The sequence below is a fragment of the Canis lupus genome, chromosome 9 (genome assembly GCF_011100685.1).
Source record: "Canis lupus familiaris isolate Mischka breed German Shepherd chromosome 9, alternate assembly UU_Cfam_GSD_1.0, whole genome shotgun sequence".
Lineage (NCBI taxonomy): Eukaryota > Metazoa > Chordata > Mammalia > Carnivora > Canidae > Canis > Canis lupus.
In genome coordinates, this window is record NC_049230.1 from 57,825,015 (window position 1) to 57,969,193 (window position 144,179).

General features: G+C 41.4%; 3 protein-coding genes, 1 long non-coding RNA gene and 2 pseudogenes across 13 annotated transcripts; 1 reads left to right on the forward strand and 5 right to left on the reverse strand.

The window, feature by feature from the left end:
* Window positions 1-14,036: 14,036 nt before the first annotated feature.
* On the reverse strand, window positions 14,037-97,584 carry GAPVD1 (GTPase activating protein and VPS9 domains 1). Of its 5 annotated transcripts, none has more exons than XM_038549362.1 (26): window positions 97,437-97,584; window positions 62,950-63,167; window positions 60,535-61,378; window positions 57,457-57,543; window positions 55,949-56,083; window positions 55,614-55,803; window positions 51,274-51,434; window positions 47,135-47,201; window positions 44,720-44,845; window positions 43,611-43,784; window positions 41,725-41,865; window positions 40,265-40,399; window positions 39,682-39,801; window positions 34,975-35,052; window positions 34,478-34,848; window positions 33,430-33,517; window positions 32,373-32,453; window positions 28,869-28,991; window positions 26,919-27,048; window positions 25,837-25,946; window positions 25,380-25,539; window positions 24,306-24,493; window positions 23,431-23,644; window positions 21,277-21,349; window positions 19,259-19,456; window positions 17,822-17,962 (listed from the first exon to the last, which is right to left on the reverse strand). In XM_038549362.1, exons 2-26 carry the CDS (start codon window positions 63,132-63,134, stop codon window positions 17,822-17,824), a joined length of 4,320 nt encoding a protein of 1,439 aa, XP_038405290.1. In that variant the 5' UTR covers window positions 63,135-63,167; window positions 97,437-97,584. The 5 variants fall into 5 exon arrangements, with proteins under 5 accessions (XP_038405289.1, XP_038405290.1, XP_038405288.1 ...); XM_038549360.1 differs by having other exon boundaries at window positions 47,072-47,201; XM_038549361.1 differs by lacking the exon at window positions 97,437-97,584 and having other exon boundaries at window positions 14,037-17,962; window positions 47,072-47,201; window positions 62,950-63,134.
* A 542-nt stretch (window positions 97,585-98,126) lies between these two features.
* LOC119873373 lies at window positions 98,127-112,750 on the reverse strand. Of its 2 annotated transcripts, none has more exons than XR_005364998.1 (2): window positions 111,264-112,750; window positions 98,127-98,445 (listed from the first exon to the last, which is right to left on the reverse strand). It is a non-coding gene; the product is annotated as an uncharacterized LOC119873373 (long non-coding RNA). The 2 variants fall into 2 exon arrangements; XR_005364999.1 differs by lacking the exon at window positions 98,127-98,445 and adding an exon at window positions 109,245-110,459 and having other exon boundaries at window positions 111,309-112,429.
* Window positions 104,819-105,807, reverse strand: LOC102156635 (hypoxanthine phosphoribosyltransferase 1 pseudogene; annotated as a pseudogene).
* HSPA5 (heat shock protein family A (Hsp70) member 5) lies at window positions 111,899-116,828 on the forward strand. The gene is made up of 9 exons (XM_038549365.1): window positions 111,899-112,053; window positions 112,135-112,354; window positions 112,457-112,688; window positions 113,140-113,277; window positions 113,609-113,721; window positions 113,816-114,206; window positions 114,343-114,580; window positions 114,890-115,057; window positions 115,911-116,828. Exons 2-9 carry the CDS (start codon window positions 112,233-112,235, stop codon window positions 116,471-116,473), a joined length of 1,965 nt encoding a protein of 654 aa, XP_038405293.1. The 5' UTR covers window positions 111,899-112,053; window positions 112,135-112,232; the 3' UTR covers window positions 116,474-116,828.
* Window positions 116,829-118,484: 1,656 nt separating this feature from the next.
* RABEPK (Rab9 effector protein with kelch motifs) lies at window positions 118,485-138,798 on the reverse strand. Of its 5 annotated transcripts, XM_038549368.1 has the most exons (9): window positions 138,726-138,768; window positions 138,347-138,370; window positions 136,357-136,415; window positions 133,294-133,451; window positions 129,636-129,788; window positions 124,378-124,629; window positions 121,757-121,906; window positions 119,701-119,850; window positions 118,485-118,823 (listed from the first exon to the last, which is right to left on the reverse strand). In XM_038549368.1, exons 3-9 carry the CDS (start codon window positions 136,407-136,409, stop codon window positions 118,531-118,533), a joined length of 1,209 nt encoding a protein of 402 aa, XP_038405296.1. In that variant the 5' UTR covers window positions 136,410-136,415; window positions 138,347-138,370; window positions 138,726-138,768; the 3' UTR covers window positions 118,485-118,530. The 5 variants fall into 5 exon arrangements, with proteins under 5 accessions (XP_038405296.1, XP_038405297.1, XP_038405295.1 ...); XM_038549369.1 differs by lacking the exon at window positions 138,347-138,370 and having other exon boundaries at window positions 124,378-124,539; window positions 138,726-138,798; XM_038549367.1 differs by lacking the exon at window positions 138,347-138,370 and having other exon boundaries at window positions 138,726-138,798.
* A 4,271-nt stretch (window positions 138,799-143,069) lies between these two features.
* On the reverse strand, window positions 143,070-143,573 carry LOC100685802 (annotated as a pseudogene).
* Between the last annotated feature and the right edge of the window lie 606 nt (window positions 143,574-144,179).

Here is a 144,179-nt window from a genome sequence, read left to right on the forward strand (position 1 = left end):
TGGCTCAGAGTCCAGATCTGCTATGTGGATAATAAATAATTTATTATAATAAATAATTATTAAAATAAATTATTAAAATAAATAATAAATAATTTGCACTGCCCCAAACCTCCCCTGGATGGGAGGGCTGCTCTCAGTTCAGTCAGGAGCCGGACAGCCAGGCTGTCCCTGTGGGGCCGTGTCTGCGTGGAGCGCGGTGGGCAGACGCCGCCCTGGGGGGTCGGATACAGCAGCGGCTGCGCAGCCTCCTCCCCGCCCAGCTCTGCACTTGCCAGGGGCCTGGTGCTGTAGGGGCCTCACACAGCCCCTCATGTGATCCTTACACCCACCTGCAAGGTAGCGATAAACTACTCCCATTTTACAGAGGAGGAAACAGACTCACAGGAGGGAATTCCCCAGCCCACGATGTCACAGCTGACAAGCGACAGAACCAGATTCAGAGCCTGACCTCCCAGCCCTCATACCAAGTTGCAGAAATGGATGACGGGGCCCAGTCTACCTCCTGTGGGGCTGAGGGCACAGATTGGGAAGCAAGCGGGAAGGGGAGAGGAGGCACAGGCCCAGTGACAGAAGCCTTGGACACCAGCCACAGGTAGGACTCAGCTGCCCGCAGGACCTGGGGAGGGGCTGGACCAGGACCAGAACTACCTCCCTAGCTCTGAGGGGCTGGCCTCCCCTCCAAAGCTCAGTTTTGCCATCATGCAGTAGAGACAGTAATTCCCAAAGGTTCAGGCCACTGAGAGGTTCTGACAAGATCCACCAGGATGGCTGTGTGTTCCATGAGGGCAGGGCCTGCACCTGTGTTGTCCCCTTTGGGGCCCAGGGGAGCCTGGCACACTGAAGGTCTGCTTCGTAAAAGCAGAACAGTAGACTTGCGGCTTCTATAAAGGTGGAAAATTAAACAAAATCACAATTTTTCTAAGCTGAGTTCATAGGGCCATTAACTAACTCCAAGGAAAGTCAGGACCCAATGACACAGACTTCAGACACCATACAGGCTGTTAATAATTCAGCTAAAAAAAAAAGAATTCAGCTAAAAGGGGATACCTGGGTGGCTACAAGTCCGTTAAGTGTCTGACTCTTGATTTCAGCTTAGGTCATGATCTCAGGGTCGTGAGACCCTGCTCAGGTTCCCGAGACCCTGCTCAGGTTCCCTGTTCAGTGGGGAGTCTGCTTCTCTCACTACCCCTCCTCCCCTCCACTCATGCTCTTTTTCACAAATAAAGTCTTTAAAAAAAACAAAAGAAAGAAAGATTAGGAGCAGGGCAAGAGACTTCCTACGTCACCAATCGCTGTGGGAAAACCATAAAGACTTTTTCACCCTCTCGCCTATGGAACAAGAGCCTTAAGTAGCTGAGAACAGAGCAGGAAAAGCCCCCAAACCCATTGCAGTGGGGAGAATCAAACAGAAAAAGCCTCCAACTCTGGGGGAGGAGTAGAAATACATCCTGGGAGGGGTACCTGGCTGGCTCAGTCAGTGGAGCATGTGACTTCTGATATCATGAATTCCAGTGCCATGCTGGGTATGGAGATTACTTTTTAAAAGTAATAAAAATTAAAATAATAAATAAATAAAAGAAATACATCCTTGGCACAGAGCATTAGAATGCAATGACAGCCTGCAGAATGGGAGAAGACATTTGCACATCACATATCTGATACGGGATTAATATCAAGAATGTGTGTGTGTGTGTGTGTGTGTGTGTGTGTCCATCCACAGCTCAAAGATTAAAAACAAACAAACAAACACCAAGCATCTGATTCAAAAATGGGCAAAGGACCCGAATAGACCATTTTCCCAAGAAGATATACACACGGCCAATAAGCACGTGAAAAGATGTTCAACATCATTAATCATTAGGGAGATGCAAATCAAAGCTACAACGAGATACCACTTCACACCCATTAGAACAGGTATTATTTAAAACAAACAAACAAACAAAACCAGAAACTGACAAATGTTGTTCAAGGACGTGGAGAAACTGGAACACCTGTGGAAAGATAAAATGGCACAGCTTCTGTAAAGATGCTGTAGTGGTTCCTCAAAAAATTACAGAATTGCCATATGATCCAACAATTCCACTTTGGGATATGCTCAACAGAACTTAAAGCAGGGACTTGAAGAGATGTTTGTACACCCACAGTCACGGCAGCCCTATTCACAACTAAAAGGCGGAAGCAAATCAAGTGTCCTCTGATGGATGAATAGATAAGAGATGTGATGCACACATACAAGTAGGTATGGGTGGGTCAAGGGACAGTTAGCTTTTGTTGGGTTTGGTACCATTTGGATTTTTAAAACTTTGTGTTTGTTTACTGTGTGGGGAGAATTGAGTAAAATACAGTAAGGAGATGATAGGGTGGAACTGGTCTCAGGAAGGCTTTCCAGTTCTACCAATCTGTAGTTCTACAACTGCCTTAGAAAATGGGACTTTGATGACCATCTGATCTGGTGCAGCCTTGGACACATCATTACTGGGTGGACCAAACTTCAACATCTGAGAATCCATTCACAAATCCTGCCGATTGTACTAGTATTTATATTGACAATATATTAATTACGTGGACATATTTCATAAGGTGTTATGGGTTGAATTGTGTCCCCCCCAAAAGGTAAGGTGAAGTCCTAACCCCCAGGACCTGGGAATGTGGACTCATATGGGGAGAGTCCTTGCAGATATAATCGAATTAAGGGAGGTCATCAGTGTGGTCCCTAGTTCAATATGATTGGTGTCCTTGTAAGAAGAGGAAGGAGACACATGGCAGGAAGATGATCATGTGACAACAAAGGCAGAGATTGGAGCGGTGCAGCCGCAAGCCAAGGAATCCAGGATGGCCGCTGCCCGCAGAGGCTAAGGCAGGAAGGGGTCTACCTGGAGTCTCAGAGGGAGCTTGGCCCTGCTGATACCTTGATTTCAGACTTCCAGCCTCCAGAACTGTGAAAAAATCCATTTCTGGTGTTTGTGGTATTTTCTTACGAGACAGAGGAGCTGACCTGAAGCAGATGAACCCACTCGAGACATGGGAACCCTCATCGACAGTCCTGCACAGGATCCGCCTTGAAAAGGCCTCTTCTCCCGCTGTCTCTATCCTTCCCTCCCTGCCCCCCAACATCTTCTGGCTCAGTGACTTTGACTCTTTGTCAAATGAGTTCATCAATCTGGAAGGCAGGTTCACGGAGAGCTCCACAGCTAGGAAAGGTGTAGAAGAGGGTCCAGGCTAGTGGGGAAACAGCATGAGGTCAAGAGGCTCTCTGGAACTTGGAGTTCAGACACGTGTCTTCAGTGCAATGTGTGAATGATTACATGTGAAAACATGTGCCCATGCATCCATATACATGCCCATGTGTGCACGTGGACACATGTGCACAGGTGTGTGTGTGTGACTGTGTTTCAGACAGGAGCAGAGGAGCTCCATTAGCCAACTAGGCCCACCTCAGATGGCTCTCCACCCCCAAACTTTTTGCCCAGGAAATGTAATTAATTCAAACACTATTCCACCTCCTTTCTCTCCCCCAGTCATTATTGATCGCAACAACCCTAGCCTCTGGTCCTCTGCTTGGAAAAGTCTTTTTCAGCCTGGTGCTCACCAGTTCGTGACCAACTTCCAGGTAGAGTAAAGGATTAAATGGAAGGCACAATAAGAAGTGAAACAATTAGAATTTCTGCCTCATTATCATGGTAATCTTATCAGTCGGATAATGAGGTATTAATGGAGATTTAATGTGCATCTCATAACAGAATCCCTTGGAGAAAACACACAGGGAAATTGCTGTAAATCCACTTAATGATGGAGAAGTCCCAAAACACCATATTCCAAAGGATGAAAAATGCAGGATGCAAATGAGAAAGAATCAAGGTCAATAACACCACGGGGATGGGCCTAATGGCAGATTTGGAGATATATGTAATAAAAATTGCATGTTGCTTTTAAACCTCACCCTCTGTTTTCAAATGTGCATCGCTAGTAATGAAACACAGAAGTGCAGCCAGAATGATTTGTATGTTTTGGAAACCATAGGGGGGATGGAAACATGTCTCACAACCCATCAGGCCCCCCTGGGGGAGCCATGGGAAATGGGGTGTTTTACCAAGAGGCCTCCAAGGGAAGAAGGGCAGAGGAAGAGCCCTTTGGTTGGCAGAGGGAGAAGCAGCCTATCTGAGTTCAAGGTCATTTGGGAAACACGCGTGCATTTACTTCCATTCTTTCATGCTACCATTTGTCGGTTGCCAGCTGCACGGCTGACCACAGGCAGCTTAGCAAGATGAAGGGCACACACGCAGATACAAGCCAACAGTAAGAACCCTAGTTCAGAGAGCACCTACTATGTGCCACGTACAGCACTACTGAAATGCCACACGTGGATCGTCTCATTTCATCCCAACAGCAACACTGGGACATAGAAACTATTAATATCCCCATTCCTCAGAGGAGAAACTGAGGGTCAGAGAACTGAGGTCGGTTTCTCAAGTTGCATTGTGGCCTGACCTTCACCACTACAGTATGAGGTTGAAACATATGAAACTGCCCATATTTGACTGGGGTCCCAAGAAAGGGTGATTTCATATGGTTTGCACTAATCTTTCACCTTGTGGCTAGGGACCCTTCCTAAGATGTGGGAGCCCCTGAGAAGGCAGACAGAGGGACAGAAACAGCACACTGAGCCAAGGGTTGCAGAACCCAAGGGGATGCCCGATCTGTGGCCCCACAGAAGACCAGGGAAAAGAACCCTGCCACAGCCCCTGGAATCCTGTTTCCCACAACAGCTCTGGGGGGTCCAGTGAGTGGGTGTTGAGTAAATGGAAAGGAGGCCCCGAAACACTCATGCGGTAAATTAAAAGCACTTTGTGAATTGGAAAATGCTAAGCAAATGTTGGCCGTTTGGTTCTTATAATTTATTGGCGATAATAAATAACCTTTAGGCCTCCCAGACGTTTGTAAGGACTGGAGATAAAGCTAGCTCTATTTTTCAGTGACTTGAGGGCACTTAGATAAAGAGAGTTTTGTGAGGCTCTGAGCACAGAGTGACTAACTGTCCGGTTTGCCTGGGATGGTCTTGGTTACGGTCCCGAAAAATCCCACATCCCAGGAAACCCCTCAGTCCTGGGCAAATGGAGACGGTTGGTGACCATGGCCCCCGAGGGCCACCTGGACTCCCAGGGTCGTGGGTAGGAGACAGTTCCATCCAGCACTGGGCAAGCAGCCCGTGCAGCCAGTACAGAGGCTACTCTCTGAGCTCCTGAACATTACCTCCTTATTCCTCATAAACCCATTTCACAGATGAGGAAACTGAGATGTGAACTGGGGAGAAAAGTCATGGAGCCAGTCGGAAGGGCTGAAGAAAGGCCACAAGCGCCGGCTTGAGGGTGGAAATGGTCCCCAGGGAAGAGGTGAGCCTCGACCAGGGGAAAGGCGGGTTTCGGGCAGCGGTTCTGGAGTCTCGCAGCTGTATCCTGTTTAATCACAGGCTGCAAATTGAATGAAGTTAAGACAGTGCTGCCTCCCTGAATTTCCCCCAGGCCCTTTTTAATGAATAAATAGGCATGATTTGTAATTAGCTTATCCATTGTGTGAATCTTCTAGAGCACCTGAAGTGAGTTAAACATGCCCCCTGCAATCTCGTCAACAATTATTAATTCGCGCCGCAAACCTTTCTTCCACGTCCACTGTGCGTGCGACCGAATGATCACAGATTGCTCTGCGGTGGACATATTGAGAAAAATTGGGATTTTTTTTTTTTTTTTTTTTTTTTTGGCCTGGAAAGATGAAGACACAGTGTCCCCATCAGTCCTGCCTCCCAGGGTGGGATTTGGAAGTGACGAGTTCGGTTTGTTTCCATCAGCAAACACTAGAAAACCCGCAAACAACCTCCCCCCTCAACTGGCCTTTACACCCCCACGTGCGCGCCCCAGGCCGGGCCGGGCCAGCACTCGTCGCCTACGGGGCTGCTCCGTGTCGCGCCAGCTGCCATCTGTGCGCGGGGCTGCCCGGGCGCCCGCAGCAGGCGGCCTGCGTCCTTCATCCTGGAGTTGGGGCTCTCAGAGCTCCCGGCTTCCTGCTAGGCGCGGCCTGGCTCAGCTCGGATCCGACCCTTCCGTGCTGGAGCGGCCGCCACAGCCCAGCAAGCGGGTCTCCATCCATCTTCATCCTGGGCTCAACCTGCGCCGGAGAGGAGGCGGCTGCCGGGGGCCTCTCCACCCAGTCCCCTGGAGCTCGCTCTCACCTGTTCCTCTGTGTTGGCGGCGCTGATATCCCGCCTGCCCTGCTGCTTCCTCAGGGCTCCGCGACAGCGCCCCAGCGACCGGGCCCTCTCCCCTGGGCCCTGCGTGGGAGTCCAGGTGCCAGCCTGTTACAACAAAGGAGGCGAAGGTCACCCCTTCCTCTGAACAAGGCAAATCCGGAGGTGGCGACGCTCCCTCTGCCCTTGCCGTGGCCTTGACACAGGGAAGTGGACGTGGCCGTGTGCGGGAGCGTGGGGAAGTAGGCTTTCCTTGCTCTAGAGAATCGGATTCAGCCCAATCTGTTGGCGCTCGCTGGGTGCCAGGCTTCATGCTGGGCACTGGGGAGGCCACAAGTGTCTAGCCCTGCCCTCGAGAGGATCACACGCACAGGGGAAGGGCACACCAGGATCAGGATAATAAACTACCGTGGGTACCTTCCTCTACAGTTTGCAAAAACTCCTGCTTCCACCCCCCATGGGAGAGCCCCCTGCCCCCAACCCTGTTGGGCTGATATTTTGTAGAAGGGCAGACAGGACCTAAAAACAAGGACTTGGGAATCTTCTAGACCTGGATCAGATCCAAGCTGTGCCATTTACTTTCTACATGACTGGATAAACCACCTCACCATTCTGAGCCTCAGCTTCCTCATTTGTAAAATGGGGCTAATTAGGAGTGCCAGGGTGGCTCAGTGGTTGAGCGTCTGCCTTTCAGCTCAGGGTGTGATCCCAGGGTCTTAGGATCGAGTCCTATACCAGGTTTCTTACAGGGAGCCTGCTTCTCCCTCTGCCTATGTCTCTGCCTCTCTCTCTGTGTCTCTCATGAATAAATAAAATCTTTTTAAAAAACTGGGGCTCAAAAAAAAAAAAAACTGGGGCTCATTATCCTATCTAGCTTCTGTGAAATAACATGTAAAAGCACTCAATACTGTGCCCAGCACATGAAAATGGTCCCAGAACTCGAGGCATTATTGTGACTCATGGTATGTGCCCCCTTGGTATCACCTTCCTGAAAGATGGGATGCAAGGATGCAAGGGTCCCCACAGTTTGAGAACTACGTGGTACAGCAAGGTCATCTAGCCCATCCAGAGCTGGGCTCAAGTCCTGAGTCGGTTCCTCATCAGCTATGTGACCCCTCACATTGGCTATGTGAGGCTGCTGCCTCATCTGTGGAACGGGATGCCATTTTTGCCATTGGGTTGCTACAGAAACACCTTCTAGGGCGGCCCAGGTGGCTCAGCAGTTTAGTGCCACCTTCAGCCCAGGGCATGATCCTGGAGACCTGGGATCGAGTCCCATGACGGGCTCCCTGCATGGAGCCTGCTTTTCCCTCTGCCTGTGTCTCTGCCTCTCTCTCTCTCTCTCTCTCTCTCACGAATAAATAAATAAATAATCTTAAAAAAATAAAAACACTTTCTAGGGGCACACCTGGCTGGCTCACTTGGTGGAGTGTGTGACTCTTGATCTCGGGGTTGTGAGTTGGAGTCCCACATTAGGTGTACAGATTACTTAGAAAAGAAGCCTCTTTGTATGTCGGGAATAATGGTTATTGTTTGCTATAACGCAGGGCGGGCAAGGAGGAATGTGGTGTTTGTGCACGTCTAGTGTGGGGGGCATGGATGAATCCTGGGGTCTGTCTAGAGCTGACTCAGTAGAGTTGGGTGAAAAGCCCAATGAAGGGGGACTGCTTGGTGTTTCCTGTGTCCAGGAGCCTTCATGCAGGCCTGGGCATCCTGACCCCTCCTCCAGAGGGTCTGACCAGGCCTTCACCAGAAAGCCTTTTCAGCCAATGGTTTGTACCTGTCCTTGGCCACAAGATGTCACCCAAGGAACGGCAAAGCAGGGGCCTGGGAGGAAACTGGTCAGCCCAACACCAACCCAGCAAACAGCAAATCCCAGCTTCTCTCATGTGGCACCTGCCCCCTGGGAAGCCTCAGAGGAAGAGCCTGCGAAGGTAGGCATGCTGCAGTGGGTTCAAATCCCAGGTTTCCTGCAGGACACAACACTGTTGCTCCCAGAGAACACTGGTTTGTAGACCCCCCTCCCTCCGGAATTAATAAATAGATATGATAATCCCCACTTCACAGAGTAGATTAAACAGGGTCCGGCACACAAGGGCCAGGAGGAGGGTGGTGCAAACAGATGACCGAACTTGGGTGTGAGTGGACTGCAGTTGGGACAGGCGCTCAGCAGGGTACCTGATGGCCTCCACCCCACTCTGTGCTGGGAAAGGTGTGGGGGGTACATGCCTGAGAGGTGACACTGTGGTGTATCCTCTGCTCCTCAAGGCATCCCCAGGCTCCCTCTTCCTGGTTGTTCAGCTCCACATGGCCCAGGAGGGCCCACACCAATTCTTTGCACGGCAGCTACCTGGCGCCTGGATCAGGAACAGGGAAGAAGCAGCAAGAAGGGCATGACCCCAGCCCAGGTGCCCCTGGGGCAGCCCCCAAGAGAACCAGCCCAGTGGTGGGCAGACTGTAGTCTGGAGCATGGGGACCCCGTGCCCTGCCAGGGACATGCCACAGGAGACATCAAGGCCCACCAGTGCCCTGGTGTCTCCAGACCTGAGGACCAGCTGCAGCTGGAGAACCCAGGTTCCCCAGCCTGAGCCTCCAGGGCCTGTAGACCTTGACCCTGGCCTGGAGGCTGAGCGTACAGTCTAAGTTCCGTGCCAACAGGACTTGGTATGGCTGTGCCCTTAATGCGGTGGGTGCAAGGCTCCTTATCAGTTCCCCCACCAGCTGGGGCTGCAGAGCAGTCCACCCACCTACAGTCTACCTGGTGGAGGCCAAGGGCTTTGGGGTGAGGCGCCTTCCCAGAGGATGTGAAGACGGGGAAGGGAGAGCCTCCATCCCTGCAAGGGCTGAATTTGGGAAGATAGTGAAATCCCCCTGCCGAGGATCTATGACTGTCCTCTCCTCCACCCCCATCTGCAGACATTTGGGGACCCCTTCCATTTGGGATGCAACAGTCCCCTAGGAGAGCATGGGTTCCAGGGAGGTCACTGGAGGTCTACTTCCCTATAGAGAAGTGTACAGGGAATGGAGGCCTCACTGGGGACAGAGGAAAGGAGGGGGGCATCTGGGGAGTCTTCCTTCTTCCCTTTGAAGCTGGAGTGGTAGGGAGAGGCCTTGAAACCAGAGGGCTCGAGAGGGCAAAGGATGGCCAGCAAAGCATGACAGTCTGGGGCAGACATGAGTGTTTTGAAGCCCCAGATGGAGCTGGAGAAGAGAGAGAGGCATACAGCTGAAAAAGTAGGTTGGAACCAAAATAGAAGAGAGATTTTAGCAGAAGAGGAATCTGATCAGACTTGATTGATTCTAAAGGTGCCTGGGAGAAAGGGCAAGAGGGAGGCGGTTGTGAGAACAGTGGGGGAAAGAGACTGCGGTGGTGGAGGCACGTGCAGGAGAAGTTGCTCAGGAGGTCTCAGGAGGTTCGGGTGATACAGAGATGGGGGCAGTGGAAACACCAGAAGCAGGACAGGGCCAGGCACTTACCAACGGAAGGATGCAAATCAGGAAGGGTAGAAAGGAAAGCTCCAGAAATTGTCCCACGGTAGTTAGTATTCATGACCATGGCACAATATCTGTAGGTTCACAATGGAGCCTTTCAGTTAAAAATGGGTTCCTTTCCAGTGGTTTCTGTGCTTGTAGGTTGACTGCATGTGCCTGGAATGTCTAGAGGAGTAGCCAGTGCTGCCTCCTGTCGGTGACCTCCGCAAGTGTCCACGCATGTTGGTTACATCCCTCAGTGAAATAAATGACAGCACAGGAGAAATGCTTCAAGATTTTATATATATATATATATTATATGATTTATATAATATATTTATATATTTATTATATTATTTATATATTTATTATATTATTATTTATATTATTAAATATTATATATATGTATATATATATATATATATAAAATCATAGTATACATATGACAAGACCAGGGACTGGAAGAGTCACTGAGGTAATAGAGCCCAACTCAGGAACAACCCGCTGAAGTTGTCACTTGCCTTAGGTCTGGTTAGTGGCAAAGCTAAGACTGGAACCATCTTCAGGCTCCAGGACCAGGTACTAACTACAACCACACACCACTCAAAACCATGGCTTTTCAGTAGGTGGCAGGAGTCTTCCAGGGAGGGGAAGAAACCCTCTTCAGGCTGGTGGCTGTGATCCAGCACTGCAGTGGTGCTGATAGGTGGCCCTTACCACCTTCCTTGTCCCTGTCCTGTTCCTGCGTACTTCTCTCCTTTCCCTTCCTCTCTCCGAGCTGAGTCTGCTCCCCACTTGCCACTCGCTACCCCACGGCCTCCCCTGTCACTACTAGAAAGAAGGTGATCAAGAGGTGAGGTGGGACAAAACTAAATCCAGGAGTTGGAATCCACAAAATGGCCAAGGGCACCAGAAATTGGGGATGAAGGAGGCAAAGGTTCTCTCGCTTCCAGCAGAGCCAGGCCAGGCTGCTCCTTGGGAGGAAAAGCGAAGTCAGAAGCCAGGGAATGATGGAACTAATGCTGTTATTTTACAAGGAAGACCAGTTACAAAGGGAAACAAAATGCAACAGAAGGAACAGAGAGGGTTTGAAAGCAAGAATAGGGAGGAAGATGATCAAATATTTTTTTCATACTGAAATTTGAACACTGAAATCTTCTGGGGATGTTTAGCTATTTCAGGTTTGGGGAAGAGTTTTTACATAACCACACGGGTTATGAGTAAAGAAAATGAATTTTAGTAAAAATAGCTATCCTTAGAGGTTAATTGGACTGTCTGGCAAAATAATCTGCCTTTAAAAGAATCTGCCTTGGGACACCTGGGTGGCTTAGTGGTTGAGCAACTGCCTTCGGCTCAGGGCATGATCCTGGAGTCCTGGGTTTGAGTCCCACCCACATCAGGCTCCCTGCATGGAGCCTGCTTCTCCCTCTGCCTATGTCTTTGCCTCTCTCTCTGTGCTTCATGAGTAAATTAAAAAAATCTTTAAAAAATTAAAAATAAAAAAAAAGAATCTGTCTTCCTCACATCTATTACCCTTGCAGGACCTGGAGCCAAGCCTGTAAGAATTGAACACTCCGCAGTGGATCCCAAATTTCAGTGGGCATCAGAGCTGGATGGGAGCTTGCTGGGAATGCAGATTCCTCCCCCCCCACCCCGGAATTCTGATTCAGTGGCTCTGGGGTGAGGTCACAAGCTTATGGACATTCCCAGGTGGGTGGTACAGATGTCCACTGGTTCATTATGAAATGCTGGCTCTCCCGACACTTCTCAAACTTCCCTGAGAATATCACCTGGCTTTACTTTTGTTTTTATAGAAGATACCTTAATCCTTGCCCTTAAAAAGTATAAAGACTATGTATGATTTGGAAATAAGACTACCAAACAGAGGCCAAGTAAGAATCATCCACTCCATGCCTTCGTTTGGTCACTCAGAAATAAAACGTTATCGGGATCCCTGGGTGGCGCAGCGGTTTGGCGCCTGCCTTTGGCCCAGGGCGTGATCCTGGAGACCCAGGATCGAATCCCACGTCGGGCTCCTGGTGCATGGGGCCTGCTTCTCCCTCTGCCTGTGTCTCTGCCTCTCTCTCTCTCTCTTGGTGACTATCATAAATAAATAAAAATTAAAAAAAAAAAAAAAAAAAAAAAGAAATAAAACGTTATCACCTAGGATTGTGGTTGCTTGTCACCTTCCATGTTTATATCCATGAGTTCACCATAGTCTACTTTTCCTTCCACCTCAATTCAAGACCCTTCTTCACACCAATAGGCCACATCTCTGAGCCCTCCTGGAATAATGATCTATTGTGCCATGTTGTCTTTTGATTGACATCACCCCCTTGGTATGCTTCACTATCCCATTGCCACATCTCATTTGTTGCTGGAGAAAATACAGTGACTGGGTGTTTTTCTTCCATCTGTCTCATGACGAGGTCCTAACCCACTCGCCCTGGTAAACGCACAAGATTCAGAGATCTGAGAATCAGGCTGCCAGCTACTTTGGACTCCTGTCTTAACTGATCACGTACCAGTAATGCAGGTCTTTGAAACATAGCTATTTTTTTTTTTCACACAATTTAATCTTTAGTCTTTTCCTGACTCTCTAGCTCGACTCTCTAGCTCAGTTAATCTAGAGCCAGATCACTCAAGGATGTAAAGATTTCTGGTTCCATCCTCAATAAATTCAGATTTACAAACAAGAGTACCAGGTGATTCTCACAAGGGAAGTTTGGAAAACAATAGTTTATAGAACTCCCTAGGGCACAGTTTTGGGTCTCACTCCCAGAGATTAGAATTTGGTCAGAATGAGTCAGGGCAGATCCCCTGAGGTTAATTCACCAGGAATGAGTAAGAAACATTAGCAGCTATATATATGAATCCAACAGCCCTGGTTACAAAACTATCGTCAAACCTACAAATTAGGGCAGCCCCGGTGGTGCAGCGGTTTAGTGCCGCCTGTAGCCCAGGGTGTGATCCTGGAGACCCCGGATCAAGTCCCGCATCGGGCTTCCTGCATGGAGCCCGCTTTTCCCTCTGCCTGTGTCTCTGCCTCTCTCTCTCTCTCTCTGAATGAATAAATAAATCTTAAAAAAAAAAAAAAAAAAAACCCTACAAATTAAGAGGGGTAAAGAAAGCTGACGTGAAAACATCCTATTTTAAAAAATCACATCAGAAGAGGCACCAGGGTGACTCAGTAGGTGGAGCATGCAACTCTTGATTCCAGGGTCATGAGTTCAAGCCCCACTTTGGGCAGAGATTACTTTTTAAAAAATCACATCAGATACTCTTTTCACAGGAACATAAAATTTAATGTTTTTGGCCAGCAATATGCTGAATTCCTAGTTAACAGAAATAAGTCTACTGTGGTTTTCATGTTCAACATCTACAACAGGTTCAATGACTTGGAATGAGAGCTATTCTCAAATGTGGAAGATGTTTTCAGAATCCCTACAACCAGAGATTTTCCAGCCTCTTTGGTCAATTTTTTTTTAGAAGTCTATGTTCTGCATTTTGGTATCCCAAGAAGATGGAAAAGGATTCTTCTAGAATGAAATGACTGAAGCAAAAGCTCTTCAATGAATACTTAAATCTCTAGGCAGAGGACACATTTATAGCCAAGAGGCACTTCTGAGAAATGATTTTGCTTCTCAGGATTGTGACACACTTTATAGGCAGCATTACAGAGAGGCCTAGCTAAACAGTGTCACAGCTCAGGATCATTCAGGAAGAGCTACAGAGCCATTTATTTGGAAAGAGGGGTTCAGTGGGTACAAACATAACAAGAGTCCAAGCACATAGGTAGTGCCAAATTGACAAGAAAAGTTGAATTCTGTTTTCAGTTTTAGGCAAATGATAGCATTAATTTTAGTATTGAACAGACTGAATGAAAACTGAGCTCTAATCAAATTTTTTAATGTTTCCTTCTAAATGAAGTGCAATCAATATAAAGAAAGCACCTTTCTACCAGCGAGGGAAGCCTGTGGAGTGAGCTTGTGACAAGGGCTCCAACAGCACCTTCCTTTAGCTGAAAAGATTAATAAAGGCTTCAGTGAATACTGTTATTAGGACTTCTGCTTTCAGAACACAGGCTGACGAATAGTTACCAAATACAACGGTCAGATGTGAACTGTGTTAAAACAGCAGATGTTCACAATCTCGTTAGTAACTGCTTGTTCATTCCCATTCCTTCCTGGACCATACTTAACAGATTATCCTTAGAGATTCAGATGAAGATAAGTGTAAATTCATGGAGAAATTAGTAATATTTGAAGTCAAAGAAACTCAGAAATGCTTCTGCATACAAAATAGATGATGGAAACATAAAATCCAGTGAATTCAACTGCTCTCCCTTTTTAATCAGGTTTACAGGATACCACACATTAGTAATCACATTAGAGGACAGGATGAGTTTCCTGTACATATACAAGATTGTGCAAGCTCATTAACTGAGGCTTATTTATAAGGTTTTTATCAGTTTCAAGAGGAGAGGCAGTACAAAGCTTTTTAATACAGGTGAAGCACAAGAATACGTAAAACAAGACAGAGTATCAACTCAGCAGGGGTGAATTCTTAAGGCCTGTGTGGCCCCTGCCCACACTGTCTGCCATTAACTAAGTGGAGAGGATTTCCTTTCTCTTGAGCTTAAGTAGGATGACCAGGAATAGCTTTATTACTCTTGAGAACATCCTACTTCTTGGGTAACCTACACTCTAAAATATATTAAGTATTAATCTGGCAAAGTTCTCAAGCATTTTGGCATTTAAAATATCTCAAATATCTCATCACTGTTAATCTACTTATGAAAAATTCTTTGAGCTTCAAGAAGATTGTTTCTGATAAATCCCTACCCCAAATTATGGCAATTACATAGAGAATAAATCCACTAGACTTAAAAGAACTAAAAAGAGGGCAAATGTAGACTCTTTCCTTAAAGAAATAAAGCAGGAATTGAAAGGCAGGAAGAGAAAGTCTAATACATGGAGGAAGCTAACCCCACTACACTTCTATCACTTCTATGTAATCCACTAATAATTTTGAGCAAGTGTGGTCCTACTTCCCCTTTCCACACCCAATCACATCAGAGAAAGGAATCTTTAACAGCTCACCCACTTAAAATATGTAGTTGACCTTTACTTGGCCCAAATCGGAATCCCCATGGCATGCACAGTCAGCTACGGGGTCTCAGGGCCAAAGTACAGCCTTGCTGGGCCAGGTTTCTCTTCTCTTGCTCATGCACCTCAGCAACAGCAACGTGTATATTGAAAGTCTGGATTAAATAAAGGCTTCCAGGACAAAACAGGAAAAGAAAAAGCATGCATCACATCTATTTTCAATCCCTCACAAAGCCTAATTCTCTTACTACAGGGATTTAATATCTGTATAAAAAAGGGTTTCATCAGCAGGTCTTTAAAAGAAAAATCAGAAGAAAGCAATTACTATGGCTGAAATGTGAACTAAAGGGGAGAAAGAAAACAAAACATTGGTTTAAAAAAAAAAAAATTTTACAAGGAAAGACAATCTTCAATCTGTATTTCTATTACTTAACTTCTCCAGAAGCAGAATACTAACACAAGATACAAACTCCTTTTTCTTTCTTTCTTTTTTTTTTTAAACAAACTCCTTTTTCATTAGAGAAGTGAACTGCACAAGAATTCAGGGAACTGAGCCACTCTCTCTCCACTTAACATCCATTATCATTGCAAATTCCATGTAATAACCAGTGGCTACTGAATGTTTCCTATGGGTGATTTTATACTTTTGCACTAATCCTTCACGCAAAATAAGTAGTGGGAGGAAGCACAGTAAGAACCAAAGAACTGTTCCTCCTTCCTGAAGGAGCAAAATCGAATTATTCCCTGTCTCACAGCCTACCACTGCCATGCAGACAGCTACTGATTCCTACACCCAGAAATTAACACTATCGTAAATCAGGCCATGAAATCAAACCACCAACAGTTAATGCTGGCTTGTTAATGCTCCTAACAGAGTTTCCAGAGGGAAATTTAGCTGCACCTTAAACAGCTGGGCTGTGCTCCTCCACTAGCACCCAAGATGAGCCCCAAGTCCCTGCCTGAGAGGTATCATCTGACACCAGACATGTGGGCTTCTACACTCACCACTGGCTCAGGCACTGCACAGCTCCTCCTGCCCCCAGTGCAGCCCTACACCCCAACTCACCACCTTCTCCTCCACAGAAAAGAGCCCTGTGCCATGTCCACAGCTTCACATTTATTTCCATAATAATAACACAGCATAGGTTTAGCAACCATTTGGAGAAAGAAAAATCTCTATGAAATCTCATAATAATGACTATTCCATGTCTTCTATTGACTTAACATTTATTGAATCAAATGCTGAAGTAAATGGACCCTTCCCCACCAGGTCTCAGAAATCGTGTCAGACTGTTTGTCTTGTAAAGTATTTATGATAGGATGTGACTTATAATACCTAGGCAAGTTTGACAGTTACAGCCCATGAAGCACTGACTCTACACAGATTTCTTGACCTAACATTCAAAAGGACATTTTGTAGTACTAGTTTAATTTTTCTCTCTCCCTAAAAGGCAGAAACCACATCCCATACTCCTATGCAACTTTGTTATTTTGGTATTTTAAAATAAATGAATGAGAAGAGGGGGAGACATACAGAAAATCCAGCTTCTTTAGGCACAATTAAACACAGAGGTCTTGGAGAGAAGACGACAGCCTCTGAATTCATCTGCTCAAGCTTGTTTATCACAGTTCCCTTAAAAATGCCTAGAAATGCTGCCAGCAACAAGGGGCTCAAAGTATGGGACTGAGTTTTTTATAAAAGAAGCTAACCATGTTTAGGAAACATACAAAGTGAAAGTCATGACTTATGTACAAGACTTGTGCTTGAAGCTCTGGTGTGCCTCCTCAGCCAATTTCTCAGACACCAAAACCCATTCCTGATTATCACTACACAATCAAACCAAAATACTAAAACATATACTTTTGTTCGGAAGAGAGAAATAAAGGCACAGAAACCTGTCAAAATAGATTTTTTTCCATAAGAATAATATGGTTGATTAAAATAGTTTATCACTAGTAAAACTTGTATCACTAGAGCAGACAATACAAATTAGTTTTTAAAAAAATGACATTCACTGAATTCCTGGTCTGTCATTCAATGTGAAAAATCATCAAAAATATATTACAATTAAAAGTCTGAAAGGAGTTCTGTTTGGGGTTTCTACACTGTATTTAGTATTTCAGATAAGAAGTACCACAGTAATGTATTAGGTGTCTCCTGTTCCTTTGTACACAATGCATGGCAATTAAAGAGTCTACCTCCTTCCTTCTGCAGGCTCAAGGATGTCCATGGTGAGGAATGTCTAAGTGATTGTTATACTTCTCAGCAAAGTCAGCCTTGTGCATCAAACTCCACACCTAGAAAGTTCTAGAAACTGTTTTCCACTTTAATAAATATTTCTATATATTTGTTGCTTTTAAGCTCAGCTTAAACTTTGTCCAGGAAACCATTTCACAAGAGGGTACATCACAACCTACTATCAGCAGTATTCCTTGTTTATTAGAATCTGAAGATGTCCATATTACATCAAATATAAATATATATTATATTTACATTTCCTTCTTAGCTTTTCAACCTAGGTGAGTGTATTTATAGATAATGCCACTAATATCACCACCATTACAAGTCTCAGTGCAACTGGTATTTTCCTTCCATTAGATGCATATAAGATTAGACAGCATCTATAAAGAGGTGTATTGTTCTTTTTCTTTTTTTAAATAAAAGGGAAAATGGGTATCCATGAGTGGAGATCTAGGAATTTTCTAGATTTTGTTCTGTTTTTTAATATTTCAAAATACCTGAAAAATGTGGTCCCTTTTTGCAGTACTATTCTCTACTTGGGACAAGAAAATAATCAAATATGCAACAGAAAGAAAAAGAGCCCAAAGAAAAGAGAACCTGCTTGTTAACTCATTAATCTGTTTAGTAAAGATCTGTTTTAAAATGTCTGAATACTGTACAATATTATACAAAAACAATCTTCAGCCTTCAAAGCAGCTGGTACATTTTCTAAGAGATCTGTTTGCCCGCCTAACAGTCTGCCTTGGTGGGCCTTCGTCTTGGTCACTTTCGGTCGTCGATAGTTTTAATAAATTCCACTGCTGCTGTGAACTGCATCCACCAATAGGACTCCTCTCCAGACAGACAGCTGGCATAGAAGCTACTGATATACTGGACAGTGGACAGCAAGCAGGGTGGATTTGCCTAGAGAAGTGAAAAATAAGAGAGTCATATACTCACATGTATAGCTCTGCAAATATCATCTAAGTTAACATCTTCAAATGTTTATCTGTGAAAGAGTTAACCACTCATTTTTGAAAATCATCCCCAAATTCTTCTTTGGAAGTAATTTATAAACCGTAACCACTATGAGAAACAACAGTATACTGGAAAGGTAACTTGGGTTCTAATGCCAGCTGAACTATCTGGAGCTTTCTATCCTTGTAAGTCACTGAAACTTGCTGGTCCCTAAGGAGGCTGAACCAATCCCAGCACACTCACTCAACATCCCAGGATTACAAAATGTTACATGAGGAAATAAATGCTGTTTGCCAACTGAATTATAAGTCCAGGTAGAATCAGCTAAGAAAGAAAAAAACTAAAAAGATAATATGCCCTCTGTTGTCAGAGGTAACATCTAACATCTTGTGCTTTTTCACTTTCTTCATTGGAGAGAAAACACAAGTGTTTTAAGTGGTTGGGAAGAGCTACGGCCTGTGCCTCAGAACAAGCTCAAACAGACTCTGCACAGGAAGTAGACACACCATATGTGAAGAGAGAAGAGTGATGGCCAACAGCAGGGGTTACAAAGGCTGACTGCACACTGATCCTACAGGTTGCAGACTGAGCTAAGATTGCAGAAATAGCACAAATACGGGGTGCCAGGGTGGTTCAATCGGTTAAGCATCCAACTCTTGATGCCAGCTCCGGTCGTGACCTCACAGTTGTACGACCAAGCCCTGCTGTCAGGCTCTGTGTTCATTGGGGAGTCTGCTTGAGACTCTTTCCCTCTGCCCCTTCCCCTGCCCTGTGCTCTCTCTCTCAAATAAATAAATCTTAAAAAAAAGAGAGAAAGAGATCAGTACATTTTTAAATAATACGGCACAATTACAAAATAAGAGGCTAAAAGAAGGGAGAGGTGTTTGGGAGATTTGATAGTTCATGTGACAAGGACTACAAAGAATCCAATGTGGGAGAAGAGCACAATAAAAACAACTTGTCCTCGTTTGTTCATTCACTTAATAATTACAACCAAGTCCCAACCAAGAACTTCAGGCACATAACAGCGGAAAATGTTCATCTAGCAATCTGGTCCTCCTATTCTTTCTTTTGAAAACCTAACTTCCAGACAGAACGAAACCTCACATTAGACACTTAATTTCTGGGTAACACAAAGCTTGAGACCGGGAAGAGCCATGGTGTCTGCAGCATGTGAAGCCCTGCACCCCCCTGCTCAAAAATGCCAAATAAAGTCATTTCATTAATAAACAAGGGGCCCACCTTTATCAACACAAATACCAAAACAGGGACAAAGTCATCTGCTCCAGGGACGGAGTCCTCATTGGCCAGACTCAGGAGGTTCATGATGGTGGAGCACATTCGCAGGATGCACTGCACTTTGTCCCGGGGTGTCTTGTAAGCACTTATTGTCCTGATTTCTGACTGTGCAGATGGCCAGGGTGCCTCCCGAAGATAAACCTAAGTGATACCACAGACAGACAAACAGATGTTGAATCTAAGAGCAACTACGTACGGGAAGCCACAACAGCAATCTCCATGTCAGGAAGCAGAAGAGCAAGCTTGGTGCCTTTTCCTTTCTTCAAACCAGACTGCTGTTCTTTCCCCTTCCACTAAGATTAAAGCTTAACTTTTAAACTTTTAAATAATTTGCTTCATATTTTTAAAAAAAAAAATTTTTTTTTTAATTTTTATTTATTTATGATAGTCACACACACAGAGAGAGAGAGGCAGAGACACAGGCAGAGGGAGAAGCAGGCTCCATGCACCGGGAGCCTGACGTGGGATTCGATCCCGGGTCTCCAGGATCGCGCCCTGGGCCAAAGGCAGGCGCTAAACCTCTGCGCCACCCAGGGATCCCTGCTTCATATTTTTGAACAAAGCAATCTGGGTATCAATTAACGGGGAAAAGGGCATATGATTACACTCAACCTAGAATTCATAAAATTTTTAAAAAGCTTAACTTTTAAACTTTTAAATAATTTGCTTCATATTTTTGAACAAAGCAACCCAGATATCAATTAATGGGGAAAAGGGCATATGATTACACTCAACCTAGAATTCATAAAGGTTTTAAAAATTATCTTTCTTAAGTAGCTAGAATGGAACTTCTCTATATGTAGTAGCTGATTCTAAAAGCAGAAACAAGCTACTTCTGAAAGAAAAAAACTTAAAAACATGTACAGGGTAGCCCCAGTGGCCCAGCAGTTTAGCGCCGCCTTCAGCCTGGGGCGTGATCCTGGAGACCCGGGATCGAGTCCCACATTGGGCTCCCTGCATGGAGCCTGCTTCTCCCTCTGCCTGTGTCTCTGCCTCTCTCTCTCTCTCTGTCTGTCATGAATAAATAAATAAAATCTTAAAAAAAATAAATAAATAAAAACATGTACATTTGTTGAAGTAGTACTAGAAATAAGAGATTCAAAAAATAAAAAGATAATTATCAATGTTTCATTAAGGGGACTTTAATAAAACCACCAGAACACTTACATATTTGAAATTTTCCTATTATTTTATAAAAATCGTATGACACTATTTCTCATGTGCATCTGTCATAGTCTGAGTACCAGACTGTATTTAGGGAATGGCTCTTGCCACTGTTATGCACACAGAGATAGTGTGTGTAAACAAGCAAATTAAGTAAACTGGAGATAATGAAATCCCACACACACACAAAAAAATTGTATGACACTAAAAGGTAATTTTGATGTCACATTCAGATTTAATTTCCACCCCTGGAATAGTAGTTGTCACACTCTGTGGAGTGTGACCAAATGGGACTTTTCTGCAGCAACATCAATATAAGTCATCCATAGAGGGGTGCCTGGGTGGCTCAGTCAGCTAAGCGTCTGACTCTTGGTTTCCACTCAGGTCATGATCTCAGGGTTGTGGTTTTGAGCCCTGCATTGGTAGCTTGCTTAAGATTCTCTTTCTCCTTCTGACCCCCCTCCCTACCCCACAATCACGAGCTCTCCCTGAAACAAACAAAACACATCCATGGAGAGCACTGCTATGGGAGGTGGGGCAGGCTATGGACGAGAAGCCCTGCCTGCATGTGGAGGGGCTCTAGGAGCCCTCAGTGCAGCCTCCTCCTCCTCAGCTCCCTAATGAGGTCCTGTTCCATGCCACGGAATTTTAATCCTAGGACCTTTGAGAACTTAGAATTACATCTAATGCAAATTGTGTCTTATAATTTATTATATTGTTTCCCTGAAAAATTGCTAACATCATACAGTATATTGAGCAACTATTATTACCACTTGTGCCACATAATCCTAGATTACCTCTGGTATCTGAAGAGCTCTGTGATTTGCAGTCACTACTTTAGACAATCTCTGAATATGTTCATGAAGAACCCTGAAAACACCCAAAAACACATATGTAAATACATATTTCAGAAAATAAGGCACAGAGTCATAATTGATTTTTTTCAAAACATTTTAAACAATTAGACTTATTTCAAGATACAGATTACAATTATGTTGAGAGTATCTCTTAGCTCTAAGTATTCCATCTTGTCAAAAAAAGTCTCACACTTAGGATCTGCTTAGAAATGCTAAGTGTGCTGAGGGGAGACAAGGAGAGTGGGGAATTCCTTCTATCCTAGCTGAGGACAGCATTCCAAGAGAGAAAGGAGAGGAGCTCTAGTCCAGAAGCCATCTGGACACACTAATTAGTAAAAGAGAGGGATCAAAAGCCAGAAACCAAAGATCACAGAAGCTTAGATAAGAGAAGGGACTCTGAGAATACTCAACATCTCTCTCATTTCATAGATGAAAATAATCAGGCTTAAAACAGAGAAGGATTTGCCTAAGGTCACATAGAGGTTAGGAGCAGGAGCTAAGCCCAGCTTTCCTAGCTTCTACTGTTCCTTCCAGAACACTGTGTTAACTGCCCACTCTATAAAGCCTACAGAAATGCCATAGAGGAGATGGTAGGAATAATCTGCTTCAAAGTTCTTCTTTGCAGTAAATACAGTTTGAATGTCTCTACTCCTTATCCCATTTTTTTCTGAAAAGAAAACAGGTCCCATTTGGTGAAGTAAGTACAGAAGCCTGGGTGTACCTCTGAGATTATGAACCAGTGGGAGAGTCAGGCTCGAATAATCTTAACCCATTCACAGAACACACACGTAATATCTTAGCATTTACATGAAAGAAACCTTCTATAGGGGGCACCTGGGTGGCTAGCGGTTTAGTGCCGCCTTCAGCCCAGAGTGTGATCCTAGAGACCCAGGATCAAGTCCCACATCGGGCTCCCTGCATGGAGCCTGCTTCTCCCTCTGCCTGTGTCTTTGCCTCTCTCTCTCTATCTCTCACAAATAAATAAAATCTTTAAAAAAAAAAAAAGAAGAAGAAAAAAGAAACCTTCTATAAACCACTCATGACTCACCCTGAGGTCCTATCATACGGACCCCGAGAGCCGCTGGCACAGTAAGCCAGTGGTGTTACTGCTGGGGACCACAGCAGCCACCTCAACATGCTTAGGGCAGAAACAAGGTTGTAAAGCAGTGCTCAAGAAAATGCAAAAAAGGAAAAATGAAAATACAAAATTATCCCTAGCCTTGTTACTCAAAATATAACCCTTGTTACCACTCTAGGTATTTTTTTCAGGATTAATTTTTTTTAGGATTACTTTTTAAAATCAGCTTTATTGAGACATAATTCATGCACCATACATTTCCAGATATTTTCTGATATTCAAATGTAGAGCTTTTCATTCCTAATAAATAGATAATGAACATACAGAAGTCAAGCACTGTGCCTGATACTGGGGGAGTGGTGAATAAAAGTATTATGTTCCTGCTCTCATGGAGACAATGATCCAGTGGAGAAGAGAAGCATCACCAGATGACCACATATAGCAGTGATCAAGAAGGGGGTGATTCTGCCCCTCGACATTCTGGTTCTCACAGCTGGTGGGGTACTACTGACATCTCGTGGGTCCAGACCAGGGATGCTGCTACACATCTCACAAGGCAAACAGCAGCCTCCCACACCAAAGAATTATCTGGTCCAAAATGTCAATAGCAGTAGGCTGAGGAATGACTCTACCAAATGTAAAACCACAACTGTGGCAAGTGCTAAAGAAAGGTACACAGGCCCAGGAGAATCCTGCCAGGGATGTGACCTAGTAGGAAAGGTCAAGGAGGCAGTGCTGCAGTCAAGATCTGAAAGGAGAGGAGAAAAGAGAACAGATGACGCAGAAGAGCAGCAGTGCCTTCCAAAAAGGCCATACCAATGGACACACCCTCTGGCCTAATTCCCCACTTCCCTGAAAACAGGGTGCTAGCCTGCTTTCTGATCCTGCAAAAAACCTAACACATGCTGCCGTTACTGGCACATACTAAGTCTCACACACAGCCTGTGTAAACCATGGGACTGGCTGATGGAGTCCTACGTGGTCAACAAGGACGCAGTAAACATGGGAGTGCTCACTGGTCACGAAGTATGTCCCCATCCTGGTTAGGGTAGAAAGCAAGCTTGAAAATCCGATTCATCACACTCCGTTCAATGGCCAGCTGAGCATCCTGAAGCTGCTCCTCACTCGCATTCTGCCATATGACATCTTGGGCCATCGCACCATAAAGGAACTGCAGAAAATCTTCTACCTGAGCAGTTTTATCATCAGCTGCTGTGAGTTGCTGAAAGTCTCCAATGCAAAATAATAATTTTTTAAATACACTAGCTGAACAATTTTAAAAAGGAAATCATAGAAATCATTTTATTAACTAGTTATGTAGATATTACACTCTTAAAGCCAAAAGTATCTGGGTATGGTTTATTTCAGGGGAATATGTGGCCAAATCGTTAAAATCAGGAGAAAGGTAAGAAATATGCAAAAGTTTAAGAGCAAAAGGTTTGTTATAAAAATGACATGCTTTAAAAAAAATAAAAAATAAAAATAAAAATGACATGCTTTGACTAATGTACAGACTTGCTGAATGACTATACTATACACCAAAACTAATATAACACTGTACATTCAATTATAATGGAATTTTAAAAATAAATATAAAAAATGAAAGTAAAATTTTTTAATGATATACTTTATTTTTAAATATGAGAAAAAATTTGTGGATCCAAAACTTTAACCAATTTTCCCAATTTTGTATAAACTGTAGGTATTTGATCCACGATAAAAATGCAATTCACTGGTTTAACATCAAAGTTTAATTATTAAGACTCCATAAAACACCTGGGCACTTAAGGGACTTAGACATACAAGTCATCATACCAGCAAAACAAAAATTTCCAAATCTCCCCACTAATACTTGGCTGAAGAGGTGTTTAATCTAAGGGTCTATAGTTACCATGAATGAATTCTCTAATTTTCTTTTCTTTGCTCTCAAGCAGCAATCTCACACAGACAGTGGTGAAGTATCGATTGGCCACCTCTTTGTCCCGTAAGACCCTCTGCAGTAGCCTTTCCAGGTGAGCCTGTGTGGTCTGCAGTCCTTGCCGACAGCGAGTGAGATAAGCAATATAGGGGGCCCTTTTCCTAGAAGGAAATAGCTTTGTAACGATATCACATACATACAGTGCACACTTTATTGGCAACTAAGAGTCCTAATTTTTCTTTTAAAAAAATATGACCTCACAGACTTTGATTTTATAAATTAGCCATGTCAGGCTGAGACAACTGTCTTGAGGACTGATTACACATGCTGCCAGCTCCAGAAACAGAACCATTCTGCACGTTAGTACAGAGTAACACCTACTGGGCTGAACACTTAGCTACCTAAACTCACAAAATGTTACTAAGACCCTTGGCATTGTTGATCTATTTTATATCGGCCTACAGTCTCCATGCTGGTAGGACCTCATACTTTACAGGAAATTGATTGCTACAGAAGACTAAAATAACAACAAAATACAGATTAATATACCAGTAGATCATTAAATATATCATTGGTTATTCGCTTATAGTCTAATTGTAACAATCGTCAGAACGCCCATTCCCTAAGCCTTGGGGGCCTCTTTATCTCCCAAGAATCTCAATTCGTTCTTCTTCTGAACTGTTAGCATAGGGCTGGCAGCAAAGAAAGGGCAGCAATTTTTAGGCCTACTCCTGCTTCCCTACTCCAGGGAAGTAATTTTTCCAGTCACTCGCAAGAAAAGGGGAAGGATATTCTAGTTATCCTGGCCTCACCTCTGCTAACACTGCTTCTGTGCAAAGCTGAAGGAAACGACATTTCTCCGTTAGTGAGAGTTGCTCATTTACAACTACATTTCCAGATAAACAAAAATGTGTTCCTCAGAAATCTACATCCAGGTAACATGGCCCAGCATGGGCCAGCATATAGTAAACCTAGATTCACTTGTGAAATAAAGACAGAGAAGATTCTTGTAGCCAGGTGAAAAGTGAAGAAAGCTGAGGCAATTACCTGTAGTCCTCCGCAATAGAGGCCAGCAGTTTCCTACAAGTTCTGTTATCAAAGCGGCACACACAGCGCATTGTTTCTTGAAGTTGAGCCATTAAATTCTTATCTTGTAAATTAATTGCTTCAGCTATTTGAACTTTTAAGAAGCACACAATTTCATTGTCTAAACCAAAGGGAGAGAGGGGAGGGAGGAGGATTTGTTATTGTCAGGGATTTCCACTGTATGCCATCCCTCAGCCTCTGGGATGTTAGTTCTGTTCTACCACAGATCGGCAGAACTAAGCCGCATTGTCACTCTCAATTAGAGAACACTTTAATGAAGTATCAGGAATTGAAGTGCCCTTACCTGAGGCTCATACAAATATATTAATGGAACCAAGTGGAACTGCTATAAAGCTTACATAAGGTTGAATACAGGCAGTTTCACATGGCTCATCCCAAACATACAGGAAAAACTTACCCTCCGGGTCTGTATGGTCCGGTAAACCATTCCTTGTTGAATGGGTTAGCACTGGGAAAGCAACAGAATCCGCAGAGCAAAGAGCAAGCCTCAGTTTCTTTTTTGCATCTCTGAAGGAGAAGGAGTCAAAAGTACATTAATCTCTCTATGCAGATGCAGCCTGTTTATGAACACTCACTATATAAATCAAGATGCTACCTCAGGACCCAAATGTTTCAAGCGGTCATAAATAAAAGATAGTATTTTTTTTTAAGATTTTATTTTTTATTCATGAGAGACACAGAGACATAGGCAGAGGCTCCACAGGGAGCCTGATGCGGGACTCGATCCTAGGACCCCAGGATCATTTGCCCTAAGCCAAAGGCAGATGTTCAACTACTGAGCCACCCGGGCATCCCAATAAGAGATAATTTTTAATTTACTGACATCTCAAAAGAACAGGCTTTCTAATTACCCAAGGAACAAGGCCACAGAAATGCTCTGGGCAGGGATCAATCTGCAAAGTCACCAGAATCAGTCCAACAACAAACTCTTTTGGACCCTGTAACATGTACTGAGTCCCACAATGGGCACTATGAGGAGAATGAGGAAACGGTATTTTTAGCAGGGTGAGCAGGGGCCACAGAGGTCACCAGAACCATCCCACCACCCAAACCAAGAATGCCTTCCACCACATCTCTTGAGAAAGGTTGATCCCACCACAGGACAAGCTCACCACTTGATAAGATCTTTCTATTGCTCTACTGCTTGAAACGGCAGCTTACTCTGCCACCCATTCAGTTTTCCCTGGCAGTTCTCACATGGCTGGGGAGCTTGGTGTGGGCAAAGGCACTGTCACCTGTGTCCTTTAAATACCTTACATGCCCCCTGTGAGCACAGGTGGTGGTTGTTTTTTCACCCCTGAATTAAAGCCTTTGATGTATGGCATCCAGAGTGAAGCAGTCTTCTCAGGAAATAGTTTTGTTCTTATCTTTCTACTTTATACATTTACTCAGTGGCCCAAAAAATCATTTGACATGAAGTGAACGCAGTGGTGATGAGAAGCCCAAACCCACAAATTCGAAATCTTATCAAAAAAATACCTGTATGAGAAAGCAGAATCCTGAGGGTGGGCCGCCTGGCTCGCAGAATCCGGGAGATCATCAGCCGAGATGTTCTGTAGTGTTTCCTCACGGGGAGAGTCATGTGCACTTTCACCGTCACCCATGACCTCTGCACAAACCCACCCCCCAAGAGAGGACAGAAGCAGATTAACTTGGAGGAGTCTAGCACTAGAAGGTGTTCAGAGCTACTCAACCATAAATTAGCACTGTGCTTTACCGTCAGAGTTCTTCAAAAATGAAAGAAAAAAAGTTCACTTAAACAAAATTGAGAGAGCAGTTGGTGAGAAGAGGACTTATATTTTGTATGCCAATCATAATCCAAGAAATGAAAGTCTGTGGCTTAACAGATAATGCTTTAATCAGAATCCCTGAACCACAGAACTAAGAGGGGCCTCAAAAATCATTTCACATAACACCTTCATTTTACAGGCATGGAATCCTACCCAATGAGAAAACAGCTTGCTATACGGTGCTCAGCTACCTGGTGGCGAAGGTGAAATGCGCACTCAGGACTCATCTCTTTCCTAGAGCTTTGCCCACTGCCCAATGATGAGCTGGGACCAACTCACAAAAGCAGCCACAACAGATCTGGGGCTCCTGCAGTTGTTTTTATGTTTTTAATTAACCAATTTAGAGAATATACTCATGTATAAAATCAAAAGGAGGGCAGCCCCGGTGGTGCAGCGGTTTAGCGCTGCCTGCAGCCCGGGGTGTGATCCTGGAGACCCGGGATCGAGTCCCACATCGGGCTTCCTGCATGGAGCCTGCTTCTCCCTCTGCCTGTGTCTCTGCCTCTCTCTCTCGCTCTCTCTGAATGAATAAATAAATAAATCTTAAAAAAAAACAAAAAACAAAAAACAAACTCTGCCTCTTTAAAAAAAAAATCAAAAGGAATAAAAATTCATTAGTATAATAAAGATACTGTGCTTATGAGGGCAACTATCTTTATTAGGAGAGAACTTCAAATGCTTCAGAAAAAAAAGAAAAAATATGCAGATAAAATGTAGCAAAATGTTAACAACTAATGAATTCCAGGTAGAAGGAAAATGGACCTTAACTGTACTATTCTTTCAACTCTTTTGTTATTTTAAACTTTTTAAAATAGTAAATGTGGGAAACTCTCCTCTACTCCTACTCACTCTTAGGCTCCCTACTAAGTTCTCCTTGAGCTGATGTCCATTACCAGTTTGTCAGAGACTCTTCTAGGGACACTCTGGGCACATACAAGCATAAACACATGCATTTTACAATTTATGTCTCTATGTACTTTTCTTTCCTGTTACTTTACCTTGGGGATTGTACCATATTTCTCTAACAGCTATTCAAAGTAACTATTAAAAAACTACTTTTTACTCAGATCACCTTTTTCAAAAAAAAAAAAAAAAAAATCACCTTTATCACTGGGACCAAAGTGAGTACACTTGACCTGTGAACAACACAGGTCTGAAATGTAAGGGTCCACTTATATGTGGATTTTTTCTTTTTCTTTCTTTCTTTTTTAAAAGATTTTATTTTTAAGTAATTTCTACACTCCACATGGGGCTCAAATTCACAACCCCAAGATCAAGAATCACAAGCTCTCCTGACTGGGCTGACCAGGCACTCCTACGTGGATTGTTTTCAATAAATATATACAGTACTGTGAGTGCATTTTCTCTTATGATTTTCTTAACAACATTGTCTTTTCTCTAGCTTACTTTATTGTAGAACACAGTACGTAATACATAAAACATACAAATTATGTCTTAACTGTTTGTTGTTAAGGTTTCTAGTCAACGGTAGGCTATCAGTCATTAAGTTTTGGGGGAGTCAAAAGTCACATATTAATTTTTAGCTATGCAGGAGGTTGGTGCCTCTAACCCCCTTACCCCCCACATCCCTCACAGTGTTCAGAGTCAACTGTATTCAAATCTTTATCATGATTGTCACCTGCACTTTCATAGTTTGCCATTGCTCCTTCACTGGGGCTGGTTCGCTTAATGGCATTCCTGTATTTGTCCAGAATATCCTCAGCGACCTGAGCTTGTGCACTGAGTCTAGGGCTGGGATCATCTGTAGGGAAAAGGAGAGTGAGAGAATTAGCTCCCCTTGGTTGGTAGCAATTCTGATGTTAGTACGACACCAGTAGCATAATCCAAAAGGCGGATTAGGAGGTAAGACTTAAAAAGAGCACATATCTCAATGTTAAGAGGCACCATGCAGCTGCCTGCTTATCCCATTTCTGAGAGCCTTACTGAAGCACAAATTGGGTGGATTAGCTCCACTTTCTCATCATTGTCAAAATTCTGCATGACAGTGTTGAGAAGTTCAGTGCAGACTACATGAATGATGGGTTTCTAAAGTGCTTCCACTCAAGTTACTGCTGTTATTAGCAAACATACTAACAGAACTTCCAACAATGCATCTTCATATACAGATTTTATATTCAGACATCTCCATGCTGAAGCAGGGGGAAAGTATCAAATTTAGAATTATGCCCTTTTAAAAAATAAAAAACTTCCTTCCTCCATCCTTCCTGTATGACTCTCTCTCTACACATTTGAAAACTTCAGATATCAACACTGTCTTACTGAATGAATCTCACCACGACAGTGCAGCTGCCAGAAGAGTGTACTTTTGTGCCTGCAATAGTGTCTGAGGCACTTCTAGAGAATCTAGCCACTGTTGGAAAGTGCTAGAATTGTACCCAGGGTACATGGAGAAAAAGCTTATCACCATGACAGATGCAGCATTGTTTACTGTCAGGACCATTATCCTGTCAGCAAAATCAGCACGTCAAAATGTGTTCCTGGCATCTAAGATGGCAGAGTCATCAATTAACAGTCATCAAGACAGAGAACTGCTACATATCTATGGAACAAAATAAAGTTCTATAGTGAAATGCAAACTCCTGAGATAGATCTAAATCAAGTAGGTAACCATAAATATCCACGTTATAGTAGAATCCCATTTTTCAGAAAGTCTAAAAACACATTAAAAAAATCACTAAGTTTTATATGTGTGTGTGTGTGTGTGTTAAGAGAAGCTAATAATAATAACAGCTATTATTTATTGAGCACTTACCACGTGCCAGGAACTGTGCTAAGCACTTTATATGAATGATCTCAATTAATCATTACAACAACCCTATAGGGAGGTACTTTTATTACCTCCATTTTAGGGAAGAGGAAATCAGGTATAGGGAGCTCATGGCTCATGGGCTCTTCTGTTTCCATGGGAAAAAAAATTTAGTATCCACGTCTCTGTAAAATTGCAGTAAACTGTAGAGAAACAGGATTGCCAAACTAATCTTTCTGCTATAATGGTATTTGAATGCACGAAAAGAGTCCTAATAAAATCTGATCTTCTTCAAAATGTAAACTGATAAAACTCTTATCATTACAAAATCTTTCTTTGGAGGGGAAATACTTTTTTGCTATTGGTTTTGAGTGCTGGCTTGAGCGTTCTGAAAAATGGACAATAAAATTTGGCAAACCATAGGGAAAGCCATAATGTTGCTTATAACATTTATTTCTATGCCATTCTTAAGAATTTCATCCCAGGAAAGTAATGAAAACAAATAAAATATGCTACATATAAGAAGCTGTGAGCAATATTTTCACAGTAAAAAACTGGATACAATTTAAGTATCCAAAAGCAAGAGAACATCCACAATACTGTAAAATCGTATGACAGATTATCTGTAAGTCAATACAAATTATTAAAACCAACTGTGTCTGGGAGAAACTGGAGAGAGTTTACAAAATAACATTTACTAAAAGAAAAATACAAAACTACACAATACTCTGATCTAATCATTAAAAAGGCATGTACAAATATGGAAAGACTGGGAAAGAATATGAAAAAAAAAGATAGTTTGGGTGACTCATTATGGACAGACCATTAAGAAATTTACTTTCATAACCTTTAAAAGTTGATTTAATGATTAATCTTCAACAGGCCATTAATTAGGACTGGGCAGAAATTTCTACACTAGTTGGCAAGCTAAACTGCATGAATCAAACACAAAGAAAACGAAATACTTTATGAAAAAAACTTATACTTAGCTTCTAGATTAGGCACCAAGAACCAAGAAAAATGTTTGCCTAAAGACACAAGCAAAACAATCTGTAACTTCTCCAGTTATTAATTCAACATTTTCAAGACATGAGATTTCATTAAGAGTATTTCACTCCATAAACACTGGGGGTGGTCTAACATTAGGAACATGGAAAGAAAACATAAATATGTTTCTAACTCTTCTCAGACTGTAGACTCCTCAAGAATAGGGGCCATGTGATTTGGCTCAATACCCACAACACTTAGCACAGTGCCTGGCATGGGTCAGATGTTCAACAAGGATCTGCGGGTTGAGTAAGATAGGCTTGACCGCTCTCCACAGGGAACCCTGGCCTGGACACACAGCTTCTGCTTTTCAAAGCCCTTCATTCCAGGAGAGTCACTGCACCAGATAAAGCAGGGATGTATGCTAGAGACCGTGGAAATACATCCAGATACATGGAACCAGAGACCAGAATAACATGCATTAAAATGGGATTCTACCTGTACTACACTGAGCTCTTGAGGAGGATGTCCTTTGGAAACCTGTATCATCTTTTAATAAAAATCTTCATTTTAACTTAGTAGGATAACATACTTGAAAATCAAGATAAGAAAAAAAGAGGTGAGAAATTAATTTCCATTTAGATGCTCTACAGCCATCAGAAACAATACAAAGCTATCAAACTCAAGGCTGGGTCAATTAACACTACTTCTCGAACTCATTCCTTTTAGGGTGCTCACTCATAATGTGCCAAACAGAAGCTGCAAAAACACAAATACTGTGTAAGGTAAGAACCCAATCCCTAGTTGTATTTTCCTTGGGTCAGATAGCAATGTTAAAATGATTCAAGCTGCAAAAAACCGGTAAAGCTTATAAATTTATGATATTGTTTGAACACTTTATCACAAAAAAAGAAAATGATTAGGTAGAACAGAATTTCATTGTGATCCTGAATAATCAAGAACTATAGATGGGAATAAATTTAGAATTCTATGATCAACATTAGAGAAAGCTATTTGATCAATGATCCAAAGATGGGGCATGCATCACACTAAAACCATCATCACCTTTTCCTAAAAGGCCCTGTGTGGCATCGTCCCACTGGGATGTTGCACTGTAGGGTATGCCTGGAGGCTCAGCACCAGGGGCCTCATCATAAACAGAAGTTATGATAATGAGGATGAGGATGATGGTGGCGGTCTGCAGAAGAGCACACTGAAGTTCACTGCGGCAAACCAACTGGAAGCCACAGAGCCATGAAGAACACACTCCCCACCGCACACACACAGACACACTCTGCTAAAAAGGCAGCGCTTATGGCGCCCAAGAAACAGTGCTATGAAATATGTGCTCTGGGAATGAAGGAGCCAGGAAGTCCACGGTCTACAAACCTGTGAGTGTTGAGAATCTGTCAGGCCCCACATCATCTTTGTCTTTTTCTTGTTTTTCTTTCTTTCTAAATGGTATAGGAGCTGGAAATTAAATAAAGTCAGTAGTGTGACACATAACATACTGCACTACTTGGAAGACAGCAGTCATTTTGGAGTATTAACTGGTGTGCCAACATTTCTAAGTGAAAGGAAGGTGAAAAGTTTAAAAGCTAAAAAATCCCGAGTGTCAACTGATAATCATTCTTAAAACAGCATTGAAGATTCTTAAAGAAGCTTTCAGAATCTGCTTTGGGGTCATCTGTTACAGGAAGAAATCCAAACCACTGCTTCTTAACCTCTGCTCGAAAACAACATTCAAAGCTCTGAGCCTCAATCTCTCCTCATCAAGGGGGCTTGAGTGCGGCTGAAAGCAGTGCTCCTCAGCTCCTGAGCGCCACGGTGCTGAGAAGAGGACTTCGGAAGAACTCCCTAGCCTTAATCCTGGATGATCTCTCCTTGCAGGAAGAGCCACTTTTGCCAACTCAAATCTCAATATCTACTGCTACAATGCCAGCCTATTCACCAAAAAAATAAAAAATAAAAAAAGAGCAAACAATTTTATACAACTGCCTTCCAAAATAAACAATTATTAATATTCAAGATATAGATATTCTCAACAAACATAAACGTAAAAAGTTTATTAAGTTTACTCCAGGAATGTAAAGGATGAATTCTCAATGTTTAATTACCAATAGCATCCCTTTTTCCTGCAGTAATTATCAGCAATACAAATATCAAAAGTCCTATGTTTAACCTGAATTGTACATGATTTTTAAACATGACCTGCCTGACTTCCATTTATGAAACCACTACTACTCCCTGCAAAGAACAAGAACTTTCATTTCTAAAGGTCTGCCTTTAGCATTCACCTGAGTGATTCCATTTTCTACACCCTCAAAACAGCTAGAAACTCAGGCCCGGCAAGCCTCACAGAGGAGCTGAGATACTGGCTCTCTGAAAGAGATTTGGGGGCTTTGCTTCTTGTTGCTAATATAATTCTACGATTTTATAAAATTACCTTTGGGCATGGCAGAAACAAAACGTTTTCTCCACCAAGGTCTGTTCCTGTCTGATTTTTCATCATCGCTATCTTTGCGTTCTTCAGTCTGTAGAAAAAGTTTGATGCTTTATTTGGAGTTGGACAGCAGGATAAATTACTATGAAAAGGATTTCAGTTTGTCTGTGAAATACAAAAACCACTCTTGTTTGTCTTAAAAGCAAAACTATTCTTATTGCTGTATAGGCAATTTCTGAAACATGGAAGTGTACCTTTTAAGCACCAGACTTGATTGGCTTGAGAGCAAGTGCTATCTTACTACTGTTAGTAAATCAAAACCTTAATACAGAGCCTAGCATAGAGTAGGCACTCAATAAATACTTATGGAAGGAGTAAGTGCAATGCACATGAAGTCTAGGGGGTTAGCAGAGACGACAACAGTAGTAGTAATAATAAAATTAAGAATGGGGTGTGTGCCAAATACTGAGCATAAGGATATTTATTTCATTTAAACTTCACAATAGCCTTAGGAGATAAACACTACTATTAATTCCTTTTTATAGATGAGAAATAAAGGGCTAAAAAAAGTTATCACCCTATCCTCCCCAAAGTTATATAGCCTGCATGTGGCATAGCTGAGACTCAAACCCAGATCCAAGCAACTTCAAAGTTCATGTTTCGATCACCAATTATAATGAGTTGAGATCACATGTCAAACAGCCCATAGTTCCTTTACTAGCTTATCAAGTGACATTAGACAAATCACTTAATTTCTCATCTCAGAAGGGAACTGTGAAGTTTAAATGAAATTAGATATAAAACTGCTTGGAGAAAAGTTCAAAGTGTCATAAAAATGCAAAATATATTACTACAAAACCAAAACCGTACAAGTTTCCCAAGTTGTGGACAAACTACACTGACAGATCATCTTTAATCATGACTACTGTCCATCCTTACTCTTAGATTTATATATACTGTGTTAACTTCAGATATTAAGAGAACCAGGCAGATAGAACACTAAAGCTGACCACAATTAGCAAAATTCTTCTAGATGGCCTGTGTCCCATACCTCTCCTCTTGAGGAGTCCTTACTCGGGGATGAAGATGATGAATGAGGTGCAGCCACCAAAGAAGTAGCACCAATGGCTGCAGCTGGAGGGAGTTCTCGCTCTTCGTTCCCTGGGCGACGGTTCCAGCTGGGATCACTCATAGGTCGCCGGACAGATGATACTATATCAGAGCTCCTGCTGCGAACTAATCTCTCAGGGTATGAATGCCTTTGCTTGAATGCCTCCATTTCAGCTGGAGTTAAAACATGGGAACCAAAGTTTGGCAACCTGGCCTCATTTCCTCCCACTGCTCCTTCCAGAATTGGGGGATCTGGTGGTGGATGTGATGGCCTGGCATAGTGAACCTTTGGCCTTACCACAGCAGAAGCCCCTAGAACACAGGAAAAAAAATGTTAGCAACTGAGATACAACTGATCCAACAATGGCATAAACAAAGGGTTTTGGTTCTGTTCTTCTGCCCAGGGTAAGAGTCAAAAAGCTGATTTGACTAGTTTACCTTCATGTGAAGACAGTGGATCAAACATGGCAAGTAGAGACTCTGATTGAGAAGGAGGAGAGGTCAGCTGGTGGGCGCCTAAAACAAACAGGCAAACTGTAAGACTAAATCAGAACTGTCATCAATAAGAGTTTCTACACAATGAAAAAGGTTCTAGCATTCTTCCACAGTTTTCCTTTCCTTTTTTTTTCTTAAAGGTTTATGGGATCCCTGGATGGCTCAGCGGTTTGGCGCCTGCCTTTGGCCCACGGCGTGATCCTGGAGACCTGGGATCAAGTCCCACATCAGGCTCCCTGTGTGGAGCCTGCTTCTCCCTCTGTCTGTGTCTGCCTCTCTCTCTGTGTGTCTCTCATGAATAAATAAATAAAACCTTTAAAAAAAATAAAGGTTTATTATTTGAGAAAGAGAGAGAGAGAGAGCACACAGTGGGGAACAGGGAGGGGGAGACAGAATCTCAAGCAGATTCCCTGCTGAGCCCAGAGTCTGATGACATGGAGCTGAATCTCAGGACCCTGAGAACATGACCTGAGCAGAAATCAAGAGTCAGAAGAAGCTCAACCAACCCAGGCATTTCCACAGCTTTCCTTTTCTGATCAACAGAACTTGAGGGGTATAGCAGAAAAAAAGAGAACCTAATAAATACCATATTCTGATTACTTCAAATTCATGGTATGTTTTTATCTACATACAGGGATTTTAATGACATTTAAGTGGTCTAGCATCCACATGTTAATTACATTTAAGACCAAACTGTAGGGATCCCTGGGTGGCGCAGGGGTTTGGCGCCTGCCTTTGGCCCAGGGCGCGATCCTAGAGACCCGGGATCGAATCCCACGTCGGGCTCCCGGTGCATGGAGCCTGCTTCTCCCTCTGCCTGTGTCTCTGCCTCTCTCTCTTTCTCTCTCTGTGACTATCATAAATAAATAAACATTAAAAAAAATTAAAAAAAAAAAAGACCAAACTGTATTATAGTTAATGCAAAGAGTAGAGTCAATAGATGTAAATTATCAAAATTTTCAGAATGTCACAACTGCCCTTCCTTCCACCTATAAAAATAAGGGTAAAAACTAATATTAATAAGGGCAATATTACCTAGAAGGAGTATAAATAGAAAGTTGTGAAATCTGAAATTCTTATACAGCTCTCAGAAAATGACAATAAATTGACAATAGATAAAAATGACAATAAATAAAAGTACTCTTTAAAAGCCCGGTGGCTCAGCGGTTTAGTGCCGCCTTCAGCCCAGGGCGTGATCCTGGAGTCCTGGGATCGAGTCCCACGTCGGGCTCCCTGCATGGAGCCTGCTTCTCCCTCTGCCTGTGTCTCTGCCTCTCTCTCTCTCTCTCTCTCTCTCTGTGTCTCTCATGAATAAATAGATAAAATCTTAAAAAAAAAAGTTTCTTTAAAAAAAAAAAAGTACTCCTTAAAAAAATGAATAATATTACATTATACCACAAAACAGACTTGAACTATTCTCAGCTACGGAGTTCATATGACTCCTCTAAGCATGTCCACACAACCAAAATCAGAAATATCAAAACAGATAAGTATGCAGAGGCTAAAACTTTCAAATATATAAAAGAAATTGTTCCCCTAGGGGTGCTTGGGTGGTTTAGCCCACCAAGTTGGTGAAGCATCCAACTCTTGATTTTGGCTCAGGCTGAGATCGAGCCCTACTTAAGATTCTCTCTCTCTCCTTCTCCCTTTGCCTCTCCCCAGCCTCTCCACACACAACCCCACTAGGACTATCTCTCTAAAAACAATTTAAAAAATAAAAAATTAAAGTAACTCTAAACTTTTTGAGTCTGAGCTCTTTAATGCTAATGATGACTACTCTGATTTTATGGTTTTTGATTTTTCTTTTGTTCTAGGTTTTATATTTACCTTCCTCTATTAAAATTATAAAAATAGTATATTATTATGAAAGACAGCTTAGAATATCTGTTCTAAAATTTTGGTCTTGGGCAGCCCTGGTGGCTCAGCGGTTTAATGTGGCCTTCAGCCCAGGGCCTGATCCTGGAGACCTGGGATTGAGTCCCACGTCGGGCTCACTGCATGGAGCCTGCTTCTCCCTATGCCTGTGTCTCTGCCTCTTTCTCTCTCTCAGGAATAAATAAATACAATATTTTTAAAAAAATAAAATAAAATTTTGGTCTTGGGCAGCCCGGGTGGCTCAGTGGTTTAGCGCCGCCTTCAGCCCAGGGCCTGATCCTGGAGACCCAGGATCAAGTCCCACGTCGAGCTCCCTGCATGGAGTCTGCTTTTCCTTCTACCTGTGTCTCTGCCTCTCTCTCTCTCATGAATAAATAAATAAAAATTAAAAAAAAAAAAAAAAAAGAAAAACAGAAAGTGAGGTTGCATCTCCTTTAAAAAAATAAATAAAATAAAAGTTTGATCTTAGGACACTTTTACATTCTTAAAAATTATTGCCCCAAAGGACCATTATGTTGGTTTTATCTATTGATATTTACCATATCATAAATTGAGCTGAAAACAAATATATATTTATATATTAACTCATTTAAACATATCTGTTAAATGGTAATACAAATAACCCATTTAAATGAAAAAATAAGTATTTTCCAAAAAAGAATAGTAACATCTAGTAGATGACACTGTTTTACATTTTTTCAAATTCTCTTTAAGGTATGGCCTAATAGAATCCAGCTGGATTCTCATATGAACTTCTGCTTTCTATCTGTTGCAATACATATTTTGATTGAAGTATATAAAGCTGGCCTCACACAGATATGCAGTTGGACAAGGGAAGATATTTTAATAGCCTTCTCAAATAATTGTGGACATTCTTCTATGATATGACACCAAATCTTGACTAGTAGTTATGTATAGGTTAGCTACAATCTGGAATCTGAAACCAGATCAATGAACTTTTTATACTGTTACAATACAATTAATTGGTCTGTTTTCCAATATCATGCATTGATCACCAGGAAAATGCTGTCCAATTAGATATGCAGATCCTCCACATGTTGACACATTTCAATATATAATACCAAAAAATCACATTCTTAATACCGCCAATCTCAACAGAAAAGTCTTTAAATATCAGAAAGCTGTCAAGCTCATGAAGGTGGATACGAGTTTTCCAAAATTCTCATTTTTTATCTGAAAGCCTGAGTTTTATCACTGACAACAAACTCCTCTGCCAGTTGTTTTCCTTGAAGTGATAGGCTCACTTTGTTAATTTTTAAGCAATGCCTGCCAAATACCCAAATATGAAGAACTACAGTTTGTCGTTCTTTCAAGTAAAAGTGTGTCATGAAAAAAAAACAAGAGAAGAAACACCTAGTTAAGCTCACAACTCCAAAAAACATTTAAATGCTTTTCCTGACTACAGGAGAAATGTATTAGGGGTATTTCCTATTTCTTCAGAATTTTAAACAGATGTGTGTATACTCAGGGTTGAGACATAATTAAATAATTTTTACTGCAACATGAAAGATATTCATAAGTAAAACTTTCTTTTTTACTGCATGAGAATATAGTGACTGCTAACAGTTCAGTACCACTACTTTGCTTCATGCTAAAGTCTACCCCAGGAAATTTAGTCACCTTTGCTTGTGCACCATCAGTGCAAATGTCAATACAGTGAAAAGGACAATAACCTTTTACTATTACGAAAATATCTAGACCTCACTACCCCCCCATCCCTCAAAAGAGTCTTAAGGTCCCTTAGTAGTCCATGGAAACTATACCTTGGAAAATTGCTTTTTTAGAGCAGTGGTTCTCAAATAGGGCTATTTTGTCCCCCAAGTATCATTTGGCAATATGCAGAGACATTTTTGGTTGTCACAACTGCAGGGAAAGAAGGGGGGTGCCGTGTTCCTGGTAGAGGCCAGAGATGCCACTAAATATCCTCTAATGCACAGAACACGTCTTCATAACAAAGAACTACTTGGCCCAAAATGTCAATAGTGTTAAGGATGAGAAACCCTGGTTTAGAAACAAACTTTTTTTATAAAGAAAAAGTATCTAAAACCCTAGTTCTCGGTACATAAAACCATGGCTAGTATTTTGATATTTCTTTCTTGTGCTTTCTCTATGGTACGTTTTTTAATGCTTTATTATCTTATACATGAAATTCTTTAGGATAAGTTTTCCAAGAGATACTATGTTCTAGTATTTCTAGAGTTTCAATTTATTTCATATGTTTTAAAGGATTTTAAAAAACAGACACAAAAAACCAAACCAAACCAACAAAGATCAGCCACATAAATTATGAATGGGTGCATCAAAATTCACTTAGCAATTCTATTTGTTCAATTCTTAGATTGCTTCTCATTTTCTGCAATATAAATGTTATGAAGAACATCAATATAAATGCTACAAAGAACATAAGATTTTCTGTATACATCGAACTATTTCCTGATGAATGATTCCTAAACTGGACTAACTGAACCAAATTTAGCTTGTGAATTTTTTTTTTTTAAGTAGACTCCACACCCAGTGTGGAGCCCAGTGAGTGGCTTAAACTCATGACCCTGAGATCAAGACCTGGGCTGAGACCAAGAGTCAGACGCTTAACTGACTGAGCCAGTCAACCCCAACCCGCTTTATGAATCTTCAAGGCTTTATATACGTACTGTCAAATCATGCTCCAAAGTGCTATATCAACTGATATCACCAGCAAACATGTGAATGTGATCATTTTTAAGTCATTTTAAGTCATTCTATTTCCCTTCTTACCATGAGTTACTTCATCCATGTCTGGACTAGTGACAGAATCTTTACCCCCAAAATCAGAACTGCACTCAGATCTCAAGTCTTCAATCTTATTGGGAATATCCTCGGAGGTTGCACTTATGCCTTTAAAATGAATAAGTAAATACAGTAAAAAATCAATAGCAAGAAGAATGGAATAACCACATAAAAAGTATATGAAGTTTGGAGAAATGTAAATATTCTCAAAATTTTTATGTCCCAGTGTTATACATGTGAGATGTCTGGTATCACAACCTTTACTGCCTAATAAATATGCTTACCTTGATTTTACAACATAAGCACAAGTATCATATGGTATCTAAATACAGTAGTAGAGGCCACCAAGAACAGATAGAATTAGAGAGGGAACACACACAGTTTGCCAATGACCTCAACAAGCTCTATAAAGCCACACGTTCTCATAGATTTAAGGTCCCACAGAAATAATTTTGTTTCTTAGAAATTTCTCAACTCTTAAATAAAACATATCTCTCTGTTATCAACTTTATAAATGGAGAGGTAGGAATACACCTTGCAATCCTTATTCCTTAAAACAAGACAGACATACCCGACACAACACTGAGGCCTGGTGTGCTGGGACGGGAACTGACCTCCCTGACATCCGTATCATCAGATGTGCTACCTAGTCCAGAACAGCTCTCCAGCTCTTGTAGACGCTCCTCCTGCTTTAGATCCGGGGCCTCTAAACAGAAGACACAGGTGCCACATTAGTGATTCAGTTAGCGTGCTGCAGTTTCAGCTTGTGACACCCACATGAGGAAAGCTACCAGAGCATGAATGAAATCATTGTAAACAGATTTCTAAGTCTGGGCCAGTTAGCAAAGCTGGTTAGACTGAACGCTAAAGAAGCTGAGGTTGTGATTTTTATCCCAAAATAGGTCAGTCTGTTGTGCAAAGGTGAAAACTCTGCCCATAGAATACTAATCTCATAAAACACATTGTTGGTTAACAAGTAAACTCAATAAGAGAATACAAAAATAGCTTAACATTAAGCCGAACATTTCCTAAAAAATAACTCCAATGGGCACTCAATAGATAGTAAGTTAATCCTACTGTCTCCTTATGTAACGGTCAGCACATCTGAGTGCATTAACGTTACAAAACATATATCAGAATCACTTAATTATTCTTGAGCCAAGTAGATCAGATTAGAATATAATTCAGACATACAGTTACTTAAATTTGCATTCTGATAGTTGACATTTAATTGAAAGCAAATTTATCTTTATAGTCAGAAAAAAAAGTAGAAATGCAATATATAAGAAAAGAAAAAGTACAAAACACTTGGTTATAGATTTATAATAATCCTGCACAAAATAATTCTCAGAACTCCAGAATCTCAATTTCATTACATTTCAAAAATACATTAGCTATCTTTTAGAGGGTCAAGTTCTTCCTGGGATGAATATAGGCATGCTTACCACACATCCAACCGTTTAGGGCTCAAGTTATATTGCTATTCCTATGTTATGATGAGTTAGTGGGAGATACCAAACACAGTGTCCCACCAGAGCTCTGCTGAGTTGCTAACAAATGCTTACAAATAACTGAACACAGAGTCAAGAAAGCACCTGCCATCTTAGCCCATGCCATCCCAAACTGTTTTTTCTTGATGGACAGAAAACGCCCTAACCTACCTGTCCGTCTGAAATTCTTAGTAATATGGTTGCATCACACTTGACAAAACGTACATAACATATAAATTAAGATACATTTAAAACTTCCGTGAGGGATCCCTGGGTGGCGCAGCGGTTTGGCGCCTGCCTTTGGCCCAGCGCGCGATCCTGGAGACCCGGGATCGAATGCCACGTCAGGCTCCCAGTGCATGGAGCCTGCTTCTCCCTCTGCCTATGTCTCTGCCTCTCTCTCTCTCTCTCTGTGTGACTATCATAAAAAAATAAAAAAATAAAATCTTTAAAAAAAATAAAAATAAAAAAAATAAAAAAATAAAAAATAAAAATAAAACTTCCGTGAAAATCAAAAAGCAAACAATGGCGGCATACTAACCTGAGTCACTTGGCAATACCTCTACACTCCAAGCTTCGCTTGTTGTCTCTGATATGGTAGAACCAGTGCAGGGGTCAAGAAGCACTGACCCCGAACCTGGCAGGCATAGTAAACTGCCTAACATGTTTTCTGCTGCTGCACCTGTATAACCAGTGGGGAGCAAAAGGTTAATGAAGATCCTGATGGAAAGAGCAGTGATAATGGAGAAGAGCCAAATACTAAAGTAATCTCTACCCACAAGAAGGAAGCCAAGGTAAGTAATTTCAATCAATAGCACCATTAAAAACACAAATTTCCCACTTTGGTCATAATCACACAAGCTCCTTTTTCTTAGTTTCCTCCTAGTCACCTAGGACTCTCCATAGAGAAAACACATCATTAGGTCAAGTCATTTCAATTAGCTTTCATCTTGGTTTTATAGCACACTTTCATATGTGTTCCTAAATATCTAAAATACATAGTATTTACAGGGATTAAAAACACTCAGAGACACTTAACCACATAAAGTTATACTGGCCAAATATGTTTTCTTTTGGCACATTAGCCACATATTTAGAGCAATAAAATATGCTTGCAGGAGAGACACCTGGGTGGCTCAGTAGTTGAGTATCTGCCATCAGCTCGGGCCATGATCCCAGAGTTTCCTGAGAGGAGCCTGCCTCTCCCTCTGCTTCTCTCTCTGTGTGTCTCTCATGAATAAATAAATAAAATCTTAAAGAAAAAAATATTTGCAGGAAAAAAACACCTCTCTGTAGCATGCATTCAACTGCAAATACAGCTCAATGCTCAAACAGAACATTCTGCTAACTACTTTGGCACCTGAAACAAAGTAATGCAAAATCTATTAAGAAATCTATTTACACTACTTAAAAATACAAATAGAAAGGATTAAACATTATTATACATCTGTGTTAAAGACACTCAAGCTCAGAATGCTTCGCAACATCGGATTACCCCTAGCAAAAGAACAATTCTACTGTGGTGCATAAAAAAACTTTTGGCAAAAAGTTACTGCTGACAGTTACCTTTTAAAGATATATCATAAAATAATTACAAATAAAATAATGTCTGGAACTTGCCTAACACATAACAAGGGAACAGGTAAAAAGGCTAGTTGGTGGGAGAAGAGATGGGACAAAACCAGCCACATATGTACATGCAAGAGTTGAAGCTGAATGACAGGTACACAGAGTTCACTTTTCTCCTTGTATTTGCATGAAATATTCCATGATTTAAAGAGAAAATGAAGATGCTGCTTATAAGACTTTATGAAATCTTCCAGAACTTATAGCACAGTATCCTAAAGGGGGTGAATTTTAAAGTATGTAAACTATAGTTCAATAAACTTGATATATATATAAAAAAAGAAAAAAACTAGTCACTCTTTGGAACTGAATTAATCCCTCCAGAAGTAAATTCATTTTTTTAAAAGTAGGCTCTACACCCCACATGGGGCTTCAACTCACAATCCCCAGATCAAGAGTCACACGGTCTACTGACTAAGCCAGCCAAGTGCCCCACTAATTTCAATTTTTAGAGAATCTCAGTATTTACGATTCTGAAAGATTTTGTGGTTATAATCTATAAGAATTTTTATCTTCAGGTAAGGTGCTTAATCTCAAAATAATATCCTAAGAATATATACTATGCCCTGAAAACAAGAAGCTAATTCAGAAGACTGGTGTTTCTTTCTTAGCAGGGAAAGGAGAGTTAAATGCAGACAAGGAAAATGCTACCTATATTTAGATAAAGAATAAAAAAAGACAAGTGCTTTGTTACATACAGTTATCTCAGTTTCCCAGTCTGTCTGAAGTCTCTGCCCATGAAGGGTAAGTGGATATGAATAACTAAACAGCAATTTTCCAGAGAATTTAAATAGCAGTTACCTGCAATTTCCTGTAAGCGATCTTCATCAATGTTAGGGTCAAAATCACTTCCCAAGACATCTGTACTCCAGGTCTCACTCACTGTTTCTGATATATCTCTGTCATCTGTTAGTCCCATCATGTCACGTATTTCAAATTTCCTTAGCTTATCATCAAGATTATCTTGTGTTGTAGCTACCAAAAACAGAATTAAGCACTTAAAAATGGTACCAGCACAGCTATGATTTTTTTAATCAACTTTAAAGATACATATTTTATCATTAATACTGAGCAAGCAGTCCCAAAACACTGAATTATTCCCCTACGGATGTACTCTTTACCTCTCTGAACTGAGCTCAGGATATGTACCCCCACATCTGGTAGATTAACTGGGACAACCTCAACAGTGTGACTTTGATAAAAAATTGGGATATATTCCCGTATCTGTGTATTTGCACAGGCCCTGTTACTTGCTTTGGCCAAAAGAGTAAAAAGGAAACGAGGAAGTTTCAAGGCCAGGCCTCAAGAGACCTTATAAAATTTCTGCTCTCTTTTTCACCTTCTGTCATGAGAACAAAGCTTAAGCTAGCCTGCTGGTGAATGAGGGACCACATGGGATGGCGTGAAGATCATCCTAGAGCAGCCAACTCCTCACTGAACCACCTGTCCCCCCGCTTTAAGGCTAGCATTTTCTTCCACTAAGTTTTTCCCTATACTTCCAACCACATGTATCTCTTATTCAGAACTGCCAAGGCACTTCTGTAACACTTCTAGTCATTTGTCTACCTTCCTCTCCCTATTCGAAGTACCTTTAACCTCAAGTATTTATCTTTGTATCCCTGAAAAGTTCAGTATTACAGAACTGAAATGCCAAATATTACAGGATTCAAGCAATTTATTTTAATTATTCTATGTAACTTCAGCCTAAAAAATTCATTTACCAACTAAACATTTTTTAAGAATGGAAAGAACTATGAATAAATGCAAGTTTGAAAAAAAAAAAGTGCAAGTTTGATGGTCATTATATAATCAACTTAAAGTTATTCTTTTACTAAACACAGTCAACCTACATGGAACACAGCCAGGTAAATTCTTTGCTACTTAAGCATCTGTGTTCAACTTCACTTTACCTTGCTCATGCTCTAATAGCTGTAGAGCTTCAACTCCATTACTCCCAGAAGGTCCAGCTCCAAGTTCTGATACAGATTCTCCTTCCAGGTCTAGAGAGGATACTGAATTGGAGCGATTTGAGGGACCTAGAGAAATGTTTATACTGTGAGTGAACTTTTTAAATCATGAGCCACCATGTAACTTTTCATGTCCTGATAATAGACTAAGACTGATTAAGGTAAAAAAAAAAAAAAAAAAAAAGACTGATTAAGGTACATTTATTTATTTGTTTATTTAAATGTATTTATTGGGACTCCTGGGTTGCTCAGTGGTTGAGCATCTGCCTTCCGCCCAGGGCATGATCCTGGAGTGCCGGGATCGAGTGCCACATCGGGCTCCCTGCATGGAGCCCGCTTCTCTTTCTGCCTGTGTCTCTCTCTTTGTGTCTTTCATGAATAAGTATATAAAAATCTTTAAAGACAAAAAAATGTATTTATTTATTTTAGAGAGTATGTGTAAGCAGAGGACACAGAGAAAGGCAGAGGGAGAGAGAATCTCAAGCAGATTCCTTGTTGAGCACAAAGCCAGATACAGGGCTTGATCCTACAACCCTGAGGATCATGACTCGAGTGGAAATCAAGAGTGGAATGCTTAACCTACTGAGCCACCCAGGTGTCCCAAGGTGCTTTTATTTATGTATTTATTTTTATTAAGGTGCTTTTAAAAATTTTTTTAAATTGCTTTTAGGCAGGGGGAAGGAAAGAAGGAGAGGGAGAGAATCTTAAGAAGGCTCCATGCTCAGTGCAGAGTCCAATGCAGGGCTCGATCTAACGACCCCTGAGATCAAGACCTGAGCTGAGAGCAAGAGTCAGATGCTTAACCCACTGAGCCACCCAGGCGACCCTACCATTCTACTGATAACAGTATTCTGGTTTATTTTTATTAAAATTGGGTTTAGGGGATCCCTGGGTGGCTCGGCGGTTTAGCGCCTGCCTTTGGCCCAGGGCGCAATCCTGGAGTCCCGGGATCGGGTCCCACATCAGGCTCCCGGCATGGAGCCTGCTTCTCCCTCTGCCTGTGTCTCTGCCTCTCTCTCTCTATCATAAATAAATAAATAAATCTTTAAAAAAAATTAGGTTTATGTTGTTTTGTAACCCTTTTTTGTTTACCCATATAGCAGTGACATTTCCCTCTATAATTTAACATTCTTAAATAACCTGAGTTATTAATGGTTTTTTACTTTAACTTCAAATGGGCATAATTTATTTAAATATTCTTGTTTGATTAAACATAGATTGCTTCTACTTTTCAAGCATTATAAAAAGCCCTTCAGGGCGCCTGGGTGGCTCAGTGGTTGAGCATCTGCCTTTGGCTCAGGTGTTGATCCCTAGGTCCTGGGATCGAGTCCTGCATCGGGCTCCCTACAGGGAGCCTGTTTCTCCCTCTGCCTATGTCTCTGCCTCTCTCTCTGTATCTCTCATGAATAAATAAATAAAATCTTAAAAAAAAAAAAAAGCCCTTCAACAAGCGACCTTGAATTGTTTCCTAGGATAAATTCCTAGAAGCACAATTGCTAGTTTAAAGGGCATGTCTATTTTTAAGGTACAGATGTAGTATTAAAAGCACTGGAACACTTGGGTGATTCAGTAGGTTAAGCATCCCATGTTGGAACCCAGTGTGGAGCCTACTTAAAAAAAAAAAAAGAATGGTAAAATTACAAATGATTCCGTTTCTTTTCTGCATTTTCTAGAATAAATATACATTACTCATGTTCTAAAAAGTTCAAAAAAAAGTTATTACATTTTATGTTTAAAATGATAGTAAACTCAACTTTCTTCATTAAAATGTTTGTCCTCATACATGAAATGACAAATTCTCATTTCATAATCTATGCTTTTAATTTTCTAATTTTATTTCTATTTCCATTGTATCTTCCTGCTTCATAAAGGTGTGTGTGAATAAAGAAATACAGAACATTAGATGTATACACAATATCATGAAATACTAGTGAGTCCATTTTTTTCCCATTTAGACATGCACCATGTCCCTCTAAAGGAGCTCCATAAGCTTTGGTATACATTAATACTAGAGAAATTTTGGCATTATTCAAGGCTCAATGAAGACTGTTATCTTTTCCATTTTCTATGATCAAAGGTCTCTTGCAATCTTTTTCTTTTAAATTTTCTTCTTGCAATCTTATTTATTCCAGAAACAATCTTTATAGCCAACTGTTCAAGACCATTAGAGGAAAACTTCATTACTCTCCTTAGGGAGAAAAACAGATAGTATAATTATAATTTATAAGGCTCCTTTAAAGATCACAAAACAAGTATTACTTGAATCACACAACTCTGAATGAAGTAACCCTTCACCTTCGGATATTCCTTCCAGATTATCACTGCAGAGGGAAAAGCGCAAGGTTTTATCAGGTTTACCATGGAGTTTGTTTTCATCAACAGGGACATCTCCTTGTCCTCCATCCGAAAGTTGCATGTTTAGGACCTGAAAAATAAAATGCCAAAAAAATATATAGATAAGTAATAAAAAACAAAATGCCATTGGTTTATCAGAACTGAAAGGTTACTGATATGAAAACAGACCACAGCAAATGGATATTTAAGTTCTTCTTCTTTTTTTTTTTAATTTATTTTAAAGATTTTATTTATTTATTCGTGAGAGACACACAGAGAGAGAGGCAGAGACACAAGCAGAGGGAGAAGCAGGCTCCATGCAGGGAGTCTGACATGGGACTTGATCCCGGGTCTCCAGGATCACACCCTGGGCTGCAGGCAGCACTAAACTGCTGAGCCACCCGGGCTGCCCCTATTTAAGTTCTTCTTAAATTCTCATTTTTAACTAAAAACCCATTTATGAGATTCTGATAAAGCTTTTAAGTATCCCCAGAATAAAAGTAGATGAGTTAAAAAAAAGTGAACCTATGCCTTCCCATCATCCATCACCCAGATGATCTTCCCATCATCTTATCTCAGGATGAGAAACTGAACAATCGGGTATTAGTGAGTGGTGGGTAGGATCATAAGAATCAAAAGGTTTTGGAATCAGCAGGCTGGTCCTTCTGATTCTGCCATGTGCCAACTATGTAATCTTGGGTAAATGATTTAAGCTCTCTAAACTCCAGTTTCTTTATCTATAAAAGAATCATGGTGGGATCCCTGGGTGGCGCAGCCGTTTGGCACCTGCCTTTGGCCCAGGGCGCGATCCTGGAGACCCGGGATCCAATCCCACATCTGGCTCCCGGTGCATGGAGCCTGCCTCTCCCTCTGCCTGTGTCTCTGCCTCTCTCTCTCTCTCTCACTGCGTGCCTATCATAAATAAATTTAAAAAAAAATTAAAAAAAAAAAAAGAATCATGGTAATAGTAGGCATGCCATGGAGTTGTTGAGGATTAAATAAAAAGATGCACAAAAAGCATCTGCATGGTAAAAGGACATTAAATTTGCAGTACATTTTTTTCCAAAAGTTAATAAACTGGTATCCCTGGGTGGGTCAGCGATTGAGAGTCTGCCTTGGGCCCAGGGCATGATTCTGTAGTCACAGGATCCAGTCCCACATCGGGCTCCCTGCGTGGAGCCTGCTTCTCCCTCCGCCTGTGTCTCTGCCTCTCTCTGTGTCTCTCTGTGTTTCTCATGAATAAATAAATAAAATCTTTTTAAAAAGAAAGTTAATAAACTAATTCAATAGGAAGAAAACATAGAACAAATTATTTTGTAGGCATCAGAATTCAAACAGTCCAGTTTGAACCCTGCCTTGACAACAGCCACAAAAGTCCATACCAGAAGCTGAATTGTGACTTCACAGCCATCTCTAGCCTAGAGCTGATGGCCTTTTTACAAAGTTTCTATTTGTTAGATGACTTCCAAAAAAGAGAATTCTTATCCCTCCACATGAGGTTCATAATTCAGCTGTAAACGTGTATCTCCAACCTAATGAAGAACTGAGTGCTTTGCTGAAAGTCAAACAGCATGTTTTAAGCACACGTGGAACTCAAAATCACAGCCACTAGGATCCTAGGTTATTGGCAAAATATGAAGGAAGAATAGTATCCTCACTTAAAAAGAATTAAAAAACCCAAAACCTTCTATGTGCTGTTTTGGCCCTACATTTAAATAAGTAAATTTAAAAAATAAAATAAAATAAAAAAATAAATGAGTAAATTAAAGTTTTTTAAAGGCTCTATACCTTTATTCATGCGATACTTTTAAAAAGCCATTTAAAGATAGAATTATTTTGGGGTGCCTGAGTGGCTCAATCAGTTAAGCATCTGCTTTTGGCACAGGTCATGATCTCAGGGTCCTGGGATCGAGCCCAGCATCAGGTTCTTTGCTCAGTGGGGAGTCTGCTTCTCCCTCTCTCTGTGCTCCTCTCCCCACTCCCACCCCCTACTGCTCATGCTTTCTCCCTCTCAATAAAATCTTTTTAAAAAGAATTTCTCTCTCTCCCCTTATATTTTTTATTTTTTTATTTTTTTTTATTTTTATTTTTTTATGATAGTCACACAGAGAGAGAGAGAGAGAGAGAGAGGCAGAGACATAGGCAGAGGGAGAAGCAGGCTCCATGTACCAGGAGCCCGATGTGGGATTTGATCCCGGGTCTCCAGGATCGCGCCCTGGGCCAAAGGCAGGCGCCAAACCGCTGCGCCACCCAGGGATCTCTCTCTCTCCCCTTATAAATTAAAGAATTATTTTCCTAAATTTGCTTGAAATTAAATGCAGACATAAAAATTTTATATTTTGGGTTTTTTTTTTTTTAAGATTTTGTTTACTTACTGGAAAGAGAGAGATAGAAAACGCAAGCACACAAGCAGGGGGAGTGGCAGGCAGAGGGAGAGAGAGAAGCAGGCTCCCTGCTAATAAGCAAGGGAGCCCAATGTGGGGCTCACATGTTCCCTGGGATTGTGACCTGAGCCAAAGGCAGACACTTGACTAAGCCACCCAGGCACCCCTACATTTTGTATTTTTAAGATAACTTGGATCTTTAAACTCATAATGAGCAATGTACAAAAAATCTTTAGGAAAAATATATGTAAAGGCCTAGAGAATAAGATTAACAGCAAACAAGAGGCTTATACCACACTGAAGATACTTCCCTGCACAGGAACCCCGGGGCTGTCTTCAAGGCTGCCAGAGCTGGGAACTGGGGGAAGGTTACCAGGGGAAGGTAAAATGCCACAGAGCTCCCTGACTGAAACTCAGCAACTGTTTTCCTCATTCAGCATTCCCCTAGATGTTATACGTTTTTTTATTATATCTCAGGAGTTCCTAAAAAGTTGATTCTGACAGTTTTTGCCAGCTCATCTGTGTGTGTGTATGAAGATAATTCTAGAGTGTGATAGAGCTCTTTCCTAAGGGTCATGCCACAGATCCAAACACAGTCTTATGGGCAAGCCCAGGTGGCTCAGCAGTTTAGCACTGAGCAGTTTATCAATAAATAAATTTTTAAAATCTTAAAAAAACAAAAAACAAAAAACACAGTCTTACTAATCACTATAATCACTTCATCGACCACTATAACTGGCCCCTTCATCCCACCTCAGGAATAGGTGTGTTTTTTTTTTTTTTTTAGATTTTATTTAGGGCAGCCCCGGTGGCCCAGCAGTTTAGTGTGCCTTCAGCCCAGGGCGTGATCCTGGAGATCCAGGATCGAGCCCCACATCAGACTCCCTGTGTGGAGCCTGCTTCTCCCTCTGCCTGTGTCTCTGCCTTTCTCTCTCTGTGTCTCTCATAAATAAATAAATAAAATCTTAAAAAATTTTAAATTAAATTAAATTTAAAAAATAAAGATTTTATTTATTTATTAGAGACACACACACAGAGAGAGAGAGAGATTGAGAGAGAGGCAGAGACATGGAGGGAGCCTGATGTGGGACTCGATCCCAGGTCTCCAGGATCACACCCTGGGCTGATGGCAGTGCTAAACCGCTGAGCCACCGGGGCTGCCCAGGAATAGGTGTTCTTGAGTAATAAGCAGTCACTGTTGAATATATAAGATGCTTCTTTTTTATTTCTTCATTCCCTTTGCCTCTCTCCCAAGCTCTTCTGTTTACAAAGATCTTAAAAGAGATTTCCACACCCCAACCACATTTCTTCAAAATATTTTACTTTCTTAGTTATCTTTTCAGTATCCTCTTCCATTTCTTCCTAACCAACTACAGAACAGAAAATATTTCTAAAGAATATCTGGCTCTTTAAAGCAGGAGTACCACTAGTATACCATTAGAAAGAAAAGAAACAAAAAACATTTCCTACAAGTCACTGGAAAAGTCTTTTCAATTTTCATACTATAATTTCCTGGCTTCCCATCTCTTCTATACTATTAGGAAAATTATTTTTGGTGTAGACTTAATCACCAACTATTATACTATTTTTTTCTATTGTAGTATTAATATCAATATATTAATGTGAAAGGTCCCCAGAACTATTCACAGGAAGTTTGGCATTTAATGTACTCATTAAATACATACTGACTTACAGAAGTAAGAGACCATAAATTAGGAAAAAAGAACCTAATTATTTAATATTAATGGCTGTAAGTTAAATGTAACAATACATTCATACCTCATTTTCTGACATCATTCCTGGAGTGAGCTGGGGACCTGTCCCTAAAGAAATGACCAACACCTCTTCTGGCTGTACTTCCTGGATGGTTTCTTGAGATGATCCTTCATGCTCCATATGTAAGTCCATTAGCACATTGGTGCGGCTTCTACTCCGAGTTGCTAATAAAAAAATTTTCAAATATGATAATTTAGAGAACAAGATAAAATGAAGAAAACAGTAAATACAAAAATGTATTTTATATTAATGTAGGACATTTGCGCATGCACAAAAAAACAAGTGGTGAGAATATGAATTTTAAAAAACTCCTACATCTTCCCAGTTACTCTACTGATGACTAACACAGATTGTCCTTCAAAACAGATAGTCAGAAACAACAGGCTTATGTGCACCTGACAGGGAGTGACACACACAGATAAGCACACCTGCATAACAGCAAACATATCTGTTCATTTAAGACTTAGGGTGACAAAAATAACATTACCTTATTCCTTATCAAGATACCTTTAACAATTTCTCCCATAAAATGATTTAACTGCCACAGGTCTCCCATACTAATAACTGAACTTACAAGCATTAGAAATTTTCATACAGGGACGCCTGGGGTGGCTCAGCGGTTTGGCGCCTGCCTTCGGCCCCGGGTGTGATCCTGGGGTCCTGGGATCGAGTCCCGCATCAGGCTCCCTACATGGAGCCTGCTTCTCCCTCTGCCTGTGTCTCTGCCTCTCTCTCTCTCTGGGTCTCTCATGAATAAATAAATAAAATCTTAAAAAAAAAAAGAAAAGAAAAAGAAATTTTCATAGAGAAATCCAATAGCCATATAAAGTAATATATGCTAATTGGACAACTGTTGACAAAATCAGAATCAGTTTTTGAAAACATGTTGACTTTCCTGAAATGTACTAATCTCCCTTTAAAGGTGCAGGAAAAAAGACTTCCCTATGTTTGAATATAAGTGTCCCTTCTGCTTTATAGAAACATTCTAAATGAATGAAAATCTAATTATTTGGGGTTTTTCCCCCTATGTATAAATAATACTTTTTTCTAAAATTATCATTCTACACATAAGAACTTTTAGATACTGAAAGATTTAGATAGTTTGACAATTTCTCTATGATTTTAAGTCTTCTGCGACAAGTTTCAATTTTCTTTCAGAGGGAAATAAAATTCAACACAACCTGAATACTAAATATAAATTCTACTTTAGTGCAAAATAATCAAAAGTACAAACATAAAGCAAAAACACTCTACAGAAAAGTCAACTTCACTTTGAGTGAAAGCTAACCTACTTGAAGACAGAAATGTAAAGAATCCTCTAGAGGCACCTGGGGGCTCAGTCAGGTGAGCTTCTAACTCTTGGTTTCTTGGTTTCAGCTCAGGTCATAATCTCAGGGTTGTAGGATCAAGCCCCACAAGCTCCACACTCAACAGGAATCTGCCCAAGATTCTCTTCCTCTCCTTCTCCCTCTGCCCCACCCCTCGCATGCTCACTCTCTCTCAAATAAGCAAATAAATAAATCTTAAAAATATATATAAAGAGTCTTCTTTAGACAATGCTGTAGATCTGTTCATTAATCACTCTGGCTTTCAAAATTCAGAGCATACATCAATTCCCAAAAGTCGAACACAGGTTCACTCTCACATCTTTATTTGCTGACCTTCATCACTGTCTTCTACTGAACTGTGAATTTCAACTTTATGAACTACATGAATCTTAGGCAACAAATTTTATAATTTATAAAAATGCAAGTAATCAAAATCTATGTAGCAATTTACATAAAGCAAAAGCAACATGCACATGGAGCACACTTTCATATACTGTTTCTTAAATGAAAGTTATGTAAGAGGAGGAAGAACAGCCTATTACCCACCAAATGGGGTTACTAGAGTAATATGAGCAGTAAGATTTGTGGCTGAGGAATCCCAGGCAGTGATGGCTGCTAACTGTTGTCCTGGGTTGCGAAAGCATTAAATAGAAAGAAAATCAATCCTCTGAATAATGGACACATTTTTTAAAAATACAAAATAAATTCAATGACCAGGCCATATGACTAAACAAAGTAATGTTGGGCAAATATTTGAAATTTACTTTCCATTATACCCCATTTAATGATACTTCTGGATGACAAGAAATGCAAGAACTAATGTACAGGAGTGAATGACAGAGGGAAAAATATCTCTGATTTACCAAAAATCATTTATTCCTTCATGTTAAAAAAGTGCAAATAGGCTGTAAGATTAAAAATCACTGAGTATTGGGGCACCTGGGTGGCTCAGTTGGCTAAGTGCCTGCCTTCAGCTCAGGTCATGATCTCAGAGTCCTGGGATTAAGCCCCACGTTGGGCTCCTTGATCAGCGAGGAGTCTGCTTGTTCCTTTCCTGCTGCTCCTCCTTCCTGCTCTTGATTGCACGCGCTCTCTCTCTCTCAAATAAATAAAATCTTAAAAAAAAAAAAAAAATCACTCCGTGTTGGGTCACCAGTGGCTTACTTAGCTGGTTAAGCACCCAACTCCGTTTTTTTTTTTTTTAAGATTTTGATTTATTTATTCGAGAGAGAGCGAGCATATGAGCAAGTGAGGGGAGAGGGCAGAAGGAGAAGCAGACTCCACCCTAAGTAGGGAGCACAATACGGGGCTCGATCCCAGGACTCTGAGATTGTGACCTGAGCTAAAGGCAGGTGCTTAACCAGCTGAGCCACTCAGGTGCCCTTAAGTGCCCAACTCTTGATTTCGACTCAGGTCACAATCTCAAGGTTGTGAGACTGATCACACATCAGGCTCTGCACTCAGTGGAAAGTCTGCTTCTTTCCCTCTCCCTATGCCCCCTGCCCCACTTGTGCGCTCTCATCCTCCTTTCTCTCTCCAATAAATAAATAAATCTAAAAAAAGAAATCACTGCGTGCCAAACTTCGTTTTTCTATTTTTAATTCTGATAATTGATATTTTGGGATGATGAAAGCCAAAGACTTGAAGAATATGATGTCATATTCTTGTTGATATTATTCCATATTACATTAAATCTAAGATAGATCAATTTAAGAAACTGTCAGTTCTTAACAAATTGGCTCATAGAAGTTTAAAAATGAAATCCTATTCTTCCAAATGTATAAAATAAAGTAACTATTCATTTTCACTAATTGTCACTGACACTAAAACACCGCTTCTTGGCTTAAACACTCTTTCCCTCTCTCTTATCTACTTTGTCTAACTCCCATTCATCCTTCAAAGAGAAAGTATGATCTTCTCCTGACACCATCATCACCTGCCCAACATAGGTGCCCCACAAGCCTCCATGCATGCTTATTTCCATCAGACACAATATAATGAAGGCAACTGGTTTCCTCTTTTTCTCCCCAACTAGACTATTAGCAATCAGCACAGTAGTGGCACATCCTAATGGTCTTTGTATCCCCAATGTCTAACACAGTGCCTCCCATGCAGGATAGTGATTATACCTACTCTTTTTACATGGATTTTTTTGCATGAATTAAATGAAACAACATCTATAAAGTGCTCATCCAGATTCTGGTACAGAGTACATGGTAATGCTCAATTTGTACGTGTGTGTACGCACATAGATAATAGATGTTTAGTATGTGAATAAAACTTAGGGGTGCCTGGGTGGTTCAGTCAGTTAAGCATCTGCCTTCAGCTCAGGTCATGATCCCAGAGTCCTGGGATCAAGCCCTGCATCAGGCTCCCGGCTCAGCAAAGAGCCTTCCTCTCCCTCTCCCTCTGCTGCTCCCCTGCTTGTGTGCTCTCTCTCTGGTCATATAAACAAAATCTTAAAAAAAAAAAAAAAAAAAAAAAAAAAGTGAATAAAACTTAGACTCAATTTTTAGATAAACTTGACAAAATAAAATGAAACCTTAATTTTATAAAACAACAAAGATACCTTAGCTCACTTAATGAAAGATTAATAATAATAATAATGGAAAATAGTAAGTATATATTCAACTTTACTGATAGAACCCTCTAAGTTATTATTTTATTATATTATTTAAAACTTGGAAGAAAGGACAGGGCTACCTAATTCAAATACTGATATTTCCAAATTTTCCCCAAAAAAGTTACTAAAATATACAAAGTATACTGTAGGTGGCATGATCTCAATTTAATTATGAAAAGCATGTCTCACAAACCTTAACTAATTGGTGCAATTTTTAAAAATTGCATTAGAAAAAAAAAAACAAATAAAAATTGCATTAGTATCAGTAAACACAAAGAGAAAGCTTTCCCAAATTATTTAAAACCATATTCCAAAACACTGAGCAGTAATAAAAGCCAATAAAAAAAATACTAAATTTAAGGGAAAGCTTGAATATGAGAAATGCTCTTTACCTATAGGCAATCGATTCTTTTTATTTGCTGGAGTGGTTGCCGGAGACAGCTGAGGAGTATTATAGGGAGTCATTTCCAAGCTGCTGCTTTTTCCTGGCTTTGCCTGGGGCAGGTTTGCCAATAAATTGTCAAGAGCCATCCTATCTTCTCTTAGTTGATCTCCAGACATCACACTCTTCATAAAATTCACCTGGCAAAAGTAAAAGGCCATTAGCTAGTGAGATCAATTTTTCAAACACAATATATATTTCTCACACAATGTACTCATCTATGACTCTGCCCATGCTTAGATAAATTACTTTTGAGAAAAACCTATTAAAGAATAAAGCCATTACCAGAGTAATAAGCTGACTATAGGTTATATAAACCACAGTCCTGCTCAATCCTTCCAGAAGATTAACGGAGGACATTGGAGGGGTCTCCACTGCACGGCCCCCAATCACAACATCAAGAAAAGCAGCAACACAGCTCTGTTAAACAGAAAAAGATCACAGTGAAATATTTTCTCTTTAAAATAAGGGGAAAAAATTTCTAATTAAGGTGGACAAGCATCCAAAAAGTTTTCCTTTGAAAATTATATTAAACCTAACATTGAAAAAAATTAAACTCTTTATGAACTGACATAGAATTGTCTCCATGAAATTCTGGTATGTGAAACAAACATGACACAGAACAGTGCACACTACTCTACCACTTGTGAAAAGGGAGGGATGGGGGTAACTGGGAAAACATATGTAAGAATTTGCTTGTATACATATAGATCTCTCAAAGAAAACATGAAAGATTGAGAACACCAAGAACCTTTTGGGGAGGAAATAAAGGTTAGAGATCAGAAGTGGAAGTGGAATTTCACTGGATTACCTCTAAATTTTAAGTAAGGTTGAATTGTACAGCCTATTCAAATAGGAAATTTTAACTGAACGATGCCATAGAACATATCTATGAAATACACTTAAAATTATACAATTATCACTGTTTTCCTTTAGTGGCTTAAAAAATTAAACTATTTATTTGTAAAGATTGATTCACCCATTTTAGAGAGATTGTATGTGTGTACACACACATGCAATTAGTGGGGAAGGAGAGAGGAAGAGGGACAGGGATAGAATCTAAAGCAGACTCCCCACTGACCCGAACCAATCTCAGGATCCTGAGATCATGATGCAAGAAGAAACCAAGAGTTGGACACTGACCCAACTGAGCCGTCCTATTTAGGTTTTTTGTTTTTCATTTAAATAATCTCTACACTCAGGGAGCATCGGTGGCTCATTTGGTTGAGCATCAATCAGACCCTTTGTTTCTGCTATGGTCAGGATCTCAGGGTCTTGGGAGAGAGCCCCACGTAGAGGTCCATGCTTAACATGGACACTGCTTGAGAGTCTTTGCCCCTCCCTCTCCCTCTGCTCCTCCTCTGTTTGCACATGCACACCCTCTGTCTCTAAAATAACTAAATAATAAATCAATAAAATCTTTGAAGTCATCTCTATATCCAACATGGGGCTGAAACTCCAACCCCAAGATCAAGAGTCCCATACTCTACCAACTGAACCAGCCAGGTGCCTTAAACTTTCTGAAATAAAATAATCTTAATAGCTCTTTGGCTCTCATTACAATAGCAACCCTCAACACTTCAATAAGTGAGAACTAGTCATCTTTAGTGAGATCTTCCTTTAAATGCTGCTGATCCAACACTGTATTCTCTCTGTATATACCAAGGATCATTGAAAAGACCATTTATTTTTAATAAGAAACAAGATTTAATAAAGACCATAGTTAAGTTCACTAATGCTTTGGCAAAATTTTCTATAAATGGCATTTCACATGAGATAATATTCATTCTTACTTTGTCAAATTTTCCAAGGCTGCTTTTTGTCCGGGGATCTCCCTCTTCTGAGCCAGTCATTGCCAACTGCTGCAAAAGGCGGCCAACCTGCAACCCAAAGCAGTCATACAGAGACACAGGCTATAGATACTTATAAATTCTTCTCTACTTCCATTCGAGGCTAAAATTTTGTTTCATAATAATATTCATACTATCTGACCAGGCATGCAAAGTAGGATCCCAAATTATTATTTTTTTAAGATTTATTTATTTATTTATTTATTTATTTATTTATTTATTTATTTATTTATGATAGAGAGAGAGAGAGAGAGAGAGAGAGAGGCAGAGACACAGGCAGAGGGAGAAGCAGGCTCCATGCCGGGAGCCCGACACGGGACTTGATCCCGGGACCACAGGATCGCACCCTGGGCTGAAGGCAGGCACCAAAACCGCTGAGCCACCCAGGGATCCCAGGATCCCAAATTAAATGCTTATCTTCTCTACATCAGCTTTTACTATATATAGATTAGGAGTTCAAGACAATAAGTAGAAAATTTTACTTTAACATTATATTGACAATATAAAACAAAAATATAACACCTTTGTTTCTGATATTCTACTTTTCATACATCTAGAAATTTTAAAATTTGCAAAACTTGATTCAAACTACTTCAAGTTAATACTAAGTACTTTTCCCTTTATAGTTCACAGAATACTCAAAGTAGAATTTTTTTTTTTTTTATTTAAGAAATCCTACAGAACAGAGCTGCTTGGAAAGTAAATATTAATTTATTAATTCACAGAGCAAATTCCTTACTTGTAAAAGAGGACTGTTAATCTACTCTATTTTTTTTTTAAAGATTTATTTGTTGGGCAGCCCTGGTGGCCCAGTGGTTTAGCTCTGCCTTCGGCCCGGGGTGTGATCCTGGAGACCCGGGATCGACTCCCACGTCAGGCTCCCTGCATGGAGCCTGCTTCTCCCTCTGCCTGTGTCTCTGCCTCTCTCTCCCTCTGTGTCTGTCATGAATAAATAAATAAAATCTTTTAAAAAAAATTTATTTATTTATCTCAGAGGAGAGGGGAGGGACAGAGAGAGAGAGAGAATCTCAGGCAGACATTCTGTTAAACACGGAGCCCAACTCAGGGCTCAATCTCATGAACCCGACATCATAACCTGAGCCAAAATCAAGAATCGGACACTTACTGACTGAGCCACCTAGGCGACTCTAATCTACTATCTTTAAAGACATTCTGGAGCAAGCTAATATTATATTAGTATCATCTTAATATCTGGGACAATTCCCAGATATTTTTACTCATTTTGAAAATAAGTGATTCAATCTCTATTGAAATGACAAAAATAAAAACCTACAACTATCTTAAGAATAAATTTAATGTTGCACAGACAATAAAAATCTTTAAATTTCATTTTGGGAAGTTTTATATAGTTAATTGCTAAACACAACAACATAATATAATTGACCGGGGCAGCCTGGGTGGCTCAGTGGTTTAGTGCCGCCTTCAGCCCAGGGTGTGATCCTGGAGACCCGGAATCGAGTCCTACATAGGACTCCCTGCATGGAGCCAGCTTCTCCCTCTGCCTGTGTCTCTGCCTCTCTCTTTCTCTGTGTCTCTCATGACTAAATAAATTAAATATTTAAAAAATAATAAATAATATAATTGACCATGAAAAAAAAAACCTTGGGGCACCTGGGTGGCTCAGTTGGTTAAGTGTCTGCCTTCGGCTCAGATCATGATCCCAAAGGCCTGGGATCAAGCTCCGAGTCAGGCTCCCTGCCCAGCAAGGAGTCTGCTTCTCCCTCTGTCCCTCTCCACTGGTGCATGCTCTCACTTTCAAATAAATAAATAATCTTAAATTCAAAAAGCTTATCATTAAAAAAAAAATCATCCTAAGATATATTATATTCCAAATAAATTCAGTTTCTTCTTTACAGTATTTCTGGGGGATAGGATATGATTAAAAACTTCCTTTAAGAAATAATAACATGAGAATGCCCAGGTGGCTCAGTCAGTTAAGCATCTGACTCTTGATTTCAGCTCATGTCATGATCTCAGGGTCGTGAGATCAAGCCCTACATCAATCAGGCTCTGCACTGGGTGTAGCGCCTGTCTGGGATTCTATCTCTCATTCTCTCGTCGCCCCTCACCCCCTCCTCCTCTCTAAAAAGAAAAAAAGAAATAACATGACTTCAGTAGTTCAGATGATTAAGGGGGAGAAAATGCTAATACAAATCCAAAACTCCTCTTTCTGAAAGTCTGAGGTCCAGAAGAGTTTCAGATTTCAAAATCTGAAGGTTTTAGAAAGGTTGATTAGTGCATACATGTAAAAAAGCCAGTATTAAGGGTGGTATCCTATAATCAAATGTATTCACATTTCTGCAGCAAAATATGAACATTCATTAGCACTTGATTTTGGCTCAGGTCATGATCACAGAGTCCTGGGATCAAGCCCCACATTGGGATGGAGCCCCATGGTGGGAATCTCCACTCAGCAGGGAGTCTGCTCAAGAATTTCTCCCCCTTAAAAAAAAAAAAAAAAAAAAAAAGAATTTCTCTCCCTATTCCTCCCCCTCGCTACATGCTCTCCCTCTCTCATAAATAAATAAATAAATAGATCTTTGAGGGAAAAAACTAACAAAATATTTTATGACTACAATATTTTTAAATCCCAATTTAACTGCTTTTATTTCCTTTTTTTTTTTTTTTTTTTTAAGATTTATTTATTTCAGAGAGTGTGTGTGTACACATCCACAAGCAGGGAGGGAGCAAAAGGAGAGAAATTCAAGGAGACTCCCTGCTGAGCCTGGAGCCAAACCCTGGAGCCCAACGCAGGGCTCAATCTCACAACCCTGAGATCATGATCAGACCTGAAACCAAGAGTGGGACGCTCAACTGGCTGAGCCATCCAGGTGCCCAGTAACTGCTTTTATTTCTTAAGAAGCAAATATTTAAAAGCCAGTATGAGGAAACAGAATAGTAAAAATACATACACATTGTCAGATTTTCTGTTCCCACCCCACTACCCACTCAACTGATTTTCAACTGAATGCCACACTAATGATAATAGCAAAAGCATACCTGCATCAGATTAAATCTTGCCACCTCATTAATAGGAGCATCAGAAATTATTCCATACTGTTCTGGATTGACAACTGCAGGACAAATGAAGCAGGCCAATAGGAGATCAGTACACATTGCCCTGACCTCCCCAACTTCCAGTCTATCTACACAGGAGAGGGTTTTGTACATCTGTGACACAATCCACCTCAAACTATGTGGAAAGCAATATGTATTCTGTTTGAGATAACCAATAAATTTGTTCACCAAAGCCACCAGTTTGGCCTCATTGGAATCCACCATCTCTTGAACCTTTTGCCTGAATCTATCTGAGCCTTTCTCTCCGAAAAGTTTTTCCTGTTGTAATGGGGAAAACCTATCAATTAGCTTGTTTGGATCTGTTTCCAGGTGATCTTCATCTTCAACAAGCAGTTGCATAATTGGCTCATGTAAAGTGGCTGTGAGGAAAAGTTTGGCAGAAAACAGTCCTTCAGAAAAAAGTTTAAATAAGATGCTGAAGGCACAAGTTCCTCTCCTCAAAAGTCGCCTGGGGTTGTCACTTTCTTTAAGTTCAAATTCAATCAAGTATCTCAAAACCTGAAGGAGGTAGCTTTCATCTTCTTGCATAATACAGTTGCCATAGAGGGAGGTAAAAACTGTGTAAATAACATTTTGTGTGTTCTCCTGATTAAGTTTCTCCCCAGCAACCAAAGAGGAAGCAATAAGACGAGGATTTTCCCTTAACCGACTCAAGAATTCTCCATAAGCAGTCTCCTGAAATCCCAATTGCTTATATCCATCAACAAACTGTGTATCTTCCAAAATCTTGGCATGCTGACAACATTCAGCAGGGGAAGCTTCAGCACTAAAAAATGAGCAAACAAGCAAAACAATAAAATCAATAACAATAATATAATACATACATTCCACTGAAACATGGAAATGTAGATTGATTATAGTCCTAGCAATGAGATCACTCCAAACTCCTCAAATCTTTCAGCCCACCAACATCTGAATGTGTAAAGAAAGGCAAAACCCGGCAGCCCCAGTGGCCCGCAGTTTAGTGCCGCCTTCAGCCCAGGGTGTGATCCTGGAGACCCGGGATCAAGTCCCACGTCAGGCTCCCTGCATGGAGCCTGCTTCTCCCTCTGCCTGTGTCTGCCTGTGTCTCTGCCTCTCTCTCTCTGTCTCTCATGAATAAATAAATAAAATCTTAAAAAAGAAAAAAAAAAAAAAAAAGAAAGGCAAAACCAAAAAGTACAAAGGAGGACAAATTCCTCACAGTAAATCAGGTTCAACGAAAAGTATAAAAAAATAACCATTATTCTGATTTCTATCATCAAAGATCAGTCCTTTCTTTCAGCTTCACATAAATGAAATCATACAGTATATACTTTTCTGTGTCTGGCTCCTTTTCTCAACATTATACTTCAGCACCACTCTTCTTAGAGGTAAAAACTGTTTCTTGGAACAAAAGAATAAGGTATTAACACAGGGAAAAAAGAGGCTTCTAAAACTGAGTAGATATACAGTATCGAAACAAGAAAATATACACAGCTGACCCTTGAACAATGTGGAGATTAGGGGCAATGACCCCCTATGTAGTGGAAAAATCCCTGCAGAACTTCGGACTCTCCAAACACTTAACTTCTAATAGCCTATGTTTGACCAGAAGCCTTACAAAGAACATAAATAGTCAATTAACACATATTTTGTATTTGTATTATATACAGTATTCTTACAATAAAGCTAAAGAAAAGAAAATATTAAGAAAGTCATAAGGAAGAGAAAATATGTTTACAGTACCCTACAAAAAAAATCCATGTATAAGTGGACCCACACAAGTCAAACCAGTGTTCAAGGTCTTGACCAACGTATATTAAATAGTATTAGGAGAAAAAGGGTGCTTGGCTGGCTGAGTTAGTGGAGCATGCAACTCCTGACTTTGGGGTTGTGAGTTCGAGCCTCATATTAGGTGTAGAGATTACCCAAAAACAAATTTTCCTTTAATCTTAAAAAAAATAATAATAACAATGATGACAACAATAGAAAAGTAGAGAGGTGCCTGGCTGGCTCAATTGGTACAGCATGTGACTCTTGATCTCAAAGTTGTGAATTCAAGCCCCATGTTAGGTGTGGAGCCAAAAAAATCAAAACAAAACACAACATAATTTACTTTCAGCAGTAATAAAATATTATATATATAAAGATACAAAACTGATGTGGTATAAAATATTAATGCTTACGTTATAATTCTCTATAAAATGTTTAATTAATAGACTAGTCAGGCTCCCTGCATGGAGCAAAGGCTCACCTTAATGTTGATTCAAACTATCTGAAAGCATGAACTTTGTTGGAAATAGATTCACTTATTTACAGTTAGCACAAAATTACAATGGCCCATAAAATTTAACACCTCAAACCCTTTTTTTTTACCTGGTTATGATAAGCCGATCCAAATTAATTCTCTGTTGCTTAGCAATCCATGCTGTACGATATAACTTTTCCGCTGTCTTAAGTACATCTGCATTGAGCCTCTGAATGAGCTGTTTCTCAGAGTTTACATATAAGCGTTCCTGCTTGAGGTGATGGGCCAAAGTATGAATATCCAGCTTCACCATCTTCAAATGTGGAGAAGGTACAAAGGCTGATCACTAAGAGTAAACAGACAAGTTTAAAATTTTATGTCACTTAAATTGTTTTCCAAAATCAAAAGGGATAAGAGAACACATTATGAATTAGGCTACATTTAGTACTATGATTAACTCTAATTTTAAAATAATCTATATATTTTTTGCAGAAGCATCACAGGTTCAGTATAGAAAAACTCTATAAATACAGATAAACAAAAATAAATAGCTCCTAGTAAGGCCATTGCTCAGGACAGCCACAGTAAAAACCTGTGTATTTTCTTTAAATCTAGTATCTATTTATTAGCACCAGAGTTTCTTTGCTCCATTTTTAAAAAAATTTTTTAAAGATTTTATTTATTTATTCATGATAGTCACACAGAGAGAGACAGAAAGGCAGAGACACAGGCAGAGGGAGAAGCAGGCTCCATGCAGGGAGCCCGACATGGGATTCGATCCCGGGTCTCCAGGATCGCGCCCTGGGCCAAAGGCAAGCGCCAAACCACTGCGATCCCTGGGTGGTGCAGCGGTTTGGCGCCTGCTCTCTTTTATATTGCAACCAATTTAACCTGTTGACTCAATCTTCAAAATACATCTCCAATCTGACTACTCACCACATCCAACATCATCTCTCATCCAAAGATCTATAACCACTACTTCCTAACTGATCTCTCTGCTTCCTTTCTTGTACTATTCGAGACTCTTCTCTACATAGCCTAAAGTACCCTTTAAACTGAAGTCAGATCACCTTATTCCCAAACTAGCAGCCATCCAAAAGCTTATTTTACATTTAGAATGAAATCTAAAAGTCCTATATGATCTACCCCCGCTACTTCTCCCAACCTCATCTCCTACCATTCTACCCTTGCTCACATAGCTCCAGATGCACTGGCCTTCTTGCTTGAAAGGCCACGCATGCCCTTCCTCAAAGCCTCTGCATTTGATGATCCCTCTGTCTAAAAGACTATTCCTCTAGGTATCTTTGCACAACTAGTATCTTTACTTCATTCAGGTCTCTATTCAAATGACTATTTAGAAAGGCCTTCTCAGATAACTCCTAAAATACAAACTATCAATTCCTATTCCCTTTTCTGGCCTTTTTAAGAAGTATACTTGCTTCTATAGCATTATATTACAAATACCACTTGCATATTCTTTTTTTTTTTTTTTTAAAGATTTTGTTTATTTATTCATGATAGACATAGAGAGGCAGAGACACAGGCAGAGGGAGAAGCAGGCTCCAAGTAGGGAGCCTGATGTGGGACTCGATCCCAGGACTCCAGGATCACGCCCCGGGCCAAAGGCAGGTGCTGAACCACTGAGCCACCCAGGGATCCCCTGCATATTCTTTATGCTTAGGTATGGTTCCCCACTAAACAGTAAGGGCCACCAAGGCTAAAGGTTGGTGTTTTATTCACTCACAGTTGTAATTTCTGGGCTGAGCAGAGCAACTGGTTTGTAGCAAAAACTGAGTAAGTATTTGCCAAAGGAATGCATAAAATCACACAAATCTCGTTTATCTAGTAGCTAAACAAGCTGATAAAAATAGCACACATATTTTAAAGCATTATTATTTAAGCTACCCTTGGGCCTGGAATGACTGCCAGAACACAGTGCAGAGAAGTCTGAATTGGGTTATGAGACCCCTCAGTCATTGAACTCACTTTACTGGCCATGAGTCTGTTTCAAGCTTTGGCTAAGGAGGCATCTGCCAGCCTCCTCCCTCCAGGGCAGGGTCCACGGCACCTCTTGCTCAGTCTACCCTCAGGTAGAGAGAACTCACCTCCCTGAAACCCAGGAGGGCCGCTCTTGGTCCTAGCCTCAGACCCTCCCAGGGGATGTGAAGTAGAGTGACACAAAACACTCAGCTCAGCTCATAACCCCACCAATAAGTTTCCCTCAGACCACAATGTTTTATATCAACGATAGAAGTGCTCGTGGCCCAGATAACACAATACAACATTGTATATCCAGACAGCACACTGCCATTAAGGTAGAAAAGTAATTCTTTTTTTTTTTTTATTTATGATAGTCACAGAGAGAGAGAGAGAGAGAGAGGCAGAGACACAGGCAGAGGGAGAAGCAGGCTCCATGCACCGGGAGCCCGTCGTGGGATTCGATCCCGGGTCTCCAGGATCGTGCCCTGGGCCAAAGGCAGGCGCTAAACCGCTGCGCCACCCAGGGATCCCCTAGAAAAGTAATTCTTATTAAGAATTAAACATTAATTAAATTTACACAATGTTACATATCAAATATACCTCAACAAAGCTAAGAAAAAAAGTTGTCCCAGCCAGATTCATAAATGACCTTAATGGGTCTATTTGGAGTTGATAAAACAATACAATTTGTACTGAATTCAGATTCTTTTTTTTTTTTTTTTTTTTTTTTTTACTGAATTCAGATTCTATGAGAGATGAAAATCCAGACCTCAGAACTCTCAGTATGTTTAGAGATCAAACAAAAACATGTTCATATACTGAAATAAAGTTTTGGTGCTAAAAAAAAAAACACCTAACTTGGGATGCCTGGGTGGCTCAGCAGTTGAATGCCTGCCTTCGGCCCAGGGAGTAATCCTGAAGTCCTGGGGTCAAGTCCCACATCAGGCTCCTTGCATGGAGCCTACTTCTCCCTCTGCCTGTGTCTCTGCCTCTCTCTGTGTCTCTCATGAATAAATAAATAAAAATCTTTAAATAAAAAATAAAACCACCTGACTTAAAGAAATAGGTTTAGCAATTTTTAATTAAGTTTCATTTCAGAAATTTTTAAAATTTTTTTATGTTAATGAACTATTGAAGACTAGGAAAATTTCAGATATTACCATCTAACCTGAATCTTATAGCTTTCGAAAACCACTTTCTTGGGGCACCTGGGTGGTGCAGTCAGTTGAGAATCCAACTCTTGGTTTTGGCTCAGGTCATGATCTCAGAGTGGTGAGATCAAGTCCCAAATTGGGCTCAGTACTCAGTAAGCTGAGTATGAGTGTGAGTATGAATACTCCACTCAGTGTGGAGTCAGCTTGCAAGTCTTCCTCTCCCTCTGCCCCTCCCACCTGCACGCATTCTCTCTCTCTCCCAAAGAAATAAATCTTAAAAAAAAAAACAAAAAACTTTCTTATACCTTATCAATTCCCTAAGCAAACTATGCAAAGCTGTTATTCCAAATCTCCTGTATCATGAGGGCCCTCATACTGCTCTTTTCTCAAAAAGTGAAAGCATGTGCGCCTGGGTGGTTCAGTCAGTTGAGCAGCCAACTCTGGATTTCAGCTCAGGTCATGATCTGCGGATCGTGGGATCAAGCCCTGAGGAAGGCTCTGTATTCAGCAAAGAGGTCTGCTTATCCCTCTCGACCTTCTTCTCCCTGCTCACTTGCTCTCTCTCAAGTAAGTATCTCTCAAGTAAATAAATAAAATCTTTAAAAAAAAGGTATAGGTATGCCCACCAAAATGATTTGTTGTCAATAACAAAACCATGTGGGTAGATGAAAAAAAAAACTGGTGGCATACATATACTTATATAATCATATTAACTCAATTTACAGAAAATGCATATATGATTTTATAAACTTCCATGTGGGAACTGTAACATCCTCTAGGGGGCTCTAAGTCCACAGACTAAGAACAGAATCATTGAATAAAAGATAGTGATTATAAGAAATATTATAGTTAATGGAAACAATACTGAAATGAGTTCATCAAGATCTGAATGCTTCGTTAATTAGTTTTGCTACTTTAAGCACATGACATATTCTCTGAACATCAGATTTTTCTCACCCACAAAATGTGGACACAATACCTACATTTATTTTAACCCTGGTACAAGCAACATTTTAGATACTAGGAATACAAAAAGCGATAAAAACTAATGTGTACCCTCAAGGACTTTCTAACTTGGCAGAACAAGACAGACATGCAAGCAAATGGCTGTCCAAAATGTTACAAGTATTATGCTAGTAGACTGTACAAGGTAGAGAGGGGGGAAAAAGAGAAGGAACCTGCAATTAGTCTTAAAAGGCAAGTTGGGGAATTGGGGAACTGTGTTGTGTTCGGTGGTAAGGGGAGGGAGAGAATGTGCAGGGAGGCAATGAGAGATAAGGCTACAGCGACAGAAGGTACACAGAAGCCAAAGTTAAGAAACTCGGACCTTGCCTGTAAGCAATGTGAAAAGTTTTAAACAGGAGATTAAAAAGATTACATTTATATTTGGGAGCATAAACTCTAGCAGTAAGGAAAAGGATGAGGAGGTGGGGATGGAACTAGACAGACTAAAATTGTTAGCAGGCAGGAAATATGGTGGCAATGGAAAAATAAGACAAGTTTAAGAGATGTTACAAGACAAATACAAGATTTGTTAACAACAAATGGGGGAGAAAAGGTAAAAGTTTCCAACTCTGGCAACAAGGGGTGGCTGTGGTATTAATTCACTACAGTTGGTACTGTATGGGAAAACACATTATTAACTGAAAATGGTGCCTGGTGTGCTTCTAAGAACTTTACACATTTCATCTTCATAATATCCCTCTCAGGGAAGTGCTCTGCAGCTAAGGAAACTGAGGCTTGGAGATGTTATTTGCCCACAACCACACAAGTAAGAGATGACAGAGCCAGTACACTATTATTATTACTCTAATATCTACAGGAATGATTAAAAAATCCTGTGGTTACTCAAGAGAGTATCCTTTTTATTTATTTTTTTTTAAGATTTTATTTACATATTCATGAGAGGCACAGAGAGAGAGAGAGAGAGAGAGAGAGAGAGAGAGGCAGAGGGAGAAGCAGGCTCCATGCAGGGAGCCCAACATGGGACTCGATCCCAGGTTTCCAGGATCAGGCCCTGGGCCAAAGGCAGTGCTAAACCGCTGAATCACCCGGGCTGCCCAAGAATATCTTATTTTTAAGAGACGTGTGCTCAAGTATGTAAAAATAGTGTTAGGATGTCTGCAACTGGGATCCCTGGGTGGCGCAGCGGTTTGGCGCCTCCCTTTGGCCCAGGGTGCGATCCTGGAGACCCGGGATCGAATCCCTCATCGGGCTCCCGGTGCATGGAGCCTGCTTCTCCCTCTGCCTGTGTCTCTGCCTGTGTCTCTACCTCTCTCTCTCTCTCTCTCTGTTAGACTATCATAAATAAATAAAAATTAAAAAAAAAAAAAAAAAGGATGTCTGCAACTGACTTGTACATACTTCGGCAAAAAAATAAAATTTTGAAAATGCAGCAAAATGTAAAACAACTGTTGAAACTGGGTGGAGGGCAGATGATAATCATTATCCTATCCTTCAACAATTTCAGTTATGTTAGAAATTTTTCATATGGGGAAAATATTTTAGAAAGTCTCAAACTGTGGCCTTTTTGTGGCTTTAATACAACTTAATTCAACAAAATATTACTGAGCTCTGTTGGAGCCTAGCCAGGTCCCCTAATCTCAAGGAGCTCACAGTCTAATTATAACCAAAATATTGTTCAAGATAGGACACATAAAATGTTTCCAGTGACAGCAAAATATGCACCAATTTATGCAATTTAGAAATTAAAACCTTCAAATACAGCTTCACTTAAATAAAATTAACACATGATAATAATGTTCCACCTAGTCTAAACAAGAATTCACCTTCTATGGGATGTCTGGGTGGCTCAGTGGTTGAGCGTCTGCCTTCGGCTCAGGTCATGATCCTGGGGTCTTGGGATCGAGTCCCACATCGGGCTCCCCGTAGGGAGTCTGCTTCTCCCTCTGCCTATGTCTCTGCTTCTCTCTGACTCTCATGAGTAGATAAATAAAATCTTAAAAAAAAAAAAAAAAAAGAATTCACCTTCTAAACCCTTCAATAGTTCAAATGTTTTCAAAAATATATTTTTAAGATTTTATTTATTTATTCAAAGAGAGAGAGAGAGGCAGAGACACAGGCAGAGAGAGGAGCAGACTCCATGCAGGGAGCCCAATGTGGGACTCAATCCCAGGACGCCAGGATCACATCCTGGGCTGCAGCGGCAGTAAAACGTTGTGCCACCGGAGCTGCCTTATTCAAAATTATTTTAAGTTTCTTTTTTTAATTTTTATTTATTTATGATAGTCACACACACAGAGAGAGGCAGAGACATAGGCAGAGGGAGAAGCAGGCTCCATGCACCGGGAGCCCGACACAGGGCTAGATCCCGGAACTCCAGGATCACGCCCTAGGCCAAAGGCAGGCGCTAAACCGCTGCGCCACCCAGGGAGCCCCAAAAATATTTTAAATAAATCTAGACAAACTTGTTAAGCATTTTTTTCTTTCAAGTTCATAAATTATATACTTTATTTCTTTGTTTTCTATAATAAGTTGGTCTGAGTGCTGTCAAAAAACAGGTACTTACCCCTAAAAAATAATACTTTTTAAAATATTTTATTTTATTCATGAGAGACACAGAGAGAGGCAGAGACACAGGCAGAGGGAGAGGCAGGCTCCCTGTGAAGAGCCCAATGCGGGACTCGATCTCAGGATGCTGGGATCATACCCTGAGCTGAAGACAGATGCTCAACCACTAAGCCACTCAGGCATCCCACAAAATAATACTTTTAAAAACATTATACAGGGGCGGCCTGGGTGGCTCAGTCAGTTAAGCATCCAACTTGTGGGGATCCCTGGGTGGCTCAGCAGTTTAGCGCCTGCCTTTGGCCCAGGGCGTGATCCTGGAGTTCCGGGATCGAGCCCTGCGTCGGGCTCCCGGCCTGGAGCCTGCTTCTCCCTCTGCCTGTGTCTCTGTTTCTGTTTCTGTCTCTCTCTCTCTCCATCTATCATGAATAAATAAATAAAATCTTAAAAAAAAAAAAAAAAAGCATCCAACTTTTGATTTCAGCTCAAGTCATGATCTCAGGGTTGTGAGATTGAGCTCCATGTCCGGCTCCACGCTGGGCATGGAACCTGCTTAAAATAAAATTCTCTCTCTCCCTCTCCCTCTATCCCCCACCCTAAAAAAAGAAAAGTGTCATAAACCACTGGGTAAAATGCAAGAGATTAAAAATATGAATTAACTCTGACCTATATTTTTGTCCACAACAGCTTACCTAAATTAAATTCATGTTCTGAATACTTTTATACAATATGTAGCACATGCCAGAGTATAATGATATTATATCTTTAGCTCTTCCTTTAGACTGTAAACGCGGAGGGAAAGAATTCAACTTTGTCTCCTAACATTAGGCGATGGCAGGTAGGGGTGCAAACATGTTAACTGAACTCAATTCAGGTAGCCCGAAATCTACTGGCTCAGATATTTTGCAAAAAATAATACCTCCCGGCCACACACACACAAATATGCCTAACAAACAGGTCACTACTAAAAAACAACAGTTGCAGAAAAGGGTTGGGAATGTAAAAGGTAAAGTCTATGAAATTGTTCTGCTCTTATAAGGCACCACTATAACACAATAGCTAGAGCTACCAGGAAACTGCTAAAATAAAATGTAGGCATGAATCTAAAAGCGGAGAAATTTTACCATACATACATCAGTACCAAACTAACAACAATATTCATATCAAGCTAATATTATTTAGAACTTTTTTATGCAGGCACTGGTATTTTTTTTTCTCATTGAATCCTTATAACCCTATGATGACTTTGCTCTCATTAACTTCATTTAACAGTTCAGGAAAGTGCTGACACACCTATCAAGTAGCTACATCAAAATTCACAGACTCAGTTCTGGTTCCAAAGCAGCCCTTGCTCTCAACCAACTAATCTAAACATTTTGTCAGTCACATCTACCTTAATTTCCAGTTCTGTTAATAATTGACTCCTTAATGTTCCTTTTATCTATTGGTTTTTAAAGAAATTCATCTGGCTTCTAGCGAAAACTACGTCATTTGAGTTTATCCTCAAATACCATTTTTTTAAATTTTTTATTTATTTATGATAGTCACAGAGAGAGAGAGAGAGAGAGGCAGAGACATAGGCAGAGGGAGAAGCAGGCTCCATGCACAGGGAGCCCGACATGGGATTCGATCCCGGGTCTCCAGGACTGCGGCCTGGGCCAAAGGCAGGCGCTAAACCGGTGCGCCACCGAGGGATCCCCTCAAATACCATTTAAAATACAGGTGTCTCCAACCCTTTCTTGTCTGAGCTTAAATTCTTTATTTCATCTATGATATTTTTCTTTTTTAAAGATTTATTGAGGGCAGCCTGGGTGGCTCAGCAGTTTAGCGCCGCCTTCAGCCCAGGACCTGATCCTAGGAACCCAGGATCGAGTCCCATGTCTGGCTCCCTGCATGTCTCTCATGAATAAATAAATAAATAAAATCTTTAAAAAAAAATAAAGATTTATTGATTTATTGATTTTCAGAGAGAGAGAGAGATTGCATACATGCACACAAGCAGGGGGAAGGGGCAGGAAGAAGGAGAAGCAAACTCCGCCCTGAGTGCAGAGCCTAACGCATGACCTTGAGATCATGACCTGAGCCAAAATCAAGAGCTGGATGCTTAATCAACTGCCACTCAGGCCCTCCTTCTTTATGATCTTAATATCAAAATAGAACCTTAGATTTGGAAAAAAAAAAAAAAAAAAAAAAAGGACCTTAGATTTGGAAAGGTTGTTAAAAGCTATCTTCTCCAATTTAATTCAATTCAACAAATATTTTCTGAATGTCTTCGCTGTACCAGGCACTAAAAGTACAGGACAGAACAAACCAGACACAGCCTCTGTCCTCATAAAGCTTAGTCAACTATGAAGCCAGGAACAAGTAAACCACAGGTAACTACAAGTATGAATATATATATATGCATGTACACACACACACACACATCCTCTCTTATTTGTTCCACTTTTTCCTTTACTTTGAATGCCTTTCTCTAGGTTAAAGCCAACCCTTACTGTTATGCTAATTTCCTCCCTTCACATCTACTCAACAGCATCCCTGTAGAAATCCAACTATCCTATACCCACCCCCATCCACATTTCCTTCTCTACTGGATCATTCTCACCAATATATAAACATGTTATTATTTTTCACCCTTAAAAAAAACCTCTCCGGACGCCTGTGTGGCTCAGTGGTTGAGCACCTGCCTTCCACTCAGGGCATGATCCCGGGGTCCTGGGATCAAGTCCCATATTGGGCTCCTTGCAGGGGAGCCTGCTTCTTCCTCTGCCTCTGCCTCGCTCTGTATCTCTCATGAATAAATAAAATCTTTATTAAAAAAAAAAGGGGGATCCCTGAGTGGCTCAGCGGTTTAGCGCCTGCCTTTGGCCCAGGGCGCGATCCTGGAGTCCCGGGATCGAGTCCCACATCGGGCTCCCAGCATGGAGCCTGCTTCTCCCTATGCCTGTGTCTCTGCCTCTCTCTCTCTCTCTCTCTGTCTATCATGAATGAATAAATAAATAAATCTTTAAAAAAAAAAAAAAACTCTCTACTTTATGTCTCCCCTTCAGATTCCACCCCTATTTTTCTCCCTCCCTTTACAAGAAAATTCTTTGAAAGAAGTGTCTATAATCACTATCTCCAGTTTCTCTCCTCTGACCCCCTCCTGAACCCACACTAATAAGTTCTGTCTTACCACTCCATCAAAACTGCTAGTCTTTGTGACGCCTGAGTGGCTCAGAAGTTGAGCGTCTGCTCAGGGCATGATCCCGGGGTCCTGGGACTGAGTCCTGCATCAGGCTTCCTGCAGGGAGCCTACTTCTCCCTCTGCCTGTGTCTCTGCCCCTCTTTTTGTGTCTCTCATGAATAAGTAAAATCTTAAAAAAAAAAAACTAGTCTTCAAATCACCAATAATTAAATAAGCACATTGTGGGGTGCCTGGGTGGCACAATTAGGTGTCTGACTCATGGTTTTGGATCAGGTCGGACCTCGGGGTCATGAGATCAAGCTCCACACCAGGTTCTGTGCTCAGCATAGAGTCTGCTTGTGGTTCTCTCACCCTCTCTCTCTGCCCCTCCCCCCCCCCACTCTCTCTCTCAAATCTTTAAATATATATATACAAATAAGTAAATAAATAAGCACATTGTTAATCCAATGATACATTATCATTCCTCTTCTTGATTTAACAGAAACATCTGACATGGTTAACCGCTCTCCTTGAAACACTTTCTTCGACTCTGGGACAACACACAGACATGGTTCCTCCTGTCTTCTCCATTCAGTCTCAGTCTCCTCTGTAATTCCCCCTCATCTCCCTGATTTAAAACACTGGACTAACCCCTAGGCTCATTTGTCAGACCTTTCCCTTTCTATCTACACTTAGGCAATTTCATTCCATCTTGTGGCTTAAGAACCATCAAAATGCTGGCAGCTCCCAAATTAGTATCTATCTCCAGACTTTACCTTTCCTCTGAATGCCAGATCCAAATATGCAACTACCTATTCAACATCTCCTATGGGTTGTCAAACAGGTATCTCAAATTTCACATGTCCAAAACTTGCACTCATCCTCCCTATCCGATAACCCCCAGCACCATGCCAGGAAAACCTTTCTAAATCTGAACCTTCCTCATCTCAATCAATGGCAATTCCATCTTCCCAACTGCTTAGGCCAAAAACTTTGTCATCATCCTTGACTCCCTTCTTTTTCTTACACCTGTCATCAACTCCTGATGACTGTACCTCCAAAACACATCCAAAATCTACCTACCTCTCATTTCAATTGCTAACTACCACTCTGGTCCAAAATAACATATGTGTCACCTGGATCACGGCAACAACCTCCCAATCTTGCTTTAGTACTTGCTTCTAGTCTACTCTCAATGTAGCAGCCAGACCGAGTCTATAAAATACCAAGTCAAATCATATCATGCTTGTGCCCAAAATTCTCTAAAAGCTCTTCTCAGTTTTCCATGGTCTGGCTCCATCGTCCTTACACCTCTGATTTCACCTCCTATAACCAGAAGATTATATAATTTGCCATCCAAACCAAGACACTACTAGGAGTGCAAGTGAGCATTATTAATAATTTCATCAAGACAAGGGATGCCTGGGTGGCTCAGTGATTGGGCAGCTGCCTTCAGCTCAGGTCGTGATCCCAGGGTCTGGGATCAAGTCCCACATTGGGCTCCTATGAGGAGCCTGCTTCTCCCTCTGACTGGGTCTCTGCCTTTCTCTCTGTGTGTCTCTCATGAATAAATAAATCTTTAAAATAATTCCTTAAAAAATAATAATTTCATCAAGACAAAAGATGTAAACAAGGACATGTAATCACTCTACTACTTGCTCCCTCTTTCATTCTGTTCCATCTATGTTCTCAAACTTGCTAGGTATACTTTCACCTTTGTACTTGGTCACCTTCCAAATCTCTTACTTCCTTTAGGACTTCTTACTCAAAAGTATTCTTCAGTGAGATCTTTCTTGGACACCTTATCTAAAAGGTCAGCCCCTATTCTTTCACACACTTGTATCTCTTCTCCACAGGAGAGATTTTTGCCTAATTTGTTCCCTGCTGTATCTGCACTGACTAGAACAAAACCTGTCATATTACAAGCATTTCAGTCTGTATTTGGTAAATGAATATATGAATGAATAAGAGATATTTCAATAACATACTCTTGTTAGAGATTTCATAACCATGGATATAACATAGGAAGAACAGGAATATGGTCTTTGGTAGATAGAAAAAAACAAGTGAACAGTATGAAATTATCATTAAATGTTAACTAAAATAGGGCAGCCCAGGTGGCTCAGCGGTTTAGCGCCGCCTTCAGCCCAGGGCCTGATTCTGGAGACCCGGGATCGAGTCCCATGTCAGGCTTCCTGCATGGAGCCTGCTTCTCTCTCTGCCTCTCTCTCTCTCTCTCCCTCCCTCTCATGAATAAATAAAATCTTAAAAAAAAAAAAGTTAACTAAAATAAGTACCCCATACCAAAAACATTAATACCTGGAAGTTTCACAAAAGACTTAAAAGAAAAACAAAGATGCTCAAAATTCTCATTTATTCCTTACTTCCTAGAAAATAATTTCCAGGGACACCTGGGTGGCTCAGCGGTTAAGCATCTGCCTTTGGTTCAGTGCATGATCCTGGAGTCGTGGGATCGAGTCCCACATTGGGCTCCCTGCATGGAGCCTCCTTCTCCTTCTGCCTGTGTATTTATTCATGAGGTGAATAAATAAAATCCTTTAAAAAAAAAAAAAGATAATTTCCAAACTCCTTAGTGTAATACTCAAGGGCCAATCTTGCTTTAATCCACACTTCCAATCCTATCTCACACAATTTTCCTATATAAAATCACTTGTTAAAAAAAATAAAATAAAATCACTTGTTCCAGCGAAATCTGCCTTTTCATTTTTATTTTCACCTCACCTTCATATTATTAAATTATTATTTACATAAGACCTCAACTTAATTACTTACTTGTTCTGATTTCCAAGGCCTGGCTCAGTAAAACCTCCTTTCCCAACCATATAGTATGCCCCCAGTGATAAATTCCAACTCTCAACTCTTAAAGTGTTGCTTATCCATACTACTAATTTGAAACTTTTTATTTTTCGTCTTTAATGTCTATACTCTGTCCCACCAAAAATGACAGGTCTCAGGGCAGCCCTGGTGGCGCAGCGGTTTAGCGCCACCTGCAGCCCATGGCGTGATCCTGGAGACCTTGGATCGAGTCCCACATCAGGCTCTCTGTATGATGCCTGCTTGTGCCTCTGCCTCTCTCTCTCTCTCTCTCTCTCTCTCTATGAATAAATAAATAAAATCTTTAAAAAAAATGACAGGTCTCCTCAAAGGCTGAGAGCATCTTTTAGATAGATTCCCAGCCACCAATACCATGAGCAAACAGAAGTACTCAATTATATACACTAACTGAATTGTCAGAAGTTGCTCTGCACAAAAGAACATAAGTAAAATAAAAGATTTTAGGGATGTCTGGTGGCTCAGTTGTTGACTGACTGCCTTTAGCTCAGGTCATGATCCCGGGGTCCTAGGATGAGTCCCACATCAGGCTCCCCGCAGGGAGTCTGCTTCTCCAACTCTGCCTATGTCTCTGCCTCTGTGTGTCTCTCATGAAAAAATACACAAAATCTTTTTTAAAAAAATTTAATAAAATAAAATTTAAAAAGATTTCAAATTAACACTAGGCATTAGCACATCTAACAATAAGAAACAATTTTTTCCTGAAATTTGCAAGCATTTTCCAAGTTAGGTCATTTCTTTTTGGAGTAGTCAAAAATGAGACTGAAAATCTATTAACTTCAGTTCCACTTACCACATTTTCCACAAAAATAAAATTCATTATACCCATGCATGTTAAATCAAATTTTAAGCTTTTCAAAGTCTCATGTTATAAAGACTTATCACTGAGAGGCCAGTGGGAAGATTTTAGTTAAAGGAGGAAAGCACAATAGGTTTCTGTATCCTTCCACAATGGTATAGAGCAGGGCCTGGCAAACTACAGTGGGCCAAATTCAGGAGAGGCCTGATTCTATAAATAAAATTTTATTGGAACACAGCCATACCCATTTGTTTGTATTTTATCTATGGCGGCGTTCTTGCTACAGTGGCAGAGCTAAATAGTTGCCAGACTTCTCCAGAATCCATATGGCCCACAAAGCCTAAAATAGTTACTACCTGGCCCTTTACAGAAAGTTTGCCAATTCTTGATAAGCAAGCATAGTTACTTACTCTGATACAGAGCATAGAGGAAGAACAGCCTGAAATGTGTGAACTAGGAAATATGCTCCGAGGATAGATGTATTTACATGTTAGCAACTATGCCTGAATGAACTCCTATGACTCAAGAGGACTCAAAGTAGGGAAAAAATGATTTCAAATGTTTTATGAAATGAGAATCATGTTTCATGTTTTCTCTGTTGAAAATACCTAATTAAAGTTAGTGATAGATATATAATAGTTCTACATTTTAACAGCTAGACTTCAAGTAAACAAACTAATCATCTTTATTAACCTAATAAACTCAGGAATAACTTTGTGAGATAGCCAGTAAGAGATGACCACCTGTTACTTTCTTATTTTAGAGACTACTTCAAACAACATGGCAGAAAGAATACTAAAATTGGGGTCAGAAGATCTGAGGCATTTATTTATTTACTTACTTACTTATTTATTTGCTTATTTACTTATTTAAAGATTTTATTTATTTATTCATGAGAGACACAGAGAGAGAGGCAGAGGGAGAAGCAGGCTCCATGCAGGAAGCCCAAAGTGGGACCCGGTCTCCAGGATCAAGCCCTGGGCTGAAGGCGGCACTAAACTGATGAGCCACCCGGGCTGCCCGATCTGAGGCATTTAAGACTGGGCTTTGGGGATCCCTGGGTGGCGCAGCGATTTAGCACCTGCTTTTGGCCCAGGGAGCGATCCTGGAGACCCGGGATCGAATCCCATGTCGGGCTCCCGGTGCATGGAGCCTGCTTCTCCCTCTGCCTATGTCTCTGCCTCTCTCTTTCTATCATAAATAAATTTAAAAAAGAAATTTTTTTTAAACTGTTTAAAAAAAAAAATAAGACTGGGCTTTGACACTTACTGGCAGTGTGACCTACTGGCAACTTAGTCACTTCAACTAAGTTTGTTTCCTCATCTTCAAACCTAGAGTGTCCCTGTCCCTCTCACATGCTAAGTTGTACAGTTCATATGAAATGACTATGAAGTATGAAGTATAAATGACTACAAAACATAAGCCACCATTCTTCTTGTCAATTAAAAGGTAATGTTTCGTGGATGGAACTGGAGGGTATTATGCTGAGTGAAATACGTCAATCGGAGAAGGACAAACATTATATGGTCTCATTCATTTGGGGAATATAAAAAATAGTGAAAGGGAATAAAGGGGAAAGGAGAAAAAATTAGTGGGAAATATCAGAAAGGGAGACAGAACATGAGAGACTCGTAACTCTGGGAAACAAACTAGGGGAGGTGGAAGGGGAGGTGGGCAGGTGATGGGGGTGACTGGGTGATGGGCACTGAGGGGGGCATTTGATAGGATGAGCACTGGGTGTTATTCTATATGTTGGCAAATTGAACACCAATAAAAAATAAATTTATATATATATATAAAAAAGGTAATGTTTATCATTTCACAGGGACATAGCTCCATGTCCATCACATAACAGAGTGACCAAAATGAAACTTTCCATGAAAGTGGGAAGTATCAGGCAGCCTGGGTGGCTCAGCAGTTTAGCACCGCCTTCAGCCCAGGGCACTATCCTGGAGACCTGGGATCGAGTCCCATGTCAGGCTCCCTGCATGGAGCCTGCTTCTCCCTTTGCCTGTGTCTCTGCCTCTCTCTCTCTCTCATGAATAAATAAAAATCTTCTGAAAAAATAAAAATAGGGATCCCTGGGTGGCGCAGCAGTTTAGCACCTGCCTTTGGCCCAGGGCGCGATCCTGGAGACCCGGGATCGAATCCCACGTCAGGCTCCCGGTGCATGGAGCCTGCTTCTTCCTCTGCCTGTGTCTCTGCCTGTCTCTCTCACTGTGTGCCTATCATAAATAAATAAATTAATTAAAAAAAAATAAAAATAAAATAAAGAAAGTGGGAAATATCAAAGACTTAGCTAAACAGGTTAGATTACTTGCTAAGATTATGGAATCTAAACTTGTAAAAGGCTTATTAAAAGTGAAAATAGGGATGTCTGGGTGACTCAGCGGTTGAGCGCCTGCCTTCCGCCCAGGGCGTGATCCTGGAGTGCCAAGATCGAGTCCCATATCAGGCTCCCTGCACGGAGCCTGCTTGTCTCTGCCTCTCTGTGTCTCTCATGAATAAATAAATAAAAAAAAAATTTTTTTAAGTGAAAATAAAGGCCAATAATCTTCAGTCTAAGAGCATTTTTAGAAACATAAATGCCACATGAGTATGGCTTTAAGATCTCAGAACAAAGCATGGTCTGCAAATATGTTAATGTGTCTAAGATGATCCAATTAAAAATCACAGAGATAATGACAACTAAATATAATGTAGGGTACTGGAACAGAAAAAGGACATCAGGTGAAAACTAAGGAAATCTAAATAACATATGAACTTCAGTTAATGTGTCAAGAGTGGTTCACTAACTTTAACAAATATACCAAGCTAATGTAAGATGTTAGTAACAGGCACAACTTGGTGCTGGGTATATGGAAACCCTTGTATTATCCTCTCAATTTTTCTGTAAATTTTAAACAGTTCTAAAAAAATTAGGTATATTTTTAAAATTATACAAATAATACACTTCTAAGTCCAAGCATCCAATTTAGCAAATTTTTTTCAGTAAGAAAAAGAATACTAACTTGAGAAAAGCATCTGAATACAGTGATTTATCACAATCTTGGGGCACCTGGGTGGCTCAGTGGTTGAGCATCTGCCTTTGGCTCAGGTCGTGATCCCAGGGTCCTGGAATGGAGTCCCACATCAGGCACCCTACAGGGAGCCTGCTTCTGCCTATGTCTCTGCCTGTCTCTCATGAATGAATAAATAAAATCTTAAAAAAAAATTATCACAATCTTCAACAACCATCATCTAGAAAAAGGATTACCAGCTATACCACATGATTTTCCAGAATCCATTAACATATTGGTAACACATTTTAGTAGTCATTTTTTAAAAAAAGATTTTATTTTTAAGTAATCTCCACACCTAATGTGTGGCTTGAAATCACAACCCCAAGATCAAGAGTTGCATGCTCTTCCAATGGAACCAACCAAGGGCCCCAACCCATTTTAGTGTTTAAACTATCACACCGAAAACATTTTCTCTCTCAGTTTACTATGATCAGAAATGAATACAGATACTTCATAACAAAATTTCCACAGGTATGTTATATTCTGCACTAATTCCCAGTCAAGTGAAGAAGCAAGGCAAATATATTTCCTAGCCAGAACTGTTTAAGAAAAGTCTGTTTTTACATTGATTTCCATTTAAGACTAAACATTTAAAAAAGACATTAAAGCATTACTATAAATATAATATAGCATTACTATAAATAGTAATGGCTGAACTTGAAGAAAATTTTAATTGACAGGTGTTAGTAAAATATATCGGTGCTTACGAAATATACAGAATAACTAACTACCACACATTTCAAGCTGTCATGTACTAGGCATCAACCAGGTGCTTTAACATGGATATTCTCCTTTAATCTGTGTGGCAAGTACTCTTACCGACGTTTCACAAGTGAGAAAACTGAGGAAATTAAATATCTGCCCAAGGTCAAGTTAGTAACTGGCAAAGCTGAGACTAGAATCCAGGTACATGTGGCTCACTGAGCTTTTACCACTACGCCATCTGTGAGTGCTGTAATTCACAGTCAAGGCCACTTCTAATTACCCCAATCTTGGGACAACTATTAATATGTGAGTCAGTATCGGGACAAGTCCCCCTTTCTTTGAAAGTTTCACTGTCTGACAAATTCAGGCTTAGGCAGACTTCAAGACTACATAAATAACCTATATCCCCTTGGGGCAACGCTGCCTTCAGCCCAGGGTGTGATCCTAGAGACCCAGGATGAGTCCCTCATCGGGCTCCCTGCATGGAGCCGGCTTCTCCCTCTGCCTGTGTCTCTGCCTCTCTCTCTCTATCTCTCACAAATAAATAAAATCTTAAAAACAAAACAAACAAACAAAACCTATATTCCCTCAAATTCTATGAAAGAAATATCAAAGTTGGGGATCCCTGGGTGGCTCAGCGGTTTGGCACCTGCCTTGAGCCCAGGGCGCGATCCTGGAGTCCCGGGATCGAGTCCTGCGTCTTGCTCCCGGCATGGAGCCTGCTTCTCCCTCCTCCTGTGTCTTTGTCTCTCTCTTTCTCTCTGTGTCTATCATAAATAAAAATAAGTAAATAAATCTCTAAAAAAAAAAAAAAGAAATATCAAAGTTTAGAAAAAGTTACTAGAGATTAATTCCTTAAATCCCTCTTTTTACACTTTCTAGCTTATCTCCCACCATTTCTTCACTTCCCCAGAAGCAGCTGCTGCTGCCATACTATATTCTAAAGTCTCCAACATGAGGAGATCCTATTATACAGGCTGCCAAAGGCCCACAGCCTCCAAATGCTCAAGTGAACTCAGATATATCCTTCAAAGCCCAGCCCCCAAACCTCTTCTCTCTGTGAAGCTCCTGAACTGCTCCTGCCAACAGAGTGCATCCCTTCCTTCCTAAGACACTAAATAACAATGAACCACGAAATAGGAAGGTTACTCTATTTTCTTTTTCTTTCTCTTTTTTGGGGGGTAGACTCTACACCCAACACGCAGCCTGAACTCACAACCCTGAAATTAAGAGGACATTTAACTGAGCCCACCCAGGCGTGCCCTGAAAGTTACACCATTTAAAAATCTCTTTCAGTCCTTCTATTTGCATCATAGAGAAAATCTAAACAAAGTGCCAATTTGTCTTCAATACTTCTCTAACACTTTGCTAATTTCTCCTTTTAATTGAAGGATAGCAGGAATCAAATCCAGCATCTCTTAAAAATTTATTTATTTAGTTAGTTAGTTAGTTAGTTATTTCCAGAGACAAGCAGGGGGAGGGGTAGAGGCAGAGGGAGAGAATCTTTTTTTTTAATAAAGATTTTATTTATTTATTCATAGAGACAGAGAGAGAGAGAGAGGCAGAGACACAGGCAGAGGGAGAAGCAGGCTCCATGCAGGGAGCCCGACGTGGGACTCGATCCAGGGTCTCCAGGATCATGCCCTGGGCTGCAGGCGGCACTAAACCGCTGCACCACCGGGGCTGCCCAGAGGGAGAGAATCTTAAGCAGGCTCCACACTCAGGGCAGAACCCCACACGGGACTTGATTTCAAGACCACGAGACCATGACCTGAGCTAAAACCAAGAGTCGAACAATTAATCAACAGCCACCCAAGCTCCCCAAACCCAGCACCTTCTGCAAATAGTAGCTAGCTAGGTTTCATAACAGCGTTTTGTTTTTATTATATTTAAGTTGCTTTCTATTTAGGATATGAGGTGTTAGCCTTTCACTATGATAATAACACAAAGTTTCTTTAAAGATATTTTTAAAGTGTGTCCACAAAAGACGACAAATAAATAATAGTAGAAGTAGGATGCAGATTTGGGAAAAATTATGTTACTCAAGGATTAAGCATGGGAATTATTTTTAGATACTGATGGTTACACCCTGACAGAACTGCCAGTTACTTTTCTGTTGTTGTTCATTATATAGGTACTTATAGTACTTACATAATATTCATGGTAACCTCATATGGCAAAAAAAGACATGACTACCAATTTTTAATGATCTACCACAATATTAGCTCCCATATTTTATCAACCAAATATTTTAAATTTGAGGATTTATTTTAATTACCTACCACTTCTCACAGCTCTAACCAATCCATACATGACAAAAATATCCCTTGAAAATATTTTCATAAATATAAATAACCATCTTGAATTACCAGGAATTTTCTACATGTTTCCCCTTATAAAAGTTAACCTCCTTCAGTGCAGAAACAGTTTATTACTCATTTTATAATGTTTTGTTAAAGTATATGACCTAGGGCAGCCTGAGTGGCTCAGTGGTTTAGCGCTGTCTTCAGCCCAGGGCGTGATCCTGGAGACCAGGGATCAAGTCCCACATTGGGGGACTTCTTACATGGAACCTGCTTCTCCCTCTGCCTGTGTCTCTGCCTCTGTCTCTGTGTCTCTCATGAATAAATAAGTAAAATCTTAAAAAAAAAAAATTATATGACCTAGAAACTGTCATGGTATTAAAAATAATGAACTGATTTCTTTCCAAAATATGGATAGACAAGGAATGCCTGGGTGGCTCTGCAACTGGGAGTAGTCCCAGGGTTCCAGGATCAAGTCCTGCACTGGGCTCCCATGAGGAGCCTGCTTCTCCCTCTGACTATGTCTCTGCCTCTCTATGTATGTGTCTTTCATGAATAAATAAATAAGGGGATCCCTGGGTGGCTCAGCGGTTTAGGCCTGCCTTTGGCCCAGGGCGTGATTCTGGAGTCCCAGGATCAAGTCCCGTGTCGGGGTCCCTGCATAGAGCCTGTTTCTCCCTCTGCCTGTGTCTCTACCTCTCTCTCTCTCTCTCCCCCTCATGAATAAATAAATAAAATCTTTAAAAAATATATTTCTAAAAAATGGACAGACAAGCACAGTAAGCTTAACATACTTCCCTCATTCATTCAACAAATGTTTTTGTTAAACATCTACAATGTGATAGGCACTGATGAACAAGACAGGTCAGGTCTGCTGCACTTGAGGGGCCCATGTTGTCTTATTATATATGATAATAACATTTCTGGGGATGCCGGAGTGGCTCAGTGGTTGAGCATCTGCCTTCTGCTCAGGGCATGATCCCGGAGTCCTGGGATCAAGGCCCACACGGGGCTCCTGCAAGAAGCCTGCTTCTCCCTCTGCCTGTGTCTCTGCCTCTCGGTCTCTCATGAATAAATAAATACTTAAAAAAAAAGACTTGGACAGAAATACGTATAATTATTAATACAAATGTATTCTCACTTGTTCCAGTTCAAAAACCTTACTTTTTAAAATATTACTTGAAACCATTACTAATGTAACTGGGAATGTTAAACAAGATTAAGTTTGAAAAAAACTAAGCTATGGTCCACTTCTGCCATCAAATACCACATAATTATTAAGGATACAGAGGTACACAGAAAGGTGTCCATCGTCTACCATTACATGAAAAAAACCACACTGCAGAAAAATACACATGGTGAGACCCCAGAGATAGCTAAAAGGCAAACACTTTAACAAGACTACCTGGACTGAAATCTCAGCTTTGCCACTCACTAGCTGTCAACCTTTGGTAATTACTTCTCCTTGCCACACTTTTTTCATCTACAAGTGGATATAAAATAGAATCTAATTCATAAGGTATGTTCATAATTGGGTTGTGAAGGCTGAACAAGTTAATATATCTAAGGGCACCTGGGTGGCTCAGTCAGTTAAGTCTGACTCTTGATTTTGGCTCAGGTCATGATCTCAGGGTTGTGAGATCAAGCCCTGAGTAGCTGCATTCTCCACTGGGCGTGGAACCTGTTTAGAATTCTCACTACAGGGCAGCCCAGGTGGCTCAGCGGTTTAGCGCCGCCTTCAGCCCAGGGCCTGATCCTGGAGTCCTGGGATCCCGCGTCGGGCTCCCCACATGGAGCCTACTTCTCCCTCCGCCTGTGTCTCTGCTTCTCTCTCTCTCTCTGTGTCTCTCATGAATAAATAAAATCTTAAAAAAAAAAAAAAAAGAATTCTCAAATTCTCATCACACTATGCGAGTACAAGTGTTAGCTATCATTTCCAGGGGGAAAAAAAGAAAAAATCCAATACATATATAGTATATGCATATATATGTGGGGAAGAAAAGCTTTCATTTTTTTTTTGCCCTTTTTAAAGTTTATTTATTTTTTTTTTAGTAATCTCTATGCCCAACGTGGGGCTTGATCTCACGACCCTGAGATCAAGAGCTGCATACTCTTCTAAGCGAGTAAGCCAGGTGCCCCTTTTCTGCATTGTTTTTAGGTGGGGGGTTTTTTCTTTTTTTTTTAAGATTTATTTATTTTAGAGACAGAGAGAGGGAGAGAGCACTCAAGTGAGCGAATGGGGGAGGGGAAGAAGGAGAGGGAGAGAGAATCACAAGCAGACTTCATGCTGATCACAGAACCAGATGCCAGGGCTCAATCCCACAACCCCAAGATCAAAACCTGAGCCAAAACAAAGAGATGATTAACTAACCACCCAGGTGCCCCTTAAGTGTTGTTTTTTTTTTTAAACAAATAACATTATTTTAGTAATTTAAAAAAACGGAAACAGGGCAGCTCAGGTGGCTCAGTGGTTTAGCACCGCCTTCAGCCCAGGGCCTGATCCTGGAAACCCGGGATTGAGTCCCACATCGGGCTCCCTGCATGGAGCCTGCTTCTCCCTCTACCTGTGTCTCTGCCTCTCTCTCTCTCTCTCATGAATAAATAAATAAAATCTTTAAAAAATAAATAATAAAAATTTAAAAATGGAAACATAATAAAAACTTGGCACTACGCACCCCCCCACCCCCCGACTGAAAGATCTGCTTGTGCAATTACTTAAATACTCAGGATCAGACAAATTCTGTGAACAATTATATATTAAAACTGTGAAAATTTTCAAGTGCAACAAAAAGGACTTCTGGACATCATTCAACAATTACAAGCTATACACCAACAAGCAGAACTGCAATGGCATTAAAATTATGTCCTTTGATTTCCCAGAGGCAATAAATTATACGGAAATATGCACCCAATCTAGAAATAGGTTTCAGGAACTGAAACAATTAGATAAATCTCCATTAATTTTATTAGTCAGAAATTAAATACCACCAAATCTAATTTACTCCTATTCAACAATGTCTAATGACAATTCACTAAGACATATATAAACCTGGAGCTCAAGATAAACCAAATGATTTTTTAAAAACCTAAAATCCCCAGAACACTTTGAGAACTTTCGAGAGGCACCTCACATGCCTTAAGGAAACCTTACCCCCTGGATAAACTTAGCTTCATCCCTAAATACAGTGTATAAAACATGTATAAAACAAACAAACATAAGAGCAGAAAGAGAACTTTGAGCTTCAGCTGCATTTTCTGCTGAGTTGTAATACTTGTAAAGCCTGTTTCAAGATCCAAGAGTCCACCCTAAAAATTAGAGAAAGGATATAAATAGGCTGTCATGTTCATTTCATTACATTTACCAGAATGGAATCTCATAAAATTATAAATATTATCAAACGTCAAGCAGATTATCACTGTGTTTTACTTAAAAGGAACCTCCTGGACCATAAACAAACTAATTCATTTAAACATCTTCTCAAAAAGAAATCAATCATTAAGATGCCTCCCTAGAATTACGGAATTCATAATTTTAACTAATTTATGTAATGCCTACTAAAAGAGAAAGAACTCAGTAAATGTTAGTCATTATTATCATTAATGATGGAACAGAAACTTATTCATGAGGAGGCTTAATAGGACACTTTCCATCAGAATCAAAGTTGGCCCATTACAACCTTGAATACTTAGATATTTAAAAAAAAAAAAAAAAAAAAAAAAACTTGGGGGCACCTGGGTGGCTCAATCAGTTAAGCATCTGCCTTCAGCTCAGGTCATGATCTCAGGGTCCTGAGATTGAGCTCTGAGTTGGGCTCCTTAGCAGGGAGTCAGCTTCTCGCACTGTGCCTGGGTGCTCACATGTGCGCGTGCTCTCTCTCTCTCACTCAAATAAATAAAATCTTGAAAACAAATGAACAAAAAACTTGGTTTTAAAGGACTCAAAGAGGGCAGCCCCGGTGGCGCAGCGGTTTAGCGCCGCCTGCAGCCCAGGGCATGATCCTGGGGTCTTGGGATCGAGTCCCACGTCAGGCTCTCTGCATGGAGCCTGCTTATCCCTCTGTCTGTGTCTCTGCCTCTCTCTCCCTCTCTCTCCATCTCTATGAATAAATAAATAAAATCTTCAAAAAAATAAAGGACTCAAAAGATTTCTTGGGTTCTAAAGGAGGTACTAAAGATAAAATAATTCTGCAAAAAGAATTCACCTAGTCTTTCTTAAGCTTTTCAATAAAGAAACCTGTATTTGCAAATAAACATTTTGCAATTCTGCCTTATGACTTTTAGACCTAGTGTATTTTTGCCAGGTAGTCATGACTTACAAAAAACAGAAGTAAAATCAAGAGATGGGGTCAGAGTTTTGCATTAGAAAATGAAAGGTGGGGCACCTGGGTGACTCAGCGGTTGAGCATCTGCCTTTGGTTCAGGTTGTGATCCCAGGGTCCTGAGATCGAGTCCCACATCAGGCTTCCTGCAGGAGCCTGCCTCTCTCTGCCTATGTCTGTCTATCTCTCTCTGTGTCTCTCATGAATAAATAAATAAAATCTTTAAAAAATACAAGTATTTGGATAAGATTAAGACTGCTTAGGAAGATAGTTTGACTCTAATTCTGTATAAAGAGAAACAGTATAGGGCAGCCCGGGTGGCTGAGTGGTTTGGCGCCGCCTTCGGCCCGGGGCATGATCCTGGAAACCCGGGATCGAGTCCCACGTCGGGCTCCCTGCTTGGAGCCTGCTTCTCCCTCTGCCTGTGTCTCTGCCTCTCTCTGTGTCTCTCATGAATAAATAAATAAAATCTTAAAGAGAGAGAGAGAAACAATATAATATCCCTTGACTAATTTTTTGTCCTTTAAATTTTCCGATTTTGGGATCCCTGGGTGGCGCAGTGGTTTAGCGCCTGCCTTTGGCCCAGGGCGCGATCCTGGAGACCCGGGATCGAATCCCACGTCAGGCTCCCGGTGCATGGAGCCTGCTTCTCCCTCTGCCTGTGTCTCTGCCTCTCTCTCTCTCTCTCTGTGACTATCATAAATAAATAAAAATTTAAAAAAAAAATTTTTTTTTAAATAAAAAAAAAATAAAAAAATTTTCCGATTTTAATTCTTTCAAAGATTCACAGAAAATAAATTGAAAACATAAATAAGTAAAAAAAAAAAAAAAAAAAAAAGGAAGACCTGAACATGTTTGATGACATGCTTCCCACTAGTCTCTAGTGTGGGTGTACTGATATTACAAGGGAGCAAGACCAAGCAAACATCTTTTTGGACAGATAGATTAATGAGTAGATATCTTGCCTTTACAGTTAACAACAGTAGGCTTAAAGCTTTATATTTTAAAAATGGCATATAAAAAGAGCATGCAAAAATAATTTTGGCTTGATATATAATTATACTGTTAGCATTAAGCTATACTTTTCTTTTAAATATTTGCTCATTCATTTATATATATTAAATACAAAAACTTGAAGTAACAACACATATTCATCCTTCTTGACTATAGCATCACAGAGTTCAAAACTGGGTTTACCTGGCTGGCTCAGTGGGAAGACCATGAAACTCCTGATCTCAGGGTCATGAGTTTGAGCCCCATACTGGGTAGAGAGATTACTTAAATAAATAAACTTAAAAAATAAAACAAACTGGGTTTCAGCTTGGAAATAATGAAAAACTGCCCTACTGAAAATATTTTTACAAAATTATAATATGTATTAAAACATATTCCCAAAAATGAGAAAATATAGGTTGGTATAACAAAAGAAATTTTAGGGGATCCCTGGGTGGCGTAGCGGTTTGGCGCCTGCCTTTGGCCCAGGGCGCGATCCTGGAGACCCGGGATCGAATCCCACGTCGGGCTCCCGGTGCATGGAGCCTGCTTCTCCCTCTGCCTGTGTCTCTGCCTCTCTCTCTCTCTCTCTCTCTGTGACTATCGTAAATAAATAAATAAAATTAAAAAAAAAAAAAGAAATTTTAATTACCCATAATTTAAAAATAAGAGAGGTGCCTGGCTGGCTCAGTCTATAGACCACGCAACTCTGGATCTCAGTTTCATGAGTTTGAGCCCCACATCAGGCCTGGAGCTGACTTAAAATTAAAAAAAAAAAAAAAAAATCTCAGATATTTTTTTAGAGGCCTAAAGCCTCTTCTAAAATTTGTACATGGGATCCCTGGGTGGCACAGCGGTTTGGCGCCTGCCTTTGGCCCAGGGCGCGATCCTGGAGACCCGGGATCGAATCCCACGTCGGGTTCCCTGCATGGAGCCTGCTTCTCCCTCTGCCTGTGTGTGTCTCTGCCTCTCTCTCTCTCTCTCTCTCTCTGTGACTATCATGAATAAATAAATAAAATCTTAAAAAAAAAAAGATTTAAAATGTGTACATGATGCAGAAATTATTGGTCCTAGTTCCTTTAAAAATAAAAATACAATCAATCAATCAATCAATCAATACATACATACATACCTTGGTTAGGATTCCTTAAGGAGTAAAAGCCAAAAATAATTCTATGCAAACACAGTTTGGGCGGTTCAGATGTAAAAATTAATAAATTAAATAAATAAAATCCTTCATGCCTATGAAAAAATTAAACAGAGAAGGAATTATGTGTGGTACCAAAACAGAAATTGAATAGGAAAGAAATTTAATTAACCATTTGAGAAAAATTTTTCAAGTACTGGTCTTTCCATAGCAAGTAAGAGATGCCACTTACTTCAGGTTTTCATTTAAAAAAAAAAAAAAATCATACTTTACCCTGGAGAATCCTAAAGTGTAACCAACTCTGCCCAATATAATCATGAAAAAAAATTTTTTAATTCAAAAATTAAAGTGAAATATTTTACTATTAGGAATATATCCACTTTCCCTCTTCAATTTTCTGTGATAATTAAAGGTACTTTTTCCAAATGCCATTATAAGGCAGCATCACCTTGTAAGGTGGGAAGTGCTCTGTGCCATCACTGGAAAGTAGCTCACAACTCACAGTGGAGCCAACTGGGTGAAGTGAGAAGTGACAACACTGTGACAGTGGTCAAGAAGGCACCAGTTGACTGAGGTTTGTTTTCAAGTCAGGGAGTGGTACCAAGGTGGAAAAGAGTGAAAGAAGATTGAGAGCTGGAGCACCAAAAGATAACTAGCAATTATTGAATGAACCACGTTCCTGATGCTTTTCTTTTTTTTTTTTTTTTTAATTTTTATTTATTTATGATAGTCACACAGAGAGAGAGAGAGAGGCAGAGACATAGGCAGAGGGAGAAGCAGGCTCCATGCACCGGGAGCCCGATGTGGGATTCGATCCTGGGTCTCCAGGATCGCGCCCTGGGCCAAAGGCAGGCGCTAAACCGCTGCGCCACCCAGGGATCCCCCTGATGCTTTTCATATGCTATCACTTCCTTACACATGAGGAATCAGGTTTTAAAAAGTCAAATAACTTACTGCCTAATCATCCAGCTATCATGCAGCAGAGAATTCAAGACTAGATTTGGTGATTTGGCTGACTTAACAGCCCACCCTCATTTCCCCATGGTGCCTCTCTGGCTCTTCAGAATACTGACTTCAGGTTTCCTGTGGGCAATCTCACTGTAGTGAGCACTAGGAAGGGAGTGATATACCTGCAGGCAAATGATCACATACTATCACCTGGGGCAGCCTCAATTTTTCAATATCTTTTCATCCCAAGTTATCTTTACAATCTCTCCTCCCATTTTTCCATTTCACAGACCTAACATACTTGCCAGAAAAAGAAAAAACGTGGAGGAGGGGGGACCTGGGTGGCTCAGTGGTTGAGCATCTGCCTTCAGCTCAGGGTGTGATCCCTCCAATCCTGGAGTCCCAGGACTGAGTCCCACATCGGGATCCCTACATAGTCCTGCTTCTCCCTCTGCCTGTGTCTCTGCCCCTCTCTCTGTGTCTCTCATGAATAAATAAATAAAATCTTAAAAAAAAAAAAAAAAAGTCCTCTCCTTCACACAGCATTCCCTGATCTTCCACTCTCCCATTTAGTAGTAGTATCTCCAAACTAAATCTTCTTTACCCTTTATACTGGTACTTCTATAAACAACTCATGAGTCTGATAAAGTTTTAAAATAATCACTCCAAGAGTGCTTGGGTGGCACACTTCATTAAGCCTCAGACTTTTTTTTTTTTTTAAGATTTTATTTATTTATTCATGAGCTACACACAGAGAGAGGCAGAGACACAGGCAGAGGGAGAAATAGGCTCCATGCAGGGAGCCTGATGAGGGACTCAATCCCAGGTCCCCAAGATCACACCCTGGGCTGAAGGCAGCACTAACCTGCTGAGCCACCCGAGCTGCCTTCCTTTTTTTTTTTTTTTTTTTAAGATTGAGAGAGAGAGAACACAAGCATGGGGAGCAGCAGAGGGAAAGGAAGAAACTCCCCATTGAGCAGGGATCCCGATGCAGGGCTCCATCCCAGAGCCCTAGCATCATGACCTGAGCTGAAGGAAGACGCTTAATTAACTGAGCCACCCAGGTGCCCCAAGCCTCAGACTCTTGGTTTCAGCTCAGGTCATGGTCTCAGGGTTGTGAAATCAAGTCCCACAAATGTGTGGTGGTTTTGGTTCAGGCCTGCTGGGTTAGAATCCTACTTCCACAGACTGTGGGACTTTGGCAAGTTACTTAACCTCTATATGCTTCAGTTTCTTCTTTAATAGGATCTACTACATAGATAAGTGAGAATTTTATAGGTTAGTGAAAATAAAGCACCTACCATGGTGCCAGGCACACTGTTGGAGCAGAATGCATATTGGCCAGATACAGAATATGTGTCCCTTCAGCTGCTGAAGTGTAGCAGAACAAGTTAATTTATATTTTTAAGATTTTATCTATTTGAGAGAGAGACAGATAGAGGGAGAGAGAGAAGGAGGGAGGGATGGAGGGATCAGGGAGAAGCAGGGTGGGGTAAGGGGGAAAGGAGACTGAAGCAGACTTCACACTGAGCACAGAGCCTAACAGGGGGCCTGATCCCACCACTGTGAGATCATGACCTGAGTGGAAACCAAGAGTTTGATGTTTAATCAACCGAGCCACCCAGGCACCCCAGAACAAGTTACTTTATGGACTGAATGCCCTGTGCACAGTGGTCACTCAATTGTCAGTTCCCTGCTAAACAATTTCACATTAGATTCTAAAATTTTCATATTTTGATATAAAACATTTGATGTTGGGTATTTTGATACAGAGGATAGGTTGGAGGGTATGAACTGAGAAATGAATAAATACAAAAGTATAAAATTCTGAGTACAGCTCCAACACATATTGCACGTATTACTCTATGTGCAGGTTTAGAAGTCTATTGTCTTAAACCAGTGGTGAGGTTGTTATTTTTTTTTTTTAAGACTGACTGAAGGTAGCCTGGGTGGTTCAGTGGTTTAGTGCAGCCTTCGGCCCAGGGTGTGATCCTGGGAACACGGGATCAAGTCCCTGCACAGAGCCTGCTTCGGGTTCCCTGCACAGAGCCTGCTTCTCCCTCTGCCTGTGTCTCTGCCTCTCTCTCTCTGTCTCTCATGAATAAATAAATAAAATCTTAAAAAATATATATAAAAGATTGATTGACTGATTGATTGATTTGAGAGAGCAAGAGAGAGCATGGGGTGGGGAAAGACCAGGAGAGGGAGAGAGAAACTCAAGCAGGCTCCATGCTGAGCACCAGCCCATCACTGGGCTGTATCTTACAACCCTGAGATCATAATCTGAACCAAAACAAACAGTCAGACACTTAACCAACTGTGCCACCCAGGCACCTCTTGAACCAGGGCTGTTTAAAACGACCATAATGTGAGCCATATAGATGATAATACTTTTTGGTATTAAAAAGGCAAAAAAAGAGATATTTTTTACAGAAAAAAAAAGAGGAGGCACATGGGTAGCTCAGTTGGTTGACGATCGGACCCTTGATTTTGGCTCAGGTATTCATATTGGGCTCCATGCTTAGCAGGGAGTCGGCTTGAGATTCTCTTCCTCTCCCTCTGCTCCTCCCTCCGCTCACAGCTGTGCATGTTCTTTCTCTAAAATAAATAAATAAATTTTCAAAAAATAAAAATAATCACTTCACTGATTACTTATTAATTACAAAGGAAAAAAGGTGCCTTTACAATATAAATCTATTAGGGCACCTGGGTGGTTCAGTGGTTGAGCGTCTGCCTTCAGCACAGGTGGTGATCCCAGGGTCCTGGGATCGAGTCCTGCATTGGGCTCCCCACGGGGAGCCTGCTTCTCCCTCTGCCTCTCCGTTTCTCATGAATAAATAAATAAAACTTTTTAAAAAACAATATAAATTTAGTAGCTATTACTTTATTCAAATTGTCAAATTTGCATCAATAATAAAACTGACATCTGGTGCCTCTGATGTGATACACTGAGACCTAAAATCAAGTACACAGCATTCCAACCAAACATGTTTAACCTGAATCTGATCATGCAGAAACATTCACACATATCCAAATTGAGGAGCATCCTACAAAACAACTAGTCTAGATACTTACTGTCACAAAAGACACCCCACCCCCCGCCCCCCAGTCTACTCCCTAAAGGCTGGAAAACGAGTCCAGATTCAACCAGTCAACTAAATGCAATGCAAGCTCCTTAAATGAATCTTGGGTCAAACACAAAACCAAGTATCTAAGCATAGTATTGTGACAACTGGGGAAATCTGAATAGGTACTACATATTAAACAATATTACACCCATGTTAAATTTGGTTGAGGAGGACAACTGAATTGGATATATAGAGAAGAAAGCATTTGTTCCTGGGAAATACATACCTGTATTTACAGGTAAAGTGTCCTGATGGTATCTATAACTAACTGGAAGACAGTTCAGCAAAAAATGTGTCTACTAGTGCATAAAGCAAGCATAGCAAAATGTTAACTACTGTGGAATCTAGGTGAGGTATATAACAAAGGTGTTATTATACTACTGTTGCAACTCTTCTGTAGGCTTACAATTTTTCAGAGTTGGGAAACAATACTTAAAAGTTATGGATTCAGGGGTTCTTGGCTGGCTCAGTCAGAAGAGCATGCAACTCCTGATCTCGGGGTCAAGAGTTCAAGCCTCACATGGGTGCAGAAATTACTTTCAAAAAAGTTATGGATTCAAAAAAACAAAATCAACAGAAAATAGGGAAAGGTGCAAAGATGACTTTGCACCTGTATTCTCCCTTCCAGAATTAACTGTTGACATCTTCATAGTTGCTTTTAGTCTTTAAAGAAAATTTACAGTATTATCCCCTTTGCCACCATCTCCACCCATTCTTATTACCTTCCAGAAGTTGTGAAATTATGAGGCAGGGTATGCCCATTTTCAACTTTACCAAATAACTGCAAACATTCTCTCTCAAGGAAGCTGTACCAATTTAAACTCCTACACTGTTTACAATCTGTCCTACAAAGAAACTGTCCTATAGCAGTTTCTAAATTACCATTTTCAGGGGCATCTGGGTGGCTGAATGGTTGAATGTCTGCCTTTAGCTCAGGTTGTAACCAAGGTTCTGGGATCAAGTCCTGTATCAGGCTTCCTGCAGGGAGTCTGCTTTACTCTCTGCCTATGTCTCTGCCCCTGTCTCTGTGTGTCTTCGTGAATAAATTTTTAAAAAATCTTTTAAGTAAAAAACTTACCACTTTTAGCAACATCTTCACTAATGTTTGATACTATAAGACATTAAATCTGATATGAGATTAAATCTGATATGAGAAATTCAGTGTCCTTTATACCAACCTAGTATCACAAAGTAAAAGAACCTTGGCAAAATAAGAACTTCATCCAGAGGCCTTTCCTTTTATCAATCATTGTAGAATGTTAAGGAAAATCAAACCTACATGGCAGCATGCCCTAAAAATGATCAGTCCCAGCATGAAACCAAATGTCCCACAAAAGCACTGCATAATGTTTGGGAAGTAAGTCTTGTCTTTTAAAAAATGTAAGATGAAAAAAAAAAATGTAAGATGAGGGTGCCTGGGTGACTCAGTCAGTTACGCATCTGCCTTCAACTCAGGTCATGATCCCAGGGTCTCTACATTGGGCTCCAAGCTCAGCGGGAGTCTGCTTCTCTCTCTCCTTCTACCCCTCTACCCAGCTCGTGCTCTCTCTCTCTCTCTTTCACAGTATCTCTCTCAAATAAATTAAAAAATGTAAGATGAGAAATGTCTGGGTGGCTCAGGGGTTGAGCATCTGCTTTTGGCTCAGGGTGTGATCCCTGAGTCCTGGGATCAAGTTCCACATCAGGCTCTCTGCAGGGAGCCTGCTTCTCCCTCTGCTTGTGTCTCTGCCTCTCTCTGTCTGTCACGAATAAATAAATAAAATCTTAAAAAAAAAAAAGTAAGATGAAAAGGTTCAAATTCAATCCAGCATATGTGACCAAAAAAAAAAAAAAAAAAAAATTCCAGCATATGTAATACTATTTGCAATATTTTATTTTTTTATTTTTTTAAAATATCTTTTATTATTCATTTGTTCATGAGAGACACACAGAGAGAAGCAGGCTCCAGGCAGGGAGCCTGATGTGGGACTTGATCCCGGGTCTCCAGGGTCAGGCCCTGGGCTGAAGGCGGTGCTAAACCACCAAGCCATCCGGGCTGCCCTATTTGCAATATTTTAAAAATAGATATTTTATTACTAGAAATAAGTAACCTAGCTCTTATAAATTAACTGATTAATTTACTCATTCATCAAGTATTTACTAAGTACTTGTTATGTGCCAGCCACTATTCCAGCACTGTGGCAAAGACAAAAATCCCTATTCTCACAGAGCTAACATTCTGATGGGAGACAAAAGTTAAAAAATTAATATACAAATAACATATCAGATAGATACACGCTATTAAAAAAATCAAGGGGCAGGGGACAAAGAACGAGAAAGGAGGCAGCGTAAGGGCACAGAAAATACCAGGTCAGATCTCTCTAAGGCAATGATTTTGTAGTATGGTGTATTTGATTTAACTTAAACTATTTCAGCACCAATATCTTTTCAAAAAATACTCTTCTTTACTTTTCTATACCCCCCCTTCATTTTTTCCAGAAAAAGAGTTTGCTGCACTGGTTTCTCTATTATTGCTATTATTTTACAGGGGGAAAAATCTCACACAAGGTGTCGACAGGCGCTTTACAAACAGTTGCAAATTTCAGTTCCATATATTCTAAAGAAATATTAAGAGTCACCAGTAAGTAAGGAGTCTGATGCCAAAATGCTATGAGAATTTAAAATGGAATTTCGAGAAAATGATTTACCAATTCTCCAACTCTATCACCTGCACTTTTACTTTCTATCATATATGAAAAGAATAATAGTAACAGGAAAATATATTTGAAGAGAGATCCTATGGTTTTTACTTAAGGATAAAAGAACTAGAATATCTCCCTCTTTAAAAGCCACACTACCCACATGATTTAAAGAAAATCAGCACATACTAAAATTTCCTTTCATGGGATTACACAAGAGTTTAGGCAGCCTCAACCACTTAGAACTAGGAGGTGCCTTCTACAAAAATCTAAGGGTCGAAGTAGTCACTTCCCTTTTTTCCCTCAGATTATTTTGCTGATTCCCCAGAACCCTGAATAAAGTACCTGCAGTCTTTCAAAATTACTCTGACCCAGTCAAATCTTACTTTTCTGTGTACAAAATTCCTTCTTTCATCTATACTATAATCCCATCTGCCTTGTCTTTCTAAAAAAAAAAAAAAAAAAAATTCAAATATCCTTCCAGGCTGACCTCCCAACACTTTTTTCTACTTCCGATATTTTATAAATCTTTTTTGTGCCATGGATCTCTTTGGTAGTCTGACGAAGCCTCTGTACTCTCTCTCAGATTGATTTTATTTTTTCTTTTTATTTGATTTGATTGATTGTAATCTCTATGCCCAATGTGGGGCTTGAAAAGTAGCACACTCGAGCCAACCAGGTGCCCCTCAGATTGCTTTTAAATGAAATTAAAAGAGTTAAATACATGAAATCACAAAAGAAACCAATTATACTGAACTATTACTTAAAAACTGTAATTTGGTAAAGTAGGTGCAGCTTTATCATCACATTAAATAACAAGATCTAAATGTGTCTAATAATGCCATAAATTCAGAAAAACATATAAGCATAAATGATATTCTGAGAGATCTGTAAAAACTGTACACGATACAAAAATATTTGTAATTTTAATTGGTGACAAAGTCACAGGCGTTGCTAGTTCCACTCAGGTTTGCTGCCTACATTCATGATTGAAGGCACTAATAAGTTAGTTATAAGATAATAAAAACATGTGATTTTATCCCCATTCTAGTTCAAAAATCCCCTATAGTCTATCCACCACCTGGTGAAATCCCAGGTTAAAACCCTTCCTAGTTCAAAGCTGTGCTTAAACTGACTTGTGTCACAGATTTTAAAATAAAAACAATGATTCCTCCTTTGACCTCCCATCGGAACATACCATCATGCCTGTTTCTCCACAGACTTATACACCGAACACTGTTCATTTCTGTGGTTTGCCATGCCAGCACACATTTAAATCTGACAATCAATAAAAGGTGAAGTGGAAGGAAAGGTGATGGAAGCAACCAGCAGCCGCCCACTTCCAAGACATCCAACCTAACAGCAGGTGGAAAGATGCCAAGTGTACTGTGTGTGTTCTTCGTAGGTGGGCTGCCCCCAGACCCATGAATCTAGCTTGTCAAGAGTCCCCGAGGCACGACATCTTCACCAGCGGCACTCAGACGATATGCCACCTCCTCCTCGCCTCCTATGCTCAGTTCTCCACCTGCCAGGTCGCTCGCCTGTGGCTCCCACCCGAAGCCGCCCCGCGGTTCTCTGGTCCTTTCCCATCCCATCCCCCACGCGTCCCTCCCTCCCGTCTGCCCCAGGCCGCCCTGGCCCCTGGGCGCCGCCACGCTGTCCCCTGAGCCTAACTACGTGCCCGCATACCCCCACTTCTACCGATACAAGAGGGAAGGGCTCAGGGCACAGGGGTCAGCTGAACTGGGCGGCCCGGCCATTAGGCGCAGGCTGCGGCCCTAGGCCAGAACAGCCCGGCCGCCAGGCAGCGGGCTGCGGACTCTGCGCTAGTTAACCGGAGACGCGCACTCACCACGGGGATCACACGGAGGAGGGCACCCAGGTCTCTGCCGCACCGCCACTCGGCCTCGGAGCCGTCGCCCTCGCTGCGAACTGCCACCGCCGCCACCGCCGCCGCCGCCGCCACTTCTCGCTAGCTGGCTTCCCTGCGTCCTGCGGCGGCGCTGCCGCCACGCCATCGCGCGTGCGCGGCGCCGCAGAGGCCCCTGGGACTGGTAGTTCGCGCGCGTGGCCAGAGCGGCCCTTCCGCTTCAGCCAGCCCCGTGGGCCCCCGGCTGGAGCCGTAGTGGGCGGCGGCCGTAGTACCGCGAAGCGCCTTCCGGAAAGTTGTTCCTCGCCAGACGCGGGGCGTTGCTTCCGCCTGCGGTGCTGCCGGGTAGGAAAAACCCGCCTGGGCAAGTGCTTGTAAAAAAAATTCAGAGCATTCACGTTTTCGGGAACGAGTGTCACTTGCCCAGGACGCATCACTGACTCCTGCGTGTGCGGATACACGTGCACACACACCGCCTCTCTCTTTCGGTGAAAAGCTTCGCGAAGTGCCTTCAGTGGTATCTGGATTTTTCAGTCTTTAACCTGATTTCCCAGTCCTCATTTTATGCTTTGATGGACTCTAACTTGGACGGTACAGCTGTGGTTTGTTGTGTGTGTGTGTGTGTGTGTGTGTGTGTGTTTTAAGATTTTATTTATTCATGAGAAACACAGAGGCAGGAACATAGGCAGGGGGAGAAGCAGGCTCCCTCTGACCATATAGTGTTTTAGATTGATTTATCTGATGAATTTTTATTTTACAGAAATGATTTAGGGTCATTCAAATGTCAGGTGAACAGAGCTGAACAGTCCTAGAAACCTTAAGAGTTGGAAGACACCTTAACGGTCGTGAAGTCCCAATTTCCAGCCCAGGTAGGAATTCACTCTTGTACATTCCAGCCAGATGGATCTTCCACCTTCTCTTCCCGCAGTTCGAATTTCAGGGCGCGCTCACCGTCTTAACCGGAGGTAGCCTGCTCCACTCTTGGACTGCTCTAGAAGTTAGAAAGGCCTGTCTTAGGTGGAATAGGCTTCCCTTTTACTTCCTTCCACTGCTAGTAGTTCTGATAATGTTTTCCATCCCACAGTCTTTCAAAAAAAACTGAAAGCAATGATTATGTCCTCCAACACTGGGAGTGTCTCCAGGCAAACAAAAAAGTACTACTACTGAGTTTTCCAACTATTTCAAATGTGAATCAGCTCCCATTGCTTTCCATTTAATCATTCCCCTTGATGTATATTGCCTTAAAAACTGTCGAAATTGGCTTCCTGTTATTGCCTCCTGTTATTACCACAATAACGTTCTGTAGTTAGTTAGCTGGTCAGGTATTATGGCTACTATATTGCCCTGCTACTGAAGAATTCAGTTCAATCAAAGGGTATTTATCAGCTCTGTTTTAAAGCCCAAAGGGGCACCGGGGTGGCTCAGTGGTTGAGTGTCTGCCTTTGGCTCAGGTCCTGATCCAAGGGTCCTAGGATCCAGTCCCACATCAGGCTCCCCGCAGGGAGCCTGCTTCTCCCTCTGCCAATGTCTTTGCCTCTCTCTGTGTGTCTCTCATGAATAAATAAAATCTTTTAAAAACATGTTAAAAAAAATAAAAATAAAGCATTGCCCAAAGCACCAGGGGAATGCAAAAGCGACAAGACACAGTTTACGATCTAGGCTGAAAGAGTAACTCACACAAAGATCATAATAATAAGCTGAGGTATAGAGCTCTATGAGAATCACTGAGACAGGTTTCAACAAGTTGAGTGGCCATGACTGTAAGAAGATACTTGGAGCTACCAAATGGCTGGATTTCAAGAAGATGGCATGTGAGGATTGCTAAGGAAGATTGCAGCCTGAGCAAAATGTATGTATAAATACATTCACGGTTTGCTTTCACTTAACACTGAGTACTCTAGATAGGCTGGAGCACACATGCCATGGAGGAGAGGAAGGAAACGGCCCCAAAAGTTCCAAAAAGTTCTTGATGGTTGTGAAACAAGCACTGGGATGGTCGATCATTTTGAGCCCTACTTCATTGATAAGTGAAGAGCTTGAACTATAGGCAGATTTCAATTTTTTCCCCCCACCCAGCACACCCAAGGAATACAGCCCCTACATTAGAACAGCGGATCACTACAACTGTAATTCTTATGGAATATGTACTAGTGTTCTCAACATCTTTTACACATGGAAAAGTGAACTCAAGGGGTGAAAAGATGCTCATAATCAATAAATAGTACTCCTTGAGGGCAGAGAACCCGATCTTATTTACCACTGTTCCTCTGGAACCTGGCATACTGCCTAGGATGTAATACATATTTTTGTTCCTATTTTTTAAAATGAGTAGGATGAATAAACAATGAACACTGGCTAAAGCTCTTTTCTTTCCACTACAACACTAGCCTTCCCTAATATACAAGGATATGCAGTTATGTACCCGTAGTTAAGAAATTCATACTGAATCTTGATTAGAGCTCAGTTCTTCAGATTCCTAACTCCATACTCTCCCTTAGACTACTCTGTTACAGAATCCAAGAGTAGTGACAAACTCAGAATTTTTTTTAAAGATTTTATTTATTTATTCATGACAGAGAGAGAGAGAGAGAGAGGCAGAGACACAGGCAGAGGGAGAAGCAGGCCCCATGCAGGGAGCCTGACTTGGGACTATCCCCGGTCTCCAGGATCACACCCCGGGGCTGAAGGTGGCGCTAAACCACTGAGCCACCGGGGCTGTCCCCCAAGAAGCTTTTTTAAAAAATTCTGAGTTTGGGGTAGCCCCGGCGGCTCAGCGATTTAGTGCTGCCTTCAGCCCGGGGTGTGATTCTGGAGACCCGGAATCGAGTCCCACGTCGGGCTCCCTGCATGGGGCCTGCTTCTCCCTCTGCCTGTGTCTCTGCCTCTATCTCTCTCTCTGTGTCTCTCGTGAATAAATAAATAAAAAATCTTTAAAAAAAATCTTCTTGCGGGGAATCCCTGGGTGGCTCCGCAGTTTAGTGCCTCCTTTGGTCCAGGGCGTGATCCTGGAGTCCCAGGATGGAGTCCCACATCAGGATCCCTGCATGTGTCTGTGTGTGTGTGTGTGTGTGTGTGTGTGTGTGTGTGTGTCATGAATAAGTCTTTAAAAAGAAAAGAAAAGCTTCTTGGGGAGCCTGGCTGGTTCAGTTGGCAGAGCATGTGACTCTTGATCTCAATGTCATGAGTTCAAGCCCCATGTTGAGTGTAGAAATTACTTAAAAACTTTAAAAAGATTTTATTTATTTATTCATGACACACACACACACACACACACACAGAGGCAGAGACACAGGCAGAGGGAGAAGCAGGCTCCATGCTGGGAGCCTGACGTGGGACTCGATCCCAGAACTTCAGGATCATGCCTTGGGCTGAAGGCAGGTGCTAAACTGCTGAGCCACCCAGGGATCCCCACTTAAAAACTTTTTTTAAAAAATTTTTCTTTGCTTCTGTTTGTGCACAGTTTCACTGGTATGCCCAGAAAGCAGGTGCAAAGTGATCTGAGGGGCCTTTTACAAATATTTCTGAAAAAAAATTATTATTTTTTAAAGATTTTTATTTATTCATGAGAGACACACAGAGAGAGAGAGGCAGAGACACAGTCAGAGGGAGAAGCAGGCTCCACGCAGGGAGCCTGATGTGGGACTCGATCCCGGGTCTCCAGGATCACGACCTAAGCAGAAAGCAGACGCTCCACTGCTGAGCCACCCAGGCGTCCCTGAAAAAAATTATTTTATCCTTAGGTCTGTGAAAGCTTTCTGAAATGTCATCATTAGTATAGATACATTGAATCATAGGTATTATAGTTGATTCTCAAAGATCATCTAATCTAACACCTGCATTTGTATGAATTTAGAGGTTGTTCCTCAAGAGATCCTAATTAAAAAGCACATGCCCCAGGGAAAAGTAACATTTTTAACATAGCATGCATCTATACTTAGGAAAGAAATATGACAATTAAGAACAGACCATACCAGAAAGAAAACTAGGGTCACATCCAGAAAGGAAGATCAGAAAATGGAAGAGCGGGCAGCCTGGGTGGCTCAGTGGCTTAGCATTCCCTTCAGCCCAGGGCATGATCCTGGAGGGATCGGGTCCCACATCAGACTCCCTGCGTGGAGCCTGCTTCTCCCTCTGCCTATGTCTCTGCCTCCCTCTGTGTGTCTCTCATGAATAAATAAATAAAATCTTAAAAAAAAAGTGGAAGAGCAAGATGTAAGGGTAGAAACAAGGGCTTCACCTATTATGTGAGTTTTCTTATTTGGCACACAGAAGATTTGTCTGTGGAAAGCCATAGCCTGTGGAAAGATTAATCTTAGTGTCTCATCTGAGTCAATTAAATTATACACAAAGTGATAAATAAATACAGCAATGATGTGAATAGAAACCAACACAGCAGGGAATTCATAATTTTACTATGAACTCTGAGACTATATTTTCAACTGTAAAACAAAGATGTCACCAACCCTTTATATCCCATGAAGTTGTTAGGAGGACAAGATCAAAGAAGTCAGGCGAATGCTTGGAAACCACAAAGTAAAACAAATGTAAGCTGTTATACTATGACACAGTTCAAATTCAAATAGCAGGCAAACATTTAAAACATTTAACACTAAGGGACACCTGGGTGGCTTACTTGTTTAAGCATCTGCCTTCGGCTCAGGTCATGATCCCAGGGTTCTATTTGGTGAAGTCTGCTTCTCCCTCTGCCCCTTCCCCCTGCTTGTGTACTCTCCCTCTCTCTCAAAATAAATAAAAATCTTTTTTAAAAATATTAAATACTGGGCAGCCCGGATGGCTCAGCAGTTTAGCGCCACCTTCAGCCCACGGCATGATCCTGGAGACCCGGGATCGAGTCCCCGTTGGGCTCCCTGCAATGGAGCCTGGTTCTCCCTCTGCCTCTCTCTCTGTGTTATCATGAATAAATAAATAAAATCTTAAAAAACAAAATTAAATGCTAAAAAGCTAACTGAACCATTACGTTCACTACATTTGTTTTCTAAAATTCACTTTCAATTAAGCAAGACAAAAATTCATTCTTGGTCTTAAAAATATATATATACAATACAAATAAGTAAAAAAAAATCCTTTTGGGACTCCCTGGGTGGCTCAGCGGTTTAGTGCCTGCCTTTGGCCCAGGGCGTGATCCTGGAGTCCCGGGATCAAGTTCCCACATCAAGCTCCCTGCATGGAGCCTGCTTCTCCCTCTGCCTGTGTCTCTGCCTCTCTCTCTCTCTCTCTGTGTCTTTCATGAATAAATAAATAAAATCTTAAAAAAAAATCCTCTCAATTCCCGTCCAATTCTACCCAGAGGGAGTCACTCTTGTCAATAACAGGTATCTGTCTAGATTGGGGAGGGAGGTTATTTAACACAAATAGGATCACGTTGTACATACCATTCTGTTATCATTTAAAAATAAATCCTGGGGGAACCCTGGGTGGCGCAGCGGTTTGGTGCCCTTTGGCCCAGGGCGCGATCCTGGAGACCCGGGATCGAGTCCCACATTGGGCCTCCTGCATGGAGCCTGCCTCTCCCTCTGCTTATGTCTTGCCTCTCTCTGTGTGTCTCTTATGAATAAATAAATAAAATCTTAATAAATAAATAAATAAATAAATAAATAAATAAATAAATAAATAAATCGATCAATCCTGGGACACCTGAGTGACTCAGTGATTGAGCATCTGCCTTTGGCTTGGGTCGAGGTCCCAGGGTCCTGAGATTGAGTCCCACATCAGGCACCCTGCAAGGAGCCTACATCTCCCTCTGCCTATGTCTCTGCCTTTCTGTGTCTTTCATGAATAAATAGATAAAATCTTTAAAATAAGTAAGTAAATAAATAAATATCCCGAGCTTCATTCCATATCAATACATAGAAATCTACCTCGGTTTTGAAACTTTGCACAGTATTTCCATAGTATCACCTACCGTAGTTTGCTTAGCATCCCCTACTGAGGGACATTTAGATTCACTGTACATTCTGAATAAAAAATACATGTGAATTAACTATGTTATTTTTAACATAGTTTTAAAAAATGTTTAAGGGAAAGAAAATTTTTTTTTAAGATTTATTTGAGAGACAGAGACACAGTAGCAGGGAGGAGGGCCAGAGATAGAAGGAGAAGCAGACTCCCCAAGCAGGGAGCCCAAGGTGGGCTTCAATTCCAAGACCTCAGGATCACAACCCAAAGCAGAAGGCAGATGTGCTCAACTGACTGAGCCACCCTGGGGCCCCACAGGAAAAATTTTCTAAAGCTCCAGCAATCTTTAAACAAACAAAAAATCCAGAAAGACATGTGTGGAAGCTGTTCTACATAGATGGCAGAGAGTATTTCTTCATAAAATGCTTTTTGGCCTTTGGAACAGCCCAGTTCCAAGCAAAGGACAAGGCTACAGTCATAACCCTACCCCATGTTCTGGGCCCTTGGTTGTCCTACACTGGCCCCCACTGGCAGGCTCAGAAATAGTAGCAGTGCTCAGAGGTGGATTTACTATGAAGCTGATGGAGTTTATGATTTAGAGCCTCTCACTTGCCTGGGGATCCTTCCAAGGCCCGAGCTATTCACATCCAATATGGTTTTGTAACATTTGCCAAAGAATTTTTCATTATTGGCTAAGTTGAGGGCAACAGATAAAAGCCTAAAATGTGAAAACACTGAAAATGAAGAAAAAGACTGCTATAGAATAGAGACATAAATCATGCAATTTGCACTTCAGCCCAGTGAAATCTATTATGAACCTTATTCTCCCAGAGTGCCTTGGTGGTTCAGTTGGTTAAGCATCTGATTCAATCTCACTCAGGTCTTGATCTCTGGGTCATCAGTTCAAGCCTCGTGTTGGGCTCCGTCCTGGGTGTGGAGCCCACTTAAAACAAAAAAACACCTTATCTTTTATCAGTATCAAGGATGTCCAGACTGATGGAAGCTGTCATGTTATTAATGCAACATAAAATTTTTATGTGTTACCTGTATTTGGTTTAACCTATGATTAATCATAATGTATGAAATAATCTTTAATGTAATTATATCTTGCACATCTTTCACTGACCTTTTTTGTTCTCTTGTATTACTTTTATTTATTTTTTAAAGTTTTTTGGAATTTATTGATTTGTATAAACTGTTGACAAAGACTCACCAGAAATAATCTGAACTGGGGAAATACAGTTAATACCACTGAAACACTAACATAATTCAAGGACACATGGTTTATCCAATAAAACAATACGTCTTGCATGCTGTCATTGATACAAAAACTGCTTCTTACTTTTCTAAACATACAGTAGTATAATTAACAATATTCAATCACTTGTTTTTTCCTGAATACATAAATATTAAAATACCAATTAAATACTAATATATTTTCTCTTTAAATGTTTCCTACAGATACAATTTCAATAGTTTCATTCAACAGTAGTGTGGTTTAAGAAATTTTTCATTCACAAGTCAAACAACAATCCACCCAAAGGAACTGATGGTCTATAGGCTCATAGTGCAAATAAAAACTTCAGTAATGCAGCAAATGACATTTCTAACAAACATACCAAATAGATAAAATTCTTAAGACAATACATGCAGTAAGCCCCTCTATGTTGCCACAGAACTAGAACATTTGATTATTTCACTAGTGATTTCAATGGGACTCTAGATGTTTGCAAACTGAACTCTCATCTTAGGCTTTGTATTTTGCTTTTCCAGTTTCACTAATGACACAAACATGATTCAAATCTCTAAAATATTCATTATAGTCAAGGGCATATCCTACAACAAACTTGTCTGGAATTTCAAATCCAACAAAGTCTGGTCTATAACCAGTACTTCGAGGAGTCCTTTTCACCAGCAAGCTTGCAACCTTGACCATTTTTGGATTATACTGCGCGACCAAGGAAAGCAAGGTTTGCATTGTTTTGCCTGTGTCAATGAGATCTTCAACAATCAAGACATTCTTTTCAGTTAAAGTTGAGAGGTCATCTCCACCAATTACTTTTATGTCCCCTGTTGACTGGTCACTACAGTTGCTTTTCAGTCTAATGAAGTCCACAGTCATAGGAATGGACCTATCACTATTTCTGTTCAGTGCTTTAATGTAATCCAGCAGGTCAGCAAAGAATGTATAGCCCCCCTTGAGTACACATAGGGCTACAATGTGATGGCTTCCCATCTCCTTCATCACATCTCGTGCAAGCCGTTCTGTCCTGTCCATAATTAATCCATGAGGAATAAATACCTTTTCCAAATCCTGAGCATAATGATTAGGTATACAAAACAAATCTAGGTCATAACCTGGTTCATCATCACTAATCACAATGCTGGGGCTTCGGCTTGCCATAATGGAGCTGGCCGGTGCGTGGACTGAGGGCAGTTCTCTTCTGTATTACCTTTAGAGTTAAGTTCTTAAAGGTTTTTCAAGCTTGGTAAGTTCCTGATAGATAAACAGGAATTTTTTTTTTAAATAACAAGAAAATGTAGATCAAAAAAATAACATACTTACAATTTACTCTTTGAAAAACATAGATATCAACAATTTTAACAGCTACGTAATATTTCAACATCTTAAAGTAACATAATTTGTCATTTCAAAATGGAAAATTGTTCATTCCTGATAAATTTTAAGCACTAAATTCATGCAATTTTTTAACAATTCTAGAATACAGAAGTCAAGATTTAAGACTTTATAAAGCTTACTTTAAAATAATGGTATATTATCATACCGTTAATTTATTTTCCTACCTTAACAATATATAGTCGGTTTGTTTTGCCAACTTGACAAGCTAATTCTAAAATTTATATGAAAATACAAGTACCAAGAATAACAAAAGATACTCCTGAAGGTGGAAGGCCTGGATCTACTGCTTATCAAGTTATAGCAATGAAGAGAGAAGCTAATATGATAGGGGATCCCTGGGTGGCTCAGCGGTTTGGCACCTGCCTTCAGCCCTGGGCATGATCCTTGAGTCCAGGGATCAAGTCCCACATTTGGCTTCCTGCATGGAGCTTCTCTCTGTGTCTCTCATAAATAAATAAAATCTTTAAAAAAAAAGAAGCTAATACAATAAATGATAAAATTCTAAAGACTGTAACAATAAAGAGAAGTTAACTTCTTCATGGAAGAAGGAATTAGGATCAGTTGGGGTGAAAAAGCGAGGACTTCTTTTTTTTTAAAGAATTATTTATTTATTCATGAGAAACAGAGAGAGAGAGAGAGAGGGGCAGAGACACAGGCAGAGGGAGAAGCAGGCTCCATGCAAGGAGCCTGATGTGGGACTCAATCCCAGGTCTCCAGGATCACACCCTGGGCTGCAGGCGGTGCTAAACCGCTGCACCACGGGGGCTGCCCCAAAAGTGAGGACTTCTGAGTGCTGACAACATTCTTTTTCTTGACTTGGATATTGAATACCTAGGGATTTATATTATGATTATTCATACTGTACTATTGCATCTTACATACTTTTCTGTATTCATATCGCAATTTATAACAGAGGTTTAAGATATGCAAACATCCAGCACACAGTAAATATTCCATTAAGAGTAGCTACTACTGATATTAAATGGGGAGCAGTGGATTTGTGACAATCTCCAAGAAATATAGCTAACTGGATGGAAGCAGAACCATGTATGCAGTACCATGATCCATCACTAGTTATAAAACAGGCATAGACACATACTGTGTATGAATATGAATAAGTCCTCTCTAGGTTGCACAAGAAAGTGATGACAATGCTTACCTTTACCAGTGTAGAGGAATAAGGCTAGAGATGGGGTGGCAGGCAAACTTACGTTCATTGTATATTTATGTTTTGTCTTTTAAATTTTATACCATGCATTTATATTTCCCATTTTATTTTCAAGTATATATACATATATATATATGGATTTAAGTAATCTCTACACCAAACATGGTGCTTGAACTCATGACCCAGAGATCAAGAGTGGCACATTCCTCTGATTGAGCTAGCCAGGTGCCCCTGTATTTCCTATTTTAAAAATTTAGAAATTTAAGATAAATATCAAATATTATCACTCAAATTCTATAAAGTTAGCTTATTTTACTTCAAAGGAAAATATAAAACAGAAGAAAAATTAGGGGCACAGGGGTGGCTCAGTTGGTTAAATGTCTGCCTTTGGCTCAGGTTGTGTGATCCTACTAGGGTCCTAGGATGGAGCCCCCGCATTGGGCTCCCTGCTCAGTGGGGAGCCTGCTTCTCCCTCTACTTCTGCCTGCCACTCCCCCTGTTTGTGCTCTAATAAATAAATAAAATCTTTAAAAAAATAAGAAAAATTAAAACTTCTGTATAAAACTAAAATGCTTTACAACAAATCAAATACCTTTATCATCATAACAACCACTTTGAGGAGGCAAAATTATATACATTTTATAGACAAGTAAACAGAGCCTCAGACAGTGTGACTTGCCCTAAATCATAGCTAGTTAAGGGACAGAACCAGAACTCTCTAGTTTTTATGTTTTCGAACCCCATGGGCTTTTCTCTCTATCACACTGACACAGAATGCCCTCCTACATGCCTTACACACACACACACACACACACACACACACACACACACACAAAGAAGATGCATTACTTGCAACTTTTCATTTGTATGTGGGGAAGTTTCCCTATTAATTTTAAGATTCACTTTTAAAAAGTCAAGACAAAAAAAAAAGTCATGGCAAAGAAGACTAATTGCACAGCACACTGCACTTTCAAAAGCACAAAAAGGGATGCCTGGGTGCCTCAGTGGTTGATCATCAGCCTTTGGCTCAGGTGTTGATCCTGGGGTCCTGGGATCAAGTCCCACATTGGGCTCCCCGGGGCTCTCCACAGGGAGCCTGCTTCCTTTGCCTTTTGTCTCTGCCTGTTTCTCATGAATATATCTATAAAATCTTAAAAAAAAAAAAAAGGCACAAAAAAAAACTGCTACATGATTTATACCTAGTTATTGTTCCTAGCTCAGGGGCTGAGGAATCAGGGAGACACTTTTGTTTTATTCTTGAATTGTTTAATGAAGGTTGAGGCCCAGTAGCTTAATAAAAAAGACAGCTATGTAGTCAATATAGGAGAGTAATTAGAGCGTTTTAAAAAATATTTCAAAAAATCCGTCAGATTCAACATAATCACCAAACATTATTTTCCATTGAAAGAAATCTTGACCCTTAAAAAGTGGGGAAAGAAAATTGACCCTTGGGATCACTGGGTGGCGCAGCGGTTTGGCGCCTGCCTTTGGCCCAGGGCGCGATCCTGGAGACCCGGGATCAAATCCCACATAGGGCTCCCTGCATGGAGCCTGCTTCTCCCTCTGCCTGTGTCTCTGCCTCTCTCTCTCTCTCTCTCTCTGTAACTATCATAAATAAATAAAAAAAAAAAATTAAAAAAAATAATAAAACAGACTTTAAAAAAAAAAAAAAAAAAGAAAAGAAAATTGACCCTTAAGAAGTGGTTTTCTTGGGGATCCTTGGGTGGCTCAGTGGTTAAGCGCCTGCCTTCAGCCCAAGGAGTGATCCTGGAGTCCCAGGATCAAGTCGCACATCAGGCTTCCTGCATGGAGCCTGCTTCTCCCTCTGCCTGTGTCTCTGCTTCTCTCTCTGTGAGTCTCTCATGAATAAATAAATAAATAAAAATAAATAAAAAATAAAATAAAATAAAAGTCAATTAAATTAAAAAAAAAGAAGTGGTTTTCTTGAAGAGGTTCTAAAATGTCTTCTAAAAATAATAATAAAATAAAATAAAATGTCTTCTCATAGTACATTCACATGATTAGTAGCATCTCTATTATTCTACAACTTCCCAAAAACTTTCACGTAGTTTCTTTTTTTTTTTTTTTTTCTTCACACAGTTTCTTATCTGGTCCTTGAAACAAACCACTAGGAGAGACAGGATAGAAATCTCTGACATTCAATAGATGAAGAAACTGAGGCTCTTGTAGGTTGTTTTTTTCCAAGATCATGTACCTTATCTCTTGCTGAATATTTTCTTTAACAAAGGATGCGGAAAAATCTCAATTATCGGTGTCTAAAACATTCAATTTGCCAATTCTATAAGCCTTTTCCTTTTCCTTTCTGTTCTATGTCTTTAATTCCCTTTCAGAAAGGAAGATTTAGAAACCAAGTGATATCCAAATCTAATCAGTCCTAACTCTGCCTAGCTTTCTGAGATCAGATGAGAAATAGAAATCTACTATCTTACCCATAGGAGTACAAGTGAAATGAGCTGGTTTAAATTACTGGATAAAAATCTACATTTGTCTATCACTCATTATCAAAACACTTGCAAACTAGGCCACTATTCTATATCCTAAACAAGACATAAATCTTATAAAGCCAAAGATCAGGATGACAGTCTTGACTACAGAAATTAAAAACCAAATTTCCAAGGCTCAAATCCTGGCTCCCTATCTTTTAAGCTGTGTGATCTCCTGGGCAAATTTCTTCACCTCTTGGGGCTTCAGATTCCTTAGCTCTAAAAATAAGGGTTAAAGAAAGAAATGCTTTCATAAGAATTAAAAAGAGATAATGCACATCAAGTGTTTAAATATTATGCTTAAATATTGGTAACTGGCACCAATACTATTATTGGTATTTAACATTCAGGAAGCTAGATTTATCTATGCACTTTTCTATTCAAACCAGAAGTGATTGCACTTTGGAATATACTCTAACATATACCTAATATACCTAGTTTTTAAAAAATACTACAACCACCAATATACCCATTCCCTTTGAAAGTTAGCCAGATATTACTTTTCTAAATCTTAGAGAAAAAAAAAAAAAAAGGAAGAGTTGCAAAAGATTACTCTATCAAAGACAAGGCTGAAACTGAGAGCTTTTTGATGTAAATGGATGTTATATACACAAAGTTTGCTTGAAATGAAGCTGTAATGTGGCTTGATGGTGATTTCTATCTTGATGTGAACTGATGCAACCTATAGAGAGGGTCAGTGTTACAGCAGTATTACAAGCCCTGTTGTAAGATGGGTGATGCAACTTCCATAGTCAATTCTGAGTCACCAGCATAACCTTGAGAAAGGAAAATTCTTTAGTACTGACTCCTAGGCTCAGCATCTTAGTAAACTGTGTGTTAGATGTTTCAGTGCTATTCGGATGTAGTATTATGAATACCCATGGATTTCAAGAATATATTTAGTGGAAAAACACTGGAGTCATCAGTTCCTGATTTTGACAATGTCCCATCCATTCTTTGTAAAGCACCTCAAAATATTCTGTATCAGGCTTCTGGTCTGCCCATAGTAGGTGCTCCAAAAAGATCTGTTGAATGAATTTAGTAATTTTTAAAAAAAAATTTAGAGTATTGACTAGGGAGCTAAGCTGACTCGGATATCTCTTCTAACTCCATCACTCACCAGCTCTAGGACTTTAACTTAGTTATTTAATATTTCGGTCCCAAATCTCTCATCCGGAAAATGGGAAATGCCAAGTATTAAACGGTAAGGACCGAATGACATAGGAGACACAACAATGGTTGGCACACAGTAAGTCTAAATTAAATAGTAGACTATTATTATTATTATTATTATTATTTTTGCTACAGGTTGTAAGCACAATCTGACCTTTTCCAGGAAGAGTGAAGTTAGAAAGGTATCAAGACTAAAGGACAAGCAAGGCCTTGCAAAAGAAAACCCGGGGCCACAGAGGAAAAAAGGAGGAGCAGAAGAGAAGGCAAGGAGCGGCAAGCCAGAAAAATAATACATCGCAGGGAGTGAGCGATGGCATTAGTAGAGAAGCGCTTCAGCAGAGGGTTGCCGCGCTGGGGTGGGGACTCAGGGTGAGGAGCCAGTTACTATGGCCAGGCCTGTGACTTACCGTGGGGTAGGGCAATGTGGAGAAACCTGGTATAGACAAAAGTACCTGGCTAGGGAGAGCAGGGCCGAAAGAATGTCTAGGAGCCACTATCCGCGGCCGGGCACGGCTCCGGACAGGGCTGCGGGCGGGAGAACAACACGCCCCGAGGCTCGGACACCCCCAAACCGTAGCGGCTGTAAAGGGCAAAGAAATTTGTTCTGAGGGGATCACAGCATCTACGCTGAGACCTGCCTGCCTGGGGCGGGTTTGGAGGCTGGGGAGAGGGGGAGAGTCGCTTCCCGCTTCGAGAGGAAGGAGAGAGGAGGGTCAAGCAAACAGCGGAGAAAGAACCAAGAACCCAAACCCAGAGCCTCGAGGGAATCACCTAGTCCACTCTAATCCCGGCCCCCGAGGGCCCAGTGTGAAGGCGGGACTTCTGCCGTTACCAGCGGAAACGGCCTCCGGGTGAGAGGTCGCACAAGAGACAGACAGCTGCTGAGCCAATGAGGACTGCGCGTGGGGCGGATGTTGCCTCCCATTGGCGGCTGTCGGATGCTACCGGCCGCCAATGAGTCCGCCGGGGGGGCGTAGCTGTGACGTTAGCTGCGGAGGAGGCCGCTTCGAATCGGCGGCGGCCAGCTTGGTGGCCTGGACCAATCAGCGGCCTCCAACGAGCAGCGCCTACGCCAATCGGTGGCCTCCACGACGGGGCTGGGGGGAGGGTATATAAGCGGCCTCGGCGACGGCGCGGTCGACGCTGGCTGAGACATCACAGACTCATCGACTTGGGGGATTTTTGTGAGTCTGAGAGGTAAGCGCCGCGGCCTGTCCTTCCGGACCTGCCCTTCGCCTTGTCTGCTGCTCCTGCTGACCCCGGGCCTTGTACCCTCAGATCAGTCTCCTCGGTGCGCTCCGGTGCTGCGGCCTGTGGTTGGATTGTCCGTGACGTCCCGACTCACTGCTGACCCACTGGCCTACGGCGCCGGCAGGATGAAGCTGTCCCTGGTGGCTGCGGTGCTGCTGCTGCTCGGCGCGGCGCGGGCCGAGGAGGAGGACAAGAAGGAGGACGTGGGCACGGTGGTCGGCATCGACCTGGGCACCACCTACTCCTGGTGAGTGGGGTTTGTGGAGAGGGGGGAATGGGGCGTGGCCTCCTGGGCTGCCGGGAGACCCGCGGTGCTGACTCCTTGCGTTCTTGGTGATGTTTCCGCCAGCGTCGGGGTGTTCAAGAACGGCCGCGTGGAGATCATCGCCAACGATCAGGGCAATCGCATCACGCCGTCTTATGTGGCCTTCACGCCTGAAGGGGAGCGTCTGATCGGCGATGCGGCCAAGAACCAGCTCACTTCCAACCCCGAGAACACCGTCTTCGACGCCAAGCGGCTCATAGGCCGCACATGGAACGACCCGTCTGTGCAACAGGACATCAAGTTCTTGCCTTTCAAGGTCCGATAGGGCTTTTTTTTTTTTTTTTTCCTCTCACCCGAAGAGAAAGTGGGCGATGGGGGGTCGGAGTGTTTAAGAATAATAAGTTACTGAAAAATTGAGACAACAGAAAGGATACAAACGTGGTGTACATGTAATAACTTTTATTGAGTAATCTTGGTATGTTACAAATATTGCCAAAGTAAGCTCGGCAAATAAAGACACTTCCCACAGGACTATTCTCTCTGCATAGTTTGTATAGTTAATAAATCTTAAAAAAAAAAAAAAAAAAATCGAAGAGGCTTGTCTTTATAAGGCATCCATACTCCTTAAGTATTTCTAGGCAATATTCAGCTCCAAGCGACTAAAGTAAACCAAACTATGGGGGGAGAAAGTGGGACTCAGTCCTCTTTTTAAAGTTTTAAATGTTCGTGCTTCTGTGTCTGAAATTAATGATTATTCTTTAAAATAGGTGGTTGAGAAGAAGACTAAACCATACATTCAAGTTGATATTGGAGGTGGGCAAACAAAGACATTTGCTCCTGAAGAAATTTCTGCCATGGTTCTAACCAAAATGAAGGAAACTGCGGAGGCTTATTTGGGAAAGAAGGTAAATATTTCAAGAACAATGTTAAGTTTAATTTTATTTTCCCTATTCTTGTATTTATTGTGTTGTGTAGATGCCTTTAGTATTTTAATGACTTGAGTCTGAATGACATTCATAAATCAATTTTTAATTTACTTGCATATTTTACTGTAGGCTCAACAAATATTAGGGACTTTACGTTACCACTTAATGCTTGCAAATCCAGGGGTGTAAAATTACATACCCATCTAACAGCAGATTGATTGTCTTAGAAACTAAAGCGGTGGTTTGAGTGCAACTTATATAAGAGTTGAACCATCTGATAATATACACTTAATTACCTGTTATTCTCTAGGTAACCCATGCAGTTGTTACTGTACCAGCCTACTTCAATGATGCCCAACGCCAGGCAACCAAAGATGCTGGCACTATTGCTGGGTTGAATGTTATGAGGATCATTAATGAGCCGTAAGTGTCAAATTCAGAAATAATGGCATATTTGCCAAATAGGGGGAATGTAAACTTAACTAAGTCATTTTTTTCTTTCTCATTCTGTTAACAGTACAGCAGCTGCTATTGCTTACGGCTTGGATAAGAGGGAAGGGGAGAAGAATATCCTGGTGTTTGACCTGGGTGGTGGAACTTTTGATGTGTCTCTTCTCACCATTGACAATGGTGTCTTTGAAGTTGTGGCTACTAATGGAGATACTCACCTGGGTGGAGAAGACTTTGACCAACGTGTCATGGAACACTTCATCAAACTCTACAAAAAGAAGACTGGCAAAGATGTTAGGAAAGACAACAGAGCTGTGCAGAAACTCCGGCGGGAGGTAGAAAAAGCCAAACGGGCCCTGTCTTCTCAACATCAAGCAAGAATTGAAATTGAGTCCTTCTATGAAGGAGAAGACTTCTCTGAGACTCTGACTCGGGCCAAATTTGAAGAGCTAAATATGGTATATTCCTGGTTTTTTTTTTTTGCTTGGCTAATGAGACCTAGTTGGACTCTGTGTTTAGGATACTGCATTTAGATATTTAGTCAATATCTGGGTGGAACAGGCATCACCACAATAATTGTGTTTCCTATTCTAGGACCTGTTCCGTTCTACCATGAAGCCTGTCCAGAAGGTGCTGGAGGATTCTGACTTAAAGAAGTCTGATATTGATGAAATTGTTCTTGTTGGTGGCTCTACTAGAATTCCAAAGATTCAACAACTGGTTAAAGAGTTCTTCAATGGCAAGGAGCCATCCCGTGGCATAAACCCAGACGAGGCTGTAGCATATGGTGCTGCTGTCCAGGCTGGTGTACTTTCTGGTGATCAAGATACAGGTATGGCAGTATCACAGCATCTTTCACAGTACTTCAGTAGCTTGAGAGGAAGAGTATAATTAGCTCTTGCTTTAGAAAGCAATAGAACATGAGCAGCAGGGTCACACAGCTAATAAAGGGTTAATTGAGGACAAGACCTGGGTTAGTTTCAAGATGATTAGCAGCTATTTTAATTCACTGCTTCTGAAATGATTTGCATTAAATGGCACGATGGAGAAGATAAAGTTAAATAGTTCAGGGGGAGACTGCTTGGTAGTGCTCCTGTGACCCTTGAATTAGAACTTAACATTGGTTAACTTACCTTTGTAGGTGATCTGGTACTGCTTGATGTATGTCCCCTTACACTTGGTATTGAAACTGTGGGAGGTGTCATGACCAAACTGATTCCAAGGAACACTGTGGTGCCCACCAAGAAGTCTCAGATCTTTTCTACAGCCTCTGATAACCAACCAACTGTTACAATCAAGGTCTATGAAGGTAATACCCTACATTTGTGAATGACATAGTATGTTTTTGAAAAGCATGACTTCTTAATATATTCTATTGAAATGAGGAAAGAAACCGCTGCTGTCTTCAGATGAGGGTTCCCCAATATGACTAGTGTTCAGTTTGGTAGAGTCAGCCCCAAATCTAATTCTTACCTACCTATCTGGCACTGTTTGTCTATAAAGATAACTTCTGAGCTGGCTCTTAAAATGTAATAAGAAAAGTTCATAATGATGTCGATGAAGTTCAATTAAAAGTTAGTAGTAACATAGGGACGCCTGGGTGGCTCAGCGGTTTGGCGCCTGCCTTCAGCCCAGGGCATGATCCTGGAGTCCCAGGATTGAGTCCCGCATCAGGCTCCCTGCATGGAGCCTGCTTCTCCCCCTGCCTCTGTCTCTGCCTCTCTCTCTGTGTCTCTCATGAACAAATAAATAAATAAATAAAATCTGGGCAGCCCCGGTGGCGCAGCGGTTTAGCGCCGCCTGCAGCCCAGGGTGTGATCCTGGAGACCCTGGATCGAGTCCCACGTCAGGCTCTCTGCATGGAGCCTGCTTCTCCCTCTGCCTGTGTCTTTGCCTCTCTCTCTCTCTGTGTCTCTATGAATACATAAATAAAATATTAAAAAATAAATAAATAAATAAATAAATAAAATCTTAAAAAAAAAAAGAAAAAGGTTAGTAGTAACTTAACATAGTCTCACTTGCTACTCCTTATAGATCAATATCCACTTTTAGCTTGATAAGCATGCCCTTGCCACTGTAAGCTCTAATAGACTGAAGTGTAAGTATTCAGATGTACTAATGTTTGTCAGTAATAACAAGCGTTTTTTTGGTGTAACTTCTAGGTGAACGACCCCTGACAAAAGACAATCACCTCCTGGGAACTTTTGATCTGACTGGAATTCCTCCTGCTCCTCGTGGAGTCCCACAGATTGAAGTCACCTTTGAGATAGATGTGAATGGCATTCTTCGTGTGACCGCTGAAGACAAAGGTACGGGCAACAAAAATAAGATCACAATTACCAATGATCAAAATCGCCTGACACCTGAAGAAATTGAAAGGATGGTTAATGATGCTGAGAAGTTTGCCGAGGAAGACAAAAAGCTCAAGGAGCGCATTGATACTAGAAATGAATTAGAAAGCTATGCCTATTCTCTAAAGAATCAGATTGGAGATAAAGAAAAGCTGGGAGGTAAACTCTCCTCTGAAGATAAGGAGACCATGGAAAAAGCTGTAGAGGAAAAGATTGAATGGCTAGAAAGTCACCAAGATGCTGACATTGAAGATTTCAAGGCTAAAAAGAAGGAACTGGAGGAAATTGTTCAGCCAATTATCAGCAAACTCTATGGAAGTGCAGGCCCTCCCCCAACTGGTGATGAGGAACCAGCAGACAAAGATGAGTTGTAGACATTGCTCTGCTAGTGCTGTAATATTGTAAATACTGGACTCAGGAACTTTCGTTAGGAGAAAATTGAGAGAACTTAAGTCTCGAATGTAATTGGAATCTTCACCTTGGAGTGGAGTTGAAAATGCTATAGCCCAAGTGGCTGTTTACTGCTTTTCATTAGCAGTTGCTCACATGTCTTGGGGTGGGGGGAAAGGAAGAATTGGCTATCTTAAAAAGTGGGTAAAAAAGCTGGTTTTAGGGCGTGTGTTCACCTTGGAAATGTTCTATTTAACAATTGCGTCACGCACATGTGGTGTAGGAACTTTTTCTACCATAAGTGACACCAATAAATGTTTGTTATTTACACTGGTCTAATTTTTGTGATAAGCTTCTAATTAAGTCATTTGCCTCAAGGTTATATTCCCACTTGTGTGGAGGGAGTTGGAGTTTGGAGGTAAAGAAACATTTTTATCTAATACTTTTCAGGGAAATTGCCTTACAATCTAGTTTAAGAAAGGGGCAGGGGGTGCCTGGGTGGCTCGGTTGAGCATCTGACTCTTGATTTCAGCTCAGGTCATGATCTAAGTGTCATGCAATCAAGCCCCATGTTGGCTTGTCTCTGCCCTTCCCAACTACTCCATCCTCCCCTTAAAAGTAAAATCTTTAGAAACAAAAAAGGGCAGGAGGGGCACCTGGGTGGTGCAGCCTGCTAAGTGATTGACTTCTGGTTTGGGGTCAGGTTGTGATCTCAGGGTTATGAGCTTGAGTCCCATGTCAGGCTCCATGCTCAGCATCGAGTCTGCTTGAGACTCTCCTTGTCCCTCTGTGCCGGCACCCCCCTTCCCCACAAAATAAATCTTAAAAGCAGGGGGCAAGAAAGGTAAGAAACCGCCTTACCTAATAAGCAAGGGCCATTTTACAATGTCCAAGAGTGGAATTTTCTTGAACATAGTTGAAATTTCTGATTTCCCCTTTAAGACTTTATGGTGGCTTTTTATTACTAACACTTTATAGCTGGTAGACTTCTAAGACTTGCTATGAGTGATGGGTCACTGATGTTAACTTTATACACTTAGATTCAGTTCATAATTTTAGGATCTAAAGATGTATTTTAAAACCTTTGCTGTGTCAGAATCTCCATCTCTGGAATTTCTCCTTACTGGTCTGAAGTGGGGTCTAGGATGGTGACCCTGAAACTACTTGAAGCCCTGCTACAATTGTGGATCTAAGGCAGTATTTGTATCAAAAGAGGTTCAAGATTACTTAGATTGGCTTCCTGAGGAAAGGGATGATCTAAATGGATAATTTTGTGTGATCAATAAAGAGCAGGCTCTCTGGTACTAATAAACCCAATACTGCTCAAGGATAAATATTTTATAGGTGGGCAACCAGCTTAAAGGTTAATTTGCTAACTGTGGCAGAACTGGAACCTGATGGCATGATTATTTTACTCCAAGGCCCAGGCCCCTCCCAGAAGTATTTGAACAAGCCTGGAGTGTAATACCAAAGGTCTTCAGGTCAAGTTCAATACAAACATTAAAAATGACCTGCTGTGTGTTGTGGAGTTGGCAGGTGGTTGGGAAAGACAAGGGACAGTCTTCATCTCTGTCCCCAATGGCTCTCAGTACCAAATGCCAACAGGCTGCACTTCTTTCTAGAGAGCAGCTACTGAATACTACAAAGACTTAAACCTGTTAGTCTACTCCCTAATTTATACCCGTTAATTCTGCAATATTTTTGTGGTTTTTTTTTTTTTTTTAAGATTTTAAGTAATCTCTACACCCAATGTGGGGCTTGAACTTAGAATCCTGAGATCAAGCGTCAAGCGTCGCATATTCTGATGAAGCCAGTTAGGCATTCCTTTGTGCTCAATATTCTGAAGCAATCACATTTACTTGGGCTGTATTGCTGGTAAAACCTTTTAATAGAGGTTTTTGCCCTGGGGTATCCATTTCCTCACCTACCAAAGTAGATAAGAGGAATATATAGTGCAGAAAATATTTTGGGAGGGATAAAACAGTTAAGGCTTCATTTGACTTTGCTGAAAGATTGTCATTTAATAAAAATGTGGGATTTATTAGTCAACTACAGTCACAATACAGTCACTATAGACTTCCCCTTCTGTATTCATCCCGCCAAACACAAAACAGAGCAGTGTGTCAGTCTGGCTTTCCTCATGTGAGTCACCACCTTGTGTCACTCCTTGGTCGGTGGAATCCCCTTCCTCAGTATCATAGTTTAGAGTGGCAGAATTTGAATCTTCTTTCTCAGACATACACCTCACTGGCCATGGAATGACACACATGGAATGATCCAATCGTCCAGGGGGTAGAAAATTATCAAATTTAAGCAAGGTCCAATGCTGCTTTTCTATGTTAGAAAAAAGACAAATACACAGGCTCTGTGTTAAGAAATTTCCAGAAATGTACAATGATTTGCTTTAGCAGCCTTAACAGAAATAGGAAATAAAAGAAAAAAAAAATCTGGGGCGCCTGGGTGGCACAGTGGGTTAGGCATCTGACTCTTGGTTTTGGCTCAGGTCCTGATCTTAGGGTTGTGAGACAGCCGTGCATCCAGCAATGTGTGGAGTCAGCTTGGGATTCTCCCTCTCCCTCTGCCCCTCCCATTCATGCTCTCTCTCTAAAATAAATCTTTAAAAAAACATCTAATGACAGTGTTACTGCTTTCATGATGTCATTCCCTAGAAGTTTGGTTTTCATTCCTTTGGATTTAGATACAAAGGGAAAAACCAAAGTACTGTGATACTTTCCAAAGAATGGTCATATTTATTTATTTATTTATTTTAAGATTTTATTTATTTATTCATGAGAGACAGAGAGAGAGAGAGAGAGAGAGAGAGAGAGGCAGAGACTCGGGCAGAGGGAGGAGCAGGCTCCCTGCAGGGGGATTCGATCCCCTGCAGGGAGCCTGACGTGGGACTCCATCCCGGGTCTCTGGGGTCAGGCCCTGGGGTGAAGGTGGCACTAAACTGCTGAGCCACCGGGGCTGCCCTATTTTATTTTATTTTTTAAAAGATTTTATTCATTCATGAGAGACAGAGAGAGGCAGAGACATGGGCAGAGGGGATAGCAAGCTCCCTGTGGGGAGCCCAATGGAGGACTCAATCCCAGGACCCCGGGATCATGACCTGAGCCAAAGGCAGATGCTCAACCACTGAGCCACCCAGGCATCCTGGTCATATTTGTTTAAACATTTGTTTAAAGACCCACAGTGAACACCTGCTCACCTATGTGATACTGGTACATTGTATCCAGTGCTCCTGTGGGAGTCATCCCTCCAAAGATGTACAGGTGTTTCCCTACAGCCACAGCTGAGTGGGCAGCACAGCCTGTGGGAGGTGCCCCCGTGGGACTTAGCTCCTGCCACTTCATATCACCTGCCAAGAGAAAGAAAGTGGGTACAACATGACCCAGAATATGGACTCAACCTTACCTGTCAGACTCTTGCAGTGGGCAAACCACTCACTGAAGGTCATTCACAAAGCACCCTGAGAGGTAATACAGCAAGGTTTAATTTGCACAGAAATTACCTGGGGAAGCTTGAAATTCTGTTTGGGTGTCCAGGGAGGGAGGAGGAGCTCAGCACTTTATAGTTTTAACAAGTATCTCAGGTGAGTCTGATGTAAATGGTCTTTGGAGCACACTGAATAATATAATATCTTTGGTGACTGTCACCATTTACCAATTTGGAGCCCGGAAGGAGTTAAGTTCCATGCCTGTGTGTGTGCTTTTTAAATACTATCAGTTCCTTAGAAAACAACTTTTGTGAGTGCTGGCTAGACACTTTAAATATTTTGCTTGCTCGAAAACAGTCCTATGAAGCTGCTATTACTTCTGCCTCCTCTCTTTCTTTTTCCTGGTGAAGAAACAGCATCAAAGAGGGAAATAGTTGTCTAAGATCTCACAGCCAGCAAGCTGCACAGTTAGAATGATAATCAAGTCTGATGCTAGAACCTGTGTTCTCCACACTTTATGTGCTGCTTCAAGCACCTGCTCCCAAACTATTTCTGCAAAGATATTTGCATCTTTTCAAACAAACATTGAAATGAAGCAAGATATTATTGAATTTTAGGTTTAGAGAATTAATGGGGTAGGAAAGGGTGAGAAGTAGCCAGAAAGTAGTTCCTCAGTGCAAGGGAGTAAAGGGCTTTCTCTTTTAAAATACGCATTAAAACTCCATTTGACTGCTGCAAGGAACACTTCTGTGAAGATATTTTCCATCTGTCAATTCAAGGCAGGGACCCAGCATCTCAGAGTTGGAAGGGAGAATTACCCAGTGTAGCCAAAACTCTTGCCAATATAATAATCCCAGCCAGTGTTGCCTAGCCTCAGATGTCACCGAGCCACAGAATCCATTGTTGGGCAAGGTAGCCCAATAAACTACACAGCAGTTCTCCTGCCTTCTGCCCACTGTTCCAATTCTTGTAGTCTGGAGCAACGCAAAAGACATTTATTTATCCACTCAAGATATGCAGTCATCCCCCTCAATCTACCAGACACTGTGTTAAGTGCTGGAAATATACTGGAGAGGAACAAAAGAGACAAAACCCCAGCCCTAAGGGAGCTCATAGTCTGAAAGAATGACCCAGAATGAGTCCAGGATCTCTAGGACTTGTCAGCCCTTCAGACCCTATGGACAATTCTCACATTCTCCCTAACTCCTCTTTCTGGTGTTTTTAACCATTTAGCATGGTAATTCTGGTCACCAACCACCGGACACATTCAAAATTATCCATGCCCCTTATGAGCATAGGGTTAATGATTAATGGCAGTCAGAGAATACAAAGCATAATGAATTTTTTAAAGATTTTATTTATTTATTAATGAGCGACACAGAGAGAGAGAGAGGGAGAGAGAGGGAGAGAGAGAGAGAGAGAGAGAGAGGCAGAGACACAGGCAGAGGGAGAAGCAGGCTCCATGCAGGGAGCCCGACGTGGGACTCGATCCCGGGTCTCCAGGATCAGCCCCCAGGCTGAAGCGGTGGCTAAACCGCTGAGCCACCTGGGCCACCCAAGCATAATGAATTTTAATGAAAGAGCAGGGTTGTTGGAAACATAAGAGATAATTAATGGCTGGGCACATAGCGAGTACACTCGGAAAGTGATTGCTTTCATTGGTATTATTATTATTATTCAGGCCACATTTGACAGAAATCTGTCAAATCTAGCTAAGATTCTGCTGGCTGGTCAATTTACCCACACTTATGAGTGAAGCTATATTCTATCAAAGCATATTTTAATTAATTTTAAGCAGACAAGCCCTTATGCCCTCTATCCTACTTACGTATATCAATGCAGTGGAGATCATCATAGAATTTGTCTCCTGCCAAGCCTCCATGGATGAAGAGCTTTGTCCCTGCTGCCACCATCACATGACCATGCCGTGGGGATGGAGGTTTTCCAAGTGTCTCTGGCTGTGACCAGGTCAGACTGTCTAGAAAAGTAAATTCATTGACAACAGATGAAAAAGCTAAGAAGCAAGAACATGAGAAAATAGACCCAAGCTTCACTTTCCAGCAAGCTGAGATGCTCAAAGCAGAAAGTGACAGTGGGGTTATTCACTCCAACTTGCCAACCCAATCCAGTTCTCCCTTTTTCTAAGCCTGTATAGACTCTGCTTGAACACTTCCTGGGCTGGAGAATTTACTACCTAACATGCCTGCTCCTTCTACTGGGCATTAGGAAGCCATTCCTTGTTTTGAATTTTAAAAGCTTCAACCTGGAACTGCCCCAGAGTTTAAAAGAACAAGTTTGGTTCTTCTGTGACAGGCCCTCAGAGTCCTCCTTTTTCAAGACAATATCTTTAATTGATTTGCTGGAAGCATGGGGGAAAAAGACTACTTTTGAAGTAGTCAGTACAGGATAAGAGTTACAACACAGGCTGTGGCGTTAAAACAAGGTCATTTCACTGAATAACTTTGTGCCTTGCATCAGTGATTCCCTAAGCTCTAGTTTTTACAGCTGTAAAATGGGGATAAAGAGAATACCTAGCTCTCCAGTTGAAGTGTGGATTAAATGAGATGATGTACATAAAGCATAAGCTCAGAGAAAGTACTCAGAACACGAAAGTTTGTGTTAGAATTACTATTTGTGGCATGCCTGAGGTTGTGAATGGAGCCCCACTGTTCGAAGGAACACAATCTGAAATAATCTGAAAAATTATTATGCACAAACACGTTCATCACAGCATTGTTTGTAATAGAGAAACTCTGAAAGTAGCTTCAGTGCACCAATAGGTGAGTGGTTGTTATTGCTGCAGTCATGATAGAATACTATGTATTTATTTTAAAATGTTGAAGGGATCCCTGGGTGGTGCAGTGGGTTAGCGCCTGCCTTTGGCCCAGGGCGCGATCCTGGAGACCCAGGATCGAATCCCACATCGGGCTCTCGGTGCATGGAGCCTGCTTCTCCCTCTGCCTGTGTCTCTGCCTCTCTCTCTCTCTCTGTGTGACTATCATAAATAAATAAAAAAATTTAAAAAAAAAAATAAATAAAATAAAATAAAATGTTGAAGATTGGGATCCCTGGATGGCTCAGCGGTTTAGCGCCTGCCTTCACCCCAGGGTGTGACCCTGGAGACCTGGGATCGAGTCCCACATCGGGCTCCCTGCATGGAGCCTGCTTCTCTCTGCCTGTGTCTCTGCCTCTCTCTCTCTGTATCTCTCATGAAAAAATAAATAAAATCTTTAAAAAAAATAATAAATAAAATAAAATAAAATAAAATAAAATAAAATAAAATATTAAAGATTGAGGCACGCTGGCTGGCCAGTAGAGCATGCTACTCTTGATCTCAGGGTCAGTTCAAGCCCTACACTGGGCGTGGAGCCTACTTCAAACAAACAAAAAACCAACCAAACAAATAAAAATGTTGAAGACTTCATGATCACAGGGAAAGTGCTTAAGTGAAAAATATAGGATACAAATATTACATATAGAATTATCTTTGTTTTTAAATTTTTACTTATTTATTTTTATTAAGTAAACTCTACCCCCAACATGGGGCTCAATCTCACGATCCCAGGATTGAGTCTCATGCTCTACCAACTGAGAGAGCCAGGTGCCCCATCTCTGCCATTAAAAAAAAAAAAAAGATTGGAGGGGCACCTGGGTGGCTCAGTGGTTGAGCATCTGCCCTTGGGTCAGGTTGTGATCCCGGGCTCCTGGGCTCGAGTTCCGCATCACACTCCCTACAGGGAGCCTGCTTCTCCCTCTGCCTATGTATCTGCCTCTCTCTGTGTCTCTCATGAATAAATAAATAAAATCTTAAAAAAAAAAAAAAAGTCAAAAACTAAAAGAAAAATTGGAAACACGCTGAGATGTTAATAATTTGGGAGTTACAGTATTTTATATATACATATAGTATATATGTATATACATATAGTATACATAGAGACACAGGCGGAGGGAGAAGCAGGCTCCATGCAGGGAGCCCGATGTGGGACTCGATCCCGGGACTCCAGGATCACACCCTGGGCCAAAGGCAGGCACTAAACCGCTGAGCCACCCAGGGATCCCCATCAAATTAGCAGAAAATTCTTAAGTGTCCATTTACACATATGTATGATGTATAAATGCAAAGGGAAGTCTGGAAGGAGACATTAGGAACTGCTAACAGTTTTTACCTGTTTGGGGAGTGGGAAGGAAAAGCTAAAGGGGATACTTTTACTCTTTTGCTTTATAAGTTACACCATTTAAATATTTTAAATTGATCATTTATATCTTCTTAAATGCAAATTTTGCTATGGGAAGAAGATATTAGCTAAGGGACACATCTAAGACATCTAGAAGTGAGACACTCATACAAAATGTCATTTTTTAACCTCTGCCTCCTATATCAGGTAAGCTGTAGGCGAGGGTGGCTCTGACCTGCTAAGTGGCAGCCCTCTTGTGTCCACTAGTCCATACTTGCGTCAAACACATGCAGCTTCACATCCTGCACAGGCTGGGCACCTCTCTCTCCACCCCCGAAGACATACAGCTGGTTTCCAATGGCTGCAGATGATGTGTGCAATGTTCTTGGGGATGGTGGACAACTGGTCACCTCTGGCATGGTCCAAGTCCTGGTTGCTGGTCCAGAGAGAAGGCAGGAGCCTAAGATATCCAAGCTGATGGACCTCTGATCTTGACTCTGAGGGTAGGCAGGGTTACCTTCCACACCTCCAACCCCAAGAGGGACAGCAGAGATTTAGGTGGGGTTCACGTACCACCAAAGTCAAGGAGGGGTAGAGGGTGATAGTGAGAATTTTCCCAGATAGAGTCAAATCCCCAAGATTGAAAAGTCACACGCTCAATTAAAAATGAGGTCGATTTGTTTTTAAGAGATCTTCCTTTGAACGTCCTCTCTGAGAGGGTAGATCTAACTGTGCCAAATTTCCCAGAATATGTGGCCATTAAAAGAAAATAGACAGGGGTGCCTGGATGGTTCAGATGGTTAAGAGTCTGCCTTTGGCTCAGGTCATGATCTCTGGATAGCCCAAGTCAGGCTCCTTGTTCAGCGAGGAACATGCTTCTTCCTCTCCTTCTGACTCTCCTACACCCTGCTTGTACTATCTTTGTGTGTGTGTCTCTCTCTTAAATGAATGAATAAAATCTTAAAAAAACAAAAAGAAAACAAAGTTATCATAGTGTCAGTAGTAATAATAATAGCTCCTTCTAAATAGTAAATGCTAAGTAAATATTAGTTTCTTCATTTTACAGATAAGAGAATTGAAGCAGAAACAGATGAAGTTATTTGTTTAAAGTGACATGGCTAGAGGTGCCTGGCTGCCTCAGCCAGAGGAGCATGCAACTCTTGATCATGAGGTTGTGGATTTGAGCCCCACAATGGATATAGAGATTTACTTAAAAGATCTAAAACAAAATAAAATAGGGGTGCTTGTGTGGCTCAGTCAGTTAAGTGTGGCTCAGTCAGTTAAGCATCTACCTTCAGCTCAGGTTAAGCCCGCATCAGGCTTCCTGCTCAGTGGGAGTCTGCTTCTCCCTCTGCCCCTCCCCCTGCTCATGCTGTCTCACTCTCAAACAAACAAATAAATAAATAAAATCTTAAAAATGGGGACGCCTGGGTGGCTCAGCAGTTGAGCATCTGCCTTCAGCTCAGGGCGTGATCCCAAGTCTGGGAATCGAGTCCCACGTCAGGCTCCCTGTGAAGAGCCTGCTTCTCCCTCTGCCTATGTCTCTGCCTCTCTGTTTCTCTCATGAATAAATAAAATCTTTAAAAAAAAAAAACTAAAAAATAAAGAGACATGGCTAATAAATGGCTGAGTTGGGATTCAGATTCCATTTTGAAAACACCAAGATCTATGTATTTTCCACTCTTCTGACTTGAGAATAAAATTTAACCACTTGGGAAGGTGCAAAGAAGCTTATCTTTTTTTTTTTTTTTTTTAGAATATAGCATGAGTTTTATAAAAATAGATGCATTAATCGAGCACCTGCTTGGTACAGAATGATTGTCCTTAGCATTTGGTCTTTCCTCCCCACTCAATTCTAGGAAGTCTCTGGAAAGTACCCTCATATTGCAGATGAGGTAACTGAAGCTCAGAAAACTTAAATTCTTCCCCCAGGTTGCAGGGCTAGTGAGTAGCAGAGCAGAAGCATGAACTCAGATCTGTCAAGATCCCCACACTCGTGCCACCACAACACACCAGGAATTATTTCTTGCCTAAGAAATTCTGTGCCATTTGTAAAGGTCTTCATTCAGTATACAGAGTGCCATGGGAAGCACCTGTAATATGTATGAGACTCAAACATGAACCTGGATATGAAACAAGTCTCAGCCTATATCCAAAGCAAAATATAATAATCATCTCTATAGCTATGGATCTTGGAGAGCTTTTGGATCTTAGATTTAGAATCTGGGAGTTAGAAAGTACACGACCTCCAGGATCAGAAAAGCCTGGGATTGAGTTGCTGCCAAGTCAAAGCACCTAGCACAAATAATCACAAAGGAGTCCTAAGCCATTTGACAGACTGGCCTTAGTAACAAAATAGCTAATGATTCACATTTTTATATTTCTTGGGCATGCTGTTAAATTATACTTTCTAGGAGAGAAATGAGATCTGGTAGAAAATCAATTCCTTTTGACAGAGGCTTTCCAAATTTTCTGTATTTTATTCAAATGGATGCCATCATTGAAAATCAAAAGGCCAGGGATCCAGAACTGATTTCCATCTGCCAAACCATAGCTGCATCAACCACAACAACAATTATTGAGCATTAACTATGTGCCAGATACTGAGTTACTTTAAATCATTGCCAAACTTGACAAGGTAAGAACTATTATTATCCCAACGTGACAGAAGACCAACTATTTGCAAACAAGCATCTTACTGATAGAGCACTGGCAAGAGTTGACTGTCATATGAAAAATATCCAGGTTGCTAATTGTTAACAAAATGCATATTTAAATAACGAGATATAAGTTTTTTTGCTGGACACCTGGGTGGCTCAGCGGTTTAGCGCTGCCTTCAGCCCAGGGCGTGGTCCTGGAGACCCGGGATCGAATCCCACGTCAGGCTCCCTGCATGGAGCCTGCTTCTCCCTCTGCCTGTGTCTCTGCCTCTCTCTGCGTCTCTCATGAATAAATAAATAAAATCTTCAAAAAATAAATAAATAAGTTTTTTTGCTTATCAAATTAGCAGTGTTTAAAAAATGATAAATTTGGGGGTGCCTGGCTGGCCCAGTCAGTGGAACATGTGACTCTTGATATCAGGTTTGTGAGTTCAAGCCCCACACTAGGTACAGAGGTTACTTAAAAACAAAATCTTGGGGTGCCTGGATGGCTTAGTTGGTTAAGCATCCAACTCTTGATCTCAGGGTTGTGAATTTAAGCCCCATGTTGAGCTCCACACTGGGTGTGGAGCCTGCTTAAAAAAAAAAAGAAATTCAACACCACTCAGGAGTGAAAATTACATACAGCTGGAGAGAGAAGCAGTTGGAAAACTCTGGAGAGCCATTGGGTAGCATGTATCTAAAGCCTTAAAGTTCATAGTGTTTTAGTTGGTCTTTTTCTTTCTGGGCATGAATTCTACGTAAATAATTGTCAATGACTTCTGAACAGAGATGCTTACACTTTGTTATTTATAATGGTAAAAATGTGAAAACAAACTAAATTATGGTATTGTCACAAAATGGAGTGTCATTCAGCCATTAAAAGTGATGTTAAAACAATGTTAATAGGAAACCATTTCCACAGTAATTATGAAATTAAAAGGAGAAAACAAAAATTTTTAATTGTAATTTTTATTTTTGTTTAAAGATTTTATTTATTGGGAACCTGGGTGGCTCAGTGGTTGAGCCAATCTGCCTTTGGCTCAGATTGTGATCCTGGGGTCCTGGGATCAAGTCCTGCATCAGGCTTCCTGCATGGAGCTGGCCTCTCCCTCTGCCCATGGCAGAGACATCTGTGTCTCTAATGAATGAATAAATAAAATCTTAAAAAATTAAATAAAGATTTTATTTATCTATTTGGCAGAGAAAGAGAGAGAGAGAGCATGAGCAGGGGAGGGGGAGCAGCAGAGGGAGAAGCAGACTGAGCAGGGACCCCTAAGTGAAGCTGGATCCTAGGACCCAGGGATCACGACCTGAGCAGAAAGATGTTCAACCAAGCCACCCAGGAGCCCTGTTAACTGTAATTTTTTTAAAGATTTTATTCATTTTCTTATGAAAGAGAGAGGCAGAGACATAGGCAGAGGGAGAAGCAGGCTCTTCACAGGGAGCCCGATGTGGGATTCAATCCCCAGACCCGAGGATCATGCCCTGAGCCAAAGGCAGATGCTCAACTCCTGAGCCACTCAGGAGTCCCTGTTAATTGCAATTTTTAGCAAAGAGACAAGCCCACTTCCCATGGTGGTTCAGGAACATTCCCCTCAAAAAAGATCTTCCTAAACTGCTGCATTGGTGATAAAACTGCTGGTGAGACTAGACAGGAACTTTGTACTGTTTGGCTAAAAGAAACATAATAGGAGGATCTAGGTCAGGGTTTCTAACTTTGGCATTATTGGCATTTGAGACTAGATAATTCACTCTTATGGGGAGCTGTCCTGTGTATTACAGAATGGAGAGCAGCATCTCTGGCCTCTGCCCACTAGATGCCAGTAGTAACCCCCCACACCTTGTGCTTGATCACCAAAAATGTGTCCAGACATGGCCAAAAATCCCCGTAGGGACATAATCGCCCCCATATGAGACCCCTGATCTAGGATCTAGGTGACAGGTTCTAGGCTGGCTTAGTCACTAACTCCTTGGTGATTTTAGGAAAGTCATTTCCCTTGGTCGCCCACTTGCCATAGCTTTCTCTGAAGTTTCTCCTAGCTTTGGCTTTTAAGAACTTGATAATTGGGGGATCCCTGGTTGGCTCAGTAGTTTAGCCCCTGCCTTTGGCCCAGGGCATGGTCCTGTAGTTCTGGGATCAAGTCCCAGGATCGAGCCCCATATCAGGCTCCCTGCATGGAGCCTGCTTCTCCCTCTGCCTATGTCTCTGCCTCTCTCTCTCTCTCTCTGTGTCTCTCATGAATAAATAAAATCTTAAAAAAAAAAGTTGATAATTGTGCATGTTATAAAGCAGAGGGGGAGATGTAATTCTATTATTTTCAGATTCTGCCAGAAGTTAAAATTCCTATTTTTGGGTGCCTGGGTGGCTCAGTTGGTTAAGTGTATGCCTTTGGCTCAGCTCATGATCCCAAGGTACTGGGATGGAGCCCTGTGTCAGGCTCCCTGCTCAGGGGGGAGTCTGCTTCTCCCTCTCTCTCTCTGCTCCTCTCTCCCCTGCTCATGTTCTCTCAGTTTCTCTCTCAAATAAATAAATAAAATCCTTTTTTTTTTAAAGATTTTATTTATTTATTCATGAGATACACAGAGAGGCAGAGACATAGGCACAAGGAGAAAAAGGCTCCCTGCAGAAAGCCCAATGTGGTTCTCTATCTCAGAACCCCAGGATCGCAACCTGAGCCAAAGGCAGATGTTCAACCATGGAGCCACTCAGGTACCCCTAAATAAATAAAATCTTTTAAAAAAATTCTTTTTTCTTTTTAAATTCTTATTTTCTATGAGGTCAACAAAGTTAAATGAATTATGCAGGACAATCCAAATGAATTTTGCTACAGGAAATGGAATTGGATTTATTTCCTTATTTAGGTAAATGAAATAACCTTTGATTACTTACCAGGATTCAGAATTTGTAGGCAATTTCGATTTCCTGACTGGTCAGCACCTCCAAACACCCAGATGGTATGAGGGGCGCAAGAGGGAACGAAGCTGGCGTGCTCGTACCGGGGCAAAAGGCCCTCCGAGGTGGCTAAGTTCCACCGGTGTGTTCCTAGAAGACATTTCACTCAGTCCCTACATTGAACCTGCCAATTGCTTATATCGGTTGATAAATCTGGGGGCAGGTAGTGAGGAGAAAAGGGTCAAAGGTATAAAGTGAACTACCAACAAATCACTTGTAGGGAATATGGTCAAATTCTGAAAAAGTTCTATAATAGAACTTCAGGGGCTGTCTGCCTGGTCCATAAACCTTCCTTTAGGGAAACTATCCCCATTCTCTCAACCACTGGGGTAGGGATCCCAGGAGACCTGTTTGTACTATAACACCTTCACTTCATGGTCTCAGTGGATTGGGTCAAGGAAAGTCACTTGACCCAAAATGGGTCAATCAGATCCTCCCTCCAGAGAAGCTAGAATTCAAACAAAATTTCTGGATTTCTTCCATCATGTGTAGAGAAGTAGCTACAGCCAAGGTATGGAGAAGAGAAAAAGTAGCATCCACCTAAAGAAGCAGATCTCCCCAGAGAGAGTGAGGGAGAAAGTAGATGGTTTTTGACAACTTTCCAATTCCTGCATCTACTCTCTCCTGAGACTAGGCTGTATTTCCTATGTTTGGATTCTTCCGTTTTGTTTGTTTGTTTGTTTTTTGCCAGTTTAAGAGAGTTTCTGTTACCTGAAACTAAATGATTCCTGGCTAAACAAGTTCACAACTGCCAAGGGATCTAAGTTATTATCCCCATTTTACAGGACACTGAAGCCCAGATGGGTTAGACAGGTTGGCCAGAGTCACAAAGCTAGTAATGGGTCCCCTCAAAGATGTAAGTGAATAGACAGTGAGTTCCTTAAGGGCTGGAAGAGATTTCATTTGTCTTTGTTTTCCTAGCGCTGGGTGCAGAAATTCAAATGCCTACATAGGAGGAAATGTGGCAAATTGGGGGATGAGAAGCCCACTGATTGGCGGCAGCTCTCCTGTTGCCATGTAGACCTATGATATCAGATCTCCCAAAATTATCAGGAGAAACCATACCATTTTTCCATTTTTATACGTAGACCCTTGCACATTTTGTTGGTGAACAGCTTAGATTAAAATAATAACAGCATGTCACAGGGACCTAACAAAACATGCATGTGGGCCACTGGTTTTCTTCTGCCATTGTGTATAGCACAGAGTGGTCACCATTTGTTCGTTCTTCATTTATTCGTTAATTCATCCTTCCATCCAAATACTTAAAAAGCACCCATTCTGGGGGCATCTGGGTGGCTCAGTCAGTTAAGCATCTGACTCTTGATTTCAGCTAGGTCATGATCTCAGGGACAGGAGATTGAGCCCTTTGTGGGGCTCCATGCTCAAAGCACAGAGCCTGCTTAAAGATTCTCTCTCTTCCTATCTCTCTGCCCCTTTCTTGTGCACTCACTCACTCTTTCTCTCTAAAGAAATTAATTAATTTTTTAAAAACATCTACTCTGTACCAGGCACTATAGTCGTGGCTGGGGATATAATGATGAATAATATAACTATATTCCCTGTTTCCAAGGCGCTTACATTCTTGTGGGGGAAGACAGACAAGAAACAATCACATGTGGTAAGATCTGTGAAGGGGGGGGCAGCCCGGATGGCTCAGCGGTTTAGCGCCGCCTTCAGCCCAGGGCGTGATCCTGGAGACCCAGGATGGAGTCCCACATCTGGCTCCCTGCATGGAGCCTGCTTCTCCCTCTTCCTGTGTCTCTGCCTCTCTCTGTGTGTCTCTCATGAATAAATAAATAAAATCTTAAAAAAAAAAAGATCTGTGAAGGGGTATAAGAATGGGAAATTAAAAAGAAATTAAAAAAAAAAAAAGAATGGGAAATTATAGAATACTATGGAAACATAGAGGGTGGTTAGGACATTGTGATTTATATTAAGAAATATATATGTGAAAAAAAAAAGGAAATATATATGTGATCATTGTCAGTTCCAGGCCCAGAGCTCTTAAAACTCTTGGAATTTACCAAATTGTAAGACTGAAAAAAGTGTCTTATGAAACAAGCCCCTGTCAACCACACCTGGGTTTATGTTTATGAGGTGACTTCTGGAGCCCTAAGGATGGGGGCTGGTTGCTAGGAGAACCAACCATATGATTAGAGGGTTGGAACTTTCAGTCCCAGCCTCCCACCCCCACCTCTGGGAAAGGCAGAGGGGCTAGAGGTTGAATCAATCACCAATGGCCAGTAATTTAATCAATCATGCCTGTGTAAAAAAGCCTCCAGAAAAACCCAGAAGGGGTTTGGAGAGCATCCAGGTTGGTAAACACATGGAGGTGCTAGGAAGATGGTGCACTTGCAGAGGGTATGGAAGCTCTGTACCCTTCTCCCATACCTTGCCTTATGCATCTCTTCCATCTGGCTGTTCCTGAGTTGTATCTTTATAATAAACCAATGATCTAGTAAGTAAACTATTTCCCTAAGTTCTGTGAGCCACTCTAGCAAATTAATGGAACCCAAGGAGGGGATCATGGGTATCTGATTTATAGTTGGCAGGTCAGAAGCACACACAATGACCTGAACTCCTGGTTAGTGTCTTGAGTGGGAGAGGGGTAGGAGAGTACTACGGAACTGAGTCCTTAACTGGTGGGATCTGATGCTAAGTCCAGGTGGATCTTGTCAGAACTGAATGGAGTTGTAGGATACTCAGCAGGTGTTGCAGAATTGCTTGGTGTGTGGAAAGACACTCAGACATTTGGTGGCCAGAAATGAAGTATTAAGACTAGAGTTGAGAGGAGACGTACAAGTAGAGAAGGAAAACAGAATGGTTTCTCCTTTCCAATTGTAGGCCTAAACTAGTCCAGAAGTATCAGGGAAAGCTTCCCGATGGAAGGGACAGTTAATCTGGGATCTGAAAGATGAATAGTCAGGTGATAAGGAAAGAGAAGAGCCCTCAAAGCACAGGGAACAACATGTCCAAAAGCTTGGAGACCAGGTTTGAGACATGTTCAAGGAACTGAAGGTTACTTAGTGTAGCAAAGAAATGGGAGAGCCAAGAGATGAGTGGGAAAAGGCTTGAAACGTGAGAGTGACATGGTCAGATTTAGACAATACTCTCCAGCTGGGTATAGAAAATGCACCATACAGGGGTAAACTTGGCAGCCGGGAGACCAGAGAAGATACTGTTGTAATGTCTAGTTGAGAAGTACTAATGCTTGGACTACAGTAGTAGCAGGGGAAATGGACAGATACGGATGGAGATAGAGACATTTAGGACTTGGTGATTAATTGGATATGTGGAGGGAAGAGGAAGTGGAACCATCAATGTCTCCCAGAATAATATTTGATGAAGGAATGGTTGGATGTCCAGAGCTCTAAACAGACTTTGTTGCCCTTAAAAAGAAGGTATTGGATGGGTAGATGTATTCCAAAGGTCTGCTGAAATGTTAGGGACTTCTCAGTGATGTTCATTTTCTTAGACGAAAGCCCTGTGATCTCGTCTGAACTGGTGTTCTTACAAATGCTCTGGTCATGGGCAATAGCACAAGCTCTGCTCCCTGGTGATAGGGCACATGCTCCACAGCTGCTGGTCTTACCCAGATCCATGGTGTACACATCTGAGAAGCTCCTGTTCGGATCTGCTCCCCCAACAATGAAGACCTTCCCTCTCTTGGCATCACCAACTGGGGGTAAATATGAACAGCTGTGGCCAACCCGAGCACAGGGGCTGTCTCCAGGGGGGGTCAAGGTGTACCTGCCAAAGGGAGGATGCATTCAGGAGACCTGAGTGGAGAATAAATGCAGCAGTGTGTTCTCTCCACTCCTCATGAATTATTCACTAGACCGAGGGCTCTTATACACACACACACACACACACACACACACACACACACACACTTTCAGTTATATCCAGCAAAGTGGTATTCCCATGATTAATAATAGTATCCTCCATTTGCATAAAACCTTTCACTTTTCAATTTTGTCACTACTTCGTCTCATGTTAACCTAGTAGGGATGCTGCACTGGACCAGTAATTGTCCCTATTGGGTAGATGGGGAAACTGACACCCAGAAAAGTATGGTGGTGTGTCCTGGCATGAGACAGTAGCCATGAGCATGGTTTGTGAATTCAGGCAGACCTGGTTCAAGCCCCAATTCAGGTGCTTTTGAGATGTGTGATCCTTTGGAAGCCATTTCATCCTTCCTTAGTTTCCTTATTTATAAAATGAGGATGGCACTAGTTCTTACCTGGGAAGGGTAAGATGAGGTCTTGTAACAGGGCAGGGAAGGGCTCAATAAATGGTGGCTAGAGCTTCAGGAACACTCACATAGGAACCTATAGCCCCAATGCTCCTGCTACTAGCCTGTGATGCATCGTCAAGTAATAGTCTCCAGAATTTATTGATGTTAAGAGTTTTCCCAGATTATTCATAAAGCTTAACTTGATGGAATCCAGAGCTAGGACTAAAAAAAAATCAAATATAGGATCCATCCATCCCATTCTCTAAAATTATTATTTTTTTTTTTTAAAGATGTTTCTATTCTTATACTCGACAGAGTATGCAAAAGCAGGGGTGGTCAACAGGCAGAGAGCAGGGGAGAAGCAGGTCCCCCCCACAGAACAGAGAACAGGGGGCTAGATCCTAGGACCCTGAGATCATGACTTGAGCCCAAGGCAGACACCTAACCAACTAGGCCACCCAGGTGCCCCTCTAAAGTTACTCTAAAAGCTGGCTATAAAAACATACTTAAAACTTCCTGGTTGGATAAGAAAATTCTGTAGCTATTTTTCAGGCCCTGTCTCATTAGATCTCTCTAGCATTTGGTAGTCCTGATCCCTTCTCATACCTTTCTTCTTACCTGGTTCCCCACATCCCTTCCTTTTGGTTCTCTACCCACCTTTCTGGCTGCTCTTTTGTTTTCTTGTTCTGATTCCTTTCCCACCAGCTGTCTCCCAAGCCTTGGTACCCTTGGATTCTCTTCTCTTCTTGTGTACATCTACTTAAGTCTATCACGTTCATCTGCAGTGATGGTTTCAGTTACCACCCACCTATATATTCATCAGTGATTTCCAAGTCTCTATTTCTTTTCCAGATCTTTCTTCTAATAACCAGATTCGCACATCCTATTATCACCTGAATGATCACTAACAATGTACCATGCCTGCCGTTAACTTCGTTACAGTCCAGGTTTCCCTTAATCTGCACAAAACCCCTTTGAGGACAGTACTGTTATCATCATCTGCTTTTTTACAACTGAAGTCCCAAGACTTAGAGAAATTAAATAACTTACCCAAGAGCACACAGCCACCCAGATATATGGTGAATAAGAGGAAAAGATCCTGCCTTCAGAGCCCTTACAGACTAGTGGGGAAGAGAAACATTAAATGTATAATTTCACATATATCCATTTTATTTTAATTGTGCGATAAAGAAGTACAAGGCATATGTAGTATAAGAACATATCATAAGAGGACCTTACCCTATATAAGGAGAGGTAGGAGAAGGACGTGGTCAGAGAAGGCTTCCTGAAGAAGCACCATTTGAACAGATCTCTGAAGTATGAGTAGAAGTTAGCTAGGCAAAGAGAGGGATGAAAAATGGAGGGAAAGATCAACCCAGGTAAGGATTAGCACACAGAGCACCAGAGTGGGCGGTGCAAGGGCTATTAAGGAAGAGAAAGAGAACAAAGGATGATTTAGGCTACTTGAGGTTGGAAAGACAGGTAGGGACAGATCATAGGAGGTCCAAGGGGCCATTTTAAGGCCTCCGTTTTTTATCTTAATATCAAAGAGGCACAAGGGGTGCCTGAATGGCTCAGTTGGTTAAGCGTCTGCCTTCAACTCAGGTCATGATCTCCGGGTCCTGAGATTGAGCCCCATGTCAAGCCTCAAGTGGGGCTCTCTGCTCAGCAGGGAGTTAGTCTCCCTCTCCCTTTGCTCCTCCACTGTCCCCTGCTGGTGGTGTATTTGCACTCTCCCTCTCAAACGAATAAATAAAACCTTAAAAAAAAAAAAAAAAATCAGGCACAAAAGGGTTTTAAACCAGAAAATGCCAGAATCAGATTTAGGTTGGCTAGAGAGCAAGAGTGGAGGCAGGGAACCCAAATAGAAAGACTTCCTCCAAGGTCCTACAGAAGTATTAACTCCTCCCTACAGCCTTCTGTGAGCTCTGCTTCAGTACTGACTACATTTCCTCACCATCACCTGCTGAGTGCAGCCCCCACTATGCTGAGACTTTTCACCTTTGTACCTTTAGCACCTATACAGCAGATGCCCCTGAGAGGCCAGTGTTAGTTGAATAAAACGTTGGTTGAACAAGCAGCTGAGAAGGAATAAGGCCGGTTTAATCCAAATCCACTTCCTTGGAAATCTTAAAAGTGAGTCACAGCTTGAGGGAAAACACAGTGTTGGACCTGAGGATGCCAGATGGTCAGTGCCTTACTCTTCCTAGTAAATGGATTTTAATAAAATCAACATCTGCTCTGTGATAATTATTGCCCCACTACCTTTCCTCTGAATACTTTTTCAGTTTGAGTCTAATTACCAGCAACTACAGTTTCAGCTCTACCCTTTTTCATAGACGATCAAATATGTTAGTAAACTACTTAAAATGAAACAAAAATTCATGTTCTTCTCTATCTGAATCCTTCCTTACAGACCATGTTGCTTTCCTGGGCTTGTCTCCAGGTTCCAAGACTGGCAGCAGTTTCATGGTGTCCTATGCATAAGAAAGAAAGGCACTTTTTAGACATTTACATTATCTCCCACCTAAAACACAGGAAACATCAGGTCACTTCCTTCCTTAAAAACTTTCCTTTAAAAGAAAAAAAAAAAAAAAAAAAAACTTTCCTTTTGAGGGCGCCTGGGTGGCTCAGAGGTTGAGCATCTGCCTTTGGTTCAGGTCGCGGATCCTGGGATCCAATCCCACATTAGGCTCCCTGCAGGGAGCTGCTTCTCCCTCTGCCTATGTCTTTGTCTTTCTCTGTCTCACATGAATAAATTAATAAAATCTTGGGATGCGTGGGTGGCTCAACGTTTGAGTGTCTGCCTTAGGCTCAGGGCATAATCCCAGAGTCCCAGGACCAAATCCCACATTTGGCTCCCTGCATGGAACCTGCTTCTCCCTCTGCCTGTGTCTCTGCCATTCTCTCTCTGTGTGTCTCTCATGAATAAATAAATAAAACCTTAAAAAAAAAAAACAATAAAATCTTTTTAAAAAAATTTTCCTTTTGATGTGCCAGTTCCTAGGGTCTGATTAATTTGAATAAGCATCACCAACCCTTTGCTATAAACTTATATTTGGGAGGCAAATGTTACACATCTTTATTAACACAATTATAGAAGCTTTTTTTTTTTAAGATTTTATTTATTTATTCATGAGAATACACAGAGAGGAGAGAGAGAGAGGCAGAGACACAGGCAGAGGGAGAAGCAGGCTCCATGCAGGGAGCCAGATGTGGGACTCCATCCCGGGTCTCCAGGATCACGCCGGGGGCTGAAGGCGGCCCTAAACCGCTGAGCCACCCAGGCTGCCCTATAGAAGCTTTTTGGCTAACGTTTTCTGTGTCTGTGATTTTCTGTGGAAAAGGGGCATATATCAAAAAAATTTTCAGGGGTCATATAATGTTCACTCTCATCAAAATGTAAAATATTTTATGTTTTGGGGCACCCAGGTGGCTCAGTGGTTGAGTGTCTGCCTTCAGCTCAGGGCATGATCCCAGGGTCCTGGCATCGAATCCCGCATCAGGCTCCCCACAGGGAGCCTGCTTCTCCCTCTGCCTATGTCTCTGCCCCTCTCTGTGTCTCTCATTAATAAATAAATAAAATCTTAAAAAAAAAAAAAAAAAGCATTCTGGATTCAACCTTCTTCTCAGGAACTCAGCTCCACCCTTTCTTGCCATAGTGAGCTATTCTTACTATATTTGTTGTTCCTAACAGGGCAGGCCCTTTCATATCTTGCATCTTGTGCTATTTCCCCTATGAAAATACCCCTCCCCTTCTTGTCAACTGGGAGACTCCCAGTGGACCTCCAAAGCCCAGTTCAAATGTACTCCCCCCTTCTCAGCATAACCTTCCCTGACTTGTTCCTTTCCATTGACATCCTCAAGTTACTTCCTTCTCCTTCTGAAGGCTATCGATTAAGCCCTCATCACTGCGGGGATCATGTTGAATGTAATTATCTATTTAAAAGTCTTTAGGGATCCCTGGGTGGTGCAGCGGTTTAGCGCCCGCCTTTGGCCCAGGGCGCGATCCTGGAGACCCGGGATTGAATCCCACGTCGGGCTCCTGGTGCATGGAGCCTGCTTCTCCCTCTGCCTATGTCTCTGCCTCTCTCTCTCTCTGTGTGACTATCATAAATAAATAAAAATTTAAAAAAAAAATAATAAAAGTCTTTAGATCATGGGGATCCCTGGGTTTGGCGCCTGCCTTCGGCCCAGGGCGCGATCCTGGAGACCCGGGATCGAATCCCACGCGGGCTCCCGGTGCATGGAGCCTGCTTCTCCCTCTGCCTGTGTCTCTGCCTCTCTCTCTCTCTCTGTGTGTGTGACTATCATAAAGAAAAAAAAAAAAAAAAAGTCTTGATCAGAATAGATCAGATTCTAGACTAAATTCCAACAGAGCTAGGACTCTCAGATTCAGACAACCTACCGATGGGCTTGGCTCGGAGTCAAGCTGAGGAAGGAGCGAATGAAGAAAGAAATGGATGAGATTCCTGGGAGATGATTGAATAAATCCAACCTTTGGCCTAAGCCACTGACCGCGGTCACCAGAGCCCAGTGGGGTAAACTTCGCACGGACGGGGACTCCCTGCGTCCAGCTGCCCCTGGCCAGTCCCATCCCGCAGGCCCATCCCCGCGTGGCAGCGACAGAGGAAGGGAGTCAGGGTCGGGAGAGGGCAGAGTCCGCGTACGCCCTCCCCAGTGCCCTCCACCCGGCTCGGGCCCACTATCCTCAAGGATGCGACGGCCCCTGCCCGGGAAAGCTGGAGACCCACGGCGCGGAGAGCCCCAGACCCGGGGCGCGTTACCTGCGGCGGCTCCGGACGCTCCCGGGCGGAGGCTCCACCCCCCGTGACGTAGGCGGGGCTCGGCCTTCGCTCCGCCCACCCCGACCCGGAAGGGCGCGGCGGCCAACCGCTCTCGGGCTCCGGGCTCCCGGGGCGCGCCCTTGCAAGGGGACGCGCGGGGCCCCTCCCCGACCCGAGCGGCGGCCGGGCCGTGCGTGTCTCGGGAACCAAAGAGGCCGTCGGTCCCTGGGGCCGATCCTCCCCGGTGGAGTAAATAAGCCCGGGCTCCTTGGGAGACGATTTACAAGCGAAGCGCCGGGGTTGGGCGTCCACTTGGAAGACCCAAATTCCTTCGGCTGCAGCATTAGGGCTATTTTCAGTTCCAGCGGCTGTTGGAAATGGTTTTTGAAAGGGAGAATCAAAGATGCTTTCCTAGGTGTGAAACCACCCTGCGCGGCCTTTAGACCATTTCAGCCGTTTGCGCCTTAGTTGACTCGTTCCATAATTAGCGTTTGTTACTATGGCAGGCACTATGCTGAACCAAACCTGACCCCTGGCGTCCTGGAGTTTACAGTGTAACTTAGATTAAACAGAAAAAAAAACAACTAAGTACATGTGCAAAAAGTGCAAGGCGTAAAAAGTTCATCAGAGAGAGTATTCTTGGAAAAGTCAACTTTTCTCTGGCCCTCAGTGTCACTCATCTGTAAAATGGAGCTAATAAGATGCTAATAAGAGCTCTGTCACAAGGTAATGGTTGGGGAATACATGAGCTAATGAATATAAAGTGCCCAGTACTCAGTGGCTGGCACAGAGTTGTCTCCTGTAAAGTGCAATGCTACTCCTAGTTATAAATGAAGTTTAGACAGCAGACCTAAATTAGACTGCTCCTTGGCATTACCTTTGGTCTCCAGCTTTCCTGAAAATAGAGAGGTGGTTCACCTATGTCTATGTTCCAGAGAACTTAACAATCATTTAGGAAGACTAGGCCAGTTGTTCTGTCCTAGGAAATAGAAGAAAACGCTAAGGAAAGGGACCACAGGAGCTCCTCAAGCATAGAGCATGGTACCCTAGTAGGAACCAGACAGGCCTGGGTTCAAATCCAGTCTCCATTGGGACGCCTGGGTGGCTCAGCAGTTAAGGATCTGCCTTTGGCTCAGGGTGTGATCCTGGGGCCCTGGGATCAAGTCCCACATCAGGTTCCCTGCAAGGAGCCTGCTTCTCCCTCTGCCTGTGTCTCTGTGTCTCTCATGAATAAATAATTAAAAAAAAAATCCAGTCTCCAGCACTAACCATGTAACCCTGACATTTGGCAAGTTCATTAACTTCTCTAAGTTGTAGTTTTTTCATCTCTAGAATGAGGTAGTAATACTTTGAATACCAATTCTTGAAATTAAAACAGGAATTTATTAACAAAACAGAATTTGAGGTCTGCACCTTTTCTCTGTTCAAATATGCTGTTTCAAACACCCAGAGTCTCTGTGAGCTTCCATATAAATGGAAAGAATCTCAACTGCTGTCTGCCACAGAGGAGTTTAGGAGTATTCAGTAATTTTGCTCTCCTTCAGGAAAGAAAACTAAGGCTATGTTGGCCCTGCCATATATGTCCATGTACATCTAGATGGAGATTTCTGCTCAGAGTTGCAGAATGCTCTGATGGACTCTGTGTCTTTTGGCTTAGCTCCGTTTTAAGATGCCAAACTGGCATTGCAGATCAACAAGAAAAACTGGAAGAGTTTTGTGGGCAAAATGGCTACCAGTTTTTTTGTGGGACCTATGTTTTACACTAGAAATCACATTTCAGAAATTGCTGGAAAGAACTTTTGAAATCTATTTTTAAAATGGAAATGGAGGGGGCAGTCGCGGTGGCTCAGCAGTTTAGCACCACCTTCAGCCCAGGGACTGATCCTGGAGACCTGGGATCGAGTCCCGCGTCGGGCTCCCTGCGTGGAACCTGCTTCTCCCCTGCCTGTGTCTCTGCCTCTCTCTGTGTATCTCTCATGAATAAATACATAAAATCTTAAAAAAAAAAAAAAAAAAGAAATGGAGAGGGCGCCAGCATGGCTCAGTCTATTAAGCATCTGCTTTTGGCTCAGGGTCCTGGGATCGAGGCCCGTTTCGGGCTCCCTGCTCATTAGGGAGCTTGCTTCTCCCTCTCCTCCCAGCTCATGCTCTCTCTCGCTATCTCTATTGCTATTTCTCTCTCAAATGAATAAAATCTTTATTTAAAAAAATGGAAATGGAGGCCCAGAGAACTTACAATGATTAGCCTGCATAAATGGCAGAACTAGGAGCCTCGATTTCCTCCTTTGCCCAAGGAAAACTAAGCACACATTCCAGTCAGCTAGTTCTGTACACTGTTTCCAAAATAAATGACCAATGTGTCTATCACTTCTTCTAGAGGTCACCCAACACTCTAAAGGATGCTTCCCTCATATCTTTCCGATATGTATGTAAAGAGTGAGGTACACTGAATGAAGTGGGGCTTTGGGAGGGAGTCTACCAGATGGTTTGGTAATGTGAGGAATGCCACCTGTTTTCACTGGAAGGGGATACTCTCCACTTTCATAACCTACCTGTTCACTGACTTGTCAGCAAAAGAAGCAGTGATGCTGATCACTTTCAAGCATGTTCTAATTTGTAAAGAACAATCATGTCCATTTCCTTACTTGCCTTCCTTCCCGCCTCTAAGAAGGTATCTTGAGTGGGATGAATTCCCAGTTACTGATGTTCAGACCTGAAAAGTGAATTGCCAGCTTTCTAATTTTAAAGAGTTGAAAACAACAGCATCTTTTCCTCATTTGGAATTTTTTCTCTAAAAAATCCTGAGCATATCATCTTTTTACTTTTTCCCCCTAAAATCTTAAATGTTACCCCTTTATTTTTTTATTTTTTATTTTTTAAAGATTTTATTTATTCACGATAGACAGAGAGAGAGAGAGAGAGACAGAGAGAGAGAGAGGTGCAGAGACACAGGCAGAGGGAGAAGCAGGCTCCATGCCAGGAGCCTGACATGGGACTCGACCCCGGGATTGCACCCTGGGTCAAAGGCAGGTGCCAAACCACTGAGCCAACCAGGGATCTCCATGTTACCCCTTTAGAAAGGCCTTTCCTGCACATTCAATACTAAGAGCTGACACTCACATTGCACTCATTCTGTACATGATAGTGTTTTTAAGTCCTTTCTATATACTAACTCTATTAAATCTTAGGACAAGCTTTTAAGGTAAGTAATATTCTTATTATTTCCACACAATATGATGACAATTATCATTTCCACATAGAAGCCAAGAAAACTAGAGCACAAAAAGGATAAATAACTTTGGGGACGCCTGGGTGGCTCAGTAGTTGAGCATCTGCCTTCAGCTCAGGCATGATCCTGGAGTACCAGGATCGAGTTCCATGTTGGGCTCCCTGCATGGAGCCTGCTTCTCTCTCTACCTGTGTCTCTGCCTTTCTCTGTGTCTCTCATGAATAAATACATAATTTTTTTTAAAAAAGGGATAAATAACTTTGCCAAAGTCACACTATGAGTAATAGAGCCTGGACTTGAACTCTAGTCTTCTGGTGCTAGAGTCTGCACACTTTACCTCTACTATATTGCCAACCTAAAGTAGGCTTCTCCCATTCCATTTTTCTTGCAGTACCCCTTCTTTTCCTTGTTAGTACTATCACACTTTATAATTAGGATTTACTCATTTATATGTATACTGTTTGTCAGACTCTACACTCCATGAGGGCAAGGATCATATCTGTCTCATTCACGTTGTAAGTGCTCTATAAGTATTTGTTGAATAAATGAAGAAATGTATGCTTGTGGGCATCATTCATTCTGCAACAAACTTTTAAAAATTAATTTTAGGAGTGCCTGGCTGGTTCAGTCAATAGAGCATGTGACTCTTGATCTTGGGGTTGTGGGTTCAAGCCCCATGTTGAGTGTAGAGATCACTTACAAATAAAAACTTTAAACAAAATTAAAAAAAATAATTTTGGGGTGCCTGAATGGCTCAGTTGATTGGGAATCTGATTCTTGATTTTGTCTACAGTTGTGATCTCATGGTAGTGAGAGTGAGCCCCAAGTCAGTCTTGGCGCTCAGTGGGGAGTCTACCTGAGTTCCTTTCTTTCCCTCTCCCTCTGCCCCTCCTCCTGCTCCCTTCCTCCCTCCCTCCGTCTCTCACAAATAAATGGATCTAATTTTACTTTGAAACAGTTTCACAATTACAGAACAGTTCAAGAGTAAAACAAAGAACTCATAGACCCAAGTAAACTTTAGTCATATGTCCCCCAAATTCAGTTTTTATTAAAGGTTTTATATTTAATTTTTTTATTTTATTTATTTTAATTTTTTATTTTATTTTATTTTTTTATTTTCACTTGTTAGCATTTAATGAACCTCCCCCTATGTGGCTTCAAGCTACTAGAACGCAGGCGCCCCCCACACCCTTTATCTTCTCCTCAGCTCTTCTACTGAAGAATTTGGCCTTCACGATGACAGGCTGTTTTGGGAGCTTTCCCTTTCCCAAAACTTTGTAGTAGCCCGATCACACCACATTGATAATAGGAGCAGCTCCAGTCTTGTTTTTGGCAGCATTTACCCGTGTCTGCTCACTGACTAAGGTCCACAGTTTATCAAGGTTGACAGTTGGGCAGAAGCTCTGGTTCCTCTTTAAGTGGTAATGTCTCATACCGACTTTTCCAAAGTAACCTGGGTGATATTTGTCGAAGTTGATCCTGTGATGATGCATGCCACCAGCATTACCCCAGCCTCCTGGGTGCTTCCGGTGTTTGCCGATTCGGCCATGGCCATGGCTCATGTGGCCCTGAAGTTTCTGGGTCTTCCTCAGTCTGGATGGCATGTTGGCGGACCAGAGGAAAAAGGCTATTTTTTTTTTTATTTTTAAAGATTTTATCTTTTAGTAATCTCCACATCCAATATTGGGCTCAAACTCACAACCCTGAGATCAAGAGTCACATGCTCCACTGACTGGTGCCAGCCAGGCACCCCCAAAATACACTTTAGAGCAAGAGGATCTGGTCCAGATTCTCTTGAACAACAAATATTATTGAGCACCTGCTACTATTGGATTATAGAAGTTTCCTAACTGATCTCTCATCTGCAACCATTGCCTAATACAGTCTCATACGGCAGCCAGAGTGATCCTTTTAAAATGAGTTACACATATTACTCCTCTGCTCAAAACCCTGCAGTAGCTTCCTATTAGATTAAAAGTAAAATTTCATGTCCTTTCCTCTTACTCAACCACACTAATCTTGTCATTTCCAAAATTCCATCTAGAGGATGTGAGGGCCATCTGGCTGCGACATCTGTCACCCCATTGATCGCCAGGGTTGATTCAGCTGATCTGGCTGGCTAGGCGGGTGTCCCCTTCCTCCCTCACCGCTCCATATGTGTCCCTCCCGAGAAGCTGTGCGCTCGGTGGAAGAGGACGACCATCCCTGGTAGAGGAGGACTGTTC

What these genes read in the sequence shown, in the direction of transcription:
- HSPA5 (XM_038549365.1), top strand. Translation starts at nt 112,233, where the DNA reads ATGAAGCTGTCCCTGGTGGCTGCGGTGCTGCTGCTGCTCGGCGCGGCG. An exon ending in CTGGGCACCACCTACTCCTG is followed by an intron (nt 112,355 to 112,456) that starts GTGAGTGGGGTT and finishes TGTTTCCGCCAG; the next exon opens with CGTCGGGGTGTTCAAGAACG. An exon ending in TTCTGGTGATCAAGATACAG is followed by an intron (nt 114,581 to 114,889) that starts GTATGGCAGTAT and finishes TTACCTTTGTAG; the next exon opens with GTGATCTGGTACTGCTTGAT.
- RABEPK (XM_038549366.1), bottom strand. Translation starts at nt 136,409, where the DNA reads ATGAAACTGCTGCCAGTCTTGGAACCTGGAGACAAGCCCAGGAAAGCA. An exon ending in CCTACAAATTCTGAATCCTG is followed by an intron (nt 124,630 to 129,635) that starts GTAAGTAATCAA and finishes TTGGGGTTGGAG; the next exon opens with GTGTGGAAGGTAACCCTGCC. An exon ending in TCTCCACTGCATTGATATAC is followed by an intron (nt 119,851 to 121,756) that starts GTAAGTAGGATA and finishes TTCTCTTGGCAG; the next exon opens with GTGATATGAAGTGGCAGGAG.
- GAPVD1 (XM_038549361.1), bottom strand. Translation starts at nt 63,134, where the DNA reads ATGGTGAAGCTGGATATTCATACTTTGGCCCATCACCTCAAGCAGGAA. An exon ending in TGTTTCTGCCATGCCCAAAG is followed by an intron (nt 32,454 to 33,429) that starts GTAATTTTATAA and finishes TTTAATTTCCAG; the next exon opens with CTCCTATACCATTTAGAAAG. An exon ending in GGACCATACAGACCCGGAGG is followed by an intron (nt 25,540 to 25,836) that starts GTAAGTTTTTCC and finishes CCTTTGGTTTAG; the next exon opens with ACAATGAAATTGTGTGCTTC.